Source organism: Jaculus jaculus, chromosome 1 (genome assembly GCF_020740685.1).
Source record: "Jaculus jaculus isolate mJacJac1 chromosome 1, mJacJac1.mat.Y.cur, whole genome shotgun sequence".
Taxonomy (NCBI): domain Eukaryota; kingdom Metazoa; phylum Chordata; class Mammalia; order Rodentia; family Dipodidae; genus Jaculus; species Jaculus jaculus.
Window position 1 is genome coordinate 226335872 of NC_059102.1, and position 141051 is coordinate 226476922.

Consider the following 141051-nt stretch of genomic DNA (forward strand, 5'->3'; position numbering starts at 1 on the left):
ACATCTGATCGCTCCTACTGGGGCCCATGGGAAATTGCACAGGAAGCAGAGACAGTGATATTGCTCCCACTGCTAGCCTGACAACCAGCTCCAGGGGAACACTGTGGTCAATTAAAGCACATCAAATCCAGCTGGGTGTGGTGACACATGCCTTAAATCCCAGCAGAGGTAGAATACATAGTGAATTCCAGGTCAGCCTGAGCTGGAGTGAGACCCTGCCTCAAAAAAAAAAAAAAAATCAGGGCTGGAGAGATGACTTAGTGGTTAAGCGCTTGCCTGTGAAGCCTAAGGACCCCGGTTCAAGGCTCGATTCCCCAGGACCCACATTAGACAGACGTACAAGGGGGCGCACGCATCTGGAGTTCGGTTGCAGTGTCCACTCTCCTCTCTCTCTCTCTCTTTCTGCCTCTTTCTCTCTCTGTCTGTCACTCTCAAATAAAAATAAACAGCCGGGCGTGGTGGCGCACGCCTTTAATCCCAGCACTTGGGAGGCAGAGGTAGGAGGATTGCCATGAGTTCGAGGCCACCCTGAGATGACAGAGTTAATTCCAGGTCAGCCTGGACCAGAGTGAGACCCTACCTCGAAAAACCAAATAAATAAATAAATAAATAAAATAAACAAAAAAACTTTAAAAACTCAAATCAGAAACCCAGTGGCTAAACTAGACTGCTAATATACCTACCAAAGCTCAGGGACCATTGCAGAAGAGGGGGCAGGAAAATTATAAGAGCCAAGGGGTGGGTAGGAATAAGCCCCTTCCCCCAGGGAGACTGACTGAAGCCTTAATTCCCCAACAGTGAACACCAACAACCCCACTGAGGAGAACCCTCAGGGAAAGTGAGAGAAGGGATGTAAGACTACAACCTTTATTAAAATTATATATATACATATGTATATATATATGTATATGTATATGTATATGTATATGCATATGCATATGCATATGTATATACATACATACATACATACATACATATATATTAAAAAATTAATATAAATATTTTAAAAGGGTGATTGCTGTGAGTTCACAGCCAGCTGTGGGACGACAGAGTGAGTTCCAGGTCAGCCTGGGCTAGAGTGAGACTCTACGTTGAAAAATACAAAATAAAAAAATAAACAGCAAACAAGTAAACAACAACGGTACAAGCCACAGAAGCAAGCCTCTTTTTCTCCTCCTCTCCCTCCTTCCCCCTCTTCTTCTCCCACCTTGAGTTCCTTGTCCTACCTCCTTCCTACCTCTTCCTTTACCTCCTCTTCCCCACTCTCCATTTTTGCGCTGGAGATCAAATCCAGGGCCTTCATGGAGTTTCTTCTGGGAGCCGACCTTCACATCACACTTAACCGTCCTGAGTCCTGGCCATTCCTCCCCATTTTACAGATGAGGCTCCCAAGGCTCCGAGTCCTTCGGTAAACCACCCAAGAAAACACAAGGGAAGCCAGCAGCCCTAGGTGTGCAGTCCCAGTCCAGCTGCAGACTGTCACCGCCTGTCACGACAGGAACCCTTCCTTGTCTCCCAAAGGCCATGCCATGAGTTGCAGAGGTGCCTGAGCACCCGAGACCACAGGCCATCCGTGGGAGCGCCCTCTCCCTAAGGCTACCGCTCCGCTGTGATGCCCGGGGCGGCGCCTTCGGGGTCTCGCTGGGCTCGGGGGAAGGTCCTGGAGGAGGCCGGAGGCCCCGCGCGTCCAGGGCCAGGCCCGCAGCGGCGGCGGCGGGGCGCAGGCCATGCCGGAAAGGGCCTGGAAGCGCGGCTACTCCTGCAGGGGTCTCCTGGAAGACCCAGCCTGTACTTAGTTCTCCGCGGTAAATAACAGCTCTGGTTTCTGCTAAAAGGATTCATTCCCAGAACACAATAATTTTCATCTCCTGCTCGCTACAACCCGTATTTTATGGCTAAATATACGCCATAATGAGGCTCTGGCCTGATAGCGTCGTTGAGGAGATATTTGACCTCGAGTTTAATTGCAGGATGGAAGAAAACGGCTGGGGCGCAGAAGGGACCCCGCCAGCGGCATCTGGCACCACCGGCCCAGGAGAAAGTGGCGCGGGCGGAGAAAGCGCGCCCTGCCTGAGGCCTGGGAGTGCGCCGGAGCCAGGAGCCAAGCAAGAGGTCCCCCGGCGGTGCTAGACCAGGACTGACCCCCTGAGGTCCCCTGATTGGACGGTTGAGACCTCTAATCCCAAAACCGACCTCCGCGGGGCTTAATCCTCCTCAGCCAGTCTGTAGGCTTTCCAAAGCCCCCCCCAAGAAAAAGCCACTGCGCACCAACCCCCTCTCCGGCGAAGCGGAAAGGAGCGCTCTTGGCCCCTCCGGACAGACTGAACTTGGCTTGAAGGTCTCCCAAGAGGACACCAGGTGGAGGCCAGGCGGGCACCTGCTGGAGGTTATTTACAGATCTGTTGCGAGGTGCTGGCGGCTCCAAACTCCAGCGGCTGCTGGAGGACTCCAGGGGTAAAACGGCTCCCACCTCTGGGTCTTGAGACCCAGGGGTCAGCTGAAAATCTATGGGCAGTTGAGCCTAGGACCTGGCCTGCAGAATACCCGGAGGCTTCAGGACAGCAGGCGCGGAAGGGGCTCCCTGCCCCCACCCCGCCTGCGCCGCCTGGACCCCCTCTCTTCTGCCGGATTTTTCTCTTGGCTGCTCAATGTCAGGGCTGTGAAAGCCGGCAAGGGAGTGTCAGCGGGTGCGGCTTTGACAAATGGTAGCTCTCTGAAAGACTGGGGTGCTGATAACTGCGGCTTAGACCCACTTTGTTCTGTCTTGGTGGGTTAGGGACATTAAGTATCTGGGGAACCTAGAGACGCTGCTGTCCCCCAGAATGCAGCCACACACCTCGTTTCACCTCCCACTTTGAGATCTTCAAACACGCTGTTGAGAAGGGCGCAACAGTGTTAATCGACTCCATTCCAGAAAACCTGGAAATGAGGTTGCCACCAAAGGGTCCCGGCTAGTGCCTCAGAGCTCCACACAGGACAGAGGTGGCTGAGCAGAGAAGGTGGAGCCAGTAACTCACCCCACATTTCTGTGAGATTGCTGTATACCTATCCTTGTTGTAAACCGGGGAGGCCAGGGCAAGAGGATTGCAATGAGTTCAAGGCCACCCTGAGCTTCAAGGGACCCTGTTTGAAAAATGAATGTTTAGTAAGGCTAGAGAGATGGCTCAATAAGTAAAGGTGCTCGTTTACAAAGCTGCCGCCCAGGTTCTATTCCCCAGAAGCCACACTGTGATAATATCCCACCCCCCGCCCACACACACACAGAATCAGGTGTCTTATTAACGCTTGTAACATGGGTTTCCAGCAGCCTGGCTGGAGGAGGGGCCCCTGGGGGCGGATCCTGGAGTCCAGCTCTAAGGTATCAAGCGAGGGATGGATCTGAATTCCAGCCCAAAGGTCTGTAGAGAGGTCTAAGCTCTGGGGTCCTGCTTGCTGCAGCTCCCTGCTGCTCTTGGGGCTTGCTGGCTGCTTGGTGGCTTCTCTCGGCTTGGATGTGTGGAAGCAGCTTCCTCCACCGCTGCTGGAACTTCCCCTGCATCTGTAAGCTTGAGATCAACCCCTTCCTGCCATAAGCTGTGTCTGGTTTGGATGCTCATCCCAGCCATGCGGAACTGGCTACAACAGCACAGCACGGAAAGCCAAACGTGGCACATGTGTGTGGAGTTCGTTTGCAGCTTCAAGAAGCCCTGGTGCACCCATTCTCATTCCCTCTCTCTCTCCCTCCCTCCACCCCCCCACTCTCTCTCATAAATAAAATGAAAATGAAAATGACTTTTTACATTGATCCTCACCACTCCATCTCAAGGGGGAAAGTTCATGACGTGCTTTTGGCCACATCAGGGTCTCTCTCTCCCTTCCCCGGGGTTGGGGAGCCAGTTCTGGGCTTTTTCCTAGGTGCCAGGCTTAGCAACCCTGCAGAACTTGTTGGAAGTCATGCCGGTCTGTTTTGTGATTGGGAAGCTGCAGAGGCTCCAAACCTGGGGGAACCGTGGTGCCCCAAAGCTCCCGTGAAGTCCAGCTCTGAAGATGGGGCGAGAAGAAGCCTTTTAGGCTCTACTACTTCCCTGCAGGTGGCCGCACCAAGCCCAGGCAGGATCGAGGGGAAACCGGACACTTGTACAATGCAGAGTGAGGCAAAGAGCTGCAGAAGTGTGGATAACCCTAATCGCTCCAGCCTGCTGTCCTCTGGGGAAAGATTAGACAAGGCCCTGAGCTGTCCCTTCGGCTGCACATTCCCCTACTGAATCTGGCTTCACTTATGGCTATGCCTCTACTCCCATCTGGAAAGGGGCTGAGGTTAAGTTCCCCAGAGGAAGAAGGAGGCTGTGGTAGAGGTCAGGCATGGTGCCCAGGTCAGCTCACTAGCCTGGGCCAGGCCTGGACCACTGCTTGCCTCCCAGGGGCGCACTAGGGCCTGGACTCTCTCCATAGGTCGGTCTGCAATTGGCGCTCTCTCCTGTTTTTCTGGTCTTTTTTTTTTCTTCCTGGTTCTCCTTTGAACGAAGTAAAAGAGGGAGCCGCCGGTTCTGCAGAAAAGGAGACTACAAAAGTGTTGGGGGCCAAAAAAAAAAAAAAAAAAACAACTTCTCTTGGACTGGCTCTGTGTTTGGAGAATCCAAATGCTTTTAGGGGTGAGGTAGCTGGTCTGGGGAACAAATGTCAAAATCAAACACAAAGGGAAGAAAGCCGGGGAAGCCAGAGGGGAAGGGGGCGGCGAGCTTTGCCACTGCCGCGCGTTCTGGAAGCTCCCCTGGCGCCCTGATTGAAAGCGCTCTGCGGGACTTCCGCGCACCCGTTTTCCCGTCGGCAAGCCCGCTGGCAGCTCCGACTTGGGTGGGGTGGGAAGCGGGGGATGCCCGAGGTCCAGATTTTGCGCGTGGGGGCGATGGCTGTTAACAGAGTTCCGGGCTGTGTGTGGGAGGGAGGGTTGGCGGGGCTCAGCAGCCTTACACCTAGCCCGCGTGGGGGTTTCTGCGGTGACTCCCGAGCCGGGCGCCGCGCGCGCCCTAGGATTGGCCGGGGAGGGGACGCGAGGAGTCCCCGGCGGCCGCTGCGCGATCGGCGGGCTGTTTGTAATTCCATCCTTTTTTTTCATTAACATAAACACCACTTGAACAAAAATATACACGGCCACCTACTTCGCCGGCAAAAACAGTCCAGCGTCCACCCGCCTGCTCTCTCGCCAACCGGCCGGGTCCCTGGGCCAGGCGGCGCGCCCCGGGGCGCCTGGGTCCACACGGTTCACGCCGCACCCGGACTCAGGCCACTGTCACCTTTGGTGGCCTTTGAAGCCCAGGGCTTCCCGCCTCTTGGGTCGCACCCCCACAGATCAACTTGTCATCCCACCTCCCCTCCACTGCTCCAGCCGGGTCCGAGGTGCCGAGTTGTCAACGCAAATTCCTAGTTAAGCCACTTGTTGATAAAGCCTGGGGGCAAATTGGTTCCTTTCTACCTGCGGGTCCCCGCCGCGCCCCGCCCCAGCCTGTGCGGCCCTAATTGCCTGAGCAGCTGGTCGCTAGCAGACGCCTGGGAGCAAGCTAATTGAATTTGAACCAGCCGGGCCTCCCTTCAGCTAGAAGCCTGAAGAGGAAGAGGGTGAGGGTGAGACGCTGGCCTGTGTTTTAGGGGATCGGGGACCTTTGATGGAGTAAGAGCAATTGGAGAGAGGCGTCTTTGCTGCTGCCCAGCCAAGTGGCCACAGAGGTCATCAGGGACTCCCCAGGGTCTGGACTGTGGGGTTGATAACTCACAGCTCTGGGGTATGCTGAGTCTCGCAGCCCCTCAATTACGTGAAATCGACCGCACTTCGCTTCCCCCTCCTCTGTTCACTGCTGCGCACGCACACACGCACGCACACACACACACACGCACACACACGCACGCACGCACGCATGCACACACCTGCTTCTGTGATGAAACTGAAATTCGAAGTTTGGGAGGCGCTGGAAGACATCCAGAAGCAGCTTCCAGGGCAGGTCTGTACCAACCTAGACAGGTGATCTTAAAGAAACCACTTTCCAGATAACTAAGGCTTCAACATAGCAGGAAACAGCCACGTAGCAAGCCTTCCTGCGTGAACGTCTCCCTTAACCCGGTCTCTGTTACTCGCCAGTCCCAGATACCTTAGAGACCTATCCCAAGCAATCTCTGTTTAAGAGCTCCTCTTGATTTTTTTTTTTTTTTAAAGGAGGAAGATCGGACAGAAGCATTCCCAATTCACACACCTCAGACTTTGCTCTAGCTGTCACCTCCACAGGCAGAGCCCAGTTTCCCTCTCGCCTGGCCCCAACGGAGGGCATCCAGGCTGGAAAGTTCTGGACTTGGTTTAACTAGGAGGCGCTTCCCTAGGTGTTCCCCTGTGCCCCCACCCCTGGTCTCCCTACCCTCGGGACAGGGAGGGGGAAGGAAGGTTGAATCCCACACTAAGTCCACCCCAGCAATGCCTAGCTGGTGCGGGGGGTAAAGATTCGATAGAAGGACTTAAAGGCGCTTCCCCAACCACAGCAGTGTTAGGATTCGGAGCTCCGTGGGCCTTCCCGGGCAAGCACTCCTCTCAGGGTTGGTGGAGGTAAAATAAACAAAGTGTTCACGAAATCAGGACCCATCATTAGCCCAAATCGCAGTTAAAAGAATCGCTGAGTCTTTGCAGAGAGCAGCAACCACAAGCCAGGTCTGCCAGGGACCCTCCCTCCGAGCCAGAGGACTGGGACCCACGCTCAGCAGCCAGGAGCCACAGATGCGGACATCCAACATCCCAGAGGGGTCTGCACAGAACTTCGCCCGGTATCCCAGGGACGCAGTCCCGAGGATGCAGTCCGCAGAAGGCCAGCCCTGGACAGATCTTTTTTTTTTTTTTTTCCAGAGCGAGGACATAAAGAATGTTGAGTCAGCCTCTCCGAAGCAGAGTGAGTCTCCGGTGCTTAAAAAGGAGAAAAAGGGTGACTGACTACGTAGGAGCAGGTAGGCGGCAGCTGGGGACAGCTTGGCCAGTCACCTCGGCCAGTCACCTCCTGCACAGACTGTCTGGGTAAAATCTGGAGGGAAAAGCGGCGGTGGGGAAGGGCAGTTCGCTCCCACTAGAGAGCGAATTCGATTCCTAATTAGGTCAGTTTTCATGGTGAATTAAATGGGTCTCAGCCCAATTTGGAGGAAAAATAATGACCCAGCTGGGGGGCAGCTCTCCCTACAGCAGCGGTGAGGAGCGATCTTCCAGCTTTCGTGGAGAAAAGTGAGGTGGAAGGAAAGGGAGATCTAAGCTGGAGCAGACCTAGGAACAGAACAAAAACATTTAGAGCCAGGCGTGGTGACGCCTTTGATCCCAGCACTGGGGAGGCAGAGGTAGGAGGATCGCTGTGAGTTCAAGGCATCCCTGAGACTACATAGTGAATTCCAGGTCAGCCTGAGCTTAGTTAGAGTGAGACCCTAGCCCAGAAAACCAAAAATAAATAAATAAATTTCAAATATTTTTTGGTTTATACTTTCTAAAAACCGATAATTGTGAGCACCTTCCCACATCAGGGACAGAATTTTCGCAGGTAATTAATTGTTAATTACCAAGAAAACTTTCACTGGTGCCATGGAGAGGAAGTGTGTACAGCAAAGCTAAGTACGCTGATTAAATCACTAGGAGAACAAACCACCAACAGGTACTAGAATCTGCATGCTCACACTGTTTAAAGGGTTGGAGTATTCAAGCACTGGGGGGGGGGGGAATGTATTTCAAAATAAAAGAATGAGAAAGCTCGGTGGTAGAAATTGGCTGGTAGCTTTGTAAACATTGATCGAGGCAAAATAGCAGAGAGAGAAATGAAAAATGGTTGTATTTTATATTTTTATTTATTTACAAGCAGAAGGGAAGGAGAGAGAGGGGATTGTATTTTAAATTGCAAGGAACTCTTTGAGTATTAGGGTGACAATTTCTGCAATGACCCCAAGTGGAGAGCAGTGCCCAGTGGTGGACCTGTTCCTGAAGGGGGTATGTAGGGCAGGGTCCCTCTGAACTCCCAGGGGCTAAACCAAGCTGAATCTCCTGCAAGGGTCCCCTTTACTCAAAGGCCACCAGTTCCAATTCCATGCCTTGAAAAGAGCCTGGATAAAGAACCTCCCTTAATGCCCCGGAAAAGGGGAGGTTTGGGGGGCCAAGTCCCCACACATTTCAAGACAAAAGCAGCTGACAGTCCCCTGGCCAGGCGTGTTCCACCCACCCCGCCCTGTCCCTGGCACTTCTCAGAAACTAACATTGCCGGGAAGCCAGGCAAGGGTGGGAGCTGGCGGCTCTAGTTCCCCAGAATGTGGATTCAGGAGGGGTACCCAGTGGGTTGGAGGTATGAGTGGTTATACTGGGCGCAGGCTGCCTGTTGTGTTTGACCAGGTTCTGTAGAAGGGTATGGGGGTTAGAGAGGGGCTTCTTTGGGCAATCTCAGTGCCCTGCTTAGCTTTGTCCAGCCCCCTCCGCAGTCAGCATACCCTTGGAGGGCTCCCAATCCATGCCAGGGCTGCCACCTGGAGCTGGCTACCTCCCTGTCCATCTTCAATATGAGTTCTGGGCAACCTCTGTTCTTTGAGCATGTCCTTTTTCTTCTGCACACTTCTGCACGACTGCACACTAGTATTTCTCCACTAGGGCACCCCGAAGGCTGCAGGACAGTACTGTCCTTAGAGAACCCTGAACACCTACTGCTGTGGTGCTAACAAAAAGCAGGGGTTTTGTGCGGGATGGGGGAGGCTGGAGAGATGGCTCAGCGGTTAAAGGCACATACTTACAAAACCTGATGGCCTGGGTTCAATGCCCCACATTAAAACCAGATGCACAAAGTGGTGCATGTAGCCAGAGTTCCTTTCAGTGGTAGGAAGCCCTGGTGAGCTCATGCTCACCCTTTCTGTCTTTATCTCAAATAAATAAATAAATAAATAAATAAATAAGCTTTCTAAAAAGAGAAGCAGCTTTTTGGACAGTTGCTTGCAGCCCCCATTTCACAGCCAAGAAAGCCAAGATAGCTCAGGACCAAGTAGGAAGGGCCCCAAACTGTGAGATTCATTTGAAGACAATCCCTTCTGGCTGGAAGGAGTGAGTGTGAGATGCCCCTGGAGCCCCAGCTCTGGGCTGCCACAGAAGGAAGAAAAGGAGTGAGGGCCCTCAAACCCTATCAGGAAGAAGGCAAATTTCATGGTACTCAACAAAGGTCACGGAGCTGCTTTCAAAAGCCTCGGAGCATGTAGACTCCTTCACCACTATGTTCTTTTTTGTTGTTCTTGTTCATTGTTTTCCAAGGCAGGGTTTCACTCTAGCTCAGGCTGACCTGGAATTCACTATATAGTCTTAGGCTGGCCTCGAACTTGCAGCAACCCTCCTACCTCCGCCTCCCGAGTGCTGGGATTAAAGGCGTGTCACCAAGCCCAGCTGCTACCACCAAATTCTTGATTCCATCCTGAGCCAAGTCCTCCATAGACTTTCGGGGGCTACTTCAAAAAGTGAATGAGGGATTTCACCCTCCAGTACCCTACCGCCAAATAATCAGGCTCAAGAGTCTCCTGAGCCTCCAGAGATAATAGCCACAGCCGACAATTACCGACATCTCTGACCTTCCCAAGCAAGGACAGGCACCGCCCTTATTCAGTTGAGAAGAGAACTGCAGAGAGTAAGTCCCCTGGCTCTGGGTCACACAGCAGTGGGGCGCGGGGGGGGGGGGGGCAGAGCCCAAACGCCTAATCATTCGTGGTTTCAAGATTGTTCATTTAACAACTCGGACGTGGTTTGAATTTCCAATGTCATTCCAGTCTGATCGGCCAGGCTCCCCTGCACACAGCAATTGTGGTTATTTCTCCTCGCGTCCTAAGGTTAGTGCTGTGGATGGTTACTGACATTACCCTGTTGCAAAATGGAGAAACCAAGGCACTCAGGGGTTGAAACTGCCAGGACAGGCCTCTGAGGACTCCTTCTCCTCCATGGGCAAGGATGTGGGAGGCAGATGTCTGGCTATCACACACCCTCTTTCCCGATGCTCACCCTGTAGCAGACCCAAGAAATATATCTCTGACTGCATTCTGTCAACCAGAGCTTTACAGCCCTCTGTTATCAGTGGAGGTGGGCCCCGGTCCTCTGCACCTCTGTGCATATCTCAGGGCCTCACTATCCTATCTGTCCTTCAAGCTCTGAAGTGTCCCCAAATTCTGGGGATTAAACATTCTGGTCTCTTTAGGTGTGGGGGTCGCCCTGCCTTTGGCTGTACCCCATTGGCTCCCCACCCCAACTTTATCTCTTTTCTTCTTCAACTCGGATAGATCTTCCTGCCTCAGCTTCCCCAGAGAGCACTGAGGTTAAAGCGTGAGCCACCAGTTTCAGTTTCCAACTGAATTTCTTTGCTGACTCCCTAGAAGCTGTGTCTGCCTCTCCCTAGGCCGTGCGCACAAGGCTACCTTGTCCTTTGTTCCTGGGTGCACAAAACAGGCCTGTCAACACACACCCAAAAGTAATCCTCCCCTCAGGAGGTCCCTAACCACTGACAAATGACCCTTGCTTGAGGCGGCCCTGGGGACAGGGGATCACCTTTGCTTCCCTTAGTGTGACCTCTACAAAGTGGCAGGTAAGTTCCTGTTTTCTCCAAAGTCCTTCCTGGCTGGGCGGGAGTTTGTTTCTTCCTAAAAACATTCTCGTTTTCACCCATCCCAATGCTCTCTGAAGAGGTGTAAGCTGGGAAGGGAGGTTATGGGAACTCTGGAAAAGAACTGCACCCTGGCGCAGGTTTCGGGCAGCGAACTCCTGCTTTTGATTAAGAAACAAATGTGAGCGTGGTCTCCCTCCCCTCTGTTTCTAGCGGTCCTCAGGTTCACGTAACTGGACCCTTCTGTCGCAGTGTTGGAGCCCCTCTTTCCTGGGTGCCGGGCAGGGGACAGGGATATGGTACTTGTGTGAGTGTGGGTGTGTATTGTGTTACCTCATCAACTACCAAATTTGAAAAATAAAATACAAATATCTTACCCTTGACATTTAATGTATGCTTTCCTTGGGCTTACTGGGATTTTTGTTTTTGTTGTTGTTTGTCCTTTTTTTTTGAGGAAGGGTCTCACTCTAGTCCAGGCTGACCTGGAATTCACCATTTAGTCTCAGGGTGGCCTCGAACTCACAGAGATCCTCCTACCTCAGCCTCCTAAATCCTGAGTGGTGGGATTAAACGTGTGCGCCACCATGCTCGGCTCTGGTTTACTGTTTTGAAAGCTTATTTATGCCTTTTCCTCTTCTTCAGCCCTTCTCAGGCTGATTTCCCTCAGGGGTAAATGCACAGCCCCTGCTCTTCTCCCGTCCGAGTCAGCCCCATCCACTTCAGCTTGAATCCTTCACTCATAAACAAACCCTGGGAGCATCTCTCTCTCTCTCTCTCTCTCTCTCTCTCTCTCTCTCTCACACACACACACACACACACACACACATACAGCACATACACCCTCCTTCCCCTACCCCCACAAAGGGAGGCGATAGTCTCCCCATCTTTCTTAGGCAGTCAGGATGAAAATGTATGGAGATGCGGGTGGAGGAAGGGGGATCTGTGGGAAGAGAGGATCGCCCAGGGACCAGGCATCTGACCCCGGCAGCCAGGAAGCTCAGTGTTCCCGGCACATGGTCTTTTCCTGGGAGCAGCATGAATTGCTCATGCTAGAAAGCTCCCAACCATTTCGCAGGGAAGAGAGCTGTAAATTCCCAAGCTGCAATGTTGTCAAATATTTCATTGAAGAACGTCATGGAAAATACGTGCTTTTGAGTAAAAGGGCCAAGAGGAAGGGGCAAGCTCAGGCTTCTTCCAAAGACAACCATCAACCTTAACTCTTTATTTATCTACCTGTTTGTTTATTCACTCATCTATTTATGTATTCATTTATTTAGAGCCAGGGTCTCCTGTAGGCCGCATCTGCCTCCAGCTCACTATATAGTCCAGCATGACCTTGAACTTCTGCTTCCTCCTGCCCTCACCTCCACAGAGCTGGGATTATAGGTATGTGTCACCACAGGGTTTACAGGGTGCTGGGGATTGAACCCAGGGTTTTGTGCACAATAAGCAAGCACTCTACCAATGGAGCTACATACCTAGTCCTATTTATTTATTTAAGACCAAGCTAAGAACCTCTTCTCAAGGTACAGTCAACAGGGGAGATTAATGGCCAGTAGAGTGGTCACAGCCTGATAGCCCCCAGGGTGGAGAGTGCCGAAGATGTGCCCGGCTTAAGCTCTAGGGAGGGTTCCATTTCCCTCCTTCCTCTCCTGGAGGTGCTCTGTGCCTTGGGGTCTGGCTGGATACACCTTGGTTTGGGTTTGATCTGGCAATGGCACAAACAGGTCAGCCCCCCTAAAACAGGGCTGTGCAGCCCAGAAGCGGGGCACTTTACCTGACCCTCCACTTACAAAAGCCTCTTCTGTAGCCACTGCCACATGGCTCTCTAGTCCCGTCATCTCCTGTATGCTGGCTGCAAATGGAGGGGCTGTCTTACTGTCAGGGGTCACACAAGACATTTATAGCCCCCCCCCCCAATTCTCCTCGCATGCTCTGCAAACAAACCGAAATAGTCATTCTGTTACTACGGAAAGTCCGTGGTGCTTCGCTTCCCTGGGAGCTGCGGGCTCTGCTGGAAGCTCTGTGAGGTCTCAACCACCTTGAGGACTGGGGCTCTGCACCAGCACCAGGGCTCAGAAGATCTCTCTAGCAAATGCTTCATTCTCCCGAGCCCCTGGTGAACATGCCTCCTGACTCTTGAGTAGAGAGAGAGCTTGGCACAGGGGGGGGGGGGGGACGACACCTCTCTTTAAGTTCCTCAAGGTCCCATGGCATTCTTCACCCTTAGGAACCACGTTGCACATGCCATGTGTATCACCTGTCACACTGCACGCCGCCCCCTCCCCCTGCACACCGCCCCTCCCCCTGGCCAGCCATCTTTGTATATCCTAGGCCTGCAGGGCTCCAATATATACATACATACATACATACATACATACATACATACATATATATATATATATGTATGTATGTATGTGTGTGTATATATATATATATATATATATATATATATATATATTTGTGAGGTAGGGTCTTGCTGTAGCCAAGGCTGACCTGGAATTCATTCTGTACTCTCAGAGTGGCCTCGAACTCACAGCGATTCTCCTACCTCTGCCTCCCAAGTGCTGGGATTAAAGACGTGCGCTAGCCCGCCAATATTCTTAAAAAAAAAAAAAAAACTTTGTTTATTTGCAAGCAGAAGAGAGATGCAGGGAAGAGAGACAGACAGAAAGAACCGGTGCACCAGGGCCTCTACCCACTGCAAACAAACTCCAGAAGTATGTGCCACTTTGTGCATCTGGCTTTATGTGCACTGGGGAATCAAACCTGGGTCCTTAGGCTTCGCAGACAAGCACCTTAACCTTAACCACTAAGCCATCTCTCCAGCCCAAAAATATTCTTTTCAGAATACGTTACAGTGAACATACACGGGCGTATGCCATGTGTAAGTCTGTTCTCTGTACATCTTAACCATGGACATAGCATGGTTACCTTGTGCACATATTTTCTAGTTGTCAGAACACTTATAGTCCAACATCTTGCAGGCGTAACTATTGGATTGTTCTTATCTTAAAGCAATAATTAAACATGAAACTACCATGTGGCGCTCACGTCCTCCAGCTGTGGGCAATGCTGAAAGCTTAGTACTTGCACACCTCTTGGCTTTTTGTGCACCGACCTCGCCTTAGGAGCTCTTTTCTCTCCATCCTCTCAGGTTAAAGGTCACCCGCCTTTGGTACCCAGCTCGGCCTCTTGCACGCACAGAGGCGCCCTCTCTCCTGCTACCCCTACCTTTCCATCGCAGTCCCGCGTCCCCTTAGGCTGAATTTTCATCCTCAAGTATATTTCCCACCTCCACCCCAACCCCGCACCTCAGTCTGCATGAAATTTGGCTTCTAGGTGCCACGGGTCCCCTGCTTTCGCTCTTGACGTCCCAAGACGCATGGCTTCCCCTTGAATCCGACTTCCTGGCCGCCATCCCTCGCGGCGCGGCACCGTTTGGACACCCGCGCGCAGGGGGTTCGAGGGCGCGGGGCGCCGGGGCGCGCGGGCCGGCGCTAATGCAGAGCAGGGCGGCGGCGGCGGCCCGGCGGGCGGCTGCCCTCGCAGTGGGTGGTCGGCGGCGCCCCTGCCCCGCCCGCGGCCGGCACTGCCTAGTGGGATCTGGTTCCGCGCTCGGGTTACGGCGGGCGCGCTCTCAGCCCCGCGGCTTCACTTAAGCAATTAGCCAGGAGAAATACCTAGGGCCTGGGGAGTGGGGGTGTCGCAGGCGGGTGTTTGTAACACCACCCACCACCCTCCAAATTTGGGGATTCCTGGAACCAGTGCTGGGACCCACATTTGATTTCAAATGGGAAGAGGGTCTGTGGATTTGAAGTTGACCGCACACAAATCTGCCCACGGACCCTGCCTGCATTTCTGGCACCCTAGGCTGACACCTGGGGTCTTCGTTTCCCTTTGAGTATACTGCATTTCTTCGCAGAGTCCTGTGTCACCCCTACCACAATCCTAAGAAGTGGGTGCCTTTGTTGGTTCTGTGCTTTAAAGGCACAAACAGCTTATGCAGATACCCAAGGTGGTGGGTTCAAATCCCCACACCAGGAGTATAAGTGGGAGGGTATCCTTGCTCTTGCAGTCAGAGCAGGTTTGCTGGGTGACCTGGAGTGGTTTTCTTGAGTGTGCAATGGGGAGAGAATGATAGTTACAGTTTATCAAAGGGGTTCACCGCCCAGAGAAAGGGGTGGTCCATCCTTGGATTTATGGAGCCATGAGCAATGCAGCAATGTGCTGTGCATAGTCAGCCACTGGTGGTTACTTGGTGGTCCGTTATGTTTGTGTTTGTCATTACTTATTATTGTTGTTTTTTTTTCAAGGTAGGGTCTCTCTCTAGCCCAGGCTGACCTGGAATTCACCGTATAGTCCCAGGGTGGCCTCGAACTCATGGCGATCCTCCTACCTCTGCCTCCCAAGTGCTGGGATTAAAGGCGTGCGCCACCACCCCGGCTATCACTATTATTTTATCATCATCAGCTTTCTGAGTCCCCTGGTGGGTATGGGGACTCGAATGCTCGCTGCACCCCCAGTCTGTAACATATAGCACTCATCTGCGTGGCTTAGTGTCGTCCTCTTCCATTCTAGATGGAAAGAAAGTAGTTTCACACTATTGGACCAAGTCCTCTCTGGGCCTCAGTTTCCCATCCTTGAAAAGTAAGGAGTAGGGAGACTTCTCAAGGCGTTTCAAGAGCCAAGAACTTGGATTTCTGGGCTCATGGCAAAGCCCTCCTTGGTATGGATGGCTGTGACAAAGGCTTTTCAATGAAAGAACTGGGGGGGGGTTGTGCCCCACCTCTCAAGCTCCCACTCACACCTTCCTATCTCAGTAGACAGTGGGCTTTGGAGGTACCTCAATCTGTATCATTCCTGAGACTCATGAGCCACTTCCTCATCCTCTATCTCCCAGGCAAGGAGACTGAGAACCCTGGCCCAACCCTCATGGTGACTTTACAGTCCTGCCTAAGGAGTGGAGCATCCATACCAGCTTCCTCACCACAAAACATGAAGAACCCTCAAGGGGAGTGGATAGAAGATAGTGACGGATGAAAGGGCAGGAGAGAGGGAAGGTGGATCTCAGAGGTTTCCTGCAAATAAAACCTGCATTATCTCCCAAATGGAGAAGACCTAAGGAGGTGGACACTGGAAAATGACTTCCCTAACTTCTTGCTGTATACAACATTTTGGGGACACCTGACTATGGAAGGAGAGAAGTCATTACTGCATTACTACTACCACTTTCCAGAAACCAGAGGGTGGGTAATGCGCCCCTTGCTGGCTTGGGACTGGGCAGCCTCCTCCAGCTTCTCTTTGCCAAAGCCAGATGTACACCACCCTTCCTGGAACTCCCAGCTCACTAGCCAGAGCCTCCTGGTCCGAAGCTGCTATCCAGAAAAAAGAAACGAAAAGGGAGAATAAAGAAAAAAATAAAGAAAAAAAAAAAACCAAGTGGGAACACATGGGCGTGTGTGTGTGTGTGTGTGTGTGTGTGTGTGTGCGCGCGCGCGCGCGCGCGTGTGTTCTCGGTGTGGAGAGCCCGTTCTGGAGATTAGGCGAGTGGCTGGTTGTGCTTGGGCTCGCAAAGGTGCGGTCCAGCGTGAAGTGTGCTCTCTGGAGAGTGGGCAGGCATATCGGCTTACCTCCAGGGCTGGGACTCCTAAGTGGTAGGGAGACTGTAGACAGTGCAAAGGGTGTCTATGGGTAGGAATGCTAACCCATGTGCAGTGGAAGCCGGTGTGCCTGGGCGCGTCCGCCTGCTCGAATTCAACCTGATCCTAAGCCCCCGTTTCTCGAGGCAGCCCGCGCGGGGGCCTGTTGGAGCGCGGCGCGCTGGGAAGGCGACTGTCTCGTCTCCTGCGAAGCAAGCAGGGCCAGCGACGGCCCTGCAACCTAAGTTCAGTCTACGAGTCCCCAGCTCCTCGCAAGGATGTGCCAGGCGCCCCGGAGGCGACAAGGCGTCTTCCACCAAAGCTGAAGACGTGGGGGAGGACGAATGGGGGACCAGGAATCTAGAGAAACCTGAGGCCGGGGGGAGGCTTTGAAGGAGCCGCTGGCCAGCCTCAGAGATCCGCACACAGCCCTGTCAGTTCAGTTCGCACCGGGAGCCCAGATGCCTGGCTCCTGGTCTCCTCGCACTGACTCGCGAAAACATCCTTCACAACCCTCCTCCCCACCGGGACCCGGGCCCGAGCGCCCTCGCCGCAGCTGGCTGCGGGAGACCCGCACTCACTCACCTGGGTCTGCGCGCGCCAGGTCTCCCGCGTGGTCCTGCGCCCGGCGCTCCACGCCACCTTCCCACCAGCAGCGGCCCGGCAAGATGGGCGAGGGCCGGCGTCCGAGCGAGTCCCCCGCGGGCCGGCAGCCAGGCGCGAGAGCCGCCCGGGACCGCGCTCCCCGCCCGCGCCGTCTGCTTTCCGGAACCCCGCCTGGCGCGCAGTGTCAGGGGCCCCCGCGGCGGCGGCAGGCCGAACCCACAGGGGCATTAGGCCAACTCCCCCCCCCGCCCGCCCCGCGCCCGCGGAATTCTCTCTTATTATTATTAAAGAATCCCCCAGAACGTGTTTACGTTGAGCCTTGTAAACTTCCTGCCAGGGACTTTGCAATCTCTCAGGAAATCAGAACCTGCGCTTGTAAAATGGGGACGCGGGGCCAACTAGGCGGATTTTCAGTGCTTTGTGTTGGGGGAGGGGGCCTAGTTAGTCTCCATGTGAGGTCAAATCTGGGCACCGTCTGTGCGTGAATGGGAGCGAGTGGGTACTAGAGCTCCCGTGGACCTTTAGAACGCGGGGTTCCTGAGTGGCCAAGCTCGCGCATAAACAAGTCTAAGTTTGCGCGTCTGGATGTGTAAGTGGCCGGAGTAGCTGGTGCATTAATGCACATAGGTGTGTGCTAAGTGCGTGCATTAGTGCACGGATGTGGGCGCGCACACGGATAAACTGAGTGAGCATGGTCCCTTGCTCGGGTAACCTGTGCTGTCTGGAGCGCCGCTGGGCTGAAGGTTCTTCATTCGCCCAGGTCCGTCTGGCTTTCTGCGCCTGGGACAAAGCGACTGCGACTCGCCCAGCGCTTTCGCTTTCCGCCCGCCCAAGGCCCGGGGCAGCTGACCCGCCTGAGCGCTGCGTGGCGAATCCGAAAACTCTCGGGCGCGGCGCAGACCTTCCCGGGGCGGGGAGTGTGGGTAGGCGGTCCCTCTTGGGAACTTACGCCTTCTCGCTTCGGGGGACCCGGAGCCTAGCCGGCTGGCTGTGCCCACGATGGTCACGACCCGGCGGCCGCCGCTGAGGCTGTGCGTGTTAGGGAAGGCCAAGGGCCCGAGGCGCGTTTGCAGCGGCGCCGCCGGGGCCTAGAAGGCAGGGGGTCGGCGCGCGTCGGGGCCGAGCTGCGGGGCCCAGGGCGCGTGAACACTTGCTCGCCAGGTTGGTGGAGGCGGGGCGGGGCCCGCAGGGTGGTGGACCCTTTAAGCGCCCTCTGCTGCGGGGGCTCGAAGGGGGCAGGGAGGGAGGGGTGGGACCTCCCGAAGGGTCGCCTGGGGGGAAACAAGATGCTGTGAAAGCCGCCTGGGCCGGAATCTTGGAGCCCAGCACCGCGGGCGGTGGGGACCCTGGGCTGCGCGCGGTGGGGGGCACCTAGCCCCGCAGGCTAGGGGGCGTGGGGGTGCATCCCCCACAAAAGCCAAGGGGGAGCTTCCTCACGGCCTCCGCTAGGCTCCTGCCCCTGTGGGAGGGCGAGAGGGAAAGAGGGAGGAGAGAGAGAGAGGGAGAACTGAGGGAGGAGGGAGTTGGAGAGCGAGGGGGGCCCCCGAGCCAACCGCTGGCGGATCCAGCCGCTCCCCGGGGAGGGCGGGCGCGCGCGAGCGGGGGAGGGCGCGCCGAGGCTCGCTCCGGAGAAGTGGCCGCCGATGACGGCAGAGGTGCAGCCGGCCCCGCGTGCGCAGCCCCCTCCCCCTCGCCCTCCTCCCCCTCCTCCTCCTCTTCCTCCTCCTCCTCCTCCTCCCGGCTCCTCCGCGGCGCAGAGCAGCGGCGGCAGCGGCGGCAGCGGCAGCAGCCACCCGATGTCTTCGGCGCCCGAGAAGCAGCAGCCACCGCACGGCGGCGGCGGCGGCGGCGGCAGCGGTGGCGGCGGGGGAGGCGGCGCGGCCATGGACCCCGCGGCGTCCGGCCAGTCCAAGGCCAAGAAGACGAATGCGGGCATCCGGCGCCCGGAGAAGCCGCCCTACTCGTACATCGCGCTCATCGTCATGGCCATCCAGAGCTCGCCCACCAAGCGCCTGACGCTCAGCGAGATCTACCAGTTCCTCCAGAGCCGCTTCCCCTTCTTCCGCGGCTCCTACCAGGGCTGGAAGAATTCCGTGCGCCACAACCTCTCGCTCAACGAGTGCTTCATCAAGTTGCCCAAGGGCCTGGGGCGGCCCGGCAAGGGTCACTACTGGACCATCGACCCGGCCAGCGAGTTCATGTTCGAGGAGGGCTCCTTTCGGAGGCGGCCGCGCGGCTTCCGAAGGAAATGCCAGGCGCTCAAGCCCATGTACAGCATGATGAATGGGCTCGGCTTCAACCACCTCCCGGACACCTATGGCTTCCAGGGCTCGGCCGGTGGCCTCTCGTGCCCTCCCAATAGCCTGGCTCTGGAGGGCGGCCTGGGGATGATGAATGGCCACTTGCCGGGTAACGTGGACGGCATGGCTTTGCCCAGCCACTCGGTGCCTCACCTGCCCGCCAACGGCGGCCACTCGTACATGGGCAGCTGCGGGGGCTCAGCGGCAGGGGAGTATCCGCACCACGACAGTTCGGTGCCCGCCTCCCCGCTGCTGCCGACTGCCACCGGCGGGGTCATGGAGCCGCACGCCGTGTACTCCAGCTCCGCCGCAGCCTGGCCGCCTTCGGCCTCCGCCGCGCTCAACAGCGGCGCCTCCTACATCAAGCAGCAGCCTCTGTCCCCTTGCAATCCGGCGGCCAACCCCCTGCCTGGCAGTCTCTCCACGCACTCCCTGGACCAGCCATACCTGCACCAGAACAGTCACAACGCCCCGGCTGAGCTGCAAGGTGAGTGGGGGAACCCCATTTCCTCGACTGCCCCTAAGAAGCCAGCTGTGCTTCTAGGGAATGAACCCCTATGCCGAGGGGAGACAGCAGCTGCCCCTAGGGTTGCCTCTGGATCCCACTTCTCTCCCTTGAGGGATGAGTACAGTTTGACACCCTCAATTTGGGGTCATTCGTTTCTTTCTGTTCCAACTTCTCCCCAGTCCTGACCAAGTAGGCCCCGTTCTCACCAGAAAGGCTCAGACCCCAATCCACTAATGACCTTTAGGACATGTGAGTTCCTTCACCTCTCTAAAAAGTCTTTCTATGGAGCCAAGGCCCCAGCCCGGGACCAGCAGGCCACTGTCCCCTGTCTCCTAACAGGCCTCCAGCAGGCTGCCTTGTCTGGCCAGAACGGAAGAGTTAGGCCCAAGCCGCCAGGGCCCAGTGTTCAGGGACTGTGTACAGGCCCTTCAGGGAACCTGGCCTAGTTTTGAGTCCAGAGGCTGGGGAAGTGTGGCAGCTAGACCTGGTGAGGTCTGCCAAGACCCTTTGTTTCTTAGGACCTAGGTGGCCCAGTCCCTACCCCAGATATTCAACTGCCCCCCCACCCAATAGGCATACATCCCCCAACCTTTATGGGTCACCCTCTTCTCCTGGGCCTAGCTTTGGAAGGAGAAGGGGGCAAGGGGCAATCAGGGGTCATCTGTCAGTAGCCCCTGGGAGGCTGGAGCCAGGGCTGGAGGCAGTGGGCTGCCTCTCTGCAGGGGTGGTCCTGCATGTGCTATTTTAAAATCCTGGCCCCCTCCTACCCTGGGAGCCCGTCCTCCACAGGATCGTTCCTGGGAGAAACAGCTTGTTTCTTGCTAAGCCCTGCAACAATCTCTTGCCCCACCAGGGCGTTGGTGGCTTCTGCAGGCCAGAGCAGCTTCTGGAAGCCCTGGGCTAGGCTGGGTGTCCCAGGCTGGAGAGGCCCAGGTGGTGGGAACTGCTCAGAGCAGAGATCTTCACTGAAATCCTGGGATTATTTATTGGGTACCCAGAGAGCGACCATACCCCAGTCCTGACCACCCCTCCACCCCAGCCAGTGCCCGGAACCCTGGGAGTCCTGACGCAGCAGCGACGTTGTAGGCAGGCAGCTGTGCGTTTGAGCCGGGCTGAGCGTCTGTGCGTCTACTCCCTTCAGCCAAGCTTCTCTCCGAACTCTGCACACTAATTCCTGTGCCCCTGTCCCTTGCTGTCGCCCCGTCCCACAGGCATCCCGAGGTATCACTCACAGTCGCCCAGCATGTGTGACCGAAAGGAGTTCGTCTTCTCTTTCAACGCTATGGCGTCTTCGTCCATGCACTCGGCCGGGGGAGGCTCCTACTACCACCAGCAGGTCACCTACCAAGACATCAAACCCTGCGTGATGTGAGGCTGAGTTCGCGGGCCCTCCCCCCCAGGCTGGCCAGCCCAGGGACTCAGAGCCCACCACCAGAAACTGCTTTATTCTTGAGGTATAACCATCGGCAGAAGAAAAGGGTCCTGCCCATCCCCAGTCGGATTATTTGGAAAAACAAAACAAAAACAAAAACAAAAAAAAAAACCCAAACCCCTGTGGTCTGCAGTTCCTTCACTCCCGCACTAATTTCTAAAGATTTCCAAAGGCAGCGGGGAGGGGGGCCTGATAGGACCACAGCTGCCTGTCCATAAATACTCATTTTCGATTCCGTGGAAATGGGCCACGAAGGTGTGGGGGAAAACCCTTAACATTGAAAGAAGAATTCTGCCGAGGTCTCTTCTACCCCCTCCAATGGCAAAAGTGAGGGAAGAATTTTAGAAGCAATGCAGACGCACGTGAGACCAGTTACTACCGAATACTTTTATTTTGGGTTGAATATTTATCTTTTAATTTTTAACTTTTTTTTTTTCCCCTGAAAGAATGTCTTGGAATGCGCAAGCCTCCCTTTAGAGCCGTCTTTTTTCCCTCCCCACCTGGGAGTCTCCTCCAGCAATCACCGGTGGATCTTTGTGCAAATAACTTGCATTTCCGAAGCCACTGTTCGCCTTTAAGAGAAAACAGGAGCTGAGAGAAGTGAGAGGCTGCCTAGGACAGAGATCCCTTTCCACCTTCCTCGCTCGGCTCCACAGTGTTGTTTTGTGTTGTTTTAAATTGCTTTTTGTTGGGTGTTTTCTGTCTCCTAATCTCTACTGTAAACTTTTTGGGAGGAGATGAACGCGGCAAGACACGGGGATGAGGAGGCCCAGTGACCCGAGTGATGCAGAAAGGTTAAGGCACTTTGAAAACTATAGCCAGGCCCATCCTGTTATTTATTCTACTTTCTTTCCCTAATAATCAAACACCACGTAGGCTCCTCCGTTTATCAGTATTAACGGTGTAACTTTGTTGGCAATATTTGCCGTGTAGAGTTTTTTTTTTTTTAGATATCCATTGTAAATTTGAAACAAAGACCGATCTATGTAGAAACAAATTTCCATATGTTTTATATAAATATATATATAATATGAAGGACTATCCCCCCCCCTTTTTTTTAGTATTTTGGCTGCCCAAGAGCAGTGCTCGTGACACATTTTAAATTTCCTTCTGCACTGTATAAAAGGACAATTTGAAGATGTTCTACCTTTTGTGTATTTTTTTTCCTAAAAAAAGAACAAAAATAAAAATGTATAACATTTGTACATGGCCTTTAAAACTGTATTGACTAGAAATAAAGTCGCATGACTATCTTTCTGGGATTTGGGATGAGACACTGCGTTCAGATGCCCAAATAGGAAAAACTGCAGATCTCTGAATTTTTTTAAATTAAAATCTGGGTAGCTCTGAATTCTTTTTTTCATTTCCTCACTCTCTCTCTCGTCTTTCTCTCTTCATTAATCCTCCTTTTTTTCACTCTTCATGTCACAAATAAAATTTGGACAAGAATAGCTATTTTTCTTGGCTTCTGTTTAAGAGCCTACTGTCTCTCTAAATGTCATTTCTTTTTTAATGAAATAATTCAACATTTAAACAAAAACTGTAGTCCTTCCCTGGGGAAAAACCAAGAAACACTACATATATATATATATATATATATATATATATATATATATATATATATTAAAGACATACATATATACATATATAAGGAAAATAGGAGGATATATATATATATCCTCTCTTTTTTTCTACTTCAAAACTAATGAAAGTTTTATTCCAAATTTTAGGCTTTACTAGCCCCAAACTCTGTTATAAATAATGAGACAACTTTTAACTTTCATTTTTGTCTTATTTTGGTGGCGACCCGTTCTTGATTTTTCCCAGTCGAATCTGAATCTAGAACATCTGAACAAGGAGGGGCCGTTGGTGGCTGCAGGCCTGGGTAACATTTCCCTCTTGAACCGTCTTTTTCCCCTCCGGGAAACAACAGTAAAAATCTAAGCTTGGGTGTCCTATTGACTACCCCTCTGTTGCGATCCCACCTTTGTAAGAAAACAAACATAATCAGTCACGTCGTTGGTGCAGCCGCCCTGACCCACCGCAGTGTCTGCGCGCCTCGGGGTCGCGAGCCGGAACCTGCTTCTTCTCAGATTTGACATTTGGGACGTGGGGGTAATTTCTCCGGTGCTCTGTTACATCAAAATTATCAATAAACTCGTCCGGGCAATTAATGTCCCAAACTAACAGCTGTCTATAAAACCGAGATAAGGGGGGGGGCGGGGACGGGCAGGAAAGGACAGGAGACTCCATTGCTCGCGAACTCTGGCGACTGCAGGGCTGTGGCTTGCGTGCGCCCGACAGGCAGCAGGTTCGAAGCCCGGCTGGGAGGGCTCAGTCCCAGCTCAGCTGGAGGCCACCTCTTCAAACCACCGCTTGCCACGAGCCCTAGGAAAACTGGGCTAGCCCAGAGAAAAGCCCCCAGGTTTACTGGCGAGGGAACGTCGCCCCCATCCCAGACAGATTGGGTGTGTGTGTGGGGGGGCGCTTTTCCTCTAGGTCAGACTGCGTCCCAATTAAGACAGATGCTGGGGAAGTGGGGTTGATTAGCAGAAACCCAACGCCGCCGGCCCGTCCCCGTCGCGAGCTGCCTGGACCCCTGGGGCAGGGCAGCATCTCCAGCGTCCGCACTCGCACTCGGTGACGCCCGGGCAGGCCACGGTCCTGTGTGCGCCCACCTTGTGTGTGGCTTTGGCGGCGCTGGACCCGTGTCCCGTCTTCCCGTCCTTCGTCCTTCTCCCTGCCCGTGTCTCTGTTTCACGAAGATCTCCCCGTTCTCCCATGTCCCGGGCCATCTGGGTGAGAGGCACCCAGTGGGGCTCCTGTAGGGAAACTGGCCCGGATTCCCTGGGGATCCTGGCCTTGGTCCTAGGGCCTGACCAGGCTCCTGAAGATGAGAGAGCAGGTCCGGCCTTCCCTAGAGGAGGCCCTGGTTCCAGGCAAGCCCGGAAGGAAGGGTCAGATTCTGCAGGCAAAAGTTGCTTGCGCACCCAGCCTGAGATTTCCCGCCGCCGTCGCAGATCGTTCAGGTTGGTTTGAGTTTTGTCCAGGGTCCACTTGGGTCTGGGCTGAGGCCGGCCCGCGGCGCAAAGCGCTCAGCGCTATGCCCACAAAAGCAGCCGCCGCCAGCATGTGCAGGTCACAAACTTAAACGCAAAAGGGCTTCCGATCCTGGTGCACAATTACTTTGCCTAGGACTTCGATCGCTTTTGTGAGCGGCTTATCCCCTAACGGACACCGAATGGTTCCAGGCAGAAGGAATTCGTCCCTCTCTCCGCCGCCCTAGGGAACCTGTGTTAGAAACCGCAGTCAAGACGTCCCAAGTGTGTACAACCGCTCCTGCCCCCCCCCCCCAGTGGCAGGTATTGAGGAGCAGGTGAGAGGCATCGAGTCCCCTCCTGTTCGTGGATTGCACATCCTACCCACTCCACGCTTCTCTATGCAGACAAACTGACCTGGGCGTATTGCAGCCGCAGTGTAGCTCTTGGCAGTTGAAATGCCAGGCCTGGGACTCAGGGATGCCCAGACCCACAGGGACTGCACTGTTGTTGCCGCTGCCCCAGTGAACTGGTCCCCAGGGCCCTAGTAGCGCCTCGGGGATAGAGGCCGAACTGGGTGTGAGCTTCAGAAGTGAAGGCGCCTGCCTGGTCCAAGGAGGCGCGCTGGATGCGCTCTCTTCTCTTTGAGGCCGAGGCTTCTAGGGCAAGGGAGGGGTTGGCCTGCTCCAGAGCCTGCTTCCCTCCCACAGGACAGATGCCCACCATCAACTGCACTCCCAGGAGGTAGTAGAAAGCCTGAGCTGGAGTCACTGCTCTGAGGCCACCTGGCTTGAGCAAGCCAAGACATCTCTTCTCGTCTGACAGCGCTACCCCAGTGGAAATGAGCCCGGGTTGGGAAAGTGGTGGCCGCTATCCCCCTAGGGATCTCATAGTGTTTGTGGAGGACAGGGGTCCTTGCTTGGGAGCTTCTCATGAGCACCCAATTTGGGAAAACCTGAACAGTGGGGTTAGACCTGGGCCTCCACACAGGCCCATCTGCAGAATCTCCTAACTGTGGTGAGCAGAGCAAGCAGGTCCAAGGCTAGGAAGGGAGTGGATTCCCCTTTGCAGATCTAGGACCAGAAGTCCTGGTGGTTTTTATAAAATATATATATGTGTATATATTATTTATTTATGAGAGAGAGAAAGTGAAAAGGGCACACCGGGTCCTCCTTCCACTGCAAATGAACTGCAGACAAAAATGTGCCATCTTGTGCAGCTGGCTTTATGTGGGTTCCACGGAATCGAACCCAGATTGTTAGGCTTTGCAAGAAAGTACCCTTAATGGTTGAGTCAGTTTTTCTTTGATTTTTCATTTTTCTCTAACACATACTCTCTGAAGGAAGGACCCGTGAGCTGGTTTCCACAGTTGCCAGAGTGCTGGTGAATACTGAAATGTGAGTTCCTCTTCCTCACAGTCCCATCAGCTTCCAGCCAAGCATGGTTAGCAGACTGGGCCTGGCCTCTGCTGCCCTCTCCTGCCTGCTCTGGGGCCGAACTCCTGTAGTGGACTGCCGCTGCTTGGGAGAACAGGGAGCCCAAGGGAGCGAAAGAGCCAGCCAGTGTGCAGGAGGGCCACTAGGTCTGGTAGCCCTCTGCAAAGGCGACACCTCAGTGCATACTCAGCATAACTTAGGTTGTCCCCCCACCCCCAATACCTGTATGGTACTGAGCTTGAGAGAATGACCAACCCCAGGTAAAGAACAGGCCCGAAGGAAGAAGCTGGACCCAGACCAGACTTTCTGACCCTAAAGCCCATGGCCTCAGCCATTGGACTTCATGGCTCCTGGACACTTCATTTTCAGTGAAGAAAGAGAAACACTGAAATTTGGTTTCTAATCCAGCCTGTATCAGCTTCAGGCCTCCCCTGGAGGACAGCTACATACAGGCTATCAGACCTGTCCAGCCTTCCCAGGAGTGAGGATGGCTTGTTAGTGGAGGAAGGCTGGTCTCCATTCTGACATTGACTTCACAGGCTGCCAGTCCAGTGCCCACCATGGCTCTCCAGTGGACACTGCCTTGGACCCTTTAGTCCCCTGAGAGGTAAACTGCACGAAAACATGATGCTACTCACCAGGGAGGTGGGCAGCAGTTAGCGTGTCTGCCTCCTTGCTGCCCTCAGATTTAGGCATTGGCTCCTCAGTTCTGGGTTCTGGGTAAGAAGGAAGACCTTCCTTATGCACCAGGCAGCACCCTGGTGGGGAAGGGCAGGGTCACATGGGACCTGCAGGACCATGACCACTTACACTGGGACTCTGGGTAACTGTAGAGATAACCAAACTGTGGGCTTGAAACATATTTTTATATATATATATATATATATATATATATAGTTTTTTTTTTTTTTTTGAGGTAGTGTCTCACTCTAGCCCAGGCTGACCTGGAATTCACTATGTAGTCTCAGGGTGGCCTTGAACTCACAGCCATCCTCCTATCTCTGCCTCCCAAGTACTGGGATTAAGAGAGTATGTCACCATACCTGGCACAATTATCTTTTAGTGTTTTTTTCCTTTTCTTCTCTTTTACCCCCCCCCACTTTCTTTTTCTTTCTTTCACTTCTGTTTGGTTTTTCGAGGTAGGGTTTCACTCTAGCCCAGGCTGACCTAGAATTCACTATGTAGTTTCAGGGTGGCCTCAAACTCATGACAATCCTCCTACCTCTGCTTCCTGAGTGCTGGGATTAAAGGTGTGTGCCACCATGCCTGGCTCCCCCTCCCCATTTTTTTCTCTTATCTCTTCCTCCTGCTCCTCCCCCATCTCTTTATTCCCCCTCCTTTATTCTGTGTTGTGAAGTGAACCCGGAGCCTCACCTCTCTCAGCATGCCCACCCCCACCATTAGATTTCTCTGTGTGTTTGAGGATGGCTCCAGGGATGACTGGTAGCTGCAGGTATAAAGCACAGTGTGAACAAGAGAACAGAGAAAGACTGCCTCGGCTGCTCTGTGCCCCTCCCAACCCACGCTGAGGACTTGCGTTGCCTGGCATCAGACTTACTTGCAGTGGACAGGCTGACACAATCCTGTCATCATAGCTGATGGACCAGTGCCCAGTCACCCAGCTGGCTGGGTGAAAGGAAAGCTCAAGGGGCGATAGTGGTACGGGGGGAGGGGTTTTCCTCCTTGCAGAGCAGCAGGAATTACTGAGGTGGGGTGACAGCGAGTCCCTCTGCTGCCGTACAGCTGTCTCCAGCACCAGTATATATGCCTTACAAGGAGCCCCTGAAGAGAAGGTGTCACCGGGGCTAGGGCCACCCAGGAAGCACCCCGAGCGTTTGGTGGACAGCGGCCTAAGCAGAGGCAAAACACTGGCCAGACCTCGCTGTCTTCAAAGCACTTCCAGCTCGGTTGTTTGCCCGAGATGGGGAAGAGCAGAAGCCTGTGCAGGGTGGGCAGCACCTCTGAGGCAGTGCCCACATCCCTTGGGCTTTTATCCTAGTGTTTTGTGCCAGCATGGCAAAACAGAAGTAGCCAGCAGACTCTAGTCTGGGGAGGACCCATGTGCTACACACCAGGGAGAGGGCAAGGACCCCACCTTCCCTCACTGTTTGGGTCATGGCCACGGCGAAGTCCCCACTAGCCCTAAAATGATCAAACATCTGTCTATGGAAATGTCCCCCAAACTGAGCCACACACAGATTGGCATGTGGTGTTTCTGGGTTTCCATGAGGCCAGGGACCTTGGCCAACCCTGACTTTCCATCGGGCTTCCTCACCCACCCTCAGCTTGTGGGAGCAGAGCTGGGTCCTCAAGTACAAATGAAGGCAGTATTTAGCAACATGGGAGGGGGCGGGGCAGAGTCAGCTTCAGGTAAGGAGATGAGCAATGCGGCAAGGTGGCAGCCGTCATGCGCCAGGGTCAGGAAGGCTTCCCAGAGCTCTTCCCTGTGCTACCTACCCAGGGAGAGCGCTCAGGTGTGGGGACCCCTCCTAAGGGGAAGAGGAAGCCCAGGGCTCCTGCCTGCATCTAACTCCTGACCAGCTGCGGGGATTGCTTCCCACAAGGAGACAGCGCCACCTGCTGCCCACTTCCTGAATTTGTGCTGGGACCTAAAAATAAGTCCAGCAGAGGACAGTTGGTTTCACCAGCCACCAACAGGCTGATGTGCTCAGATGAAGGGACAGGCTGGCTATTTATGGAAAGGGGGGGGGGGCTTTCAAGATAATTCAGCCTTTTCCTGGGCATACAAATGAGGGCTTTTTAAACTGAAAACTAAAAGTTACTTAGAATCTCCCCTCCCCCTGGGGGGGGGGGGTTACATCCCCCTGCACTCTGAGACCCCAGAGCCCCAGGAGAATGGACTTGTTGCTTCAGGTCACTGGTGCCATGAGGAAGATTTCCAGGCCTGACTCTTCCAGACTGTCGTCTCCCACATGTGTGCCTCCTCTGCAGGCCTTGTCTGTTTCTCACTCTGAGATGCAGATGGTGCATGCTGTCACGCTCAGATGAGTGAATAAGCTCCAAAGACACTCAGGCACAGAAAAACTACTTTGCCTGAGGTCACAAAGCTGGGATACACCGTAAACCCTGGTGTGTGGCTACAACGTGGGTTCTCCAGCCACTGAATGCTCTTGGTGTTTTGACAAGCTGTTGTGGCTCTGTTAGCCCTGCTTGTGGTCAGGAGACGACTGGTCACTGTTTCCCTGGGGACAACTTTCTCCTGACCAGTGACACGGGGCTGTAGGGCTCTCATAAGCTCTGCCACGAGACTTTTCTTATCTGCAAAGTGGGGGTGCAACAGTACCTGCTTCTGGGGGTCCTTTCAAGGGTTAGAGGGATGTGTGAGCTTGCCACAACTCAGCACATCGGGGCCTGTGCTTACTGCTTTCAAACCTCCAAAGTGCAAAATGTCCACATTACATAGTCCATGTCAGCTCCCATTTTAACCTTCATGATTTATGTGTGGAAGAATAAAGGTCTCCATTCACAGGAAGAAACTCAGCTCTGTGAGAGGCAGCAGGAGTGTGGGCTCCTTACTTAACAGTCTGCTTGTCTGAAAGATCTCTGTGGCAGTCCCCAGTGAAAACCTCAGATGACCACTAAGACTGGCAAGATGACCTGGACTCTCTGGGGACTGGGCAGCAAGGACAGGGCCAAGAGGAGCTCCTGGATCCCCGGGCTCATTCTTTGCCGAGCCTCGGGGAGCAAGCTGCTGGAAGTCGGCCCAGCTTTCCTCACCTACAGGAACCATCAACCATGGGATATTCCAACCACCAGGGCTGTGGCTGGCAGGCAGGTGCTGCTGCTGGGCTGGCAGCAGGGGCGGCGACCTGGCAATGTGTAGACCACAATGGCAAGCCCAAGGCAGACTCGGTGCCAAATGGGCAACCCCAGTGCTCATGCTAGCACATGCCTTGTGAACATCAGGTGGCGCAGACCCACCCCCAAGTCTGTAGACGGCTGTGGGACCTCACAGAAACTCCTATGCGAGGGATGGAGGTGGTTGTTTTTCTCACCTGAAAATGCCCCTGGCCCAGCTTCTTCCTACCGCAGGTGTATGTTTGTGGGGTGAAGGGATCCCGCACTGGCAGGTGTATGTTTGTGGGGTGAAGGGATCCCGCACTGAAGGGACTATTGTAGAGCACTGGCCCCCAAGCATAACAGCCGTTGCCGTCTGTAGCAGTTAATGCTTCATTGCTGGGACAAAACACCCAGCTACAAGCAGCATACAATTTCTAGGGGCAGTTGCATCGTGGGGAGGGGGAGCATGACAGAGGAGACAGACGTCACATATCGTCACAGCAGCAGGAAGTAGCCCGAAAGAGCTAGTGCTGGACACTCAGTGGGCTGGACTAATAAACCCAAGGTCTATATCCAGCAACACACCTCCTCCAGCAGGAATCCACCTCCCAAAGGCTCCATGAGCTGGGTTCAAGTATGAGGCTCAATCACAGACAGGTGAGGCTATGGGGACACACGTCACATTCATCCACCACAGTGGTGACTACAGCCAGGATCACTGGTGCTCCTTCACAGAAGGAAGAGGTGGAAAGGTCACTGGACCCTCACCCAGGGTCTCAGCCACGCCCTCCTGGGCCTCCCTGTGTCAGGTGTATGCAACTCTGCCCCTGATGCACGTGGTCTCGGGAGGGGCTAGAGTATATAGTGTGTGGAAGGCTAACGGAAGAGGAAACACGGTCTACACAGCTGGGGGGAGGTCATCCATGGCTGGGAGGTGCTTTGGGGTCACCCATGCTGTTGTAAACAACCCCTCACCCATGTTCTGGAAGTAAGCCCATTAAACTCACTGGCTTATCAAGATGGGCTTGTGTGGAATCATTATTTAGGTCTGTTGTAGGTTCCCTGTCTGGGGGCAGGGAGCAGACATTTGCTTATGTTGCCCCAAGGTAAAGCTCACTTGGCAGCCACATAGGGTCATGACGGAACTAAAGAGGAGTGTGGGAGGAGCCACTGCATGGCTCTTGCTTAGACAGCACAGCACGCAACTGAGTCTCAACTGAGGGGAGCATCTGCAGGGAGATCCTGATATGCTGTCTGCTGATCCTTCTTGTTGCTGGGACAATACACCTGACCAGAAGCAGCTTATGAGAGGAAAGGCTAACTGCTTTATTTTTTTATTTTATTTTTTTTTTTATTTTTAAAATTTTTATTAGCATTTTCCATGATTATAAAAAAAAATCCCATGGTAATTCCCTCCCTCCCCACCCCCCACACTTTCCCCTTTGAAATTCCATTCTCCGTCATATTACCTCCCCATCACAATCACTGTACTTACATATATACAATATCAACCTATTAAGTACCCTCCTCCCTTCCTTTCTCTTCCCTTTATGTCTCCTTTTTAACTTACTGGCCTCTGCTACTAAGTATTTTCATTCTCACGCAGAAGCCCAATCATCTGTAGCTAGGTAACTGCTTTATTTTTTTAAAAATAAAATGTTTATTTGAGAGAGAGATTGAGAAAGTGGAAAGAAGCAGATAGAGAGAGAGAGAGAGTAAGAGAGAATGGATGGTGGGCCAAACTAACTGTCTTTTTCCTGTATTTTCAGATTCGTTGCCACTGGGGAGGCAATGTCCTGGGTCCAAAATCTGTGGCTCGCATTGCCAAGCTGGTAAAGGCAAAGGCCAAAGAACTGGCCACCAAACTGGGCTGAGTGTACACCACTGAGCTTTCTGTACATACAGATAATAATAAACACTGTCCTTCAAAAAAAAAAAAAAGAGAGAGAGAGAGAGAGAATGGGTGCACCAGGGCCTCCAGGCATAGCAAACAAAGCCCAGATACATGTGCCACCTTGTACATCTGACTTACATGGGTACTGGGGAATCGAACCTGGGTCTTTAGGCTTCACACGCAAGTGCCTTAACCACTAAGCCCATCTCTATGGCCAAGGCATATAGTTTTGAGGAGAAGTTTAATGGCAGAGCAGAGCACAGGTTGGGCATCACATCTGCCTCAGCACCTGGGAGGGAGCAAGAGTGAGGCTAGCTCTGGCAAGGTCAGGGAGGGGGCTTGGGTTACTTGGGCAAGGCCTGCTCCAAGTAACACACCTCCTCCAGCAAGGCTCCACCTGCCAAACTACTACCCAATGGCACTGAGTATGAGTCTTTTTTAAACAAATATTTATTTATTTGAAAGAAACAGATAAAGAAAGAGAGAGAACGGGCACACCAGGGCCTCTAGCCTGTGCAAATGAACTCCAGATACATGTGCCACCTTGTGCATCTGCATTATGTGGGCACTGGGGAATCGAACCTGGGTCCCCAGGCTTTGCAGGCAAGTGCCTTAACGGCCAAGCCATCTCTCCTGCCCATGAGTCTTAATCACACACATGAAGCTATGGGAGACACTTTATATTCACACCACTGCACTCGCTCATGTTCTCTTTTAGTATCCCCTCGGCTACTCCTGGAACCAGATGGCACTGGCTTGGCATGGGTGATGATGGTGCTTTATATCCTGCCCACTCTCTGTAAAAAAGTTTCATTACATAAGCCACTACTGTTGTTTGTGTGCTCATCAAGTTGACCCCTAAAAATTTATGTTTATACCTATATAGTACTGCTGCTTTCACCATTAGCCAGAAAAGCTTTCTCCAAAAGGCAGTAGATACTGGGGAGTCTCAAATCTTGTCAACATGGCTGTTGAGTGCTAAGTGCTAAATTAGCCATCTCTATTACACCCTCCAGGGTTCAGAGAATATGGCAGAAAAGAAGGTGAAAAAAAAATCTAAAGAGCCAGAGGGCGAGAAGGAGGGCTTCAGGACACTATCCTCCAGACCCAAAGTGAGCATCACAGTCATGCCCTCACTGCCCTTGTCAGCTGTCATTACCGTCACAAGACCTGCGCAGTCCTGAGCCCATCAACATTTCAATGTGGCTGAGGGAGGGAGAGCCCCCCCCCCAAAAAAAATAAGCAGCATCAAGACAGAAGAGGAGTCTGGGCTGTGGTGGTGCACGCCTTTAATCCCAGCACTCGGGAGGCAGAGGTAGGAGGGTTGCTGTGAGTTTGAGGCCACCCTGAGACTCCATAGTCAATTCCAGGTCAGCTTGGGCTAGAGTGAGACCCTACCTTAAAACACACACACACACACACACACACACACACACACAAAAAAAAGCAAAAGGACTTCATTACATAACTGGCATGGCGCTAACCTCTGTGTGCTACAGATCTAGAAAAGCACCTGAAAGGTCCCAGTACACCTCACCTAAAGAAGCAAGTGTGGGCTGTGAGTCCACCCAGGGTGCCACAGCCCAGGCCCAGCTAATACCAACAAGATGACTGAGAAAACCCTACACCAGCCTGTCCCTGTACATGCTAAAATGGTTAAAGAGTTTGAATAATAGTGCCCTGTGTACATGGCAAAAGACTCCCCCCCCCCAGCAGAATCTGTAGGTTATTAAAAAAAAAATCCAAGTGTCAGGGGTGAGTTTCCCCCTTAGGAGTTGTTGGTTAGGGAGGCCCCAGACTCCCCAAACAATCAAGGTAATTGCCACTGCTTCCGGCTGCAGGTGAGAACCAGATGGCTAAAGACACCACACACTTGGGTTTTAGGACATGGAGAAAGCAGCAAGGATTCTGTTGAAAGTTCCCCTCCCTACTGGTTGGCTTTTGTAGCGCTGGAAGGTAGCATGCAGGCTACTCGGGGAGCACTGTCGACCAGAGGTCTCAACTCAGGTATGGGCTCTGTGTGCTATGCTACTGACTTGCCAGGCAAGATGTGCCCACTGCTGCAATAGTGGCACAACTGTTGTGCGTACAACCAACAGCTTCCCAACTGGACTTAAGACAAAAGGCTGACAGTGATGCGTTCAATTTGAATTTAAGCTTCACCTCCTACTCACTGGGGGTGATGAGCAAATTGGGTCCCCTCCCCAAATCTTAGCTACCTGGGCTGTGAAGCAGGGACATCTCTGAGATGGTGGTTACGTGATATCATGCCTCCATGTATCTACATATGTAATTTAACTATCTCCTGTACAGTAATTATATAACCCACATGTGAATCCCATTTATTTGTGAATGTGAGATTATGCAACTGATTACTGAACAGCCAAGCCCTCCTAATCTTTGTGGTACAAAACAGCAAGAATCAATGTCATGGGCTGGAGAGATGGCTTAGCGGTTAAGCGCTTGCCTGTGAAGCCTAAGGACCCCGGTTCGAGGCTCGGTTCCCCAGATCCCACGTTAGCCAGATGCACAAGGGGGCGCACGCGTCTGGAGTTCGTTTGCAGAGGCTGGAAGCCCTGGCGTGCCCATTCTCTCTCTCTCCCTCTATCTGTCTTTCTCTCTGTGTCTGTCGCTCTCAAATAAATAAATAAAAAATTAAAAAAAAAAAAAAGAATCATTGTCATGAGTCTGACGGCACCTTTCTGGCTCTATGGGAGCAGCCCATGGGAGCTCCAGGTGACAAAAGCTGAGCCAGCTCCTCCCCCAGGCCAGGGTCCCTCCTAGGTGGCATACACCCCCGCCCCCTCCAGTGATGCTGTGTTCCCGTTCCCCTCTACGGAGCCTTTGTACAGGTAGCCCTGTGTCCTTACTGCATGGGGCTGGCTCTTCAGGGCACAAACCATTAACATGTGACTAGCCAGATCAGGGTGTGGCTCCTGGTAGGGAGTGTCCAGGAGCTTTAGGCTAAATGGTACCACCTTGAGGGCACTGGAAGTCTTCAAGAAAGCTGACCTCTGCAGATTAGGAGGAAAGGATGGTATGTTCTCTCTTCCTCAGGTGTGGGGAAAGGGGTTCACTTTGAGGTGGTGTCGGGTGGGCAGTGCCTACTAGAGTGCTGGGGGGAAGGGATTGCCTTTACACATGGGATCCTGTGCAAGTTTTACTTTAAAGAAAGGTTTCTAGCCGGGCGTGGTGGCGCACACCTTTAATCCCAGCACTCGGGAGACAGAGGTAGGAGGATTGCCGTGAGTTCGAGGCCACCCTGAGACTCCATAGTCAATTCCAGGTCAGCCTGAGCTACAGTGAGACCCTACCTCGAAAAAATTTAAAAAAAAAAAGGTTTCTGCCAACAGGACCCTGATATTTTGAACATGAATTCTCTTTTAAGCTTTAGAGGTATCTGCTCCATTTGGAACAACGGCTGTAGAGTCCACATAAAGTGAGCTTGGCAAGTCTCTGGTCACTTCTGCTGGGAACTGGGTCTGAGAAGAGGAGCTCTGAAAGGGGAATCACGGGGATGGATGTGTAGGACCATCCCCTGGACCTGGGAGGGGCAGGTGTCAGGCTCCCAGGATCAGAAGAGGCAAGGGGATGAATGTGGCTCCTTTGGCAAAAGGAAAGAAAGCATTTCTTTGCTTTTTCTGGGGAAGGGGGGGGGAAGGGTTCTGAGGTAGGCTCTTGATCTAGTCCAGGCTGACTTGGAATTCACTCTGTAGTCTCAGGGTGGCCTTGAACTCATGGCAATCCTCCTACCTCTGCCTCCCAAGTGCTGGGATTAAAGGTGTGTGCCACCACACACGGCTTTCCCCCTCCCCCCCATATTTCTTGCTCTGTGCCTAGAAATACATTTTAGCAACGCAGCACTGAGTGCTGATGCCTGCTGTGGGTACCAGATACACTGGCGTGCTTACCCTAAGGTCATCCCCTAGACCTGGCTGCTGGCTTTCTCAATGCTCTTTTCTGTGGCATTCTACCCCCTTCCAGCCAACACCTCTCTCCTTGTAACTATGATGGCTGTGGCTGCACTGGCCTCTCCTCTTGGGGTTTCCCAGTGCTGCCTTCAAGGAAGCCCAAAGAATGAGGTATGTGTGGATCATTCATGATGGTGCCAGGGACCCTGAAGTGGCAGGGCCAAGGCCAGGGGTGCCATGGCAAGATTCCTGTCCCAGGACAAGGAGGGTTAGCTGCTGCCCAGCGCTTAGGGCTGCTGGATGGCTGGAAGACAAGCAGGTGAAAGGAGAAATGAGTGCCCAGCCGTGGGGTCAGAGAGACCTTGGCTTCACCAGTGGCCTGGCCTCTGTGCCTTTGTACTACATCGTACTTTTCCTGGATCCTTAAAGACTGGGAGATGCCACTTCAGTCAAGTTTATCAGCCATAGTCCAAACCAGTATACGTTTATCCTCATCAGTTATGACTCTGTGGAAACTCATTGATCTGCGTCTTACTGTATTAATTTTTCAGCACTGTGACAAAACACCTCAGTGTGGTGATTTGAACATAAATGTATGTCCCCCATGGCTTGAGGTATTTTTTTTTTTGTTCATTTTTTATTTAGTTATTTGAGAGCGACAGACATAGAGAGAAAGACAGATAGAGGGAGAGAGAGGGAATGGGCGCGCCAGGGCTTCCAGCCTCTGCAAACGAACTCCAGACGCGTGCGCCCCCTTGTGCATCTGGCTAACGTGGGACCTGGGGAACCGAGCCTCGAACCGGGGTCCTTAGGCTTCACAGGCAAGCGCTTAACTGCTAAGCCATCTCTCCAGCCCTTGAGGTATTTTTTTAATAAAGCTTTTTTTAAAAAAATATTTTATTTGGGCTGAAGAGATGATGGCTCAGCGGTTAAGGCATTTGCCTGCAAAGCCAAAGGACCCAGGTGTGATTCCCCATGACCCATGTAAATCAGATGCACAAGATGGCACATGCATCTGGAGTTTGTTTACAGCAGCTAAAGGCCTTGGCATGCCCATTATTTCTCTCCCTTCCTCTCTCTGCCTTTTTCTCTTTCTCTCAAATGAGTATTTTATTTATTTAAGAAAGAAGAAAGGGGCAGACAGAGAGAGAATGGGCATGCCAGGGCCTCCAGCTACTGAAAATGAGCTCCAGATGCATGTGTCACCTTGTGTATCTGGCTTACATGGGTCAGGTTCTAAGGCTTCACAGGCAAATGCCTTAACTGATAAACCATCTCTCCAGTCCCCTGAAGTATCTTTTTTTAAATATTTATTTCATTTATTTGAGTGAGAGAAAGAGAGAGACAGAGAGACAAGAACGGCAGATAGAGAGACAATGGGTGTTCCAGGGCCTTCAGCCACTGCAAATGAACTCCAGAAGCATGCACCACCTTGCACATATGGCTTATGTGGGTCCTGGGGAATCGAACCTGGGTCCTTTGGCTTTGCAGGCAAGTGTCTTAGCCACATCTCCAGGCCCCCTGAAGGTTTTTTTTTTTTTTTTTTTTTTTTTGCCGTTCACGCAGATCGTCTTTATTAGCAGTCTGTAAAGCACCTCCCAGGGTCCCAGACCCACAACTGGAGGAAGCCTTGAGAGGGCTGTAGCACCAGGGACAAGCCAGAGCCTGAGGGCAAGATGTGCAGCCTTATGGGAGGGACTGGTGCCCTCACCTGCCCCCGGAGTTGCTCAGCATTGGGAAGCCTGGGGGAGGGGTAGCAGTCACCAACCCCTCCCAACAAATCAGTTTGATATGAGAGAATAAATAAATACATAATTAAGATTCCTCCAACTTCCTCCTCAAGAAGGAGCTATGGGGAGGGCACCAACCCCTCACAAGGCCCATGGGGTGGATTAAGGTGTCTTCTCCCTCCAGGTGATGGGGAGCAGAGAGAGCTTTGCAGCAGAGGGGCTGGGTTGTCCTTAGTAGTGGGGCCACCCCGTGACCTTTGATGTCTGGTTCTATGGTCGCCTTCTTTCCTCTACCTCGCCAGCATGGGGGTATGTGGGAAGAGGGTCACCACCCCCACCACCTGGCTCGGCCACTTTGGGGGGAGACGCGGTTCTCTCGCCCTGCCTTCCAGTCACCTGTCCCCTGAGGTATTTTTGATTAAGCTTACAACTGAGGACTCCCCTGCTAGAGGGTGTCATTGGGGTGGATCCTAAGGTGTATAAAGAGGCAGCTTGAGTGCGGGCTCAAGTGTGGGCATCTCTCTGCAGTGGAGGCTGAAGTGAGTCAGCTCCCTCCGCCATGATGGAGCTTCCCCTGAATTCTGTAAGCCTGAAAAAGCCTTTCCCTCCTGTAAGCTGCTCTGGCTGGGTGTTTGTCCAGCAACGAAAGTAACGGCAACACTGAGCAAAATTTAAAGGGAGATGTCAGAACAGAGTTAGGATGGGTGACCAGGAAGACGGCAAATGAGTGGCCAGGTGGCTGTGCTGGCCAGGGGCAGAGCAGCAGAGGGGAGGGCAAGCCCAGCATGGCACGAGCAGAGGCCAGCAGTTCGCAGACCACATCCTGGTCTCCACCACTCACCGCACGCATGACCACTTGTCTCTCCTCAACCAGCAAGTCTATGGCTGGATCTGCTTTCCAAAGTCTCTGTGGTCACTTTTATTGGGAGACAATGAGAAAACACTCCCCCGGGAGGCATAATGATATGCTCAACGACAAACACTTCCACAGCATGTACATCTGAAAGAAAATTTCTGCTCAGGTGTTTATTTTGACTTTTTGCCCAAGAGCAACTGCAAATGTGCTCCTGCTGAAAAGCCTAGCCTGCCGCAGAGACGCCCGTGACCTCCGCTCACTGGCACCTGACGCGTGATCGTGAGGCAAGAGCAGCTGACTGTTTGGGACCGAGAACTTGGAGAACCAGCAACTGTGCAACCCTGGGAGGATGCCAGGCCGCAGCCATGAGGCATGTTGGGCACTTGCTACCCAGGTGTCAACTAGGATTTGCACTGCATTTAGAGTACAGATTCCCCACCCCACACTTCTATGCCACGCCAAAGGCTCCCGAGGATGACACGGACGCTTTTCTGGCTCTGTCCTTGATGGCTCCTGCCATGGCCTCTCCTAGAAGGCCCTGTGTCTGCCTTCTCCTCCTTCTCCTCGCATCCTACACCAGTCAAGCCTCTACCGCTTGTTCCCTCTCTGTCCCCAGCCATCTGCCCCCAGCAGAACCAGAATGAGTCAGAGTTCACAGCTACCTGGTCATGCTGAGTACCTCCCCTACTTCCTCCCAGGTGAGAACATCTCACAAGCTAGCAGGTCCACAGCTGGCCACACAGGCTCTCTGGTTCCTCAGGAACAGCAGCAGCCAGTTCCTACTGGTCTCTCCAGCATGGTGGCTCTGCTCCTGGGAGCTACAGGTCATGTGTCCCTCCACTGTCTAGCTAGTGCCACCCGCAAAGTGTTGGCGCCCAGGTGTAGGTCTTGCAAGCGGGAGACGGCTTGCTGGGCTGTGGCCGGGTCTGGGTACCGCAGGATGGCCCTGCGCTGAGGTCCCTGCCAGGTGAGCCGCAAGGGTGCCACGCCCAGTTCCCGAAGGACTCTTTTCAGCTCGCTCACGCAGGTATCATGGGGCAGGTTCCCCACACATATGGTGGCAACCAGTGAGGTGTCCTCTCCCTGTGGGGACCTTGTCCGTGGCTGCTGTGCATCCTGTGGTCTCCTGGTAGTGCTTGGAGCTGGCTGCTGGCTGCTGGGCTCAGCCTGAAGGGTGACATCCTTCCCGGCCTGCCTCTCCCGGTCACGGAGGATCCTGAGAACTGGGATTTTCGCCAGCATCTCACAGCTGACCTGAAAAAGCAAGGAGCCTCAGCAATTCTCAGGGGGTGTGGAGGGACAGTCATATTGGGGCATGTGCCATGCACACAATCAGAGTAGAATTCTGACCACAGGCCACAGTGTACAAATGGACTGCATGCTAAATGGTCAGCTGGGCCTCCATCCATCCACTGTGTCATTTTTACTTCTGCACTACTGCTGATGGAACCCAGGGCCTCCACAGGCTAGGAAAGTACTATACCACTCTATGAACTACATCTTCAGCCCTTTCTTACTTTTTATTTTTAGACACAGTCTCACGAAGTTGCCTAGGCTGACCTTGAACTCACTCTAGCCCAGGCTGACTTCAAACTTGTGATCTTTCTGCCTTGACCTCCTCAGTAGTTGGGATGGCAGGCCTGGCCGGGCCTCAATGTTCTAAACAAAGACCACCAACCTGCAGCTCTGACTCCATCCACCACTCAGCTAGGTGCCACCTGGACATACTGAAGCTGCCTACACCACCCTCCCCATGTGCCGCCAGAACGGGCCTCTGTCCTCCCAGAGAACCAGGAAGTGCAGAAGCACAGCTAGGACTCCTGCATGCGGCTCCCCCCAGAAGCACTCCTGGGGCTGCTGGCATTAGGGTCATGAAGGGCAACCCCCGAGTACCCCAGCACAGCAGAGGGCTCCTGCAGCACGCTGCCTCTCTATGCTGGAGTGAGATCAGGCATTTGACGGCCACGGGGGCCTCTGCCCACTGAAGGAGTGTCTCTCAGACGTCTGCCAGGCTCGGCCTTGCATGCACAGCAAGGCGGGTGTGACGCCCCATGCCACAGTGCCGGTACTTTTGAGCAGCGGGTCATCAAGCTGTGGAATGAACAGCCCTCATGCCTCAGTGCCAACTACATGGGACTTGTCCACAAGGGTCACCCATGGCTCTGCCAGGGCTGGCACAATTGGCCATGGGTATCTCCCGAGAACCTGTGAAGGAGGCAGAAGGAGGCCTCAACCAACGAGACTCACCCTTGACCTCCATGAACAGACTCGGCTGGAGCCCTGAAGACCCTTGGCTTCGTCAGCGAAGGGCTGCCTGGGGATGAGCTGGCAGGTTAAGCCTGAACAATGATGCCTGGGTAGACCAGGAGTCAGGCTGGCCTGGTCCTTTCTGACAACTCTCCCTCCTCCAAAATGCTTTTGGGCTTTCTCTGGGGGCACAAGGTTGGTAAATGAGCCATGGCTGAGGCCAGCACCAGCCACTGCCCAGGGCTTCCCCAGCAGTGCTCCTGTCTGCGTGCAGACCAGCATACGGCTTAGATGACTGTACGCTTTCCTACAAAGCAAGCGGCTCCCAAGGCGTCCACTTCCTCACTGTATTTAGGCCATGCCATGAGGTCAATGGCTCCGCTCCTCAGTGAGGTGCTCAGCATTCCTTTGCAACAGAATCACTCCTTCCAAGAGCAGTGTGTTCTGTAGGGACTGACAGAGCCTCATGCAGCCGTCTGCTCCTTCACATGTTCCAAGAGGGAAACTTGCCCTGGCCAGGCAGTGGCTTTGGCGCTCCCCAGCTGTTGCCATTCCGGCCAGCAGAAGGGTGGGGCTGACGTCGGTGGCCAGCTGACAGAGGGCCTCTCTGAGCCAGCTGGATGGTCACAGGGCATGCTTGGTTTTTCCTGGCTGTCGATTTGGAACAGCCATTATGCTCTGTCAGTGTGCCATGTAAAATGAAAGATTCTCCTTGTTAATCAAACAGAAAACAACCTTTTCTGTCCTCTGTAACTAATCATTCCATCCTCCAAAACATCTCAATGCCAGCCTCACTGCACTGAAGCATGCAGATGTCAATCACTTGTAAGTATACAGTCTCTCACTGGGCCTGGTGATGCAGGCCTGCCATCCTAGCTACTCAGAAGGCCGAAGCAGGAGGATTTCAAGTTTGAGGCCTGCCTGGGCTCCATAGCAAGTTCACTACCAGCCTCAGCAACTTGGTAAGAACTTGTCTCAAAAGTAAGAATAGCGGGGCCCACGTGGCGGTGCACGCCTTTAATCCCAGGACTCAGAAGGCAGAGGTAGGTGGATCGCAGTGTGATTGAGGCCACCCTACATAGTGATTCCAGGTCAGCCTGGGCTAGAGTGAAACCCCACCTGGGGGAGGGGGGGGGTGAAGAAACAAATAAACAAAAAAAAGTAAGAATAAATAGGGATAGGTGTAGTGGCCATGCCTTTAATCACAGCACTCAGGAGGAAGAGGTAGGAGGATCACCATGAGGTCAAGGGCACCCTGAGACTACACAGTGAATTCCAGGTCAGCCTGGGCTACAGTAAGACCCTACCTTGAAAAGTCAAAAAGTAAGAATAAACGAAGAGCTGCCATAATACTCAATCCCCAGTAGTGCAAAACAAACTAACTCCAAAGAACCCCAAACAAAAACATAAAGAGATACTGACAGAAACAATGGCAGACAGATGGAAGGTTAATGTTGAAGTTTCTGTCTGAAAGCCTGTTCCTTGGAACCACATGGGGAGTCAAATCAACTCTCAGGACACATATTGCCAATCTGAAGACTTGGGCTCTGACCTCTGTGACCCAGCCACACTCTGCTTTTCCCTCTGGCGCTCACTGTCCTGAGCCACAGACAACAGACGGAGATCTCTAACTCTCTGTCACACTCAGGTGTTGTGTCTGGGCAGTTGCTGACAAGAGATCAACAGATACTTGAAGTATTTCTAATGTGACTTCCAGCACAAAGACAATCTGCTGTCCTGCAAGAGACCATAGCTGCTTGAGGAAATGCTTCTAGAATCTTCCAAACGGTGAAGAAGTCACTGCGCAGAGGAAGTAGCTTGAGGGAGGCCTGAGGGAAGCCAAGGCGGTTACCGCTGTCTTCTGCAGACACTGCTCAGACCTGGGGCCTCCGTGGACACTCCCAGGACAGTGCTCTACTCTTCCTTCAACGCACGGGTCCCCACAGTTGGCCCCAGTGTCAGCAGGCAGGAACGGCTCTACCTGCAGGGCTGCCCCCGGCAACCCTGCTTCCTGCAGGGTACAGGACAGGCAGTACTGGGTCTGGGTTCTCTAAAGTAGCCCAACCTCACACCAGCATGTGCCACATGGTACCCCAGCCAGACTGAGACGCTTCTATTTGGCAGCAGCATGGAAGCTGCTTAACATTTTCCCTGTGTACGAACAGCCGGCTTCCACTTGGGGGTCTGCCTCTGACCCGTGTCCTGCAGCTACAGTGCAGACCCCACCCGCAAAGCTCTGAGGTGTCCGCGAGCGGAGACAGCACATCACGACCTGATCCTACAAGGACGGCTCGCTTCACAGGCCAGAGTGCAATGTGACGACAGCTCTGCAGACCCCGCCTCAGAGCAGGATGCGTGCTGGTGGCACATCCCCCTGCTGACACTGATGGACAACCTGATCTCGTGGTTTTGACAGTGAAGATGGCAGCTGGTACTTGCAAGCACACCACTACGTGCTTTGCAGTGTCTGGCCCTGAAGTGAGAGGTACTGATGGTGCTCTCGCTCAGCAGATAGTGCTCTGTGGGTCCCTAAGAGGAGCAGCAGTGCCTGCAGCAGCCGGCAACTCGAACATCACCTGCTGGTCTCTGTGTCTAAACCTGTGATGCCTCAGCGGACTTTGGAGAGGGGCCAAGGAGACTTACTGCTGGAAACAAGAGGTAGGCATTAGGTCTGCTCCTCAGCAGGACTTACACTGCTTAAGGCAAACAAAGGCCTGGGTATCTAATGCTCAACAGGCTTTGTGTATTTAGGATGACAAGAAAATTGCTCATTTTGTACCCTTTCTTTAAGAGATGGACAGTGTTTACAAGATGTGCTATTCCAGATACTCCCAATGCTGGGGTTTCTTGTCAAGGCCATATGAATAATGAAAGTTTGCCTGTTGGGGAAAAGGTGGGTGTCCACAACACTAAGACCCCTAGACCCATGCACCCAGCGCAGGGCAATATGGGGGAAGCATATGGCTGGGTCTGGCTTCTTCTGAAAGGTGAGAGGTCACACGTATCCCACAGGTCCAGTGACTTTATCTGCTTTCCTTCTGTGTTTTTCTCAAGATCTAAAGAATGTAACCATGGCAACTCCACAATCCTCTTCCTGTAGGGGTTTGAGAGTCATCTTTCTCCACGGGCTGTGGCCACAGGCAGCTTCACTGGAGACCCACCCTGCTGTGCTCCCTGCAAAGCCTTGTCCCTCAGCTTTGAAGAGGGGCTGGCCCCGCAGTTCTGTCTGTGGGGGTGGCCTCCACTTCCATGACAGCTGTCGACCCATACTTCAAGGAGAGCCTGATTTTTTGTGAAAAAGCATACAACAAAGCCTTGATTTTCAGAATGGAGCAGCCACCTTCTTCCTGGTGCCTTTAGGGATCTTGAGAGGGCCCAACATCCACTTCCAGGTCTCTGTGCTTTTCGTCTGTGCTGTCTCAAGGCTAACTTGGAAGGCATGCACACACACAGATGCCGGCACTTACAGGGGAGGCCTCAATGTGCCATGCTGGGCCTATGGGTTCATGCTCATCCTCAGAGACCAGTGGTGACTCTCCTGCCCAGAAGAAAGGCACTTAAAAACTCAGGATGGCTGGGGCTGAGGGACAGGAGAACTGGACTTCATACTTCTATGTCTGATTGTTCATCAGGAGCACAACTTCTCCCTGCCTTCTCAGTTCTGTCTGATATCAGACACAGTGTGGTAGTTTGAAAGTATGGCCCTGTAAACTCAGGTGTTTTTTAAAATTGAGTTTGCGGGATGGACAGATGGCTTAGCAGTTAAGACACTTGCCTGCAAAGCCAAAGAACCCAGGTTCAATTCTCCAGGACTCACATAAGCCAGATGCACAAAGTGGTGCATGTGTCTGGAATTTGTTTGCAGTGGCTAGAGGCCCTAGCACACCCATTCTCTCTCTCTCTCTCTCTCTCTCTCTCTCTCTCTCTCGCTCTCAAGTTTAAAAAAAAATCATTTATTTATATATATATAAAGTTGAGTTTGCAGCTTTAACCTCTAGCAGGCAGACCCTGCTACAGGAGGCAGATCTGAATTCCAGACAAAAGGTCTGAGCCCTGGCAGGGCTCCTGCTTGCTGCTTTTTGTTGTTTACTGGCTGTTTGGTTGTTTCTCTGAGTGGATCTGTGAAAGGGAGACAGATTCCTTTGCCACTAATGGAACTTCCCATGGATCTGTAAGCTTGAAATACATCCCTCCCTCCCATAAACTGTGTCTGTTTGGAAGTTCATCCCAGCAGTGTTAAGTACAACACACAGCATCATGACCTACAGGGACAGATTCCTGCCACAGCGTGACTGATGGCAACCACTGCTGAAGCCTGGGCCACTGAGGAAGTCACAGAGGGGCTGACTTGGGAAGGCCCTGCCCTGCCTTACACACCACCCCTTCTGCTTAGAAGCAGGCAGCAGTAGAGGAGTCTGGATTACAAGAGAAAGTTGGTGGCAGGGCCAAGCAAATCCTGCCATGGCTGTGTGTGTGTGTGGGGGGGGGATGGAAACCACACGCTCTAAAGAACGAAACACACTGGTAGCAGAACAAGAGAGAGAAGGCCTCCCATCACTTCTGTCTGCAGCGAGGCCTGGAGCCTGGGTACTCAACTGAAACGCCAAGGTTCCTGAGCAGATTCTCAGGCCCCAGCCTGGGGCTGTGACTCAGAGCTCACAGGTAAAACTGACACCCAAGCACACATGCTGTGGACAGCGGCTGGGTCACACAGGGAGCATGGTGAGACCCACTACGCTAGCCAAGGTCAACCCTAGCAATGACTTACCTTGGACCACATGACCCCTGCTGGCTTTGGGCGCGTACAGCCTGTGGTGATGACCCTGGTGGGAGTGAGGATGTAGTCGACCGTGAGGTCATGGTCTTCCAGGAGAGCCTCGCTGATGTCCACGACCTGATCAAAGAGAAGGGGGGTAAGGAGTTGACTATTGCCAGGGTTACTTCAGTACCCAAGGGGGACTGAATGGCTGGAGCACCCCAGATCTGTTCAGTGCATAAGGCTCAGCTGCTACGACCCTGCAAGCCCATCTCAGCTCATCAACACCTTCATGGCAAGCTGTGATAGCATCTCCCGAGTGCTGGGATTAAAGGCATGTGCCACCATGCCTGAGGTGGGAGGCCACCTCTCCCACCCCTTGCTTGACCGGAGCAGCTGGTAGGGGCCCCGCTGACCCATCTGCAGGAAGCACCTGGCAGTCGTGGACGATGGTGACCACTGGCGTCCCCTCGTGGACTGCTCCCATTGACACCATCATGGCGTATTCAAGATCGGCATAACCTTCTCCCTTCCCAATTCGCCATCCTAAGAAGTAAGGCCAAGCATCAGTGTCGTGATGGGTTCCAGCATGCCAGGACGTGGTTCCCGGCAGCTGTCTGTAGAAGGGACAGAAAGCCAACACCCTGCCATCCACAGAGGCCAACCATAGCAGCAGCCCCTAAAACTGACTTGTAGTGTCAAACACTGAAAGTGCACAGTGGTTAAAACACAATGGAAAAAAAAGTGACCAGAGAATCCTGTAAGCATCACACAGGCAACTAACTAAGCTGGCAGTTGATGAGCTTGGTGTTGGCAAGCTGAAGGAAAAAGCAATGAAGTGCCAGGTGTATGGGCAGAGACCTACATTTCCAGCATCAGAGACTGAGGCAGGAGGGCAATGAGTGCATGGCCAGCAATGAGCTATGCAATGCGCTCCAGACTGGCCTGGGTCAGCTAAGCTGTAAAACCCTGTCTCAAAATAAAAAGTAAGGAGGGGGGGGGTGGAGAGTAGCAGTTGTTTGCCTATGAAGCCTAAGGACCCAGGTTTGATTCCCCAGTAACCATGTAAGCCATATGTACAAAGTGGTGCATGTGTCTGGAGTTCGGTTGCAGTGGCTGGAGGCCCTGGTGTGCCCATTCTCTCTATCTGCCTTAATCCCCTACCCTCAAATAAATAAATAAAAATATTTTTGTTTAAAGCCGGTCGTGGTGGTGCATGCCTTTAATCCCAGCACTCGGAGGCAGAGGTAGGAGGATCGCTATGAGTTCAAGGCCACCCTGAGACTCCACAGTGAATTCTAGGGAGAAAAAAGAAAAAAGCTGGGGCATGGTGATGCATGCCTTTAATCCTAGCACTCGGAAGGCAGAGGTAGGAGGATTGCCATGAGTTCGATACCATCCTGAGAATACAGAGTGACTTCCAGGTCAGCCTGGACTACAGTGAGACCCTATCTCAAAATAAAACGGGGGGTGGTGATGGGGGGAGGGAGAGAGGTACGTGCGCTGGAGAAATGGTTTAGTGGTTAAGGTTCTTGCCTGCAAAGCTTAAAGACCCAGGTTCGATTCCTTAACCCATGTAAGCCAGGTACACAAGTGTCTGGAGTTCATTTACAATGGCTAGAGGCCCTGGCACACCCACTCTCTTCCTTTTTCTCTCTCTCTCTCAAAAAAATAAAATAAAAAAGTAAAGAGAGGGGTGGGGATCCAATTCAGTGGCACAGCACTTGCCTAGCATGCACGAGGCCCTGGGTTCAGTGCCCAGACTACAAAATGAAAAACTAAACAGAGAAGGTGGAGCACACAGGAATCGGCCACATGGCCCAATGGGCCTGCTGGCACTCCTGACTGCGTGCTGGATTCTGGGGAAAGGGGTTCTCAAATAGCACCAGACTCCCAAAATGCAGAATTAGGGTTCCTCATGCACTGCCCCTGTGCCTGGCAAGTCTAGTCCCTTCCAGGTCACACCCAGGTGACCTTGGTCAAGCTCCTCTCACCTCACTTCCGCCAGGCGGGGCTCTGCTCCTCCCCTGGGGCAGGGACACTGTCCAGGGAACGGTTCAGCTCAGGTGGCCTGCCTGGAAATTGAGCTCTTGACCACTGCACCCCTCTTGGGACAGTGAGCACCTCTGAAGTGCCCACCTACCCAGTCCCTCCCGAGGCTGAGAATTTATGGGCAGGAAATGTCTTTTTTCAGGTGGGCTTTGTATTTTCTAAGAAGTTACTTTGCGTGGCGTTGCCCTAACATTTGACTGGGACTCTGCAGATGTGACATTTTATCCCAACCTGTCACCTGCCCTTTACCAAATCTGCAGCCGTCAGGTTCAACTCCTTGAGCCTGGATATCCCCATCATAAAATGAAGGGACCGTGTATTATTTCAAACCCGACTGTGTACTTAGTTCATTAAGTACTTGTGGGGCAGGAGCAGGCGGGCATGGGGGCACATGTTTTAATAAAAGCTAAATAAAGAAAAACAACAAAAGGACAGTTCGTGAAAACACTGAGGTTTTTTGTTTTTTGTTTTTTTTTTAAATAAGGAGAGAAAGAGTTTGGGCATGCCAGGGCCTCTTAACACTTTGTGCATCTGGCTTTATGTGAGTACTGGGGGATTGAATTTGCATCACAAGGCTTTGCAACCACTGCCAAGGCATCTTCCCAATCTAAGATTCCTGATTCATTAGTACCCTGCCTCAGAAGAGAAATGATAGCTCTGAGACCAGGACTGTGGCCAACAGATATGCGATGCCTTCTGTGCAACACTGGCACAGGGCACACTGAGTCCAGCGAGGCCAGAGGCTGAGCTCAACTGGACTCATGGTCACGGACCCACTCTGGACGTGGGAGGACTGCAGCAGTCAGTGAGCAGGCTCTCTGCTCCTAGTGTGAGCAAGCCTAGCAAAACTACCCTGTACTGCAGACCCACTTTCTCACTGCGGACCACACATGACTATGGCACCATGCACCCTGAAGAACGGGGAACCAGCCTGGTGTGGTGTGCATGCCTTTAATCCCAGCACTCGGGAGGCAGAGGTAGGAGGATCACTGTGAGTTCACGGCCACCCTGAGACTACATAGTGAATTCCAGGTCAGCCTGAGCTAGAATGAGACCCTACCTTGAACACCCCCTCCCAAAAATGGGAAACCATATCAAACCTATGAAAAATCATAGCCATTCACTAGCCAGGGTCTCAAGTCACTGTGGCCATTCATGAGGAACCCTGCGCAACTGGTCAACACAAAGACGCACAGCGGTGATTCTTCCCTGTGCCTCTATCACCCAGGAAGCAACAGAGCACAGCTCGCACCAGCATCCCTTCTGTGACTGTGGAAAAGAGATGCGTGGGGCAGGGGCACAGGTGTCCGCACTAAGGACTCCTGACAATGCTTCTTGGGGAAAGACCTGAGAACCTAAATGGACAGAAGGCAGTTTTGCTACTCAATTTCCTAAACTTATACATGGATGTTTTATATTTTATATTGGAGGCTATGTAAGTGGTGGCAGTTAGAATAAGTTTTTTTCTTTATACATTTCTGAACTAAAAAGGGAACTCCTAGTGGTTTTTGCCAAGTAGACTCCTGGGGGGGAGGGGCATTCCTTCAGCACTCTGCTTCCTGGCCACCATGAATCAAACCTGGGTCCTTAGGCTTCACAGGCAACACAGCAACAGAAAGTTAATACAAATGACAGACACAGCGGCTGTAAGCTCCAGGTGGCCACATTTCAAGACAGAGAGCAGACAGAGTGGCAGCCTCAGAAACAGATGTCACACGGAGATGTCCTGTTTCAATCTTACCTTTCTCAGACACGGCAACAGATCCCACCACAATTAAGTCCACAAGGACTCTGGAATCCAAGCCTACAGGGACACTGAAGTTCCGCACACCCTGCAACGGGAGATGTGCAGCTCACAGTTTCACCACAGCTGTGTCCTTGCTTTGGAGTTCTACAGCAAAGAGCATCTAGGGTGGCTCCCTTCCAAGACTGCCTCACAGGATGCTGTTCTGGGGGATATAGTCCCAGAAACCATTTGAAGGTATGCCTCCCAGAACTTCTTCCCAGGAAGGTGGAAAGGGGTGACTAACAACACAAAGTCAAAGAAATCCGATTTCATTGTAGCAAAGCATCTTTTTCCACAAGGCAGAAGAGCACTGTGGGAAGAACTCAGGTGGAAGCTATGCATAACTGAGGCTAGACCCTTCTTTTTTTTTTTTTTTTCGTGTGCTTTGTTGTTCTTTTTATTTATTTTTTTTTTAAATTTAATTTATTAGTTTTCTTTTCAGTAAATACAGGCAGTTTGGTACCATTATTTAGGCTCATCTGTGATCTACCCCCTCCCATTAGACCCTCCTTATTATTGAAAATGGGTCGTGCATTGTGGAGTTAGCCCCCAGTTATTAGTATGATAAATGTCTCTGCAAATCATGACCCAACATGTAACTCTGACATTCTTTCCGCCCCCTCTTCCGCAAGATTTCCCTGAGCCATGTTGGGTTCATTTTTGGTCTGCTTCAGTGCTGAGGTGTTGGGGGCGACCCTTCTTATTAGTAAGTCATAGGACTTCAGTAGGTTAAACCTCTGAGCTGTGTGTGTATCAGAGCAAGACAGGGATACCAGCCGCCCCTCGTGGGCCCATGTCAGAATTAAATGAGGTCACAGAAGTTATGTACCTTACAACAGACATGATCAGTGAACACTCTACGACTGGTGGTTTGAATGTAAATGTCACCATACCCCAGGTGTCTGTGTTTAAGCTTCCTAAGTGTCCCCACCTGGAAGTCTTTGGGAGGTGGAGCCTGGTTGTAGAAGGTGTGTCACTGGGGACAGATCTGGAGTCCAGGCCTAAGGGCTGTTCAGAGCCACCTTGGGCTCTGGCTGTGTGCTCTCTGTGCTATGGATGTAGGATGAAGTGAGGCAGTTTCTTCCACCATGATGAAACTTCCCCTGGAAACCGTAAGCCTGAAATGAACCCTGTCCTTCCATAAACTGCTTTTGGTCAGGTGTTTGTCCCCACAATGAGAAGGTAACTTCAAGGACGACACACATTTCCAGTGTCTTTATGTAGCATGCTCCCTTCAGAAAATGTAGAAGTACACCACTCAACCAACTACCAGAGGCCATGCACAAAGCACAAGGTGGCTACACTGTTCTGGGACAGCCGGGGCATCTCTTGTATTATTCAGCAGTAGCTGTCACTTGGTACAAGGTCTGTCACTGAGGACCTGACAGGTCCCTTCTGGGTCAGGCTGGGTCTCCGTGCTGGAACACTCATATATATGTATATGAGCATGGCAGCTGCCCTGCAGGAGCCTCGTGCTCCCCGTGCCAGCGCTCTCCCCGCCCTGCTCTCCCCGCTTGGTAGCTGTGGAAGCAGGCACCTCCCACTCAGGGCATCACAGGTTTGCATCAGGGAAAACTCACCAGAACTGGATTTCCCCTTTCTTCTCAGTGCTAAGGATGACAGACAGGGCCTTGTGCGTGTTGGGCAGGTGCGTTACAGAGTTACACACCTGGATTTTTATGGCTTATGTTGAGACAGTCTTGGTATGTAGCCCAGGCAAGACCTTAACTTGCGAGTCTCCTGTCCCACCTTCCTCAGTCGCTGATTGCAGGTGTGCGCCACCAAATCCCAGCTTCCTTCCCTTCACTTCTCAATCCAATCAATCACTACACATCTTTGTAAGCCAAGCCACACAGAATTCTATCTTTGCAATAAGATAAAAGTAAATTTAAAATCCTGTATTTTTTATGCATTAGACTTAAGGGGAAAATCCCCTTAACAGGGAGTATTTTTTCTTCTGAGTAGGTTGGGAATGAGATGACATGGGATTTACTTTAGGATTCTTTAAAAGTCACCATGTTTGGGCTGGAGAAGATGGCTTCGTGGTTAAGACATGTGCCTGCAGATTCTAAGGACCCGGGTTTGATTCCCTAGTACCCACATAGGCCAGATGCACATGTGGCACATGCATCTGGAGTTTGTTCATAGTGGATAGAGGCCCTGGCAGGTTCTCTCGCTCTGTCTGCTTCTTTCTATCCCTCTCAAATAAATAAATAAATAAATAACTTTTTAAGTCACCAAGTTTTATTTAGACTGTAAAGTACAAGACAAATTCTGTAACACTGTGGCTTTGTGGAATTGTGAAGTACTCAATAAAACCTACTCATATAATGGTTACTACTTGATTTAGAATTGGCAAAGCACTTTGCAGTCCAGCATGTATTGGAGGTGGCACCAGCCAGGCCTTCACAGTGTGATTGACCATTAACTGAATAGGCAGGAAGTAAGCACCAGAGAACAGCCCCAAAGCCACCACAAGAGGGCGACAGAGTGCCTGATACTGGCTTCAGCTCTTTAACAAGGAAATTGGCCAGTGTGGTGTAAAACAGTTACTTGAACTTTCCTGTATATGTTTGTTTGTTTGTTTTTTAAGTCAACTCTGAGCAGTGCTATTTTACTCTTCTTACTCAGAAGTTTCAGCAGAGGATGGGGAAACTGCTCCCAGCACTCACCTGAGAGGTGGCACATTTTCTCAAGATGTCTTTAGTGGCTCCAGGGGGCGGTGTGATCCTATTAAACAGTCCAGTCCTCAGTCGTGGGGTTGGGACCAACAATGTTTTTTTGCTCTTTTAAGGGAAACACAGTCAATAAATTACAAAAGCAATTTACACCTTTTGTGAGAGGCAAATTTCTACACCTGGGGCATCACATCAGGGGCTGGCTCTCACCCAGCTGACCTGTGCCAAGTTCCTAGGCTTCTCAGGGGCCACTGGGAGGACCCCAGGTGCCGCACAGCAGGGGAGGACATTCCCACAGAATGGCCTGCACTCACAGTGCCCTTCTTTACTGTGCTGGGTTATAAGTTCCAGTTCAAGACACTAGCTTTCTGCCTGGGAAGGTGAGGCAATAGTGTACAGGCTCATGGGCTGCACCTGCTCAGCCAGGGACAGCTTAAAGAACAGGAGCCTGCTCTTCCCTGCTCCTGTGTGGAACGCCCCGCCTGGCTGAGGACTCTGCCATGTGACTTCACAGCAGCAGGGGACAAGTAAGAGTCACCCACAACCTACAGCAGCACAAGGCTGAGTTCCAAAAGCCCTGTACCATGGTCACATCATCAGCAGAAACTTGTTTGAGCAAATCACCCACTTTATTAAATTAATGGGTCATACGGGTTATGACTCTGTCTGTATTCAATTTATTTGCTTATTTTGGTTTTATAATTACTTAAGTGCTATGAGCGTTAAGATTTATACCATGTGCTCTGCTCAAATGTTGTAAGTTAAATTATAATAAATTAATTTAAGTCAACCCTGGAAGAAATTTTTTTCTGTTCTTTGAGAGATGTGGTCCATACATTTAGGTTGAGAAACTGCTCCAGCATATATTTTGGGACACATTTGTTAAGATTTCTTACTGATGAATTTTTCCATTTCAAAGAATTATAATGTTACAAATGTAGCAAAAAAGACTCAGCCTTAGACACAAAATAGCCTGGATATCCATGACCTTGCAGTGCCTGACACTACCTACACAAGACCCCCATAATAGGATGAAAAGATGATGACATAAAAATAAAAGGGAAAAATAAAAATTAAAAAAAGAGCCGGGTGTGGTGGTGCACGCCTTTAATCCCAGCACTGGGGAGGCAGAAGTAGGAGGACTGATGTGAGTTTGAGGCCACCCTGAGACTACAGAGTGAATTCCAGGTCAGCCTGGGCTAGAGTGAGACCCTACCTCAAAAATAAATAAATAAATAAAAATAAAAATAAAAGGGAGACTGAGAGAGAAGGGGAGGGGATATGATGGACAGTGGATGTGTGAAGGGGAAAGTGGAGGGAGGGAATTATCATGGTTTATTGTCTGCAATTATGGAAGTTGTCAATAAAAAAGTTTAAAAAGAATCAGCCTTGAGGACTCTCCCTCTTCTGAGAAGCTTACAGCATCGCTGCCCACCACCCTTATCTGTGTCCCTTTAACTGTCAGGCCTGATGAGGGCTGAACTGAGTCTGGTGGACTGCTCTTGAGAAATCAAAGGCAGGGATACAGTCTGTGGTGGAGTCCCAGCACTGCCCATCCAGTGGACTGTATGTGCTGACCAGCCAAGGGGAGCGAAAGCCTGTGGGGCCAGGACAGCCTGGTGAAGTGGGATTACCTCCAGTGCCAGCAGCCGGATGCCTTCCAGTGGCTTGTCAGGGTCCACTTTCACTTCCCGAGTCCTGGCAAAGACTTCCAGGTCTCTGATGCTTTGGCAAGCCAGGTAAGACCCCTAGTTAGGCAAAGACAGAGCAGCACTCACCTCCAGCACAAGGAAGCGGGCGTTTCTCTGGGGAGCATCAGGATTTACTTTAATGGTTCTGGCCAGGCTGAACGCCTGCAAGCGTGGCAGATGCTCTGCAGCGCGAGGAGCGCCCTGTTTAAATGTAACTGCATGTCACTTTGAGGACAGTCCCCAAGCCAAGTACAGCCTGCGCATCGTGGCCCAGCATCCACCCAGCCAGCAGCATGAGCTGATTTGAAGACAGGAAGCCAGCTCACCCAAGGAGACACCTAAGAAAGCGCAGGGTGGAAAGGAGCTGACCCAGTCACTTGTTTTGTCCTGGAATAAAACATGCACTCCCCAAAGAGTGCAAGTCCTGCACGTGGCATGTGAGCAACTTCCACAGAGACCTGTGCTGTGTCAGCCCCACAGGAGGAACAGGGCCCCGAAGGCCCGCCCCTCACTGACCAAGACAGAACTGGTTCCACACCACCTTGGACTTCTTCCCTTACTTCATGTTTCTCCCCAGGGCAGCAAGCTGGAAGACCATTCCCCCGGTAGCCACTACAGTCATGAAAAAGGACGACTTCAGGACTGCTCAGCTAAGGACCAGCACTTGGCTGGCTTGGGGGAAAAGCCCAGTTACTGTGTGGCTGAATAATGGGGTCCTTCAGTAATGGGGGCATTTGGCGTGTTTTCACCAATGTTTCCTTGCTTTCAGAAAAGACAACAACGACCTGAGCTGTGTGACACTGCCTCTCTGAATACTCTCATCAATGGACACCTTGGGCTGTCTTCTGTAATGGTTTATACTGACTGGCAACTTGGCAACACCTAAAGTCTTCTGAGGGATTAGGTAAGCCTCTGGGCATGCCTGTCAGGGACAACACTGATTAGGTTAATTAAACTGGAAAGACCCCTTAATGGTGGGCAGCAGCATCCCATCAGCTGGGGTCCTGGACTAGAGAGCTGGCTAAGCAGCACTCGTGGCTCTCTGCTTCCTCACCATCGACTGAATGTGACCAGCTACCCCAAGCTCCCACCGCCACACCTTCCCTGCCATGGACTGCGACTTCACATTGCAAGGTGAAATAAACATTTCCTCCCTTAAACTAATTTTGGTCACGAATTTTGTCCCAATAATGAGAAGGTAACTAATATATCTTCTATTTGGAACCATTGGGAAACTGAAACAGAGTTGGAAAAGCTATGCATTGCTCCCCAGGACATTAGGGGACCAGGATTCCCTTGGGGGCATGTGCTCCATAAGGGGCTGAGGGTAGCTAGTGCCCCCTACTTGGAAGACACTGCCAGCCAGCCCTGCCCTGCATGGGTGTGGCCTGGGGGGCAGTACATGGGGCAAAGCAGCCTCTAGGTCATCTTGGTTTCACATGTCTGCTCACTGTGCCCTAATTTGAACCCAGGAAGCAGAGAGACTAGTGTAATTCAGGAACAGCTTGCTCATCTAACCACCCCAGGAATGTTTCCATACCTTAAAGTTAGGAATCCTGTGATGGACAGGTCGGGGAAAGTCAGCTATATTGTGTGACTCCATGTAGTCCCAAATGCGTTCACGGATGTCCTGCTTGGACATACCTATGACAACAAAGGACTGTGACTCACTGATAAAAAGAAAATGCCCAGACAGGTGTGGTGACATACACCTTTAATCCCAGCAGTTGGGAGGTAGAAGTAGGACAATCACTGTGAGTTCAAGGCCAGCCTGGGACAACAGAGTGAGTTTCAAGTCAGCCTAGAGTGCAATCTTTCCTTGAAAAAACATTTTTTAAAAGGAAATGCTACCACACATGTGGCCCAGGCCATGTGTACATATGCTCCAGTGACAGCCTCAGCCCTGCACTGGAATTAATGACCTTGCCAGACCAGATCCGGTGCCTCCTCAGGGTCCTGCACATATATTTCTGCCACGAAGTCCCATCAGCAGAGAAAAATGTTGCAGCTTGCTTCTTTTGGGAAATGATAACATACTATACACGTGGCTGCACATACATTTACACTCTTATTTTCAATACTGGGGATTGAATCCAGGGCCTTCAGCATAGTAGGCAAGCACTCCAGCAGTGAGCTATATACTCAGCCCCTTTATTTGTTGAGACAAGGTCTCACCAAGTTGCCCAACCTGGTCTCGAACTTGTATCCTCCTACCTCAGTCCCCTAAGTAACTAGGATTGCAGATGTGCGCCACCAGGAGCAGCTTGAAGAGTCTTCTCTTAGGGAGCGCAGTAGTGCTCCCAGGACCTCGTTCGAGCTAGGCAAGCACTCACATCCAGCCCTTTCCTTTTCCTCCCAGCGCTGCGGCACACTTCAGGGCTTTCTTTTCTTTCTTTTTTTTTTTTAATTAATTAATTAATTTATTTATTTGAGAGCGACAGACACAGAGAGAAAGACAGATGGAGGGAGAGAGAGAATGGGCGCGCCAGGGCTTCCAGCCTCTGCAAACGAACTCCAGACGCGTGCGCCCCCTTGTGCATCTGGCTAACGTGGGACCTGGGGAAGCGAGCCTCGAACCGGGGTCCTTAGGCTTCACAGGCAAGCGCTTAACCGCTAAGCCATCTCTCCAGCCCAACACTTCAGGGCTTTCAACAGCCTCGTTTGCACTCGAACAGTGACCCACACCCTCAACCTGGCATTTCTTACTTAAAAGAATACCTGACAGATTAGTCAGGACTAGCACAGAGGGCACTTTTGTCCCTTTAAAAAGCTACATAGGGGCTGGAGGGATGGCTTAGCGGTTAAGGTGTTTGCCTGCAAAGCCTAAGAATCCAGGTTCAATTCTCCAGATGCCACATAAGCCACATGCACAAGGGGGCGCATGCATCTGGAGTTCGTTTGCAGTGGCTGGAGGTCCTGGTGCGCCCATTCTCTCTTTCTGCCTCAAATAAATAAATAAATAATTTTTTTTTTTTTTTGAAGCCACATGGGGGCTGGAAAGATGGCTCAGAAATGAAAGGCATTTGCTGCTTGCTGGCAAAGGCTGACAGTCCAGGTTCAATTCCCCAGTATCCACATAAAGGCAGATACACAAAATGGCACATGCTCCTCTCTCTTTCTCTCAAATAAATAAATGAAAATAATTTTAAAAAATAGACTGGTAATAGATTGATATTGTATATATGTAAGTACAATGATTGTTATGGGGAGGTAATATGGAGAATGGAATTTCAAAGGAGAAAGTGTGGGGGGGAGGGAATTAACATGGGATTTTTTAATAATCATGGAAATGCTAATAAAAATTTAAAAAATAAATAAATAAAAATAGACTGGAAGATGGAAAATACAAAAAAAAAAAAAAAAGACTGGAAAGATAGCTTTGCAGTTAAGACACCTGCCTGCAAAGCCAAAGGACCCAGGTCCAATTCCTCAGGATCCACATAAGCCAAATGCACAAGGTGGCACATGCATTTGGAGTTCATTTGCAGTGGCTGGAGGCCCAAGCACACCCATTCTCCCCTCTCGTACTTTCTCTCGTAAATAAATAAAATTCAAAATGGCACATGCATCTGGAGTTCAGCTGCAGTGGCAGACCTTAGTGTGCCCATAAGTTCTCTCAAATAAGCAAATATATACTTTAAGTTACATGGCATCACACTGTAGGGACAGGTGAAAATTATGCAAGCAACACCAGCTTTCATTCATACTGGGCAAGCGTTCTACACCGTTAGCCCTGCTCATTTTAAATCGGTGTGTTGCTCTACACAACGAGGCTGGACCTGAATCTCCCAGACAAAGCACACACACACACAGGGCTCCTTTGCTAGTCCAGAGCCTGGTGAGACTCAGTCCATCCAAATACACCCCTGACTGGGCACCTGAGCCACTGCAGAAATGTTGCATGCAGATGCAGTCGTGTTTGGACAACATGTCTCTAAAAGTGGAGACTGAGTCTATGCAACAATCAGCCTGGTGGGGCCCCATGTCAGAGCCCACAGCCATACAGAAAGGTGAGCTCAGCGGGAGGACTCACGCCTTTAATCCCAGCTCTTGGGATGCTGAGGTAGGGAGAATAGCTGAGTTCAAAGCCACCCTGAGACTACATAATGAATTCCCTGTCAGTCTGAGCTAGACCCTACATCAAAGGGGGGGGGGGAATTGAGAGATGGCTTAGTGGTTAAACTGCCTGCCTGGAAGCCAAAGGACCCAAGTTCCCTCCTCTGGTCCCGCATAAGCCTGATGCACAAGGTGGTGCATGCGTCTGGAGTTTGCAGTGGCTAGTGGCCCTGGGCCCATTCTCTCTCTCTTTTTCTCCCTCTCTGTAATAAATAAGAATAAATTTAAAAAACAAAAGGTCCAACGTTTATACTGGTCCTTCCTGCTGGCAGTTTTGCACGCACTGGTCACTGCTGAAGAGCACAGCCTCCCAGTGTCCCCAGCCAACTCCTGCTCTTCAGGGCCAAGCTTCGGCATCAGCCGTGCCCTCAGCAGGAGCCTGAACCTCTTCTATCCCGCCAACCAACTCTGGCGACGAGTCTGTTCTGGTTGCGGCCCTGGACCTAAGCTACGGATGCACTTAAGCACTACAGGTGCGACGCCGGGCGCTCGGTCAGCAGGGCCCCTGGTCACAGGGCGCGACCTCCTGCAAGCCAGGGGCTCCGTAGGTAGGAAGCTCTGGAGGACCAGGCTGTGGGGGGGGGGGCGGTTAGTGTACCGGCCAGGGGCCCCCTCCACCGCCCCCGTCCTTCCTTCCCGCGATCAGCATCCGGATCCGGGTCCCGCCCCGCCCCGGCCCCCAGACTCCCGAGGCGTCATGCCCGCCAGGGTCGCTCATGCCCGGCGCGGCCTGGCTTGTCCCGAGACTTCCCGGCCCTGTCTCCTCCGCGCCGCCGCCCCCGCCGCCCCCGCCGCCCCCGCCGCCCGCCTGGGACTTCCTCCGCTGGGCCCCGGGGACCCCTCACCCGCCCTCGGCTCCATGGCCGCACGTCACTGCGCGGCGTCTCCGGTGACCCAGTTGGCGCGCCGGATGACGTCAGGCCCGCGCGCCTGCGCACTGGCGCGAGCGTGTAGCGGAAATGGTCCGAGTGCGCATGCGACTGTGGCCTCGGGGACCTGTAGCTGGGGTTCGTGTAGGGTCCTGGGCGAGTGGCGTGGGCCTCGCTGACCGGCGTGTCAGTGCTCTGCACGATCCTGGGCCGTAGAGGCCGCCGCACCTTACGCACATGCTCTCCCACGCCCGAGTGCTAACCCTGGGATCCTTCAGTAAGAAAGAGGATGTCCGTGGGCTGCATGGGACACACATGTATTGTATGTAATGTATATGTGCATATACCCACATAGTCCACATAATATACATATATGTCTATATATCACGTAGGTTTTGACTCAGGGATTGTGGGGTCCCTGATCAATAGACCCAACACCAATAAATTTGTTATCCCAAAAGCAGGCATGGTGGCACACACCTTTAGTCACAGCACTGGGGAGGCAGAGGTAGGAGGATCACCGTGAGTTAAAGGCCACCTTGAGGCTACCTAGTGAGTTCCAGGTCGGCCTGAGCTAGTGAAACCTTACCTTGAAAAACCAGAAAAATAAGATAAATTTTAGGTTACCCCAAATTCTTGTCTTAAGAATTTAAAGAATCAAAATCCATACACCAGAGGGTAAGGTATAGACAGATTTTATTAGATTAAGAGAAGGAAAGAGGAGGAAGTTCACAGAGATCCCACCATGAGGGAGGCAAGAGGAGGTAAAGACCGCTCTGTGATCCAAATTGGGGTTAGTTATAATTCTGAATGGGGGCTGGGCTAACCAGCCAGGATGCTGTTTTAGAGCTGAGCTTAACCAACTACAATGTCAGGATCAGATTTAAATCTTCTAGGAGATGGTCCTTCCCAGGGAGGGCCTCTGGCTGTTCAAGGAGAAACAGGTCGAGGGAACTCCTTAAACAAGAGATAAGGATGCTAGGCGTGGTGATGCAGCCTTTAATCCCAGCATTTGGGAGATTGAGGTAAGAGGTGAGTTCAAGGCCACCCTGAGACTACATAGTTAATTCCAGGTCAGCCTGGACCACAGTGAGACCCTACCTCAAGAGAGAGAGAGGAGGGAGGGAGGGGTAAGGAGAAGCCAGCTTCTTCTCTGACCTCTAACGAAGTGGAGGCTGCCAGGACCGGCCCATAGACATTGCTGCTTTTGACTTTCAGGGCCCAGTCATCCTAAACTTATGTAGTTGATGTAGTCATTGCTTGAAGAAATTAAAATGTACTCATATTTGACAGCATTTAATCCAGCAACCCTGATTTTGGAGGAAATATATCATTTACTGGCTTCCTAAATAATGCTATATTTATCAAGAGTTCAATGCACTTTCAAATAACTGTAGAATTCAAGTTCACCATAAAAAGGACTGTAAAAGAAGAAGGCCTCCTCTAAAGTGGGTTCAGATAAGGAAAGCTTGAAGGGTGGAAGCCTGCTGCTTGCTAAAAACAAACAGAAAACACCGGCTGGAGAGAAGGCTCAGCATTTAAGGCACTTGCCTATAATGCCTAAGGACCCAGGTTTGATTTCCCAGTACCCAGGTAAAGCCAGGTGCACAGGATGGTGCCTGCATCTGGAGTTCATTTTCAGAGGCTAGGAGGCCCTGGCGTGCCCATTCATTCTGTCTCTCTCATTCTGTGCAAATTAGTTAATTAATTAAAAAAAAAAAAACAGCCTGGCTTGGTGGTGCATGCCTTTAATCCCAGCACTCAGGAGGCAGAGGTAGGAGGATCTGAGACTACATAGTGAATTCCAGGTCAGCCTGGGCTAGAGTGAGACCCTACCTCAAAAACAGACAACAACAACAAAAAGGAGGAATGTCTCTTCTCCTTATCCTTTGCTGAAGAAGTTCCCTAGATCTGTTTGTCTGTAAACAACCTGAGCCCCTCCCTGGAAGGTTTAAATCTGATCCTGACATTGTGATTGGTTAAACTGAGCCCAAACCTTGGGCTCATGGCTGGTTAGCTCAGCTCCCATTCAGAATCTATAAATGATCCCAATTTGGGCTACAGAGTGGGCTTTACCACCCTCTTGTCTGGAGCTCTCTGAGCTTCCTCTTCTTTCCTTCTCTTAATCTAAAGTCTCTGGTGTGTGGATTTTAATTCTTTAAATTAACTAGACAACAATCCGGGATACCCTAAATTTATTGGTGCATTGAGGTATTGGCATATTGACAAGGAACCCCAAATTCCTATTTCAATATGAAGGGCCTTCATGTATTGATATGTTGGTCCTCAACTTGGTGGGAACTATTTGAGAGGCAGTTGGCCTTGGGGGTGCTGACTTCCTATGGATTAATCCACCATTGAGTTCAGAGCTGAATGAGCAATTAGGAAGTAGGTCCCTGGGGGTCTGCCATTGAAAGGGATCTTTCTCCCTCCTTCTCTCCTTCCCTTTCCCATCCAGCTTCCACACCAGCAGCTCTGCTCCACCCTGTGATCCCATCTCCATGTTCTGCCTCCTCACAGGTCCAGAAACAACAGAACCTTGGACTGAAAGCAACTATGATCAAAATATTTTCCCAGTCATTTCGTCCCAGAACTGGAAAACTGATGAACATATGTAGCATACCTTAAAAATTGGCTTTTGGGGCTGGAGAGATGGCTTAGCGGTTAAGGCTTTGCGTACAAAGTCCAAGGATCCCAGTTTGACTCCCCAGGACCCACGTAAGCCAGATGCACAAGGGGGTGCACGCATCTGGAGTTTGTTTGCAGTTTCTGGAGGCCCTGGTGTGCCCATTTTCTCTCTCTCTCTCTCTCTACCTGCCTATTTCTGTATATCTCCCTCAAATAAATAAATAAAAACAAAAATATTTTATTAAAAATGGCTTTTGCTACTATTTTATTTTCCTGACCACTGGAATTGTGATCTGCTAGCTTCCTGCTATGTTTTTAAAGATGGCCATAAGTTCACTGGAAGAAATTGACTGGTTCCCCAAGTGTGAGAGGGATGTTTTAAAGTGCAACTTGAATTGTTCCCCATTTTCTAATGTATAGTTATCTCATAGTGTGGTGTTTTCCTGTGTGATTTTTTTTGTTATTGTTACTAATATTTTATTTATTTACTTGCAAGCAGAGAGAGAGAGAGTGAAGGAGAGAGAGAATGGTGACACCTGGGCCTCTTGCCACAGCAAACAAACTCCAGACACATGCTCCACTTTGTGCATCTGGCTTTATGTAGGTACTGAGGAATCAAACCAAGGCTGTCAAGCTTTGCAAGCAAGCACCTTTAACTGCTGAGCCATCTCTTCAGGCCACATAGTGTGTTTTAAGTTAGTATTTGAGCTCACCTGAGGATGTCAGAACAAGCACTGTGGTGGTCTTCCCAACCCATAGAAGGCACTGCTGAATTGTTAGTTCTGCAGGCTTCCTTTGTTCCCGAAAGGGGTACCGCTTCCCTCAAACTGCTCCCTCCTCAGTGATACTCTGTCCTTACCTTCCACTAGTCACCAGACCCATTTGGTGTAGGGTTTAGTTTTCAGTGGGGCGCTTTTTTTCCTTTCTTTTCTTTTCTTCTTCTTCTTCTTCTTCTTTTTTTTAATGAACGTAGGTCGACAGCTTCCTGTATAGAAGCACAGCCTTTCTCCTTATCAACATCTCCACTGGAGTGGTGTATTCACCACAAGTGATGAGCTTACATTGTTACATCATGGTCACTCTGGTCCACAGCATGCGTTAGGCCCATTTTTAGTGGGGTAGGATGTTTTATCTGTGAAAGCGCAGGGTGGTGTGAGGGACAGTATCTCTGGTGTGGGAAATGTGAACCAAATGAGGAGGGGCAGACTCGAACTCAGAGCTGGCAGGGATGTGATTTGGCAGAGAGGTGAGAATGAGTGTGGATGCTAGGAGTGAGGCAGGGTCTCGGCTGCTCAAAATTGGCATCTCGAAGCTGCAGAGTCTCAGCTGTGAGATGCACAGGTGGGGTTGATGCAGGGTGCAGGGAAGCAGGAAGATTGTGGGAAGAAGGTGAAAGGGGAGAACTAGGAGATCTAGAAGGTACGAGGCTTACAGACTGAGGCAGGTAACACTCCTGGGGCTGGGTGGTAATAGTGCGAACAGTAAGGGATCCTTGTGAGGCTTTAGGCTTCCTGGTCTTGCCAAAAATACAGACTCCTCTGGATGGGGATGGCACAGGCCTGGAATCAGCTGATGTGCTAGTCTGAATGTATTTCCTCCAATAGACTCCGGTGTCTTATGAAAGCTTGTAATTTGGATTTCTAGCGCCTTAGCTGGAAGAAGTGTATTGTGGGCAGACCCTGGGGTCTAGTATGAAGGTGAACTTTGGGACAGATCTGATTCCCAGCCCAGAGGAATGCGGCACAATCTGAGCTCTGCCTGGGTCTCTGCTCTTCCGCCGCCAGTTTTGTGCCTGCATGTGGTGCTGGCTGTTTGGTGGTTGTGCCTCCTTGCTTGGATTTGTGAATGGGAGCCAGTTTCTTCCACCATTGATGGAACTTCCCCTGCAGCTGTACGCTGAAATAAACCCTTCCTCCTACAAACTGTGTCTAGTTTGGATGTTCATCCCAGCAGTGTGGAGCCGACAATAATGGCCCCAGTGTGAGCTTGGACTTCCAGTGGTAACTGTTCCAACAGGTTTCATCAGTGGCGACACATGCAGTGTTCTGCTGAGGAGGACATTAGAGGGACACTGTATGATGGGGTCAAGGGCATTTGGTTACTACTTCCTGCTCAGTTTTGCTGTGAGCTAAAATTGCTCTAAACCTTCAGCTCTACTTAGAACCAAATACATGCTCAAGTGACCTAAGTGGTCTCTCCCAGGGGACAGAGTTGGGGTGTCTGAGTCACAGCTCCAGGGCGCTTCCTGGTAGGGTCCATTTCTCCTATGGGCCTTCTCACTGCTGCTGCCTTTTCTTTTTCCATCTAACTGCAAAGTGTGATGTGACAGAGGAAAGGTGGGCCTCTTGTTAAGTGTCCCCTGCTTCCAAGCATTGTACTGGTGTCTCATCATTGTAAGCAGGGCCATGCCAGCGTGTCCTCTGAGGAGGGAAGTGGAACCTGGGCTGCTGCTTGGCCTCTGGGCTTTGGGACTTTGAGCAGAGCTGGACCCTGGCCACACTTGTGCTGCAGGGACCTTGTCCACTCACCTGAAACAGTTCACAGATCAAACACCTCGCTGAAAGATTTTATTCTCTTTATTATTTTATTTTATTTTTGGTTTTTCAAGGTAGGGTCTCACTCTGGCCCAGGCTGACCTGGAATTCACTATTTAGTCTCAGTGACTGTGACTATGGCCTTGAACTCACAATGATCCTACTACCTAAACCTCCCAAGTGCTGGGATTAAAGGTGTGCACCACCTTTAATCCCATCCAGTTTTTTTTTTTTTTTTTTTTTTTTTTGGTTTGCTCTGGCCCAGGCTGACCTGGAATTCACTCTCTAATGTCAGGCTGGCCTCAAACTCACAGCAATCCTCCTACCTCTGCCTCCCAAGAGCTGGGATTACAGGCATGTGCCAACAAGCCCAGTTTCTCTCTCTTTCTTTCTTTCTTTCTTTTTTTTTTTTTTTTTTTTTGAGACAAGGTCTGTCATTGGCTCAAAGCTTGCCAATGAGGCCAGACTGGCTGACCAAGAATCCTCTTGTCTCTGCCCCCTCAGAGCTGGGAATAAACCCACCATGGGGCCACAGACTCTAGGGGTGGAAATCAGTCCTCCTGCTTGCAACACAAGCACTTTACTGACTGCATCATCTCCCCAGCCCCAACCCTGTGGGCATCTTTATCTTTATTTACCAGTGCCAGCAATTCAAAGTATGAAGGAAAGTGAACGCTTGACTACATCTTCACCTTTTAGGTGTCAAGGCACCACTTGATCGCTACCTTCTCCAAGAGGCTTACGGCGCTCCCCTCCTTCCCCTCTCCCAGGCTTCCTAGCGTGTGTGGCCGTGCTCAGGGAGGGACAGGGCAGCCATGCAGGGAGGACACTGGCCTTCTGCCTTCAATCCCAAGGCAGTCCTCGCCAGCCCTGAGAGTCCTGTCTCCTTTGCCAAATGCAGAGGTGGAGGCGATCTCGCACAGTAGATTCTGGACAGCAAGAGCTCTCAGTGTGTTTGTCTAAGATGAAGGTTTAGCAGCAGAGTGCACACTGTGCAGGAAGAGCACAGCCTCTGCCCAAAATAAGCCCATAAAATGTCTGAATTGCCGGGAGTGCTGGCGCACGCCTTTAATCCCAGCACCTGGGAGGCAGAGGTAGGGGGATCGCCATGAGGCCACCTTGAGATTACATAGTGAATTCTACCTCGCAAAACCGAAAAAAAAAAAGAAGTCTGAATTGAATTCTAGGCTTGAACCACTGTGTGGGAGACAAAGCCTGTGGTCACTGCAGGGGGGGCATGTTTCCAGAGCCCCCAAGTGATAGTCATCCACTCCCTTTCTAAGAACGGAGCATGGAGCCGCTGGCAGAAGCTGCTCCTGGACTGAGGGTTGTTTTGAGTCTGGCTTATTTCCTGGGTCTGGAACGCCCATCCCATAGGCTGAGAATCTTACGGTGTCAATATGCTCCTGGCTTCTTCTCCTCCCTGGTCAAGTTCCTGTCTGACCTTTCAGGCAGGGTTCTGCAAGCTCCCCAAGGGTGAGTCACAGGGGCTCGGGGTGCTGATACACATTGGGTGGCAAGTGATTAGAGCCCTGACTTCATCCTTATGCTCTGGGCCATGTCTGTATAAGTTTAGAAGCTTTCATAGAGAGGACTGTCATCTCTCCAAGTCGTCCTTTTTTTTTTTTTTTTTTTGAGACAGGGCCCCAGTCTTTATGCCAGGCTAACCATTCGCTATGTTTCCAAGGCCAGCTTCAAACTTGTGATTCTTCTGCCTCAGCCTCCAAAGTGCTGGGATTACAGGCATGAGCCATTCATTCCAAGGGCCAAGAGAAAAAGCCATCATAGCCAGGCATGGTGGCACACTCCTTTAATCCCAGCACTCGGAGGCACAGGTAGGAGGCTCGTCATGAGTTCAAGGCCACCCTGAGACAGACTACATAGTGAATTCCAGGCCAGCCTGGGCTAGAGCAAGACCCTACCTTGAGAATGGAATTTCAAAGGGGAAAGCGGGGGGGGGGGGGTAGGGAAGGTACTACCATGGGATACTTTTTATAATTATGGAAAATGTTAATAAAAATTGAGAAAAAAATGAAAAACAAAAATGAACAAACAAAAAAGCCATCATGACCATCCCCTGGAAATCTCACTGTAACACCAGCCCTTAGGCTCAGCGTCAGACCTATTGAAGTCACAATGGACACTTTATTCATTTTCATGATCTGTCATATATACCCATTTGTTAACTTGCGAATTTCAGAACATGAACATACTGTCATTTTTTCATATTCCCAGCCCATTCCCTTCTTTTGTCCCCGCTCTGCCCCTCCTATTCCACTGAGCACTCTCCTCTTTCAAAGTAACCCTTTTTCAGTTTTGATTTTTCTTTTATTTTTAATGTTTTATTTTATGCTTGATCTTAGCCAAGAAGTGAATTTTTATTTTATTTTATCTGAGAGGGAGAGGCAGGGAAAGAGGCAAATAGAGAGAATGGGTGTGCCAGGGTCTCCAGCCACTGCAAACAAACTCCAGATGCTTGTGCCACCTTGTGCATCTGGCTTATGTGAGTACTGTGGAATTGAACCTGGGTCTTAGGCTTCACAGGCAAAGCGCCTTAACTGCTAAGCCGTCTCTCCAGCCCTGTTTTGATTTTTCATTCTTTTTGTCCCCCTCTATCTTCTATGTCAAAATGTTGATGGGCTCAATATTGTGCAGGTCTTGTGGGAGAGACAACAACTGCTGTGCTGTGACATCCTGAATTCACTGGTCACTTTATGTGTCTGGAACACAGGGCCCCAAAGTACTTCTTCCCACCCTGTGACTCTTGCATTTTATTTATCCAGCTGTGAAGAAAACTGAAACTATGAAATCTGCAGGAAAATGGGTGGATCTGGAAAAAAGTATACTGCGATAACCTGGGATCAGGAAGACAACACTGGATGTTCTCTCATATGTGGGTCTTAGCTTTGAATTTTTGGACCTGTATTCAAGCTAGAGTAAGTGTCAGTAGGCGAGGCCAGGAAGCTAGGATGAAGCTGGGATGGAAGAGGAGTGGGGCGGGGTTAGAGGAGAGAAGAGTAGAAGAATAAATACGGGAGGGTGTGGAAAGCTCTAAGTGGGGGCAGCAGAAAGGGAGATCGGAGGGATGGGGAAGGGATACAGAAAACTAAAGACATTATAAATGAGACATATAGAAACTACTTTCTCATTGGTTAATTTTAATTTTTAAATTTTTTGAGGGGGGTGAGGTAGGGTCTCATTCTAGCCCAGGCTGACCTGGAATTCACCATGTAGTCTCAGGCTGTCTTCAAACTCACAACAATCCTCCTACCTTTGCCTCCTGAGTGCTGGGATTAAAGACAAGCGCTACCATGCCCGGCTTAATTTTAAAATATAATTTAGAAGAGAGAGAGAGAAAGGGGGATTAGGCAGAAGTACCCTATTGGAGTGGAGAATGTGTGTTACAGGTAAATCCCAGTGCCAGGAGTAGGTTGTTTCCCCCACAGTAAGCTCCCCAAAACCATATAAGCTACTGCCAAGGCTCTTGGTAGCCCCCCAGAACTAGATGGTAAGACTATTGCTGAAGACTCCGCATGCTTCAGTTGCAACATGCTGAGAAATCAAGCAGGGCCTCCTTCTTGCTGGCTAGCTGTCATAGTCCCGGGGAAGAAAAGTCATCAACAGTGGATTCTGCGAGCTATACAATTGACCAGACAGCCAATATGTGCCCACTGGAGCAATAGTGGCAGATCAGTTATGGGAGCAACCAGCTGCCCCCTAATTGGATTTGAAGCCCAGTCCATGGGGTGGGGAGATCCATGCCTGGTACTGATAGCCAAGTCAAAAGCCTATGGCTTGTCAGGTCATAGGCATTTTTTTTTTTTTTTTTGAGATAAGGTCTCATGTAGCTTAGCCTGGCCTTAAACTCCTGATCCTCCTGCCTGCACCTCCCCGGTGCTGAGATTCCAGGTGTGCCCCACCGCACCAGGCTCCCCAGGGCCTGTTAGAGCAGGAGAAGCTCTGCACCAGAACACAACCTCGGGGCACCTAGAACCCTGCTTCGCGTGTGGTTCACATGTGTGTTTTCTTAACACGCGTTCATGCTGTGTAGTCCAGGCTGGCCTTGAACTCACAGCAAACCCCCTGTTTCATTTTCCTGAATGCTGGGATTTTCTTTCCCTTTCCCTTCTTTCCTTTCAGTGCTGAAATGGCCTCGTGGTTCAAGGTGACTGCTTAAGCCCAGACCCTCACACTAGTTAGGCAAACACTCTACCACTGAGCCCCGTTTTACATCTCTGTTTCGAGACAGGGTCTTATGACGTTACCCATGCAGGCCTTGCACTTGTACGTCAGCCTCCTGACTAGCTGAGAGGACAGGTCTGGGCCTCCAGGACCGGCTTACTTCAACTTTCCTAATTCCCAAGGCCCCAGCCCTTAATCACACAGAGGCAATGGGTTACGAGAGGGTCCCGTCCATTGCTTGGTGGCTTTTTCAGAGTTCTCGCTTCAGTTTCCTCACCTACAAGGTGATAGTCTGAACAGTGCCCCACCCCGGAGAGGATTTGATAGGGCATCAAGGACAAAACACAGGGCACATTGCTTGGCACACTGTCTGCATACATGGTATTTTCCTGCTATATCAGGGAAAGGCATCTTGGAAGGGACTCCACATTCCTCCAGTGGACACTGTGTGCATCTGCTACTTGCTAGAGGTGCTGTATAATGACTGAGTGGCAGAAAGGGGAGGGCACAGTCATGGCCTATTCACAGATTTAGGACACGTGCAGTCCTTGAATGCCATCTTGCTCATTTGCCTGAGCACAGGGAAGACCCGTATGCATGAGTCATGAATGGAAGTGAAGTGATGTGTATGTCACTTCTAGGCTAGAAGACTTAATTCCCAGATGGGACGCCCTCCTCCTCCCCTGACAAGATGGTGGGTGAGTCTAGGCCAAGGGGTCTTCCTGCACGGCTTGGCTGAGCAAGGGCCCTGTCCTGGCGGGATTTGGCCACTGAGACTTGGGGTGTTTGGCACTATAGCATAAACTATCCTAAAACAATTGATTTGTGGTGTAAAGCAATCAATTACACGGTGGTGTGGACTTGGGACATGCATCACATGGGTAACAGAGAAGCGTGAGTAACTCTGAAAGGGAGCATCCATCTCTAGGGCTAGGGAGATGGTGCAGTGGATTGAGTGCTTGCTGCACAAGTGTGAGTACCCCAGTTCAAAACCCTAGCACCCATGGAAAAAGCCAGAAGCCATGGCAGGTGTTTATAATCTCAGCCACAGGAGAGAAGGGAGATGGATGCAGAAGAATCTTCCAGAAGCTCCAGGATCAGTTATCCTGGGGATAAAACCAGTGGTAAATGAGAGACCCTGCCTCAAAGGACGTAGAAGGTAAGGTCTAACATCTGAAAACTGTCTTGTGATCACACTCATGTCCTGGCACATGCATGTCTGCACTCACACCCATGCACACATAAACACACAACACACACATACCCCAAAAGAAGCATTGTGTCTCTGGTATTATGCTTTGTTTTTTTTTAAATTTTTTTGTTTATTTTTATTTATTTCTTTGAAAGTGACAGTGAGAGAGAGAGAGAGAGAGAGGGAGAATGGGTGCTCCAGGGCCTCCAGACATTGCAAACGAACTCCACATGCATGTGCCGTCTTGTGCATCTGGCTAATGTGGGTCCTGGGGAATCGAGCCTCGAACCGGGGTCCTTAGGTTCACAGGCAAGCACTTAACCACTAAGCCATCTCTCCAGCCCTGGCATTATGCTTTGTAAACACCTACAATACTCTACTGAACAGCCTATGTCTTTGATTGTGTTCATCATGAAAAATATTGAATTATAAGACAGTTCTTGAAATACCAGCTTTAAATAATACCCACAAGATGTAATAAACATCATAGCTATTCATGGTTATAGTTTCTGAAAATTTCAAAAGACAAGGAAATGGGATACTGGACCAAGTTAGGTCCTTACTGTTTTCCAGCCCCACCTGTGGAAGGATCTCTGCTTTGTATCATACTCATTTTTTTTTTTTCCTTTTGGTATTTCAAGGCAGGGTGTTACTCTAGCCCAGGCTGACATGGAACTCACTCTGTAGCCCCAGGCTGGCCTCCAACTAATAGTGATCCTCCTATCTCAGCCTCCTAAGTGCTGGGATTAAAGGTGTGTGCCACCACCCTAGGCCATATCCTTGTTTTATTTTCAGAGTTAGGAGATTTTTGTTTTCAGAGCTGGGTTTGGTGGCCCACACCTATAATCACAGAACTTGGAAGGTTGAGGCAGGAGGATCACTGAGCTTACCTGGGTTACAGAGTGAGTTCCCACTCAGCTTGGTCTAGAGTGACACTCTGCCTCAAAAACAAACCAAAAAAGAAAAAAAAGAAAAAGAAAGAAAGAAAGAAAAGCGGGGCGTGGTGACACAAGCCTTTAATTCCAGCACTCAGAAGGCTAGAGGTAGGAGGATCGCTGTTTCGAGGCCACCTTGAGGCTACATAGTGAATTCCAGGTCAACCTAGGCTAGAGTGAGACCCTACCTCAAAAAAGAAACAAAAAAAGATTTTTTTTTTTTTGGTTTTTTGAGGTAGGGTCTCACTCTAGCCCAGGCTGACCTGGAATTCACTATGGAGTCTCAGGGTGGCCTTGAACTCATGGCAATCCTCCTACCTCCACCTCATGAGTGCTGGGATTAAAGGCATGCGCCACCACACCCGGCTAAAAGATTTTTTTTATACAACGTTTTTAATTGGAAAATTTTCTAATTTACAAGCTATAAGTATGTTACAATGAACACCCCCACACCGTAAACTTAATAAGTGTCCATTTTACTACATTTCTGTTCTTTGTCCTTTCTATTCCTGCCACCTTTGGTGGAATGTTTCCCTCCCTCTCTCTTTCCTTCCTCCCTTTCTCCCTCCCTTCCTTCCTTCATCATCTGGGGATAGAACCCAGGACCTTGTGTGTGACAGATAAGCACTGAATCACTGAGTTACATTTCCTCTTGAGCCTTTAAAAAGTTGCAAGGAGCCGGGTGTGGTAGCGCACGCCTTTAAGCCCAGCACTTGGGAGGCAGAGGTAGGAGGATCACTATAAATTCGAGGCCACCCTGAGAATACATGGTGAATTGCAGGTCAGCCTGAGCTAGAGTGAGACCCTACCTCAAAAAAAAAAAAAAAAATTGCAAGGATGATGGCATTAGATCCAAATATTTTGACATGTGCTTGCTAAAGCCAAGGACTATTTCTTACCTGAGCAGGAGTTATTGCCACACTCAAGAATCTGAGCTTTTAAGATTATTATCTGATACATAGTCTGAAGTCAAATTTCCTCAAGCCTGTCCTTTGTTGGCTTTAAACTCTCTGCCATCTAGGATCAAGGGTCGCACTTAGCGGTCTCTTTAATGTCCTTTAAGAAAAGGTCCCTGCCCCCACATACACACAGGGCACTGCTATTTGTGGATGGCACCACAACGCAGCTCTTGCAAATGTCACTCTCAGTAAAAGGAGTTTGAGCCCCTCAAAGAGCGCAAATTTTGTCTTGAAAAAAGTGACTTCTAGAAGCCAAGTTACCAAAGGTGCTTAAGAAGCAAGTGTGCCTGTGTGTAAGCCACAGGTCTGGTCCCAAGTAGCTTTGGAGAACCAGAGACTGCTCTGTTATCTGGTCTCTTTCCTTAAAACCCAGACAGAGGTGGAAGGAATGAGGAACAAGGGACGCTGGAGGACACAGGGAGAAGCCACACTCCCACGTTCTATGTGGGGTTCACTGCTGAGCCTCAAAGGAAGGCAGAAGTGCCCGGGACAGTCTCCAGACCCTCTGTTGAGCGGGCCTGTAACCACACATTCCAAACAGCTTTGGGATCAATCCCTCTGCCTCCCACCACACCTCAAGACAGCCCAAAACCACCATGGAGAGAGTTTGCTGAACACCCCTCGGGGAGGTGGGTGGAGGAGTGGGATCCAGTCCTTTAATCACCTAAGAGGTTTCAATCTTTCTTGTTTCAAATTTCAGCCAGTTTCCTTGGAGATTTTTTTTCCTTCAATTATTTATTTATTTAAGAGAGAGAGAGAGAGAGAGAGAGAATGGGTGTGCCAGTACCTCTAGCCAACTGTAAATGAACTCCAGATGCATGCACCATCTTGTGCATCTGGCTTATGTGGGTACCGGGGAACCAAACCTGGGTCCTTAGGCCTGAGAAACAAGTACCTTAACTGTTAAGCCATCTCTCCAGCCCTTCCCTGGAGATTGCTTGCTCTGAGAAAGAAGTCTCATGTCATTTCTTTTTATTTATTTTTCTTTTCTTTTTTGGATTTTTGAGGCAGGGTCTCATTCTAGCCCAGGGTGAGCTGTAATTCACAATGTAGTCTCAGGGTGGCCTCAAACTCATGGTGATCCAACTACCTCTGCCTTCCAAGTGCTGGAATTAAAGGCATGTGCCACCACACCCGGCTTCTCATGTCATTTCTGTTTCCAAGTCGATCATGTCCTGGACACATGAAAAGCCTATGGAAAAATGATAGTAATAATTGTTATTATTAGTATCATTATTATTATTTATTTACTTTTTGGTTTTTCCAGGTAGGCTCTCACTGTAGGCCAGGCTGACCTATAATTCACTATGGAGACCACTAGGGTGGTCTCGAACTCACAGCAATCCTCCTACCTCTGCCTCCCGAGTGCTGGGATTAAAGGCGTGCACCACCACGCCCGGCTTCTTATTAGTATCATTATTATCAGCTATTCTTGTAACCAATGCGCCTAGGGCAACTTCCCTGTTGAGTTTTAAGGTTTTATTCCTTCTGTGTAATGCAACAGAGCTACCGTAAGGTGGCAGCACCTTCGTTATAACCAAACCGCTCTGGCTGTTCTTGACCCTTTCCTTATATTTTTTTCAAAGTAGTTCCCCTGTTGGCCTCACGATGGCGCCAAAACCCACAGAGTCCGCCCCGGGGCGCCGGCAGGTGAAGGAGGCAGGGGCAGCGCCCTGATGAGAAATGACAAGCGGAGTGGGAGGAGGGAATTGCCGGTTTCGTCGCTCATTATTTTACCGACACACGGGGCCCTCTGGGGTCTGATTCTGCTTTTGGCTCACTGACAACAGGGTAAGGAAGGGGCAGTCAGCAAGAAAGTGTCCGTCTCGGAGCCAAAATGCTCGGTTAGGTGAAGGCTGAGGATCCGAACCATGGCTTCTGGAGGTCCAGGTGTGGGGGAAGTGTTGCTTTTAGAAGCTGAACAAACATCTCCCCTGGACTCCGACGGAGCCCAGGAGAAACCCAACTCCAGGGCGAAGGGAAATGTCTCTATCACCTTTCCGTGGCACAGGCAGGTTTCTTCCCTCCAGCCTTCATTTTTCTTTGGCAGAAGGGGAAATTGATCCACTTGGTACAGAGTTCTTTTCAGATGACATCGGCTTAAACCTGGGCAAACTCAGGCAGAAAGTGACATTTTTGGAACTCAGTTTTTACAGGCGGACAAGTCTGGTTTTTGCCCTATGCTGTGATAAAGGTACTTAACACACGACTACACACACACACACACACACACACACACACACACCTCATAAAAGCAGAGTAGGCACTGTTCCTTCAGGAAGCCAACAAACCCAATGGTTCACACTTAGAGTAACATTGTGAAAACTCAACACTGAGGGCTGGTCACACACTTCAGGGGAAAAGGGCACTTTTGTCATAGTTATTTTTTAATATGAACGCAAAGCACTAGAACTATTAACAATAAAGTCATACTGGGAGTTTGGGGTGGGAGGAAGGGCTCAAAGCATTGCTGAGCACTGGGCAGTTTTTTTGCTTTGTAGCAGTTAGGAGGGGGCAAGTTTAGCAGATCCAGAGCGCTCAGAAAATTCGTGTTTCAGAAGTAGAGTAGTGAGGTAAGAAGACCTTAGATTGTGATTTTATTTTGTCAAGAATCAAAGATAATTCTTATGATTTTTTTTTGTTGTTGTTTGGGTGAAAATGAATGAAATGCCCCTAGTGACCTCGGAGCTAAGAAAGAGGGGTTTATTCTCCCACACCCCTTTGCTGAGAACCTAACAAGCAGAAGCGACAAGAGAACCCGAAACACAAATGTTTTATCTGCATTCTTCCCCGTGACCCAGCCAGACTGCCAGGAGGATTCGGACCCAGGTTGAACTTTTCCGAGCTGTGCTTCTGGGGAAGTGGTCTCTGACTGTTGGAGGTGCAGAAGGAATAAATAATCAGTTCACAAATAAACAAGCCGTCCGCAGGGTTCCTAGAGAGAAGCAGAAAGCTTTGAAGGTCGGGAGACCTTGGAATCATAGAACCAGGGAGGAGTCTTCAAAGCCGAGGTGACTTCCAAATTCCCCTAGAGTGTCTCGGCCCTCAACTCACCTTATAGAGGATAGAGAGAAAGAGAGGCAGTGAGAGAGGGAAGAGGGAGAGAGAGACTTAAAATATAAAGTCACCTCGTAGAATCCCAAGGGGGTTGGTGCCAAGCGGGGCCAGGGAAGCTGACAGGCCCCGGGGCGGCACAGCTCTACGCTCCCGAGCGCATCTTCCTCGAAGTCCCCACAGAAAATAGGTTCTGGGCTTCTCCTGACCGGGAGAGGACCCGGGTAGTTCCCCCTCCACCCCCGGGCCTGGTCTGTGGCTCGGTGGGGTGGCCGGCGGCATTGTTAGGGTGCTGGTGAGCGCGCGAGTCAGGCTGTCGCAGGAAATTTGTAGCTGGGAAAAGAGGGAGCCACCTCGCTGCTGGCAAGGGTGGGCTGCCCATGGGGGAGAGAGGGGGACCGAGCGGTTATGTCACCCGCTCCCTGGAGACCCACAAAACTGCTCAGGGTAGCGGGATCGGCTACGAATCCATGGCCAGGTCAGGAGGGAATCAAGTTCTCTAGATCGTGTCTGGGGAGCCGGATCGGGCTGAGGCAGGGGGATTCCGGGTGTGGAGTGGGCCTCCTTTGTAAGTGATTCTTCGTGCCCCAACCTCGAAACGCCCGGCGGAGTCTTAACGACGCATCCAGGGAGGGAGGCCCGGCGGGCTCAGCCAGGCACGGTGGCTCTCAGTCCATTACACCTGGACCCCGATAATTAGGAAATCTAATTCTTCGCCTCATCACTCATTAATAAGAAACATCGCGCAGGATCGCCGCTACTTACAAGGTCTTTGGAAGAGATGCTGACCACATTAATCAATTCGATTTTACATTTTAAACTAAACATCTTTTTTTTGAAAATTAACTTTTTTTTGGTTCCGGACACGTGGGCCTGTTAACCACAATGTGATAATAAAATAAATTTTCATAAGATATGCCTCTTATTTTTAAAAGTCTTCCAGTTAAGACCGAGCTGCAAGCTAAGTTTAGTGCGAAGCGGCTGGGTCTTAGAGCCGACGGATTCCGGCGCTCCTCGCTCTGATTGGTGCCATCCTCCGCGCAGCTGCCGGCTGATTGGTCCAAAGTCCCCGGAGGGGGCGTGGCCCGAGGAAAGTAAAAACTCGCTTTCAGCAAGAAGACTTTTGAAACTTTTCCCAATCCCTAAAAGGGACTTTGCCTCCTTTTCCGGGCTCCGCCAGGCAGCCGGTCTGGAGCCGGGCTCGCCGACTCTGCGCGCTGCCGACCTGCCGGCGGGGGCTCGAGCGCCGTCGCCCCTTCCTCGCGCCCACCGGAGGAAGGGCCGGCCTCGCTCCACGGCGCGCGTGGCGTCCCCGCCCGCCGGGGCTACCACCCGCCGGGCCGGCGCTGCGGTCGCCCAGGGTGCACCCTCCAGGATGCTGACCCACCCAGTGGGCTGAACTCGAACGTTCCTTCAGGGCCCCAGCGCCGGCGCCACCTCCGCGTCGCGCCCGAGGCTTGCCCGGGAGCCTGGGGCAAGCGTCCCCGCCGCCCGCCTCCCTTCTTCCTCTCCCGCTCTGCGGCTCTTCCAGGCCTCGATCGGTGCTTCCCTCCCCCCGGCCCCGGGCCCGCAGTCGGTGCGCACAGGGCGGTTGGCCGGCCGTCTCGGACGCAGCATGCAGGCGCGCTACTCGGTGTCCGACCCCAACGCCCTGGGAGTGGTGCCCTACTTGAGCGAGCAGAACTACTACCGAGCGGCGGGCAGCTACGGCGGCATGGCCAGCCCCATGGGCGTCTACTCCGGCCACCCGGAGCAGTACGGCGCGGGCATGGGCCGCTCCTACGCGCCCTACCATCACCACCAGCCCGCGGCGCCCAAGGACCTGGTGAAGCCGCCCTACAGCTACATCGCGCTCATCACCATGGCGATCCAGAACGCGCCCGAGAAGAAAATCACCCTGAACGGCATCTACCAGTTCATCATGGACCGCTTCCCCTTCTACCGGGAGAACAAGCAGGGCTGGCAGAACAGCATCCGCCACAACCTCTCGCTCAACGAATGCTTCGTCAAGGTGCCCCGCGACGACAAAAAACCCGGTAAGGGCAGCTACTGGACGCTGGACCCGGACTCGTACAACATGTTCGAGAACGGCAGCTTCTTGCGACGTCGCCGGCGCTTCAAGAAGAAGGACGTGCCCAAGGAGAAGGAGGAACGGGCCCACCTCAAGGAGCCGCCCCCGGCCACGTCCAAGGGGCCCCCGGCTGGGCCCCCCCTAGCGGACGCCCCCAAGGAGACCGAGAAGAAAGTGGTGATCAAGAGCGAGGCGGCGTCGCCCGCGCTGCCGGTCATCACCAAGGTGGAGACGCTGAGCCCCGAGAGCGCGCTGCAGGGCAGCCCGCGCAGCGCGGCTTCCACGCCCGCCGGCTCCCCGGACGGCTCGCTGCCCGAGCACCACGCCGCCGCGGCGTCCAACGGGCTGCCGGGCTTCAGCGTGGAGAACATCATGACGCTGCGAACGTCTCCTCCGGGAGGCGAGCTGAGCCCCGTGGCCGGGCGCGCGGGCCTGGTGGTGCCGCCCCTGGCGCTGCCCTACGCGGCCGGGCCGCCCGCAGCCTACGGTCAGCCGTGCGCGCAGGGCCTGGAGACGGGCGGCTCGGGCGGCTACCAGTGCAGCATGCGCGCCATGAGCCTGTACACCGGCGCCGAGCGGCCCGCGCACATGTGCGTCCCGCCCGCGCTCGACGAGGCCCTGTCGGACCATCCGAGCGGCCCGGCGTCGCCGCTCAGCGCCCTCAACCTCGCCGCCGCCGCCGGTCAGGAGGGCGCCCTGGCCGCGGCGGGCCACCACCACCAACATCACGGCCACCATCACCCGCAGGCGCCGCCGCCCCCGCCGCAGGCTCCCCAGCCCCAGCCCGCTCCGCCGCAGCCCGGTGCCGCCGCCGCCGCGGCCGCCGCGGCCCAGGCCACCTCCTGGTATCTGAACCACAGCGGGGACCTGAACCACCTCCCAGGTCACACGTTCGCGGCCCAGCAGCAGACTTTCCCCAACGTCCGGGAGATGTTCAATTCCCACCGGCTGGGCATGGAAAACTCGACCCTCGGGGAGTCCCCGGTGAACAATGCTAGCTGTCAGCTGCCCTACCGAGCCACGCCGTCCCTCTACCGCCACGCAGCCCCCTACTCCTACGACTGCACGAAATACTGATGCGCCCCCCAGCACTCTCTGGCCTCGGTTCTGTTCCCGCTTCACCTCCAAGACGCGACTCTCTCCGACAGTTAAGGCTGCAGAGACACGGACGCAAAAGCGACAAACCGTACTCACTTTCTCAGATACCCCCCGGAGCCAGCCCTTGGGCCGCCGGTGAAAGCGTGCAGGTAACTTTAATTCCGCAGCCCAGTTTGAGACCCCAGGATGTCCCTCTAAGGGGATGCGGCAAGATGAATAAGGATTTTTAAATTCCCCTTCCCCTGTTAGGTTGCTGTCTGTGCCTGGCCTGCTCCGCTCGCTCGGGCTTCAAAGATTAAGTTATGGACCAAATCCCATAGGGACCACCCCCTTCCCTAATGACTTTCTGTAGAGACTCCCCACAGGTGTGTGTGGGTCTCTATAGATGATGTATGTGCTGTGTGTAATTTTAAATTTCTCTAACCGTGCTGTAAAAGTGTGTGGATTTGTAATCAGGCTATGTTGTTTTTGTTCAGAGCCATTAATATAATATTTAAAGTTGAGTTCACTGGATAACTTTTCATCTTGCCCAACCGTTTCTGCCAAATTGAATTCAAGGAACCTATGTGGGGTTTTCCCGCTCGCTGTACAATTAATGAGCTATAATTCTTTTCCCAGTCGTAGGTCTTTTACAAAGCAAGAAAATAATTTATTTTTGTCAGTGGATAACAAAGTCAAGTATCTGATACTTTTGATTTAGGAAGTGGGATGGTTTTGTATAGTAGACTCCATCCTAAGTACTCCTCAAAGAAGAAGAAAAAAAAAAAGACTGAAGATTTTAGCTTCGTTTGTGTTTGTCTCGATTGTTGTATTGACCTTAAAATAAACCCATGTTGTTTTTTCTGCCCAAAGTTCGGACAGTGTGTTTGTGTTCTTACATTTAAAGAAAAAGAAACAAGATGTGACAAACCCACCTGTTCTGATTATTTCTGTTCCACAAGTGTAGCCCTCTGTGGATACTTGTAGGTGGTCACAGAGTGGTGCCCGGTTGTGTTATTTAGTGACAGAAAAGGCTTCTGGTTCATGGGAACATCCCACCTTTGCATTTTGCTTTTCCTCTCGGCGGCGGTGCTCTGCAAACCCCAACGAGGCTGTGAGAAGGACAGGATCTCACAGCTTGTTGAAATACTCCCAGTGACAGGCAGAAAAGGCACACCAATTGTCAAAACAGAACGGTGCCACTCCAGCTTAGAGACCAACTCAGCTCCGAGTTTAGTGGCAAAAGAGAGATAGGACAAAAACCATCTCCCTTTTTGTCAAGCCAAGCCGGAACAGTTCTGCTGTCCCTCGATTTCCTAAAATGCGGGCTTCTGGCCCAAGGGAGTGATTTTCTGAAGTCCGAATTTGTTCCCAGCTAGTGGGGATCAAAAGGGGCTGGGGTGCCCTCCTATTTAATGTCTGTCCTGGGTGATTAGATTAGAAGTGAATTTCAGCCCAAGTTATTTCTCAATTTGGATTTCAGATGATTCCCTGATGTAGTGAATAACCTCAAAAACTCACTGCTCCTCTAAAGCAGAACGCTTTCAGAGCGCTAAACTTATCTAGTTTTCAATATGCTAAATAACGGGAAATATTTTTCTTTCTGATTTTGATATTTCATCTAAAAATTAAAACATTATTTTAACAGTGACACGCCTTGTGAAATGCATTCTCTTACCTGTTTTGCTAGCTAAAATGTACAGCTTCTCCTGCCTGCCTGCCTGCTCACTTGACTTTTGGGGCCTGAGTATCAAGCTGTTTCCATCCCAACAGGAGAGCTAACCTTGCCCACCAAAGCGCTTTATGAAACACATGAGGGTCGAACAACAGCAACTTTGCCAAAGGTTGCTGGGTGCCAGCATCTGCCATTGTAACATGGGCATTGCTGTTATTGTTGACTAGCATTTAACCTCTATGTTATCTTTTTTTTTTAAGTAGAACTAGGCAAAGTTTGAAGTCTAATAATGTTCCTTCTATGTGCAAGACATCCTTTCAACCCATGGCTTCAGAGATTGTGGGTGGTTAAGACTTATAGCCCAGGTTTCATTCCTTTCTACAAAGTGCAGGGCTGCAGGCGTAACTTTGAGCCGCGCCGGGCCAGGAGGGCTTGGGTTTCTGAGTTAGAGAAGGTCCTTGAGGAACATTCTGCACTTTGTGCCCCCTCCTCAAGACTCTGGTTTCATTTTGCTGGGGCTCTCTTTGAGCCACTTGCTCCAGGAGGGAGACACCGACTGCTTGGGATCACAAGCCAGCTGGCTCTGGCTTTGCCCAGATGTTCAGAGGCCTCTCTGAAAACTCGCCTTCATCTTAAGATTTGGAACCCTTCAAGCCCCATGACTGACAAGGCCTGATAGACAGCGGGGAATAAGGGAGAGGGAAGGGTGGGGGCACAGAGAGCATGCCTACTCGGCTCTTGTAAGTGCTTCTTAAAGAGGACTTCTCTGCAAGGTGGTGGCTGGAGAAGGAACAGGCCATAGCCCCTAGGTCGTTCTATACTCCTGGGAACAGGGGCAGTTTTTATTTTGTGGGGGCGCAATTTGGGGCTTTGGCCACATCTGTGAGGGGTGAGGGAGAGTGGGGGACTCAGGCTTCTGGGGCTTGGGTTTCTCTGGGACCCTAAATCTTCCTCAGTCAGAAGCCAAAGGGGGCTGGAGAGGTGTGGCCACAGGCTAGATCCTAGGTCTGCGCTGGGTGCCGCTGGCTCGCAGCTCTACCTGCCCGGGCCTCCAGCACCTCTGGCCTAGCGGCTTTGCAGTACCTCCTCCAGCCGCCGCCAGCAGCGTGGAGCGCGGGCCGGCCGCAGCTCACAGCCGCTGCGGGTGCTAAGACCCAAACACCGACAGTCCTTGATTCACACACCCGCTCACTGACTTCCTTAGGCCACTCTCTTTGGCAGGAGGGAAAGGAGTTTGATGGAAGAGCCAGCCCGAGTGTGTGCCCACCTGGGGGCCCCCTGGGGTGATTTTGCCATGCAGGAAAGCACAGCTGGGTCTGGCAACCGCGTTCCCTCCTGACCGAAGAAGAAGAAGATGTGATGCAGCGGGGCGATGGCAAAGATGCTGTGAATAAAACAGGAGCAAGTCCAAGACACTGGCAGAGAAGGTTGGCGTGGTGTTTGCCCCAGTTCTGATGGCCCTGCCTAGGTGGGCTGACTCACCAAGGCCCAGTTTTGACTGCTGGGGACCTGCAGAGAGACCAGGTGTGCTCAGAACCCTCACACTCCCAAGCTCCAGACACTGCCGGTGGAGTAATGCCCAAACCTCCTCACTTTGAAAGACTCTGAGATGACACCCTAACCTCCCAGTTTCAGGACTCACCTGCTGGTGCCCAGGCCTGTACCAGAGCCAGCCTTGATCGGCAGCCATAGCCCTCTCTGCCCCAGACAACATGGCTTGTCCCTGCGGATGCAAACTCTGCAGTGACTTGGGACCAGGATTGCTGGAGCCTCGGCCTGGAAATTCATTTCAATGATGATGGCTAATCTCTTGCCTCGTGAGCAGACCTCTTCTGCTGTCCTCTATTCATCTGTAGAGTCACTGGTAGTCAGGACCACTGGCACCTTCCGCCTAGGTGTGGCCTGAGCTACACTGGACTTCCATCTACAGAAAAAGAAATGACGATCAGATGTCAGCGGAGAAGCAAATGAAGGGTCTTGGGAACTTTGGGAACCTGGGAACTTGCCTCATAAATCCTTTCAGGGTCCTCTTCCCCTGTTGCCACACTCCCTAAAGGGCACTTTTGGCCATTGAGAAAGGCTGGTGAGTTGAACCAAAGCTCAGAAAGATGTTTCCAGCTCCCTCAAAGGAACTCTATTCAATAGTGATGTCTTCCCCTTCCTCCTCTACTCTCCCAAATCCAAAAGAAGGGGCAGAATTCCCTGATGGGGCTTTATTGTAAACCACACATTGGGGTGAACAGAGATAGAAACACAGAGGACAGACCACCTTAATATTGTGAAGAGCCAATGCCTTGTGAAGAGCCAATGCCTTGAGAAAGCACTGAGGTCTCCCAGCATGCATGGATTCCCCCAAGGCTGCTATGTTCAGCAGGAGCTTCCGGCCACTCCACTCCACATTCTTGTTTGACTGCCACGGACTGAAGGTGGGTCAGCCTTAGATGCAGCTTGGCTAGGGATGGGGACATTTGAAGTCCAGTTTTGAATTCAGGCGTGTGTGGGGATGGGGTGGGGAACAGACTGTGTCAGAGCCATCCAAGACCGCTGTCCCCCCCCCCTTCCCTAGAGCCTTCTCACTCCCCATATTTGAAATGCTTTCCCAAGCTTTGAGAAGCATTCCCTGCCCGCTTCTCTCACCTGCTGGACTCACCAAGGTGGTGCTTTCTGACACAGGCATTCAAGGAAGGGGATGGGATGCTTCTAGGACATCTGTAAGCCACTATTCCCTACCTGGGATGGTGCCTGGAAAGATGTCATTCACCTTTAGGTTGGGCCAACCTCCTTTTTTTTTAAAAAAAATTTTTTTTTATTAGCTTTCTCATTCTAAAGTGAAAAGAAAAAGAAGAAGAATGAAGTGCCTTGGGTACTGGATAGTGTTTGACTTCATCCTGTCTCTTCAGGGGCTGGTTTTTTTTTTTAAGTGTCAGGCCTGTGAGGACTTCATCCTGGGGCTGTGAGGGGCTGAGCAGGCATGGAGGGAGCAGGGCAGTTGACAAGGGCGCAGGTGTCCTAGATCACTCAGACGTGGAGCGGCTTAGCTAGAGGCTTCCACGGTCCTGAGTGCTTTGTGCACAGTCTGCGACGACCCAGCTAGGAAGGCCTTGATAGCAGAGAGGTCCCTGTGACTGGAAGAGCTGTGTTGTTCATTCCAGGGCTCTCACCCACCCATGCTGCTCTTTCCCACGTGTGTCCTCCCTCCCAGTGGAGTCTTTCTTCCTTCCTTTCTTTCTCTCTCTCTTTTTCTTCCTCCCCCCTCCTTTCTTTCTTTCTTTCTTTCTTTTTTGAAGGTAAGGTCTCTCTCCAGCCCAGGCTGATTAAAATTCACTGTGTAGTCTCAGGCACTGGCCTCGAGCACACAGGATCCTCCTACCTTGGTGTCCTGAGTGCTGGTATTAAAGGTGTGCGCCCTGCGCCCTGCCCCGTGGAGTCTTTCTCTAGTGCTCCATTCCCAGTACCAGCCTAGGCCCCATAAACCTACTAGTGCAGGGTTTGGGTTATTTCACCCCATTCCCTTGGGCTTCTGGTCCAGTTTCTCAGCTACAAAGCAAACCTGATAGGATTATGAACATGGTTTTGGAGAGGCTTGATGGCGCTAAAGGCAGCCTGTCCATAGAAAGTTCTCATATTCCTGATCAGGATTCTGGAGAGCCAAGGAAGGCCTTTTTGGTCGGTGATGGCATCTATCCCGACATGCAGGGCAGGGCTGTGGGTGTGCTCTGTCTGCCTCCTTGGGAGCCTTCCGTCAATTCTGGGAACAAGGTGAGCTATAAGTAAGTGCGTCATCTGAAAAACCCAGGCCTACTTGTTGGGCCCCATGGGGATAAGCAGGTCCAGCCCCAGAGCTCCTCCCCCCAATGCAGGGAAGAAGCAGAAGAGCTCCACTGTTTTCGAAAGGGGAGAGGAAAAGAGGGTCTAGAGTTGTGAAGGTATTGAGGCTTCCAGAGGTTCCCAGCACGGGAGTTGTCAGGCATACCCCCTCCAATCTCCATTTCTCTCTTCCCTTCCTCCCTCGCTCTTCTTTCTCTTTCTCCTCAGGACACCACTTTGGAGGACAGACCTGTCACTTCTGCTGCCTGCTCTGCCCTTTGGAGGACTTTGTTTCTTCTTTTAGTCTGTCTTTCAGAAAAGCTTGGGAGGGACCATCCACAGGGCCTCACATGCATATACACAGTAGCCCGTGGTCATGCAGTTTTTTTCTGCCTTTGGAACATTTCCCTGTAGTAGAGTTCAGGCCCTTTAACTGGGCCTCAGTTTCCTGGTCTTCAAAATGGGAAGGATAAATGGGAAGGACAGTCTAACGCTTTACCACTGAGCAGTATCCGCACACCTCCTTTTACTTTTCGAGACAACACATCCCTAAATTGCCCAAATGGCCTTGAACTTATGATCCTTCTGCCTCAGCTTGGCTAGGGTTTCACCACGTCTGAGAGTTGCAGTGGAGCTGGACTGACTTAACACACGCCCTTAGAACATAGCCAGTACTCAGTTACTTTTAGCGACTAAGTCTGTTACTAGACTTCATCTCCAATGGCTTTAGGGTGACTGGAGGAGTGCTGCCTTTTTCTACACCCCCCTCAACCCAACATACTGCCCATGAGATGGGGTCAAAGGCATATTGCTATGTGTGCTATACACAACCTGTGACCTGGCCTGATGGTTGGAAAAGGTCTGCAGACGATGGGGAAGACGACCCAACTACTCCATGTGGGTGCATGTGGGAGCTGCCCCTGGATCTCATCCCTTCTCTGGCCTTTTATCTATTTTCTGTTGTTGCTTGCAGAGGGCTCTCTCTACCCCAGTGTCTAGGCTCAGGCTTGCTCCTGCAGGAGCACATATCCGCTTTATCCTAGGACTGGGAATGGGGCTGTCTGCCCGCATCCCACGCGGAATCCCATGTCTGTTCCCGCCACGCTGGAAACGTCACAGACCTAAGAGCATCTGGGCAGGCAGGAGGTCTCAGGGTTGTCCTGGGTGGGAGAATTGCTTTCACCATGCTGATCTTCAAGAGCAGCTATTTTTTCTGGAATCTGAAGCTTAAGGAACCCCTAAAGAAACTCCTGGTGCCCCCCGCCCCGGCGGGTCCTCACCCGCCGTCTTCCAGGCTAGCGCTCGGTCCATAGCCAACCGAGCTTCCGCACGAGGGCGCATCCGCTCTCAGGCTCTGGGACTCCAAGGGCCTTGCGCAAGGCAGTCCCCGGAAATTCGGAAACACGCCCCAGAACCGGGTTCCTTCCAACAAGCAGTCCCTCCCCAGGCTCAGGTTACAAACTCCTGGCCTGGGAGCCCGGCTTCTAGCCGCGCCAGAGCGGGACTAGGGCGGGATGCTAGAGTTCTATGGCTGGGACAGCTTGGAGACATTGCTTGCCGACAGCTGGACTTGCGCCTCCTAACTACGAGTGTTTTGGGTTTTTTTTTTTCTCTTTTCTTTTTTCTTTTCTCCTTCACTCTCGGTGCCCCGCCCACCAGCCGCCCAGCTCTCCGCCCACGTCCTGCCCATGCCCAAATCGGGCTCGCTCAGATTCCAGCACAGATTTGCCTTGGAGTTTCAAAGACGCGCCCAGACCTCGCGGCGCGCATCTCGAGAGAGCGAAGGATGAGGTTGCAGGATGTGGGGTGCCTGGGGGGAGCCGCGGCAAGGGCCACAACAGGGTGCAGAGGTGGCAGAGGTCCCTTAGTGACACAGACTTGTCTCCTGGTCTCGGTGGGTTGAAGCGAGGCCCAGAAGCTGCAAAGAGGGAGATGGGCCCTTTCAAGCTTGGGCTTCCGGGGCTCATTGATGTAGAGAAGATAGGTGCTGGGGGGGGGGTGTGGATCCCAGGTTACAAAGGCAAGGTCACGCCGGGAGGACTTTGCTCCGCCCCTCTTGCCTAGGATTCTTTAGTGTCCCTTTGTAAGACCCCTAGCCTAGGTTACCTGTTGGGCCCAGGTTAGAACTGCAACCCCATAGAGGGAGACGGGGAAGTGTCCCAACGGCCTGGCCAGGCGCTCCTTCTGGCGGTTTGGCCCTAAACCGTTTTTTTTTTTTTTTTTTTGACTCGGATTGAAAGTTCCTTTTTTTGTTGTTATTTCAAATTTACCTGCTTCTCTGCAATAGGGTATCCACACATCCAAACGACCTGAGCTGTCTTTTGTACTCAGCGTTTTAGACTTAGGTGATCTGTCCCCCCTCCTTTTTTTTTGCCCCCAGTGTTTCGAGGCTACTTGAGACTGGCCACTGGTCAAAGCCTGCGGCCCTCACCCCACCCCACCCCCAGATTGGTGCTCAGTTGGTGGACGTCTCCCTGGATCTGTGAGTGGCAGAGGACCGCGTGTGCCTGCCCACCTGCAGCCCGAGCCCCTCCCTCTTTGGCTTCACTGCCTTAGGAATTAGTCCGTGAGAGGCTAACTCAGTTATCCTCACTGTTTTCCTCGTCCCCTTAAAAGAATACCCCCAAGGTATCATAAACAGAAACTGGTCACGCCACATGTCCGCTCCCCTAACCCCCTCCGTGGAGCCCTGAGGAACCCCCTTTTTTGGAATGAGCATCTTTCAGAAATTTGCATTTGAGCTTGACGTAGCTGAATGCAAAATGGAATGGAGTTGAGGGGGGATGCTTACACCCCAGGGTGTATGGGGGGGGGAGTAAGCAGGCTTCACAAATGCTTAATGTAATCACCAGCCAGCTGCATGCACTTGTAAAGTTGTTATAACCCCCTCCTTGTTATAAACAGGAAAGTACAGAATATAAAGCAAGAGACCCACGTTCACGAATACCAGCTCCCCACCAGCTGCCAAATTCCCCTTTTATGGTGTTCCTTGCTAGCAACCTTAGCCCCACTAGAAAGACCTTAGGTTTAGTCCCCACTTTCCAACGGGGTTCATTTCGTAACCTTCACCAAAGCAGGACCAGGTACCCTGTCCATTTACAGCTACCAGGACACTCTGCTCTCCCCTCCAGAGGCGAGTTCCTTTGGTCCTGTCTCCAGGGAGCCTTGTCTGGTGGGGCCTCCGAGCTTCCCCGCCCCCTGGAGCGTGCCCTTCTCCAGTTCTCCAGGAAAGGCTGCACCCCCTTCCCATTAGACACCCCTTCCCTAGCAGTTGCAAGAGGGTGCTGTATCTACCTATATCTCCTATTAAACCTGGGAGAAGAAAAGAAGTTTTGTGGGAGGCTCAGGGCTCGGGGTGGGTGCTCCAGACCAGCAGCAAAAACGCACCCCTGTACTTCCCCACCCCCAACTTCATCCCTCCTTCCTGGCTCAGTAGACCTAGCTCAGGGAGAGCCACCGTCGCTCCACATCCTGCCTCGCTGACTGTGTGTGCTTACAGCGTCAAGGGGTGGACGTGATATTTCAAACATCAGATCAGTGCGTTTATATATTGGGTGCCCGGAAATTTTTCCAAATAAACACAGCTTGATTCAACTTGGGTGGGCGGACTTATCAACAGACTAATTCTATAAACAAATGAGGAATAGCCCCGAAACCGATTGGCTGGTATCAAAAAGACACGTGGAGGGAAAAGCTTGGAGTTTTTCAGCAATGAAATTTTAATTAATGTGGGTGGGCTGAGAACACAACGACTGTTTATCATAGACAATTTATTTTCCAGCGCTAAGTCAACATATAATAGCAAACTTACAACAATTATTTAACATTTTTAAAGCCATGAAGAGAGGCCAGAGCGCGCAGCAGCGGCAGGGGAGAGCGGCGGAGAGGAGGGCAGACGCTCCGAGGGCTCCCCGGGAGGGCCCTTGCGGCGCGGGGCGAAGTCCCTAGGCCGCCCGGGGTCGCCGGCGTCGCGGAGAGCAGAGCGCACGCCGGGCCGGCTTTCGCTCGCCATGAGCCACCTCTTCGGTGCCCGGGTGCCCGCTCTGGCCGCCTCGCCTCTGCTCTATCTGTACGGTCCCGAGAGACCCGGGCTGCCCCTGGCCTTCGCCCCTGCGGCTGCGCTGGCGGCCTCGGGCCGGGCAGAGCCCCCGCAGAAACCACCTTACAGCTACATCGCGCTCATCGCCATGGCCATCCAGGACGCGCCCGAGCAGAGGGTCACGCTCAACGGCATCTACCAGTTCATCATGGACCGCTTCCCCTTCTACCACGACAACCGCCAGGGCTGGCAGAACAGCATCCGCCACAACCTGTCTCTCAACGACTGCTTCGTCAAGGTGCCCCGCGAGAAAGGGCGGCCGGGCAAAGGCAGCTACTGGACGCTGGACCCACGTTGCCTGGACATGTTCGAGAACGGTAACTACCGGCGGCGGAAGAGGAAGCCCAAGCCGGGCGCCGGGGCCCCGGAGGCCAAGCGGGGCCGCGCAGAGCCGCCCGAGCGCGCTGATGCCCGGGCGCGACAGGAGGCGGGGAGCACCGCCGGGCGCCTGGGCCCCGCGTCCCCGCGCGCCGAGACAGCCGCCCCGCAGCTCCCGGAGGAGGGTTCGGCTGGGTCCGCGCTCCTCCACTGGTCGGGACCCGAGGCCCGGCGAGAGGACGCGGACGACGACGCCGACGCGGTCCAGGGCGCAGCGGCCGTGGCGGTCGGCCGGCCCGCGAGTTCGGTGGATGGCTCGGGGTCCCCCCCGCGCCCCGCCTCCCGCAGCTCTCCAAAGAGCTCCGACAAGTCCAAGAGCTTCAGCATCGACAGCATCCTGTTCGGGAGGCAGGGCCAGAAGCCAGCCTCAGGGGATGAGGTCCCAGGGGTCGCCAAGCCCGGCCCCGGAGGGCTAGGCGCCTCTCTCGTGGCCGCATCCCCCGGCCTCAGGCCGCCATTCAACGCTTCGCTGATGCTGGACCCGCACGTCCAGGGCGGTTTTTACCAGCTGGGAATTCCCTTCCTCTCCTATTTCCCTCTGCACCTCCCCGAAACCGTGTTCCACTTCCAGTAAAGCCGACCTCTTTGTGGCTCTCGCTCTGTGCCTGGCAAGCCAAGGTTCCCTCCAGCCTGGGAGGGTAGGAGGAGGCACGAGGATCTCTACCTGGGTCGATGTGCGAATTTTGGGCGGTGTTGCCAACCTCCGCGCACAGGTGGGCGCGTCCGTCTTCCTCCTAAGGACACTTAGCCAGCAACAAAGGGCAGCTTTGTCGACCAGCTCCGGAGGGGGACGAGGGCACCCGCTGCCAGCTCAGCGTTCCCTGTCGCCAGACAATTTTTTGGCTTCAGGGCGGTCTAGAGGCCTGATCTTCGCTGTCCTACACAGGTCCGGTGTCCTGGGCTTCGGAGGCCTTTGCAAACCACTAGGGCATGACTTACTCAGAGCCTTAGCCTGTCGGTCCAAGGCGTTGGCTTCCAGCCCATCTGGGTGGTGGGAGTTGGCATTTGAGTTTGCCCCACAAGGCCAGTTTCCAGGGACCCAGGAGTCGTCCCTGTGCCTCAACATCTCGTGGAGATACAGGCCTAGTTGTCATGCGCAACTGAGACTAAGAGAACCAACCGACCAAGAGCAGTAGTGACTTTAACTCGAGGAAAGTTCTCTGGGCAGACAGTAAAAGGAACATGCTCCGTTCTTTGCTGGAGCACTTGGGCTCTCTTGGCTACAAGGAAGAGCAGCTTCTGCTAAGATGGGATCTGTGTGATGTGGCATCCTGGCGCTTCTTGGTACCTGCGCTCTGCAGCACCTGTAACTCAGAATGGCCGCTTTCCCAGCTTTTGCTTTTGTTTCAAGGCATCAAAAAATTTCAGGGGACTCGGGAGGCTTAAGGAGGGAGGAAATAGGTCTCAAAATCAGATTTTTTTTTTTTTTTAAGAACTGAGTTTGGTTTTTCAGAATCATGTAAGGAAGGGCTACATTTAATCAGCAAAATTGGAGGAAGCCAACAAAAGGCAGGTTGAGAGAGACAGAGAGGTGAAAGCCGGAGGTGGGGGTGGTTGTCTGAGAGGATGGCAGAGCGCACATCAGCGTTGATGGACTGTTCTTAGGGACACCCGACCTTCTGCAAACTAGCCAGAAACCTGGCTCTCACTCCAAGTCCTACCCGACAGGCCTGGATCCTTACATTAAATAAACACCATAAAGAGGTGACTGGAAGTCTGGGTGGGGGTGATGGTAGCAACAAAGATCTGATTAAGAAAATTGAGAGTTTTCACATTTTTGGTCCAACTTCAAAATACACCCAGACTTTTCTGGCACCTCCCTTTGGGCTCTCTGGCCATGATTTTTTCAACTGCTAAGGAGCTTTTATGTGGTATATAGGAGGCACAAATGTCATGAATGCTCAGAGGAAGGCTGGGAGGGGGCCTCAAAATAATCTTTAAACTATTTCCCAAGAGCTGGACATAGTGGCTTATATCGATAGCATTTGGGAGACTGAGGCAAGAGCATTGGTATGAGTTTGAGGTTAGCCTGGGCTACATCGTGATTTCAAAAGCATAGACTGCAGAGTGAGACCCTGTCTCAAACAACCAAACAAATCAACAAAGAAGCATTTCCCAGGGCTTAGCATACAAATGATTAAGAACTCTCCAGAAGGCTTGCTGGTCAGGGTGAGAAATGATGTTTTATTGTGATACTTATTAATGATTTTGTCCCCAGCTGGCTATCTGAAAATTCCCTTACGGCCACGCTGACCACATCCCCAGTGCCAGGATCAAGGTTATACCTGGTCTGGTAGAAAGACCAAGGTGAGCCTTCAGTCTTTGATTGCAAGAACTTTGCTGAGACCGCAAAGGAGTCCAGCACTGTGACTAACTCAAAATGTAGCGAATAGGCTATTATTGGATATTTTGTTATCCCAAACTCCCAGCCTCTGTGAATAAAAGTTGTTTTGTTGTTAACCTCTCAATGACTGGCTCAATGGCTACTGGGGAAAATAAACAGTGTCACAGGAAAGGTGAGCGTGGAATTCTGTTTGAGAATCTTGTCAGCATCTTGGGCCATTCTGGCTTCTGAGGGTGATAGGGGAGAGACTGGGGACTCCACAGGATCCTGGACATGCCTTAATGTCAGAAAGTATAAAGCTCAACTCCACTGTACCGGATACTTTCAGTTTTCATGTTTGGTATGCTGTTTTATGTACTTTTGTTAATTTGTGACAACTCTTCTTTGAAGAAGCAAATAGTTTATTGTGGCTATTCTTAGGAAATGGTATTTTTGAGTTATAATTCAAAAAGCATTGTAAGAACATTCTTTTTACGTCATAGAAAAAAATGCAGGAGCATGACTCTCTACTTTGCGGATTTCTGAAGAGAAATTCTACCTAACCGTTGCTCTCATCAGGACTAGAGACGTGAGAGGAAGGTGATGTTTTCTATGCAATCTCTATGTGTCCGTTTGTACTCCTTTCTACTAAATGGTGTGGAGTCTTAGTGAACAAAGCAGCTGTTGCTACGTGTAAATGGTTCTTTGAGACCAAGAAATGATTGTTCTTTTTCTTTTTTTTTTTTTTTTTTGAGGTAAGGTGTCATTCTAGTCCAGGCTGACCTGGAGTTCACTGTGTAGTCTCAAGTTGGCCTTGAACTCATGGTGATCCTCCTACTTCTGCCTCCCAAATTCTGGGACTAAGGATGTGCACCACCACGCCCAGTTCAGATCTCTATTCTTTTAAAAAAATATTTTATTTATTTGAGAGAGAAAGAGGGGAGGGAGAAGTGGGCGCTCCAGGGCATCCAGCTACTGCAAATGAACTTCAGATGCATGTGCCATCTGGTGCATCTGGCTTACGTGGGTCCTGGGGAATTGAACCTGGGTTCTTTGCCTTTTCAGGCAAGCTCCTTGGCCACTGAGCCATCTTTCCAGCCCCAAAATCTCTATTCTTTTTTTTTTTTTTTTTTTTGATTTTGGAGGTAGGGTCTCACTCTAGCTCAGGTGGACCTGGAATTCACTAGGTAGTCTCAGGGTGGCCTTGACCTTATGATGATCCTCCTACCTCTGCCTCCTGAGTGCTGGGATTAAAGGCATGTGCCACCACGCCCGGCAAGACCTCTATTATTATTATTTTTTTTAAGATCTCTATTCTTTTTTTTTATTTTTTAAAATTTTTTTTTGTTCATTATTTATTTATTTATTTGAGAGCGACAGACACAGAGAGAAAGACAGATAGAGGGAGAGAGAGAGAATGGGCGCGCCAGGGCTTCCAGCCTCTGCAAACGAACTCCAGACGCGTGCGCCCCCTTGTGCCTCTGGCTAACGTGGGACCTGGGGAACCGAGCCTCGAACCGGGGTCCTTAGGCTTCACAGGCAAGCGCTTAACCGCTAAGCCATCTCTCCAGCCCTAAGATCTCTATTCTTAATTAAAACATTTCAGCTGTATCTGATGTGAGGTAAAAGCAAGCTTGGCCTGGTCTCATGCAGATTTGGAGGTGTGTCTTCTTCTCTGTGCTCCATGGCACTAATGGGCCCTGACTCAGTTTTATTTGAACTCTGATAGCTCTCTCTCTCTCTGTGTCTCTGGCTGTCTCTCTATCTCTGTCTATATCTTTTTTTTAAAAATATTTTTTGTTTATTTATTTATTTGAGAGTGACAGACACAGAGAGAAAGACAGATAGAGGGAGAGAGAGAGAATGGGCGCGCCAGGGCTTCCAACCTCTGCAAACGAACTCCAGACGCGTGCGCCCCCTTGTGCATCTGGCTAATGTGGGACCTGGAGAACCGAGCCTTGAACTGGGGTCCTTAGGCTTCACAGGCAAGCGCTTAACCACTAAGCCATCTCTCCAGCCCATATCTCTGTCTATATCTGTCTCTCTGTAACTGTTCCTTTTTCTCTACCTTATATCTATCTCTCAGTCTCTCGCATACACACAGATGAATACAGTGACCATAATGAAGTCTACGATAGCACATGTATACTGATAAGTAAGTACATATTTATATACGTGTGTACCTATCTGTACATGTACAGCTGCACATATGTATACATATTTATTCTGTGCACACAAATGCTCAGAAACTCATTGTTTTTGCATGTAGGAAGGGCATGGATTAAGTGCCAAATTCTTTCATGTTAATCCAAATATTGATATTACTTGAAATCTTTTGTTTTCCTATATAGTTATGTCAGGGGATAGTTTATTAGGGTTTTTTTTTTTTTGCATTATTATAATGACACTAACAAAGGCTCTGTGGAGGAATCTTGGCAGATATGCCAAGCTTGAGGACTTTGTCTCCACCAATTTTTCCAGCAGGGAGCCTCGCAGAGGGGCCCTTTGGTTTTCTGTGGTGTGGGTAGTTGCTGGCTGGCCCTCTTGATCTCCCATGCACACTAATGTTCCTAAGAACATGGACAAGAGCTGTTCAGCCATTTCAGATAAAACCAGGGGCCATGTGTGGTCTCCATCATCTCACGGAGTGGTCAGTGGCTAGCCATGGATGTGTTAAAGAAGGAGCCAGGGCTGGAGGGATGGCTTAGCCGTTAAGGCGTTTGCCTGCAAAGCCAAAGGACCCAGGTTTGATTCCCCAGGACCCACATTAGCCAGATGCACAAGGGGGCACAAGCATCTGGAGTTTGTTTGCAGTGGTTGGAGGCCCTGGCATGTCCATTCCCTCTTTCTCCCTCTTTCTCTGATAAATTTAAAAAAATTAAAAAATAAAAATAAATGAAAAGAAGGAGCCAGAGCTCACTGGGCCACATGTCATCACATAATGTCCTCATTACGAAAGACTATATGTGACAGAACCAGAGTGAAGCCCTTCTTCACAGTGATTGGACTTTTCCTTCTATGAAGTGAAGGTTGTTTTGCGTTTTCTTTCTCTCCTCCCTTCCTTCCCTTCCCCTTCCTTCCTCTCTTCCTGCCTTCTTTCCTTCTTCCTTCCCCTCCCTCTCTTCCTCTTTCCTCTTTTTAAAATTTTTCACTTTTTTTTTTCAAGGTAGGGTCTTACTGCAGCGTAGACTGACCTAGAATTCCTTATGTAGTCTCAAGGTGGCTTCAAATTCACAGCAATCCTCCTACCTCTGCATCCCCAGAGTGCAGGGATTAAAGGCGTGTACCACCACACCCTGCTCTGCTCTTCTGCTCTCTTCCTCCTCCTCCTTTATTTTTTTTAAAGGCAAAGTCTCATTCTAGCCCAGGCTGACCTGGAGCTCATTCTGTAGCCCTGGTTCATCTTGAACTCATGATGATCCTCTTGCCTCAGTGCTGGGATTATGGCTGTGAGCCACCATGCCCAGCTAGAGCAGAAGATTTATCTTAATGATAAATCACAGCTAGTTATTAAAATTGAGCAGAAGCTTGTCAGAATATAGCTTTCCTTTGATACTCACTAAAAGAAGTTTGAAACTAGTTGGGTGGGGCTAAGTAATCTGCTCTTTTGGTCCTGCCCAGAGGTCCCGTGGCCGGGTTCTGCAGGTCCTGGCAGACAGCACAGTGTTTACAGTGACCCGGGAGGGGCTGCAGGGAGGGGGGGCTCTGTCCTTCTCAATGGCATCCAAATGCCAATGGCACTGGGCCAGTCAGATGTGGCTCATAGATCAGACGGGGATTTCAGCTGAAATTGGCAGCACTGGGGTGGGGCACAGGCTGTCACCTCAGGTGTCTTTGTTTACACTGGCAGTGGACAAAGAGGAGGAAGGAGAAGCCATGAGGCAAAGGCTTGGCTCCAGTTCCCCTTTTCTTTCTATCAAGTTGAAAAATCAGGGTCTGGGCAGGAAATTGAAACCCACTCAACTAGGTCAATGGCAAAGATCAGGCTGTGAGGACCGTTTGCTGGGGGTGGGGGGTGTAGGGGTGTGGGTCAGGCCAGGGAACCAGCAGTGTGAGAGCTGCCCCAGGCACCCATCCAGCATGCAGCAAGCGCCTCCTTCAGCACCCACAGCAGGGAGGACCAGCAGCCCCGCCTCCCACACGCCTGTTCCTCTTGGCCTCCAGACTCATGCAGACACCTCTGACTGGCTGAACCTGCCAGCATTCCAGCCAGCAGGGAGGCCAGGTAACTCTTGTTGAGTGGGCCTGAGAATGAGCCAAGGGGGAATAAACAAAGCATGACCCACAGGTTAGGGGGTGTGTGTGTGTGCACGCGCACGCGTGTGCGGTCTTTTTCCTAGATTGGTGAGTTGTTGTCACCCTGACCCCAACATTGATGTTCAAGACCCAAGACTGGAGTGCTAAGACAATGCCTGGTCTTCCAGGAAACTGGATTTCCCATCAGGCCAGGTTCCGAGAGGAGGAAGATCTAGACCCCAATAGGGGTCCTCTTAAGTGGCCTGTAATTGGGACTGGATGTGGCCCCTGGGTGTCATGCCTGGGCCATAGCCTTGGAAGAGCTTGCTGAGCTTCTGGACGGAACGTGATTGTGCTTGGCTTGTCTAGCTTGTTGTCCAGCACAAAGTGTCCCTTTGTGACTGGTGCCATGCTGAAGAGGCTGAGATCATCCACCAGTCCCCAGGAGGGAGGGCATCTCAGAAGGTGTCTTGGCCACAGAGCAGCATCTCCATGAAGTGCTCTCAGAGGGAATGGAACCACACCCTGATGCTCATGGGTAAGGTGGTCACGGATAGTGCTGGCTTTAAACCATGACTCACATCCCTGCAATGCGCAGTGAAGACCCATCGGTCAGGTAGCCAGGCTCCCACCTCCCTGCTGTAGAAATGGTCACCATCCACTGACTGACTCTTCCACAATGTGCCCTACTCTGGGCAACACCCTTGCCACCAGCATCCCATGGATTCCCCACTGATCATAACGTGGTGTTTGGCTAGGGTAAGCAAGGGATACTATGTATGTCCAGAGAGGTCAGTGATCCAACACCACCCTGATTTAGGCCGCCTAGCACTCCTGCCCTTGACTTTTGCCACCTATCATATGGAGTGACTGCTTCTGTCTCTGGGGCATGAGCAGATGAACAGTGACCCAAGCTTAGGATGGAGGGTGTATGTAGTCCGAGAACTGAGAGGAGCCACCTTGCTCCTGTCTTGAGCCATGAGAGTTCAGTTCACAGTGCAGAGTTTAGTTCAGGTCAGAGTTCGGTTAATTAATATGTGTGACCTCTGCAGCATATAGAGCCTTATGACTGAGTCTCTGACCTCTGCTTGTGACTTTGGAGTTCTGTGACCATTTCAGAAAGCAACAGAGCTGCGGAGGTTTTGTAGTTCTGCAGGTCACAGAGACTCCGAGGCTGACATCTCCACCTGGGCAGGCAGGGACCTACGGAATCTTTCTTTTTTTTTTTTTTTTTTTTTTTTTAGGTAGGGTCTCACTCTAGCCCAGGCTGAATTGGAATCCACTCAGTAGTTTCAGGGTGGCCTCAAACTCATGGCGATCCTCCTACCTCTGCCTCCCGAGTGCTGGGATTAAAGGCGTGCGCCACCACGCCCGGCTTAACCTACTGAATCTTTTAAGATGATCTGGCAACTTGATCATACAACCCAAGGCAAAATAAGCTTTCATACATGGTAGAGAATGGCAGCAGGGGTGTTACGGAAGATGGTGGGCAGGATGGTCCCCAGGATGGCAGGAATGAAACCCCGTGTTTGCTTCCTTGCTGTGTCCAGGCACACAAGGGCTCAGAGGAGACTCTCCAGAGTGGGTGGTACAGCCATTGTGAGCGCTAGAACCTACCGGTGAACAAGTCTCTTTGTTTCTGTCCTGTCCCCCTCCACCCAGCACTGAGGACATTCCTAGGGAGTTAGGGAAAACCTGGACCCCATCCTGGGGATAAAGGGATCCACAGAAGACATGTTTCCTAAACTCTTGCATCTCATGGCCTGCTTTATAAAGGGCATTTCTTTTTCAATGCTGTGGCTAAATATAGCAGGGGCTTGGTCAGCTAGCACATTTTTAGAAAGCACATTACAAATCAGGAATGTTTGGGAGAAATAAATAAACTTTCCCACATTTTTGACTCGGAGTTGGAACTGTATGCTCCATCTTGAACCCATGATGGTGGTGGGGGCGGGGGTGAGTAACTCAAGATGGACACTGCCCAGGGGTTCCACTGGCGCCTGAAGATCCACATGCTCTCTGTGGCCAGTGAGGTGGTGAGACAAAGATGGGATGCGAGGTAGACAGTTTTGGGGGGAAGATGGTAACCCCAGATCTCAATAAGTGCCACTCAGAAGATAGCGAAGACTAGGGAAACAAACCTATTTCTGTTGTGTTTAGTTTCTGGTCTTGGCTGGGTTTGGAGTGTTCATCAAGGCACCCACTGTGATCAGAACACAGCCATGAGGCCCGGGGCTCCACCCCCTGTGTTCAGTGATGACCTCCTGGTGCCTGTGTCCTGTCCCCTGAGGCTCCGATTCAGATTCAGTGGTAGGACCAGATGAGCATATTTTGTAAAGCTCCAAAAGCGACCCTTGGCTTTCTGTGGCCAGCTGAGGGTCAGTCACCACAGTGCCTGGTAGACTATGTGGCGGAGGGGGGTGGATTTTAGGGGCGAGGAATGGAATGTGCAGCATTGCTCTTAACCTACCCTTGAATTCCCTCCATTAACATTTATATGTAACTTACGTTTGGCCAGAGGAGATTCTCAGCATCTACAATGCCCACTGTTCTTTTTCTTTGTTTTGTGGGAGAGTTACCTTCCTTAAATACACCCTCTGGAGAGGTAAAATATGTCATGCTCAGAAAGCAGGAGAAAGAGGATAGGCCTGTAATCACCAGAAAAATCTCCCTCCAAGAGGGTGCTTGGAATTTCCAAGGCATTCTTCCTCCCCCTTTCCTTTCTCCCTCTATCCCTCTATCCCTCCCCCTCCCTCTCCCTCTCTCTCTCCCTCTCTTTCTGTGTGTGTGTGTGTTGCTGGGGATGGATTCTAGGACCTTGCACATGTTTGGTAAACAAATACCCTATACCACTGAGTTCTACTCTCAGCTGTATATATGAATTTTTACTTCATCACCAGGCCATCATCATGATCATAATCATATTAGCATCAGCAGCAAGACTGTCGCCATCACCATCATCATTACATCATTCCCAGCACATCAGAATCATCAAATAATCAAAAGGGCGGGGCATGGTGGTGCATGCCTTTAATCCCAGAACTTGGGAGGCAGAGGTAGGAGGATCACTGTGAGTTTGAGGCCACCCTGAGACTACAGAGTGAATTCCAGGTCAGCCTAGGCTAGAGTGATACTCTACCTTGAAAAGCCTTCAAAATAAAAAAATAATCAAAAGGCATTCCAGCATTCTGTGTCCAAGTGAAAAGTCAGAGCGCCAAGAGCAGTGATCTCTGTAAGTCAATTCCTCTCTGCTGACAGCTTTGCCATGCACAAGAAAGAGATTTGTTTACCAGCCATCTTTTTCTTTTGGTATAATTATAGATTCAGAGGACAGTGCAATACAAAGAAATATACAAGGAGGTGAGAGAGACTTATTTTAAGAATGCCCACATAATTTTCTTTCTTCTTAAAAATATTTTATTTATTTATTTGCAAGCAGAGAGAGACAAGAGAGATGGGAAGGGAGTGTGGAGAATGGGTGTACCAGGGCCTCTAGCCACTGCAAACAAACTCCAGATGCTTGTAACACTTTGTGCATCTGGCTTTACATGAGTATTTGGGTATTGAACCTGGGTCATTAGGCTTTGCAGGTGAGCATCTTAACTGCTGAGCCATCTCTCTAGCCTGTCAATTTTCTTTTTTATTTGTTTAGTTTTATTTATTTATTTATTTGAGAGTGACAGAGAGAAGGAGGAGAGAGAGATTGAGAGAGAGAGAGAGAGAGAGAGAGAGAGAGAGAGAGAGAGAGAGAGAGAATGGGCACGCCAGGGCTTCCAGCCACTGCAAACGAACTCCAGACGTGTGCGGCCCTGTGCATCTGGCTAACGTAGGTCCTAGGGAATCAAGCCTCGAACCGGGGTCCTTAGGCTTCACAGGCAAGTGCTTAACCGCTAAGCCATCTCTCCAGCCCCTGTCAATTTTCTTTAAAAAAAAAAAAAAACTTTTTTGTTGTTGTTGCTGTTTTTCAACGTAGGGTTTCACTCTAGCCCAGGCTGACCTGGAATTCACCATGCAGTCTCAGGGCGGCCTGGAACTCTTGGCAATCCTCTTACCTTTGCCTCCCGAGTCCTGGATGAAAGGCGTGTGCCACCACGCCTGGCTTTAAAAAACTTTTTTATTGACAACTTTCATAAATCTAAACAATGTACCATGATCATAATCCCCTTCTCACCACCCTTCCTTTTTCCCCTCCCAAGTGCCCCTCCACTGAACCCCTTCTTTCCAACTGGTCTCTCTTCTATTTTGATGTCACCATTCTTTCTGTCCCATGGCAAGTCTTATTTAGGTAGTGTCAGCCATTGTGATGTCACATTAAGTTTCTTATGTACCTTACATGAGGTCCTGCTTTCTCCATACACACACACATTGAGGGCCGGGTGGGCTCCACTAAGGCCCATGGGTAGTCATTTTAGAATTAGTTCTGGAATTCTGCACATGGCATTTCCTGTCAACATGCAACCACACTAAAAATCTTCCATGAAATGATCTATAGGCTCTGGGTAAGGGCTTGCGAGGCACACATTATATTTTATGTTTCCATTTATTTGAGAGAGAAAGAGAAAGGCAGGTGGGGAGGGGGGAGAAATGGGCATGACAGGACCTTCAGCCTCTGTGAACAAACTCCAGACACGTGTGCCACCTTTTGCTTCTGGCTTTACATGGGTCCTGGGGAATTGAACCTGGGTCCCTAGGCTTTGCATGTAAGCGCCTTAACCACTAAGCAACCGCTCCAATTCTCATGCTTCCATTTGAGGCTCATCTCCATGATAGCTCATGTGTAAATATTCCAAATTCTGAAAAGAACTGCAAACTGTGAAACACTTCTACTGCCAAGCATTTAGGAAAAGGCACCCTTCAGTATAGTACTGTGGCAGAGTCACCTTATAGATGCCTGTGAGCACTCCACAATGGGGCTCATAGAACTAACCACATTCCTCCCCTCTTTTCATCTCCCCAGGACAAGTTCACAGAACTCTAGGACTCCCTTTCTTTCTTTCTTTTTTTTTTTTTTTTTTTTTTTGTTTTTTTGTTTTTCGAGGTAAGGTCTCACTCCAGCTCAGGCTGACCTGGAATTCACTATGGGGTCTCAGGGTGGCCTCGAACTCTAGCAATCCTCCTACCTCTGCCTCCCGAGTGCTAGGATTAAAGGCATGTGCCACCATGTCCTGCTCTTTCTTTCTTTCTTACTTTCTTCTTTTTTTCAGGGTAGGGTCTCACTGTAGCCCAGGCTGACCTGGAATTCACTATGGGGTCTCAGGGCAGCCTCGAACTCATGGCAATCCTCCTACCTCTGCCTCCCGAGTGCTGGGATTAAAGGCATGTGCCACCACGCCCAGCACTCCCTTTCTTTCTTTCTTTGTGGTCATGGAGATGGAACGCGGGACTTTACAAGTGTTAGGTAGTCACTCTCTGAACTACGCAACAGTGCCATTCTCAAGCTAAAGGGCCGTGGATACCACTTCATCAGAGGTGCTTTTTTCTCTTCCACTCCAGTGAGCCAAAAGAGAGGAAGTTAACAACTTGTAGTTGCCACATTAAAAAGTAAAAAGAAACAGGTGAAACTAATTTCAGTAATATATTTGATTTAACCTCAAATACCCAACTTCACATATCAAAATATTATCATTTCATTGGGTAATTTAATATGAAGAATGATTGAGACATTTTACATTTTTTTGGTACTTTGTCTTTGTAATCCTGTGTGAGTTTTGTGCTCACAACATATCTTTTTTTCCCTTCCTTCCTTCCTTCCTTCCATCCTTCCTCCTCTTTCTCTTTCCTTTGTCTTCCATTTTGTCTTTCCCCCTTCCTTTCTCCCTTCCTCCTTTCTTCCCTCCTTTCTCTGTCCTTCCTTCCTGTCTGTCCTTCCTTCCCTCTCTCCTTCCATCTTTCTTTTCTACTCTTCCTCTCTTTCTTTTCTACTTGTCTCTTTCTTTCTCTACTCTCTTTCTTTCCTTTCCCTCTTTCTTTCTTCTTCCTTCCTTCCTTCCTTCCTTCCTTCCTTCCTCCCTCCCTCCCTCCCTCCCTCTCTCTCTCTCTCTCTCTCTCTCTCTCTCTCTTTCTTTCTTTCTTTCTTTCTGAGGCAGGGTCTCATTCTATCCAAGGCTGACCTAGAACTCATTCTGTAGTCCCAGGCTGGCCTCAATCTCACATATATAATTTATTTATGAGAGAGAGAGAGAGAGAGAGAGAGAGAGAGAGAATATGCACCAGGGCCTTTTGCCACTCATTGCAAACAAGTTTCAGACACTTGCACTCCTTTGTGCATCTAGCTTTATGAGAGTACTGGGGAATCTAACCTGGGCTTCCAGGCTTTGTAAGCAAGCACCTTTAATAACTAAGTCATCATTTCCAGTCCAAGTTCTTCCTCCCTCCCTCCTTCCCTTCCTCCCTCCCTTCCTTCTCCCTCCCTCTCTCCTTCCTTCCTTCTGTCTCTGTGTATTTATGTGTGCATGTGTTTGTGCATATTCATGTGTATGGGTGCACATGTATGTGTGTGCATGTGAATTGGTGTGTGTACCTGGGCCAGAGGACACCCTCAAGTGTCATTCCTCAGGCACTACCCGTCTTTTTATTAGACAAGGTCTCTCATTGACCTGGAGCATACCCATTAGGCTGGACTGAGCCCCAGGGATCCTCCTGTCTCTGCCTCCCCAGTGCTAGTATTACAGATGTGTTTTTACATGGGTCCTCATGCTTGTGAGGGAAGCACTTTACTGACTGAGCATTCTCTCAGCCCATACAGTTTAAAAAAAATTATTTATGACAGAGAGAAAGAGAGAGAGAGAGAGAGGGAGGAAGAGGCATATAGAAACAGAGAGAGAGAGAATGTACACACCAGGGCTTCCAGCCACTGCAAATGAACTCCAGATGCATGCGCCCCCTTGTGCATTGGGCTTCCGTGTGTCCTGGGGAATCAAACCAGAGTCCTTAGGCTTTGCAGGCACATGCCTTAACCACTAAGCCATTTCCCCAGCCCAGCTCATATAATTCTTCATGGCACTTATTCACCATCATCATCACCATCACCACCACCATCATTATCATCTCCCTAATTAACAAATCACTCAGGAGCTTGAGAGAAGGCTTAGCAGTTAAGACACTTGCCTGTGAAACCTAAGAACCCAGGTTCAATTCTTCAGGTCTCACATAAACCAGATACACATGGTGGCTCATGCACCTGGAGTTCATTTGCTGTGGCTAGAGGCCCTGGTGTGCCCGTTCTCACTCTTTCTCTCTCCTCTGTCTCTAATAAATAAATAAAAATAAATAATCTTTAAAAAAAGAAAGAAATTACTGCTGGGCGTGGTGGCGCACGCCTTTAATCCCAGCACCTGGGAGGCAGAGGTAGGAGGATCACTGAGCATTCAAGGCCACCCTGAGGCTGCGTAGTGAACCCTACCTTGGAAAACCAAAAAAAAAAAAAAAAAAAAAAAAAGAAAGAAAGAAGTTAGTCATAAGCTTGCACCTATCTCCTTTGGTAAAGGTTCTACTATTTTTACTGCTTCCCTATTGCCTGTGGTGTCCAGCATGGTGTCTTGTCCCTGCCTCATTGTAGGCACCTGTGGTGGTTTGAGTCAGCGTTCCCCATAAACTTAGGTGTGCTGGATGCTAGGTTCTCCAGCTGATGGCAATTGGAAATTAACACCTCCTGGAGGCAGTGGATTGTTGGGGGCGGGCTTATTGGTGTTATAGCCAGTTTCCCCATGTCAGTGTTTGTCATATTCTCCTGTTGCTATGGTCCATCTGATGTTGGCCAGGGGGTGATGTCCACCCTCTGATCATGTTGTCGTTTTCCCTGACATCGTGGAGCTTCTCCTTGAGCTTGTAGGCCAAAATAAACCTCTTTTTTTTCCCCCCAAAAGCTGCTCTTGGTTGGGTGATCTCTCCCAGCAATGCGGACATGACAGCATTGACATCTGAACGTGTCTGTCGCTGAATGTGATCCCCAGGAGGAAAGGCCCCAGTTGTTCAGCGCTAGGGAGGCCAGTGCTTCCTCTCCCACAGCCCCCTCTTCCGGCTCCTCACCCCCTTCCAGCCTTTGGTGACCCTGCCTCTGTGCCTCTGGGCTGGGCAGGGCAGGTGCAAAGGGGCTCCTTTTATGGGCTCCTGTGGACAAGTCCGAGTGAGACTTTGGGACCAGCTTGGGCCTGTTCCCTCACACAGAGGTAGCCATTTTTCATTGCTCTTCCCTGTAATGCTCCACAAGGATCTTCCTGCCCCCACCTAGCTCTGGGGCAGGGGTTGCAGGGGCTCCACCTGTGCCAACCTTCTTTTGTCTCTGGTGAGAACCCCTCTGTGGGCTGGGAGGAGAGGTAAGCCCCCTATGGGCAGGAAATCACATTGGAACTTTGATGCAGAAGAGTCTGCCCTATGGCCCTGGCCAGAAGGATGCTCTCTGGAAGCTGGGTTTGTTGAGCTGAGGGACAGTGGGAGGGAGGCAGCCTGGGCGTGTGACAATCAGGGGAATTCCATCTGGAATGAGCCTTTGTCTGAAATTCTCCATGCCACCCCCCCCCATAATTCATACCACAGAGCCAATGCTTGAGATCAGCCCCCAGAAGTCACCCTCGCAGCGATTGCAGGTTGGTGACGCAAGTGTGGTGTGTGTTGTTTTGCGTGTATCCCAGCGGGGAGGAAGCCCGTGGTTTAGAGGGTGCAGAGTCCCCACCCCTGTCACTTGCTGGACCTCCTGACTTGGAGCGCCCAGTTTCCCTGTTTTGTAACTATCCCCCAAGTTCCTGTCAGTCTCTACCCCTTCCCAAGCCTTTTGTTTTCATTAGCAAAGCAATATGTAATAATAGTTGTTAAAATAATTGTATTTCTGTTTTTACATCTGTAAAGATTAAGTTAAACAGTATGAGGTCCATTAAACCATTTCATGACACCCCGCCATAAATTGCCTTTCCTTCCAGCAGCTACCACGACTCCAGAGCAAGCTGCGGGGCCCGGGCGCCTGCCACCGACGGTTATTTATAGCGGCTCATTCATCAATAAAATAAAATAAAATAAAACTTCAAAAGGAATCTGTTACTCTTCTATTGAGTAGCCAAAAACAACCTCACAGAAAGAAGGCTCTGCTAGGAAATAAAGCGGAGGCCACCACAAGATTTCGGTTAAGTAAAACCCTGTTGTCTGACAAACGCTCTGTCACAAGAGATGGCAGGCAATGGAATCTATTTAAACAACTTGGTTCCCATTGGATAGTTAAAATAAGCTGTTAAATGGTCATATTTACGTTGGCTTCAAAGGGCTGGGGCCCCCTGTCGGGCTTTAGAAAATGTAATAGATTTGTGATTTTGATGTAGCCAAGCAATTCATCTCAAGCAAGCTGGGGAAAGGGCGGGGTGGGGGGCATTCATTTGCTGGCTCTTATGGTTAGAATGTACAGTTTTCTTTTTCCTTTTCTTTTCTCTTCTTTCTTTCTTCTTTTTTTCTTTTTGAGGTAGGATCTCACTCTAGCCCAGGCTAACCTGGAATTCACTATGTAGTCTCTCAGGTTGCCTTCAAACTCATGGTGATCCTCTTTACCTCTGCTTCCCGAGTACTGGGATCAAAGGTGTGTGCCACCACACCTGGCTAAATCTACAGTTTCCATGTCCTTTCCTGTGACTCTTGGTGACTAGAGGCATGAATGGTGGGAATAACCTTATTGATCATTTGTTAGGGTGTTGCATTCCTCTTTACCAGTGGGTAACTGACTCAGTTTTTCAGATGAAACAATTGAGGATGAGGGAGTCCATCTCTAACCCACCCCTGTACGTGTAACCTTGCCTTTGGTGACACTGAATTTCAGTGAGTCCTTCCGGGACAGATTTCTTTAGAAGTCGGATGTACACCTGCATGGATATTAATCACTTGTCAAACAGCTGGTACATTTATGAAGACAAGCCCAGGAACATGCATGGGAGGCACAGGCGACAGGAACTGGGTTCTATGTGGGTGGGTTCAGGAGTGCAGGAAGCTAGCTCCCCAGGGATACTGTGGGACACAAGCTGTACAAAGAGAGCCATGCTGGGAGCCTGGGTGCTTCGGGGCCCTTTCCTGCTTCTGGAGGTGGGGGCTGGCTCATCAGCATGGGACAGTTCGGTCAAGCCTCCACTGTTACCCAGTAGTGCATGTGCACCCGAGCCTGGCCAAGTGACAAGGTAAGGGTCCTCCTGGAGCCTCTTATTTCTCCCCGTTCTGTGATGGAATGGCCAGCTTTCCCCTCACTTTACAGGTGACAGTTCAGCAGCTCCAGGTTACCTGAGTGTTGCAGTCCGGTTCGCATTGCTGTTAGAAATCACCCAACCAAGAGCAGCCTCTGGGAAAAAGAGGTTTATTTTGGCTTATAGGCTCGAGGGGAAGCTCCACGATGGCAGGGGAAAATGATGGCATGAGCAGAGGGTGGACATCACCCCCTGGCCAACGTAAGGTGGACCACAGCAACAGGAGGGTGTGCCAAACACTGGCATGGGGAAACTGGCTATAAAGCCCTTAAGCCTGCCCCCAACAATACACTCCCCCCAGGAGGCATTAATTCCCAAATATCCATCAGCTGGGGAGCTAGCATTCACAACACCTAGGTTTATGGGGGACACCTGAATCAAACCACCACATTCCGCCCCTGGCCCCCATAAACTGATATCCATACATGATGTAAAATACAATGCATTCTGTCTGACTTTAAAAGTCCCCATAGTTTTTATCAATTCCAATGATGTTCATACATCCCCATAGTTCAAGATCTTTTAACTGAGCCATAATACCAAAATATAACCTCAAAAAACCCATAATGGCACAGAATAAATATTCACACTGCAATAGATGGCATTGGGCATAGCAAAGAAACATTCAACCAATAGAAGATTTAAAACAACTAGGGAAAATATCAAACTCTGTAGCTTCAAGTCCAGCAACTCTAGCCAGTGACAAGTCTTCAAGTCTGATAATTCAAACCAGCAACAAGTCTCTGGCATTCCAATTCCGCCCCTCCAGCTAGGCTACTCACAGTCCTGGGAAACTTCACTGGGGCTGGCAGCTCCTCGACAGCCATCTCATGGTCCCGGCATCTCCAATGGGTCTCCACTGCAAGCCACGGTTCATCCTCATGGCCCCATGGGGTCTCTATGCAGGCAACCAACAAACCTGCTTCACACTGCCCATGGCCATTTCCAAAACACAAGACCGTGTTGCAAACTCAATGACCCTCTTTCCAGCATTTCTTATACTCCACGATACCAGGTAGGGTGCCAATTTGTTAATCCAGGGGGGGAATAAAGCAGACTTTGAAGAACAGGACACTCCTTGAGCACTCAGGCCCCTTCAAAAGAGTCGACATTCTTTTTGTTGCCCCAGCGCAGGTCAGCTAGCCCAGTCTCAAAGGTTGTAATCTCTCAGTTGCAGCTGAACGGGCAATAGTTCACCCAAAGATTTTCCTTTCTGTGCCATATCCCTCTGCACACACCAGTTCATTTCTACGCTAAGCAACCCTGCACAACTTCTCAGGACATGGGCACAAGAGCAAGCTTCTCACACAAACTGCTAGCCCAGTCCAGGCACAGCTCTTTCTCACCCTCATAAGCCAGACCTCACAGTCCATAGTTCTTACTGCCTTCAGGTCTTTCAGCTCTGACCAGGATAGACCATCAAGCTGTACTTACAGCACTGCAAGGCATCTCTTAGGCCAAGGTTTCAACTCCTTCCACATTCCTCTTGAAAATCAGCTTCAAAAGGCCGAAGCCACACAGTCAGGTGTCTAGCAGCAACCCCCCTCCTCGGTACCACTTTACTGTTGCAGTCTGGTTCGCATTGCTGTTAGAAATCACCCAACCAAGAGCAGCTTCTGGGAAAAAGAGTTTTATTTTGGCTTATAGGCTCGAGGGGAAGCTCCACGATGGCAGGGGAAAATGATGGCATGAGCAGAGGGTGGACATCACCCCCTGGCCAACATAAGGTGGACCACAGCAACAGGAGGGTGTGCCAAACACTGGCATGGGGAAACTGGCTATAAAGCCCTTAAGCCTGCCCCCAACAATACACTCCCCCCAGGAGGCATTAATTCCCAAATATCCATCAGCTGGGGAGCTAGCATTCACAACACCTAGGTTTATGGGGGACACCTGAATCAAACCACCACACTGAGTGACCAGAAACTTACTTAGAACAGACTTCTAATGCTGCTTCGGAGTGGGGGAACCCCTCATGCAGCTAATGGTAATGGGAAGTTCTGGATTTGGACAGTGTCGTGGTGTTTGGCTGTGTAATGTGTTCACTGTATGGGGCACCTCCAGAGGGGCCTGGATGACAGACAACCAGCCTGGCCATTGCTTGTGAAGCTTACACCTCCAAGAAGAGATGCCTTTTGGGCTTACGATGGCCCCGGAGCCTGCCCTATCGGCTTGGCAATCTGGCTTTGTTAGTGGTTAGCAACTCACTCAGACTCTGGGAGCCTCAGATTTCACATCCCACAAATGGGGCTAATAACGCGGAGGCAGTGGGGAGGATTAAATGGCATGAGGTCATTTATGTGTGGTGACTGGCACTTATGAGGCTAATAAGAGCAACAGGCCCTGCCTGAGCGCCACAGCCTGGCATGCGTTGACTCATGAGCTCCTACCACCTGCCGTCCGCACCCTGAGGCTGGAGGCTGGCTTACAGAGAGGCTGGGATACTTGCCCAACAGCACACAGCTTTAAGCAGCAGAACCGAAGGCAGACGCAAGGGGTGTGATGCTCGAGTGCTCTCTCCTCCTACTCTTCCTTTTTTTAAAAAATATTTTATTTTTATTTCTTTATCTCAGAGAGATATACAGAAATAGGCAGGTAGACAGAGAGAATGGGTGCACCAGGGCTTCCAGCCACTGAAAACGAACTCCAGACACGTGCGCCCCCTTGTGCATCTGGCTAACGTGGGTCCTGGGGAATCGAGCCTCGAACCGGAGTCCTTAGGCTTCACAGGCAAGCGCTTAACCGCTAAGCCATCTCTCCAGCCCATCCTCCCACTCTTTCTTATGTCTGTGACCCCCATAGGCTCTCCACACGCCATTTCAGAGCATTGACAGGGCACATGAAAATTGCACCGCGGGCATTTTTGTTTTGCATAACTCCAGGGAACACCAGCTACAAGTATCATGTTCTAGAATGTACCCCTGAGTTGTGCCTAATGATCATGGGATGCAGCCCATGCATGGCCTCGGATCACCTGATCCCGCCTCCAGCCCTGTGGCAGCTCATCTTCTATGGGTGGCCCTAAGGGAGTTGGCCATCACGTGCTCAGCTCCAGTGTGCCGGGGGTTCCCACCACCTGTACGTTGCCTAGCCTCAGAAACTCCTTCTACAGGCCCAGCTTTGGTTCCGGAAGGACACATGCTCTGCCTCTGTTTAGAGCCTGGGGCAAGACCCCAGCTAAACACACTGAAGGGTGGCTCTGCTGCCTTCTTTTGGTTTCTCCCATTTGATGAGGGGAACTTGGAGGTAGGTCTCTCATTGTAGGTGGTGACCAGGACAACACAGATATTCTGCCATTCGCCATCTCCTTTAACAGAGCCATGAGCCTTCAGGAAGGAGTGGCGAAGAGGACAGGAAACACTGTGTGATCATGAGCTGGAGTTTCCCACTGTGGCCTTTTGGCACACCAATGGAGGCCTGGGTTTGTTGGCACTGAAGGTGTAGCCATGTAGGTGTGGCATTCTCACCATGCTCACAGCCACCCTCCCTTAGCCCTGCTGTGAGCATTGGATGATTTCAGAAGTGTTTTGGATTCACTGACCATCTCATGCTGTTTTAAAAATGTCTTGGGTTTGATAAAACCGAAATGATATTTGCCAAGCTCCTTTCCCCTTCATTTTAAAACCCACGTGGATTTTAAGGGGGGATTTATTCCATATGTTTCTAATTCATTTGCTCTTAACTCATCAGAACCTTGCTTCAGAAAAGCTATTTGATGTCCAAGGAGCTTTTGGAGTTGGGTTTTAAATCTTTTAAAGTCTTCGTTTCCCAGCTTTGAATGAGATGTTGCATTTTGCCAAGTGCAAATGAACTCCCAAGCTGAATAAAGTTCATGTTTGGTTCACAATTGGAGACCTGTGAATTCTCAGTGGGCTGTGAAATGGTCAAAGCTTTGAAGACCTGTCAGAGCATCCGCCCTCAAATCGAGGACCAGGGCCCAAAGCCTTCCCATTAGCTGGTGCATGACAAGAACCAGAGGGCCCGTGTACACAGAACATCCCCGTTCAGCCCAAGGAGGGCAACCCGCAAATCACTTTTGAGGAGGAGATCTCCCATATGTTAGGGGAATATCATTTGGGAGTATTTCTATTTTTTTTTAATTAATTTATTTATTTATTTATTTGAGAGCGACAGACACAGAGAGAAAGACAGATAGGGGGAGAGAGAGAGAATGGGCGCGCCAGGGCCTCCAGCCTCTGCAAACGAACTCCAGACGCGTGCGCCCCCTTGTGCATCTGGCTAACGTGGGACCTGGGGAACCGAGCCTTGAACCGGGGTCCTTAGGCTTCACAGGCAAGCGCTTAACCGCTAAGCCATCTCTCCAGCCCTACTTCTATTTTTTTAAATATAATTTATTTATTTATTTATTTATCTATTTATTTGAGAGAGAGACAGAGAGAGAATGGGTGCGCCAGGGCCTCCAGCCACTGCAAACGAACTCCAGACGCGTGCACCGCCTTGTACATCTGGCTTATGTGGGTCCTGGAGAATTGGACCAGGCTCTTTTGGCTTTGCAGGCAAGCGCCTTAACCGCCAAGCCATCTCTCCAACCCGTATTTCTAATTTTTTTCATAAAATCTGAATTATTTTAACCTTTTTATGGTTAATGTTTAAAACACACACAAGAACTGGGTACGTTTACACTTGTCTCCAGAGGATAGTACGGTCGCTCCCAAGCCTGCCCTGCGTCTCCCAGCTGCATATTTGTAGGTGATGGACTTGGGATACAGGTCCACCTGGGGCCCAGAGAGGCAGCCCTGGTCCCAGCTTCAGTGATGGTCATTTCTGTATCAACCTGGATGACTGTGGAACAGATCCTGAGCCTCATGTCATTTCATTTTTACATATTTTAGTGTTTGTCTCTAAGATGGAAGGAGGAAGGAATCCTCGAGTATCTATCAATATCCCGTCAGTGACTAAATTTCTTGCTCTTGTCTATGAATCAGAAGCTAAAGAACATTGTGGGGCTGGGAAGGTGGATTAAGTGCTTGCAGTATAACTCCGAGTGCCTGAGTTCTCATCCCCAGGCTGCACATAAAAGCTAGAAGCGGTGGCGGGCTCCTGTACTCCCAGTGTGACTGTGGTGAGAAGGGAGGTGGAGACAGGAGAATTTTGCTGAAGATCAAAAACCAGTTAGTCTAGAGAATGGAACAGTGAACATCAATGGGGGGTGGGGGGGAGAGAGATAGAGAGAGAAAGGAAGGAAGAAAAAAGGAGAGAGAGACCCTTGCCTCAAGAAAACAAAGACAAGGTAGAAAGCAAGGACCAACCTGAAAGTTGTTCTCTGACACATGCACCATGGCACACACATGCCCATGCACAAACACGTACAAATTAAACACACACACTAAGTAAATATAAATAGATAAATACTTTTTTTTTTTTTTTTTTTTGGCTTTTCGAGGTAGGGTCTCAGTCTAGCTCAAATTGACCTGGAATTCACTATGTAGTCTCAGGGTGGCCTTGAACTCATGGTGATCCTCCTACCTCTACCTCTGCCTCCCAAGTGCTGGGATTAAAGGGATGTGCCACCACACCCAGCCATAAATAAAATTTTATAAAAGGATTGTGTATTGCATTTGGTTGCTTTCAGTGCATGGATCTTCTCATTTTCTCTGTTTTCCTCTATCTTTTTAAACTACTTAAGTTTCATAAAGTAATATTTAACCAAAAATACACACATAATAAATAGCACGCACATTCTGATTTCTAAAAGTACAAGTTTAAAAAGACAAGGAAAATGCTGGGTGTGGTGGTGTATGCCTTTAATCTCAGCACTCGGGAGGCTGAGGTAGGAGGATTACTGTGAATTCAAGGTCAACCTGAGGCTTCATCATGAATTTCAGGTCAGTCTGGGCTACAGTGAGTGAGATCCTACCTCAAAAACCTAAAACAAAGAAAAATTAAAATTCAAGGCAGCTATTAAGTCTATGAAAAATGAAAGAATTGCTAAGCATTGTGGTTATGCCTTTAATCCCAGCACTCGGGAGGCTGAGGTAGGAGGATCACTGTGAGTTCAAGACTAGCCTGAGACTAATTCCAGGTCAGCTTGGGCTACAGCAAAACTACCTCGAAAACCCAAAAGTAATAATAACTATTATACAGGAAGGAAAATAAAATAATAGCACACATCTTGCCTAAGAATAAATCATATTTTTATGATCATAAGATCACACCAATTTAGTAGGCACTACCAATTCAATGGGAAATGACAATACAATTCTATCGGGAGGATGTGGAGAGGAGAGGCAGCTACATGAGAGAAAGTTCTCACTACAATGAAGGCCTAATGCTGACAGCAGATGAACCCAGCAACCGGATTGTGTGCATTTTAGAAACACTGATCTATATAGTAGAAGGGAGACTCAAAAGTGGCTGTCTATGGAGAACAAAGTGCGATGGGACCTTGTACTGCTTTTTTTTTTTTTTTAAGGTAACACTCATTTTCTATTTATTTATTCATTTATTTGACAGAGAAAGAGGGAGAAAGAGAGAGAGAGAGAGAGAGAGAGAGAGAGACGAGAGACAGAGAGAATGGGTACGCCAGGGCCTCCAGACACTGCAAACGCATGCGCCCCTAGTGCATATGGATAATGTGGGTCTTGGGGAATCAAACCTGGGTCCTTTAGCTTTGCAGGCAAACGCCTTAACCACTAAGCAATCCCAGCCCCTCTGAACATTTTTATAAAAATATTTTATTTATTTGAGAGAGAGAGAGAGAGAGAGAGAGAAGAAGGCAGATAGAGTGAGAGAGAGGCAGAGAGACAGACAGAGACAGAGAGAATGGGTGCACCAGGGCTTCCAGCCCCTGCAAATGAATTCCAGACACGTGTGCCACCTTGTGCAGTTGGCTGAGATGGGTACTGGGAAATAGAACCTGGGTCCTTAGGTTTTTGCAGGCAAGCACCGTAATTGCTAAGACATTTCTTCAGCCCCTGGTTTTTCTTTCTTTTTTTTTTTTCCAAGGTAAATTCTCACTCTAGCCCAAGCTACCCTGGAATTCACTATGGAGTCTCATGGTGGCCTAAAGTCATGGCAATCCTCCTACCTCTGCCTCCCAAGTACCGGGATTAAAGGAGTGTGCCACCATGCCCGTCTCTTTTTTCTTTTAAATTTTTTATTTATTTGAGAGAGTGAGAGAGGGAAAGAGGCAGACATGCATGCACACACACACACACACACACACACACACAAAGAGAGAGAGAGAAAGAGAGAGAGAGAGAGAGAGAGAGAGAGAGAGAGAGAGAAAGAATGGATGTACCAGGGTCTCCACCCACTGCAAAGAAACTCCAGACACATGTGCCACCATGTGCATGTGGCTTACATGGGTCCTGGGGAATTGAACCAAGATCCTCAGGTTTCGCAGGCCAGTGCCTTAACTGCTAAGCCATCTCTCCAGCCCTCCCCCCACTTAAAATGACTATTATTTTCTTAGAGTTTGATATACCCTGATGTGGCATTTTTCCCATGCCAGGAAATAACTGGTTCTTTCAATCTGAACCCACATGTTCTGTTTGTTTTGGTTTCGTTTTTTCAAGGTAGAGTCTCACTCTAGCCCAGGCTGACCTGGAACTCACTATGTAGTCTCAGGGTGGCCTTGAACTCACAGCAATCCTCTTACCTCTGTCTCCCTGGGATTAAAGGCATGTGCCACCACACCCAGCAACTCGTTTGTTTTTCCTAGAATTGATAGCTGCCTTGAAGTTTAATTTTTTCTTTGTTTGGTTTTAGGTTTTTGAGGTAGGATCTCACACATGGCTAGCTGAACCTACATGTTTTTTGATAAGTAATTTTGTTTTCTTTCTTTGCCAGTTTCTTAGAGCTTTCTTTTTTCTGTCTTTCTGGAATGCTTATCAGATTATTGGACCTTGTGATGGTTAATCGTGTCAACTTGACTGGACTGAGAAACATCTGGAAGATTAAGGTTTACCTGTTTCTGGAGATGATTGACATTTTTGGATAGCAACTGAAAGGGAAAGAAAGACCTGCTCTGAGTGTGGGTGTCCCATCCAATAGACCCAAGTTATAGGCTTTAATAGAACACCTGAGTCTATAGGGGATGTACAAACTACCACACTTTCTATTCCCAAGGTATTCTCTTCCTTCTTGGTATGCACGCTTGCATTTCTTCCCCACAGAGACTACAGTTTTTCTTTGCTTCTTTTGGTATGTGAGGTGTGCATGTGCACGTACGTGTGCATGTCCATATGTGGTGTGGCACATGTGTGTGCGTGGACGTCAGAGGTTAATATTGGGTGCCTTTCTTTTTTTTTTTTTTCTTTGAGACAGGGTCTCTCACTGAGCCTAGAGTTCATTGATTCTGTTGGACCAGGTAGCCATTGAGCCCAAGGACCCTCTTATCTCTGCCTCCCCAGCACTGGAAGGCCACTGCACTTGGCTTTTATGTTGGGCACTCTGTGCCTCAGAGTCTCCTGCAAGGGGACTCACAGGCAGAGGTTCTAATCGTTTGCTTTGCTGACTTCTACCGTCAGCTTTCAGCCCACATTGCCCCAGAGTTCCAGGGACTCTGAGCTTGCCTCTTCAGCTCCAGGTACTCAGAGAAACACTGCCGATTGGCAGGAAGGGCCGGAGTGGGCCAGTGAGCGGGGACTCGGAGTCTAATAGTTCTGAGCGGCCTCTGCTTGCCTGCCCCCGTGTCACCTTGCAAGGTGTCTGCTGTTCCAGGTCTCAAAGCTGTCTGGGACTCTGCACGAGGAGGGCTGTGGCCTGTGGGGTCACCCTTGTGAGACACTGGGTGCGGGTCTCTTCCAGCAGTCTTAGCTTCGTGGTTGGGGCCTTTATGTCCTCCAGGGTCGACAGTTCTCATATTATGAAAAAAGGAGTTTGGGTTGATTTTCCTCATTGTTTGGTTTCTGGGGGGTGGGGAGACGAGTTTCTGAAAGACATCAGGGAGAATAATGTCTTACTCTGCTGTCTCAACACTGGAAGTCCAGCACATTTATTTCAGACAGAATCGTTGTGTCCCTAGTAAGGAGGGAAATTCCTGAAAATGGCCATCACCAAAACAGGAGAGCTTTATTAATTTTTTAAATATATTTTTATTTTTATTTATTTGAGAGAGGGGAGAGAGCGAGAGAGAGAGAGACACCAGGGCTTGCAGCCACTGCAAACAAACTCCAGAAGCATGTGCCATCTTGCTCACCTGGCTTACATGGGTCCTGGGGGATCAAACTGAGGTCCTCTGGCTTTGCAAGCAAGCGCCTTAAGCACTGAGCCATCTCTCCAGCCTAGGAGAGCTGTGTATATTTGATTTTTAGGTGGCTTACAGATCTGGGAGGCATATCTTTGCATCTCCTGGTGAGAAAACTTTCTCTTTCCCCTTTGCCTCCACACCATCTGATTGCATCAGGGAGTCATCTCGCTTGGGCTTAACTGCCCTCTCACATCTGCTAATCTCCTCATTTAATAGGCTGCTCAAGCCCGGGTGTGGCGCCCTGGCTGGTAATGTCTAGTTCCCTTTTAATAGCCCAGCTTTGTTTTCTCAGTGTCCACTCTTAGGCACATTCTACTTATAAAGAGATACTGATTTCCCACTCATCACCAGGCTTCAAGGCTGTTTTTTTTTTCTTTTTAAAAGAAGAGTTGAAGTAAAACGATGAGGAGGGGAATGCTAACCTAGGGCTGGGAGAGCCTCAGCCTGTGAGCCTTCCTCAAGCCTGGGAGGCAGGGGCACTCACTGCCGGTCCCCTTGTCTCAAGGTCGCGGGGCACCCTATATCTATTGGCCCGTTTCATATATGGAGAGGTCTGTGCACCCTGCCAGGACTCCACCCACTTCTCAGGGCTGCGCTTGGGGAGCAGAGATGCTGAACGGGAAAGTGGCCTGTAAGTCTTGAATGGTCTCTTCTGCCCTGGCTGGCTGCCCTTTGCTGCTGCCTCTTCCCCCTCCCCTCTCTTGCTCCTCCCTCCCTCCTCCTTTCCTTCCTTCTCTCCTTCTCACCTCTCCCATCACTCATTCTCCTGTCCTCCCTTAACTCCTCTCCTCCCTTCACTCCTTTTCCTCCTCCCATCTGTCCCTCTCCCCCACCACCCCCCTGCTCCTCCCTTCCTCCTCTTCTCTCTCTGATTCCCTCCCTCACGGTGGCATCTTTCTGGAATTACAAACGGATGTGAAGTGGGAAGTTGGTAAGAGGCTAGAAAGAAAACCCCAGGCCTTTGCTCTGTCTGGCTCAGAAGGCAGCTCTGGACCACAGTGATTGGCTCACCTTCATACACGTGACTTCCACTGGGCCAATCATTGTCCAGCTCGGAGCTTTCCCCCCCCCCCCACCCCAGCTGGGAGGCGAAATTCCTTCTCTTGGAAAGGCCTGTGACTGTGGACCCGTGCGGCGGTTAAGGTGGGTGGATGGAGAGTCACCCAGTGGGGAGTCACTTCCCACTCTCCTCTGCTTCATAAGTTTCACTTGCCCTGGTTTGGAGGGGATGGGGCGAGGGGGTGCGCTTGAGTTCCTGAGGTCCACTCTGCTTCTGGCACTTTTTGCACACACGTATGTGTGTGGGCATGTGTGTATGGAGGCCAGAGATTGGAGTTGGGTGTCTTTTGCAATCTTATTTCCATCTTATTTTTTAATTAATTAATTAATTAGCTTGCAAGCAGAGAGAAGAGAGACAGACAGTGAGAATGGGCCAGGTTCTCCAACTGCTACAATGAACTGCAGATGCACACACGCCACTTTGTGCATCTGGCTTTACATGGGTACTGGGCCCAGATAGGTTGTTGGGCTTTGCAGCCAAGCGCCTTATTCACTGAACCTTCTCCTCAGCCTCTCCTCCATATTTTCTGAGTCAGGATCTCATGAATCCAGCCAGGCAATTCCCAAGAATTCTTCCGTCTCTATCTTTTGAGACCTGGAATTGCAGGCACCTATCCCTGTGCCTGGCATTTTCCTTAGTGCTGGGGATCTGAACTGAGGTCATCATGTTTGCATACCAGGGCTTTTCCAACTGAGCCATCTCCCCGGGAGAAGTTGGTAAATTCTCAAGCCAGTTTGGTTTTACACCACATCTCATGTGTTTGTGATTAAGCCTCACACAGTCCCCAGATGGTGGAGTCCTTGGAAGGTGGAGCCTTGCTGGAGGAGGTGTGTCACTGGGGGCGCAACTTGGGGGTTATTAGTCCAGCCCTACTGGGTGTTAGCTAGCTAAGCTTACTCTGGCTGCCGCTTTCCCCCTGATGTGCCAAGATGTGATGCCCAGCCTCAGCTCCACCAAGCTATCCCTGCCATGATGAAACTTCCCATCAAAGTGTGCGCCGAATAAACTGCTTATCGCTGAGTGTTTCGTCCCAGCAACAAGAAGGTCACGTCTATGACTGCATTTACCTAAAACTCCTAAGTAAATGCATCGTTGTGGTGACACTTTGGAATACATGTTGCACTAAGCGGGGGTGGACTAGAACACAGGAGGTCTGCAGCACCCTTTTGGTGCATCTGGCGGCTCTGCCAGGTGCCTTATTCAGTCACCCCAGCTCAGGTGTGTCAACCCCACATGTGAGGCTCCTGGCTGGCACCTGCTTCTGTGACTGTGATTTCCACCCTGTCCTGTGCTTTCTTTACCTCACTGTGAGCTTCCCTGCTGTCACCACTGGCAGATGAGGAGGTGTGGCCCAGCCAGATGTGACAAGTCCCTGCGCTAAGGAGGCTAAGCCGAGGGCACGGCTGGGGGACAGCAGAACCCCCTGAGTGGCTGTGGTGCTTGACTCAGGGGTCCCCCATACACCTAGGTGTTCTGAATGCTAGGTTCCCAACTGATGGAGATTTGGGATTTAATGCTTCCTGAAGGCAGTGTATTGTTGGGGGCAGGCTTATGGGTATCATAGACAGTTTCCCCTTGCCAGTGTTTGGCACACTCTCCTGTTGTCCACATGATGTTGGCCAGGGGGTGAGGTCCACCCTCTGCTCATGCCATCCTTTCCCCCTGGCATCATGGAGCTTCCCCTTGAGTCTGTAAGCCAAAATAGACCTTTCCTCCCACAAGCTACTCTTGGTTGGGTGATTTCTACCAGCAGTGAGAACCGGACCGCAACAGTAAAGTGGTACTGAGGAGTGGGATTGCTGCTAGACACCTCACTGTGTGGCTTTGGCCTTTTGTAGCTGATTTTCAAGAGGAATGTGTAAAGATTTGAAAGCTTGGCCTAAGAGACATCTTGCAGTGCTGTAAGTACAGCTCGATGGACTATTCTGATCAGAGTTGAAAGACCTGAATGCAGTAAGAACTATGGTTTGGCTTGTGAGGGTAAGAAAGGTTTGCTTGGACTGGCCTAGAAGCAGTTTGTATGAGAGGCTTGGTGTTATGCCTATGTGCTGAGAAGCTGTGCAGGGTTGCTTTGTGTAGGAACGGACTGGTATGTGCAGAGGGATATGGCACAGAAAGAAATCTTTGGGTTGAAATTGCTGCTGGTTCAGCTGCAATTATGTGAGAAAATTCAACCTTTGAGATTGGGTCAACTGATCTGCATTGGGGCAACAGGAAGAATGTAGACTCTTTTAAAGGGGCCTGAATGCTGAAGGAGTGTCCTGTTCTTCAAAGTCTGCTTTATCTTGCCCCCCACTCCCCTGGTTTAACAAATTGGCACTCTACCTGGTATTACGGAGAATAAGAAATGCAGGAAAGAGAGGGTCATTGAATTTGCGACACAGTCTTGTGTTTTGGAAACAGCCATGGGCAGTGTGAAGCAGGTTTGCTGGATTCCTGCATGGAGACCTGATGGAGCCATGGAGGATGGACCATGGGTTGCAGTGGAGACCCAGTGGAGATGCCAGGACCACAAGATGGCTGCTAAGGAGAGCTGCCAGATGAAGTGTTCCAGGAGTGTGAGTAGCCTAGCTGGAGGGGAAGAATTGGAACTCCAGAGACTTGTTGCTGGTTAGAATTACCAGACTTGGAGATTTGTCACTGACTAGAGTTGTTGGACTTGGAGCTACAGAGTTTGCTGTTTTCCCTGTTCTATTCTCCAGGTCCCACATAAGCCAGATGCACATGGTGGCACATGCATCTGGAGTTCATTTGCAGGGGTTACAGATGCACCCATTCTTCCTTTCTCTTTCCCCCTCCCTTTCTCTGTCTCTAATAAATAAATAAAAAATAAATTTTAAAATAAGGAATTAAAATCAATTAAAAAAAAACTATGGGCCGGGTGTGGTGGCACATGCCTTTAATCCCAGCACTCAGGAGGATTGCCGTGAGTATGAAGCCACCCTGAGACTCCATAATGAATTCTTGGAAAACAAAAAACAAAAAACAAAACAAAAAAACACTATGGGGACTTTTGCTGTGTGCGGTGGCACACGCCTTTAATCCCAGCACTCGGGAGGCAAAGATAGGAGGATCGTAGTGAGTTCAAGGCCAGCATGAGACTACATAGTGAATTCCAGGTCAACCTGGGCTAGAGTGAGACCCTACCTCAAAAAACAAAAACAAAAGCAAAAAATAAAAATAAAAATAAAAACTATGTGGACTTTTAAAGTTGGATGAATGCATTGCATTCTACATCATGGATGGTTATTAGTTTATAGGGTCCAGGGGCAGAATGTGATGGTTTGATTCAGGTGTCCCCATAAACTTAGGTATTCTGAATGCTAGATTCCCAGCTGATGGAGATTTGGGAATTAACACTTCTTGGAGGCAATGTATTGTTTGGGGTGGGCATATGGGTGTTATAGCCAGTTTCCCCTTGCCATTGTTTGGCACACTCTCCTGTTGCTGTTGTCCATCTGTGTTGTTGGCCAGGGGGTGATGTCCACCCTCTGCTCATGCCATTTCCCCCTGCCATTATGGAGCTTCCCCTTGAGTTTGTAAGCCAAAATAAACCATTTTTTTTCCCCATAGCTGCTCTTGGTCGGGTGATTTCTGCCAGCAATGTGAACCTGACTGCAATAGTGGCTAACATTCTGGAATTAGTATCAGGGCTGAGGGTGGCTCAATGGCTAAAGCACCTTCCATGCAATTGTGCAGATCAGAGTTCGGGCCTCAGAACTCACCTAAATGCCAAGCTGTAACCCCGGGGTTAAGGAGTCAGAGGCAGGGCAGCTGCTAGGGTGCTCTCAAGTGGGAGTCTCTGCCCCACTAAGGAGGAGTCTTGAGGAAGGCGTCTGATGCCAACCTTTGGCATCCACATGTACACATGTACTGTTTGCCCATCTACATATAAACATGTACCACACCCACAACACCCCTTCCCCCAGAAAGATCCATTACCTACTCAACAAGGAAAGGAGCACCAAGCCAGGCGAAGGGACCGGCCCAACGAGCCTCGGGCTCTCCTGAAAACCAGGGAGTCCTGTGTCTCTCACCTGCCACAGCCTGCTGCTATTTTTCAGGGTCTGAAAAGTGCCATCTTTGGCTGTTTCTCACCATCTTATCTCCTTTCACAGATATGTTTCCTGCTGGGAATCCTCTCAGAGTCGCTGGGCTGCCAACTGTGAAATGGGCACAGGCATGAAGTCAGCTTCTCAACACACTGCACCCAGGCAGAACTTATGCCCAGTGATGATTTAAGAAACCTGTGTATACTGTGGTCCCCTTCATTTCATTCATTCATTAATTTGTTATTTGGTTTTTGGTGTTTTTCCTTTATTATTATTAACATGTTTCATATGGATACATCATTGTTGATATCCTTGTTTCCCTCATCCCTGCCCCCATTCCATTGGGGACACTCCTCAGTGGGGTTACAGGTATTCCCCATGAAGTTGTGGTTTATGTGTTGTAGGAGCAGCAGCCAGTTGTTTTTGGGGGGGAGGGAATGCCTCTAGGCATGATGTCTCATCCTGTGGTTCTTACAACCTTTCGGTCCCCTCTTCTGCGAAATTTCCTGAGCCGTGTGGGAGAGTTTAAAGTCTACTTCAATGATGAGCTCTTAGGAGCCTCTGGATCTCTGCTCTGGTAGGTGTTGAGTATCCTCAGGGTCTGTCTCCCACACCCTGGTGCTGATTATCAGGTTGGAAGCAGCACTCTTGCTCATCTCCCCAATTCCTCTGTGGTTTCAGCTGTGGCTTGGCTGAGATGTGAGGGGTAGTTTATCTCCTCGGGTCTCGCTACCTTCTGAAAAAGAAGAATAGATTCTCCAACCAAGCGTGAAGTCAGCATAATTTAAATGGGATAATCGTTATTACTTTAGGTAGAATTTGATGTATGGTGTTTGGGTTGTTTGCAGCATTTGCTTCTTCTTCTTTTTTTTTAAAAATACAGTTGTTATAGTAGTTTTGCGTATGACTTTTTGGGAAACATAAACCGATCTTCCTTCCTTCCTTCTTCTTTTTCCTTTCTTTTCAAACAAAACCTTCCTGTGCCACCCAGACTGGCCTGGGACTCATTTTGTGCTGTAGGATGTCCTGGAACTCATGACTGACATCTCTTCTCTTCTCTCTCTTTTTGATTTTTTTAAAATATTTATTTATTTGAGAGAGAGAGAGAGAGAGAGAGAGAGAGAGAGAGAGGCAGGTAAAGAGAGCATGGGTGCACCAGGGCCTCTAGCCACTGCAAATGAAATCCAGGTGTATGTGCTACCTTATGCATCTGATTTTATGTGGGTACTAGAGAATCAAACCTGGGTCCTTTGGCTTTGCGGGCAAGTGCCTTAATGGCTAAGCCATCTCACCAGCCCTTTTTTTGATTTTTTTAAAAAATATTTTATTTATTTATTTTTGAGAGAGAGAGAGAAAGAGAGAGAGAGAGAGAGAGAGAGAGAATGAGTGCACCAGGGCCTCCAGCCACTGCAAACAAACTCCAAACGTGTGCACCCCCTTGTACATCTGGCTAACATGGGTCCTGGGGAATTGAACCTGGGTCATTCAGCTTTGAAGGCAAATGCCTTAACCACTAAGCCATCTCTCCAGCCTGCTGTTTTGATTTTTTGAGGTAGGCTTTCACTCTAGCCCCAAGCTGATCTAGAATTTACTATGTAGTTTCAGGCTGGCCTCAAACTCACAGTGATCCTCCTACCTCTGCCTTCCAAGTGCTGAGATTAAAAGTGTGCGCAACCATGCTTGGTGTTCTCTCTCTCTCTCTCTTTCTTTCCTTCTTTCTTTCTTTTCTTCCTTCCTTCCTTCCTTCCTTCCTTCCTTCCTTCCTTCCTTCCTTCCTTCCTTCCTTCCTTCCTTCCTTCCTTCCTTCCCTCCTTCCCTCCTTCCCTCCTCCTCCTCCTCCTCCTCCTCCTCCTCCTCCTTCTTCTTCTTCTTCTTCTTCTTCCTCTCTCTCTCTCTCTCTCTTTTGTTTTGTTTTTTGTTTTTTTGAGGTAGGGTTTTGCCCTAGACCAGGCTGACCTGGAATTTACTATGTAGTCTCAGGGTGGCCTCAAACTCACAGTGATCCTCCTACCTCTGCTTCCCAAGTGCTGGGATTAAAGGCGTGCGCCACCACACCCCACCCTGTCTTTCTCTTTCTCTCCTGTTCTCCCTTCCCTTCCTTTCCTCCCTCCCTCCCCTTTCCCTCTTTTCTTCCCTCTCTTTCTCCCCCTCTTTGTTTCAGAAAGGGCTTCAATCTAAACCCCAAGCTAATCTGCAGCTCACTGCGTAGCCCAGGCTGACTTCAAACTCATAGCAACCCTTAGGCTTCAGTTTTTGAAAGCTTGGGCATGCCCGCTGCCCACCCAGTGTCATCGCATCTCCCAGCAGCCCTCTCCCCATCAGACTTGGCATTCATGGACTGCGTATTACAGACACTGTCTCCGCCAGCCATGCAGAGCTCCCTGCAAGGCTGGCGTCATCATGCTCATTTCACAGACAGGAAGCCAGGGCCAACACACATGACCCCAGTGCACAAGCTTGTAGGTGATGGAGCTAGAATCCTGCTCTTCCTCAAGCTCAGCCCTGGTCCTGTGTGCTTCTGAGCTCCCATAGTGCCTGCGACCACCTCTGAAACGCATTTCCCAAGCAGCTCCCCATAGCTCCACTACATTGCTTGAGGAACAAAAGTGCTTCTAGACAATTCTGCTTCCCTAGGACTCCGCAGGGACTTGCTTGTCTGTTTATAAATGGCCCCAGGCCTTTTCCTCTACTGGCCTCTATTGACAAATAAATGGCTGACTCACAGGGTAAAAATACACTTCTGGGTTAGAGCTGTGTGCAGTTATTAAAAGTTTGTTGTGTCTACAAGGATGGGTCAGTGTCGCTGGGGACGATTCAGGAGCTTGGTGGCAGGGTTCAATGTGGAGCCATACCTCCTCTCCTGACTCAGTTGCGGCCACAGTGACAGGCTCACAAGGGACAGCTCCCCTCTGGTGTCCCAAGAGAGTGTTGGCTCTGGAACCGGGAATCTTCTGGGAGCCACAATGCTGTGGCTTCCCATCTGGGTGATCCTGGACAATTCACCTGCCCTCCTGCAGACCTTCTTCCTTTGGCTGTGGAACGAGTATCACCAACCCTCCCCCTAGGAGATGCAGATTATGTTTCAAAAAGATGGTCAGGGACTGGAGAGATGGCTTAGTGGTTAAGGCACTTGCCTGCAAAGCCAAAGGACCCGGGTTCGATTCCCCAGGACCCACATAAGCCAGATGCACAAGGTGGCGCACGCCTCTGGAGTTCGTTTGCAGTGGCTGGATGTTCTGGTGTTCCGATTCCCTCTCTCTCCCCCACCTCTCTGAAATAAACAAACGAATAAAAATAAAATAGTTTTTTAAAAAGTGGTCAGAGGAGGAATTTTCAGATAGGCAGGGAAAGCTTGAAATGACCTTGGCGAAGCGGGCTGGTGACATGATTGCTTAAGGGTGCCAAACGCCTGGCTGTGACCCGCAGCGTACCCGCCCAGTGTCCTTGGCAGACATTGCTAGTCCATCACAGTGTTTCTCCCTCTGGGCTGTGGCCCTTGGTAGCCTCTTCCCTTAGCTAGAGTTGGCAGGGTTGGGCCCTGTTTGCAGTCCTTGCTGAAGTCTAGTGTCTCTCAAGTTCTCAGCCATATCCCACTAGGCATTGCCAAAATGACCGAGGCAGATATCCGGCCCAAGGCAGAGTGCATTTGAGTTAAAGATACGGAAAGTCACTTCCTGTTGTTCTCATCCAGGACCTCTGCCTCCACGATGGCAATGCTCCTGATAGCCTGCTGCCTGCCCACAAGGGGCTGGAAGACTGTGATCTCTGTCTTAAACGGAGCTCCCAGCCGCCACAGGGGAGTGTTCATCAGATGCTAATGAATGGGACTCTATTTTTTTTTTTTTTTTTTTTTGAGGTAGAGTCTTACTCAAGCCCAGGCTGACCTGGAATTCACTATGGAGTCTCAGGGTGGCTCGAACTCATGGCGATCCTTCTACCTCTGCCTCCCAAGTGTTGGGATTAAAGGCGTGCGCCACCCTGCCTGGCTGGGACTCTTTTTTCCACAGCTTTTACCTATGTTGTTTATTTTTGTAGCTAGTTGATTATCTCTCAGTGCTCTCTTCTTGTGCTGCATTTATATCAGATGCACTGAATTCACTAATTATTGAGTTTCCTCTGAGGTGGCAGAGTCTCTGTGCAGGAGTGTGTTAGCGGTTGAGAGTGGCTGGGTGACTGTGTGTAGGAAGTCAGGAAGCTGTCTGCTCTCACTGGCTCTTCTAAGGTTTTTTTGTTTGTTTGTTTGTTTGGTTTTGTTTAATTTTGGTTTTTCAAGATAGGGTTTCACTCTAGCCCAGGCTGATCTGGAATTCACTATGTAGTCTCAGGGTGGTCTTGAACTTACGGTGATCCTCCTATCTCTGCCTCCCGAGTGCTGGGATTAAAGGCGTGCACCACCATGCCCAGCTTCTTCTATGGTTTTGGAAGGTCATATGAATGACCTTGCTTCAGCAGTGGGGGCCATAAGGTGGCTCTAGGGTCCAGAGCCCTGGATGGTGCTATTGGTGGAGAGAGAGTGCTGGGCTTGGGACTGGTGTGCTGAGAGGGGGGTGAAGATAGGAGAGAGTTGGGGCTCACTGCCTAACTTGTCTAGCCCAACTGGTGAGCTCTGGGTTCAAGTGAGAAACTTTGTCCCAAAAAATAATAAGGTGTGTGGCTGGAGAGATGGCTTAGTGGTTAAGGCACTTGCCCACCAAGCCAAAGGACCCAGATTGATTTCCCCGGTACCCATGTAAACCCAGATGCACAAGGAGATGCACACATCTGGAGTTCATAACAGCTAGACCCCCTGGCGCGCCCATTCTCTCTCTAACTGCTTCTTTCTTTCTCTACCTCTCAAATAAATACATAAACAAAATGTAAAGAAATAATTAAAAATATAATAAGGTGGAGATCAATCGAGGAAGTCACCTAATATTGACCTCTGGCCCCCACATGCATGCACACTCGTGTGCAGCCAGACACACAACACACAAAGGAACATGCATATAAACAGTCACATACACCATACACGTGTATGTGCAAAGAAAGCCCAAAGGTCCCACAGTGTTGAAAGATCTTGTTTAGCTCACGGCTCATTTGCCCACAGGCATGTGGGTCCTGCCCACCACTCTGGCTTCTGAGAGCCACGTCTTTGAGCATGAGCATGCCACGTGGCTGGAGTTCCTGCCTTCCATCCCTTGGGTTCTTTACCTACTAGAGGACTCGCTGGGCCCAGGAGCAGCATCCACTCCTTCACAGGATGAAGCTAATCTCTAATGAGAGGATTTTTTTTTTTTTTTTGGCAGGGGGAGCAGGGAAGGGAAGAGATCATTGTGATCTTATAGGAGGGACTTTCCCACAGCCCTTCAGTCACCAGCACTGAGTCCAGACTCAGTGTCTCCAGGAGCAGAACCTGAGGCAAGGATTGGAGCAAAGGCTTCATTTCAGAGGTGGTTCTGGGAGTCCATGGGGGGTGGGGGGGATATGAGGCAGAAGTGGCCAGAGCCAAAAGAGGTGATGGTGGAGGACACCAGGCTCAGATCCCCTGGGGCTGTCTGTCCCTCAGCCCAGGGCTGTTCCAAGGTGGGTTATGCTTCTTGATGCGAGGAGCTGTGCACCCATGGCTAGAGAAGCCCACAGGCAGGTCCAGGAGCTTGTCCTCAACAACGGGTGGGCGGGGATGCCCGGGTGGGGTTCCAGCGGCTCTGTTCCCGGAGAGGAGGTCATGAGTCCCGCTCAGAGACCCAAGGCTGAGTTTGCTGGGTTTGAAGCTTGGTTGTAGTTGGGACGCATCTGCTCTGGGCTCCTCTCTGCAGGCCTGAGTCAAGTGTCAGAAGTCCTCTGTGACGAGCAAGAGGCAGAGTCCCCATGCGTTAGCAGTTTCCCTCTTGCTGCCGGCACAAAGCACCTGACCAAAAGCAGCTCGTGGAAGAAAAGGGTTTATTTTGGCCTATAGACTCAAGACAAAACTCCAACATCAGGTGGACAACAGCAGCAGAAGAGTGAGCCAAACGAACGCTGGCAAGCTCGGGCTAATAAACCCCAGAGTCCATGTCAGCAACACACCTCCCCCAGCAAATCTCCTCTTCCCCAGTGGCTACCAGCCGGGGATCTAGAATTCAAAACATACGAGTTTATGGGGAACACCAAATTCAAACCATACCACGCCATGAAAACTGAGGGCACCATCTTCCTGCTTCTGGCTGGGGTACACTAGCAGGTGCAGCTTTCTGCAGAGCCCCCCGGGCCACCCCAACTCAGGTGAACGCTGAGCCTTCATTCCATGGTGGCGGTCTGCACTTGGCTCCTGGGTGCTTGGTGGCCTTCTGCTCATGAGCAAAGCAGGCTGGGAGCAGCCCTTGTCCTCCAGGTTGGGCCTTTGTGCTGCTGCCTGTACAGAGCCTGCTGTTGGTCTCAGGAGTGGCTCCCCGGTTGGATGAGCCTTGTCAGTGCTCTTCTGAGACACCTAGAACTGGGGCTGACCCCTGGGCAGAGGGCAAGGGCTTTTCAACTGTGCAGTATTTAGCATTTCAGAGGCAGAAACGGCCATTCAAAAAAGGCTAAAATTATACGTGGTGGCCCCGTCTCTAACCTTTGGAATGGCGCCCAGCTTCTGACAGTCTGGGATACAGCATGTGGAGGAAATCCTATGTTGAAGGAAAACATATTGCTGTCTGTCCTGCTCACCATGTTGGAAGCTTTTCCCCCAGGGATTCTGGGCTTACTGTCCCACCATAGTCATCCCTTCCTACAGGACAGTGGAGGGATACTGGCTGTATCTATAGGTAGGAGCCACACACAGGGCAGGAGGGAACCCCCAGGATGAAAGCACCAAGCCAGGATGATGTGTGAGTCCCACCAGTGAGGACTTCATGAAGGACATTGACCCCCAGGAATCAGCTCATGGAAGACACAGGTATGTCCTCGGGTTGCAGAGCGACCTCTTCCTGAGCTGTCTCGATGATTAGGGACTTGCCATGGCAGACGCTCGTTGTTCTGATTCGAATCTTGAGGGCAGGAGTGTGGCTCTGTGGTGAGCATTTGCTGAGCATTGTGGCTCCCTTGGTTCCAAACCCCAGCACTGGAAAGGAAAGAAAAGAAGGAAAGGAAGGGAGGAAGGATGGAAGGGAAAGACCAGTCATGGATTGGTACTGTTGGGCAAAGGTCAGGAAACTGCTGGAAGCCAGGGCCAAGCTGTGGGGCTGACGAGGGGCCACAGAGGAGCCACCAGGCATGTCTGCCAGCGCTTGTGAACACACCACACTTTTGGAGACACCGTCTTCCCAACCTTACTCTTGGGTTTGATGAGTGGACCCTCATACAGATAGAAACATTTTGTGGGCAAGTTCTTTGCACAGGTGAGGGTGGTTTCAGGTCTGCTCTGCTCTGTGTGTCCCATGAAGGTGTGACCTGTCTGGCCCTCTTGGGCCCTCTGTGGGTGGAACTCTGCGCTGTTCTCAGCCTGGTGGCCTGGGCACGTGTGTGTGTGTGTGTGTGTGTGTGTGTGTGTGTGTGTGTGTGTGTGTGTCCAGTGGAGTTTCAGTTTTATTTCAGTGTGTGGTTGGACAGTTCCCCAGTGACACTGTGAGCTTTTCTCCGAGTGGGGTCCAGATGGGACTCGAAATGCTACTATTTATTACTGGGATTGCATCCATTTTCCAGAGAGAGCTATGTTGCTGGATCCAGCCCAGTCTTTCAGAAAATAAGACTCAGGGACCTTTCAAAGTATAAGTAGAGCTGAGGGTGGTGATATGTGCCTGGGGTCCCTGCTACCCAGGAAAATAGGTAAGAGGATGAGCCGTGAGTTTAAGGCTCGCTTGGGTAACATTCAAGTCCCTGCTTCAAAACCAAACCAAAAGTCCCAAACAAACAGACAAAAAACAAAAACACAACAGAAAACAAACAAACAACCTACTGGAGAAGTGAGAACATGGAACATTGCCTTAGTAACCAATAAGTAATCAATAAGATGATTTTTCAGTTGGTCTATTTTATATTCTCCCATCAGAAGTTACTTATCTCTTTTAATAGATCCTTAAAAATGTATTTTTAAAATTTATTTAAGAGAGAGAGAGAGAGAGAACAGATAGAGAGAGAAAATGGGTACACCAGAGCCTTCAGCTACTGCAAACAAACAGATGCATCTGCCACCTTGTGCATCTGGTTTATGTGGGTCCTGGGGAATTGAACCTGGGTCCTTTGGCTTTTTAGACAAGTGCTTTAACCACTAAGCCATCTCTCCACTCCCTGGAAGTTGCTTAAGGAACATGTTCCCCCCCCCTTAAAAATTACTAGGAATCTGGACTGATGGTCCAGTTGGTTAAGTTTTTACCTCCCAAACATGAGGACCTGAGTTCAGATCCCCGGTACCCAGGTAAAATTTGTGTGGTAGCTCATGCCTGTAATCCCAGCACTGGAGAGGCAGAGCCCTGAGGCTTGCTGACCAGCCTGTCTAGCCTAATCAGTGAGCTCCAGGCCAATAAGAGACTCTGTCTCAAGAAAGAATGGATGGTATTCTTACTGAGTTTTTATTTTTTTTATTTGAGAGCGATAGACACAGAGAGAAAGACAGATAGAGGGAGAGCGAGAGAATGGGCGCACCAGGGCCTCCAGCCACTGCAAACGAACTCCAGACGCGTGCGCCCCCTTGTGCATCTGGCTAACGTGGGACCTGGGGAACCGAGCCTCGAACCGGGGTCCTTAGGCTTCACAGGCAAGCGCTTAACCGCTAAGCCATCTCTCCAGCCCAGAATGGATGGTATTCTTAAAGATGACACCTGAGGTTGTCTTCTGGCCTCCATATGCATATACATACATGTGCATGCACCGCACACGCATTCCCAAACAAACACATACATGCGTACACACCCACAGAGAAAGAAAGAAAAATTCTCACAGTGTTGGGAACATAGTTCAGTGCTGGAGTCTACAATATGCCAGGCGCTGGGTTTCACTCTGAGCACTACAGAAGCAGGCAGATAGACAGACAGACAGACAGACATGGCACCAATGAGCAGGGCAGCACAGTTGCCAGCTTGACAGTAGGACTTGGTGTACTTTATTTTATTTTAAAAATATTTTATTTTTATTTGTTTATTTATTTGACAGAGAAAGAGGGAGAGGGAGAGGGAGAGAGAAAAAAAATGGGCGTTCCAGGGCCTCTAGCCACTGCAAACGAGCTCCCGACATGTGTGCTCCCTTGTGCATCTGGCTAACATGGGTCCTGGAGAATCGAACCTGGATCCTTTGGCTTTGCAGGCAAATGCCTTAACCACTAAGCAATCCCCCCAGCCCTTTATTTTATTTTTATGAATGAGAGAGGGGGGTAGATAATGGCTTGCCAAGGCCTCTAGCCACTACAATTGAACTCCAGATGCATGCTTCACCTTGTGCACGTATGTGATCTTGTGCATCTGGCTTATGTGGGTTCTGGGGTGTCGAACCTGAGCTCGTAGGCTTTGCAGGCAAGTGTCTTAACTGCAACTCCATCTCTCCAACCTATGGTGCACTTGTTTTTCTTACGTTGAGCTGGGAGCAGTTGGAGAAGGAAAGGTTTTCTTCTGTTTTTGCTCTCTTTAAAGTACAAGTATTTATTTTACTTCTCTGTTAGCAGCAGAAAATGTTAGTGTATCAGGAGAGTGACAAGGAAAATAAACTCCAGAGTTTATGGATTACCAATGGCTGAGTTTAAAAAGAAAAAAAAAATGCTGGTTTATTGAAAGATTAGTATGTATTTGTGGGGAAAAAAACTAACAAAACGCTATGGATATAGAAACAAGTTTATTTTTCTAAGTTTTTGTTCAACTCACTTTCTGAAAAAAAATTTGTTTTGAGGTAGGGTCTCACTCTAGCTCAGGCTGACCTGGAATTCACTATGGAGTCTCAGGGTGGCTTCAAATTCACAGCAATCCCCCTACCTTTGCCTCTTGAGTGCTGGAATTAAAGGCATGCACCACCATGCCTGGCTACTTTCTGAATTTTAATTCATAATAATATGCTAATTATTTTGCCTATTTATTTATTTATTTTTAAATGCCTGAATATTTAAAAATATTTTTAAAATTTATTTATTAGAGAGAGAGAGAAAAAATGGGTGTGCCAGGGCCTCTAGCCACTGCAAACCAATACTAGATGCATGCACCACTGTGTGCATCTGGCTTACGTGGGTTCTGAGGAATCGAACCTGGGTCCCTAGGCTTCTTAGACAGGTGCCTTAGCTGCTAAGCCTTCTCTCCAGCCCTCATTTATTTTAATTTTAATTTTAATTTTATTTTATTTTCCTCATTTATTTTTAAAGTAGATTCTTAAGCATTAAAGTTCTTTTTTTTTTTTCTTTTTCGAGGTAGGGTCTCACTCTAGCTCAGGCTGACCTGGAAATCACTCTGTAGTCTCAGGGTGGCCTCAAACTCATGGCAATTCTCCTACCACTGCCTCCCAAGTACTGGGATTAAAGGTGTGCACCACCACGCCCAGCTTGCATTAAGGTTCTTTAAGGTGATCTAAATTATTTTATTTGAGACAGAGTCTTGCTACATAGCCTCAACTGGCTTTAAATTCTCTATCCTCCTGCCTCTGTTTCCTAAGTGCTGGGATTCCAAGTGTGTTTTTTCAAGGTAGGGTCTCACTCTATCTCAGGCTGACCTGGAATTCACTATGTAGTCTCAGGGTGGCCTCGAACTCATGGTGATCCTCCTACCTCTGCCTCTGGAGTACTGGGATTAGAGGCGTGCGCCACTACACTTGGCAGAATTTTTTGACACTAAGCGAGTTCTAGTTGTTAGCAGTCACCTTCCCTTGTGGCCCAGTCTCCCCAGCTCTGCGTGACAGTGTCTTTTTGCCCTGTTCCGAGGCCCTCACCTGGGAGTGTATTGACACTTTCCTCAGGCCTGTGGCTCCTTGCGGCTTTTCTCACTCCTTCCGGGCTCTGGGCCTTACCCTGACTGCACAGAACAGAGGCCTTGGGAACTTCATTGACCCTCTTGTCTTCGGCTTTCACCTGGCCCTGCTGGTCTCACACCTATTGGCAGGCCCAGTCTCTGACCATACCTGGCTGCCTACCATCCTGCTGTCCAGGCAGCAGCTGAATACCACACGCAGGACCTCTGCAGAGAGCCCGCAGCTCTCTTTGCCTTGCCCCCAGGCCTTCCGGGAGCATCCCCCAGCCCGACCTACCCAGCTCACTCCTCCTCCAGCCACATGAGCACTGGACCAGCAACCAGTGCTTCTTCCTCCCATCCCTGTGAATGGGGAATCTGAGTCTCAGAGCATCTGAATGATCTACCATGTTCCCATACACACTTTACTGATGGCTACCTGGACCCAGGTAGTGACAGTCCCTGTAGACAGCCTGCTCGCATTACCAGTGAAGAGCCTTTTGGATAAAAATAAACTAAACCTGGGGGCTGATGAGATGGCTCAGTGGTTAAAGGTGCTTGCTTGCAAAGCCTGCAACACGAGGCACGTATATAAAACCACTTGTGTGTATGGTACATGCTTTCTGGAGTTAGCTTGCAGCACCAAGAGGCCCTGGTACACCCATATTTATATTCCTTCTCTCAAATAAAGACATAGTAATAACAACAACATTAATAATAATAATAATAACATTATTATTATTATTATTATTGGTTTTTTGAGGTAGGGTCTCGCTCTAGCCCAGGCTGACCTGGAAGTCACTATGTAGTCTCAGGGTGGCCTCAAACTCATGGCAATCCTCTTACCTCTGCCTTCTGAGTGCTGGGATTAAAGGCGTGTGCCGCCATGCCTGGCAGAAATAATAATCTTTTTTAAAAAGAAACTAAACTGGAATCTCCCAAAACTTGAGATTGATCTGCTGGAATGGAAAACCACATCTTCCTTGGGAAACAATTCTGTACATCAGCTCAAGGTTCTGTAGACAGCCACTGAGGCTTGGGCTTCTATTTTAATTTAAATTAATTTTATTTGATTCCTTTGCTTTTTTGTTTTTGTTTTCTTTGAGGTAGGGTCTCACTCTAGTCCAGGCAGACCTGGAATTTACTATGTAGTCTCAGGGTGGCCTCAAACTCACGGCCATCCACCTACCTCTTCCTCCCAAGTGCTGGGATTAAAGGTGTGCCACCATGCCCAGCTCTGTTTTATTTTTGTGAGGTAGAGTTTCCTTCTAGCCCAGGCTGACCTGGAATTCATTCTGTAGTCTCAGGGTGGCCTGGAACTCACAGTGACCCTCCTACCTCTGCCTCCCAAGGGCTGGGATTAAAAGCGTGCGCCACCATACCCGGCTTTTTATTTTATTTCATAATACTAAGACACACAGAGATGGCTAAAGCAAGGATTCTTAAGCTTTTTTCACTCATGACCCTTTTTTGCCCCGCAAAATGTGTGTGTGTATGTGTGTGTGTTGTGCTTTTCCTGGGGAGATATGAGCAGACATCTATTCACCCCAGCTAGGGCACCAGCAATAGACCAAATAAACAATTCCACCCAAATCTAGCTTAGTGAACCCGTGAGTTTATTGGGGTCACTTACAGGAGTATAAATAACTCAAAAGCAGCTGCATCACCACAAAGCCCTCCGGGCCTAGATGGCAACTCATGGGAGCTGCAGCTCTGGAGGTCACTATGTGACTTACAGGCAGCTCCTTGGTAGGAGAGCCCCTCCCGCTGAGCGGCTCTCCCTCCTTATGGGAGCTTGGCTGGGGAGCCTGTGATCTTCTGGGCTTCAGCAGTTCCTGTGACTTGTGATGTGCTGCTCTTCTGAGGGTTAAGGAGCCCCCTCCAGGATGGCACGTTTCAATCTGGAGGAGATGGCTACCCAATAGCATGTGTGTGCACATCCATGTGTGTGCATATGCATGTGGAGACATGTGGAGACCAGAGGAGAACTCAGGGTGTCATCCTCAGGCACAGTCCACCTTTATTGAGATGGGGTCTCTCTTTGGTTTGGAGTTCACCAATTGAGCTAGGCTGGCTGGCAGGGAGCCCCAAGGATCGGCCTTTCTCTGTATCCCAAGCACTGGGATTACAAGTATGAATGATCACCCCTGGCCTTTTAAACAGGTGGGTTCTGGGAATTGAACTTGGATCCTGACGTTTGTGGTGCAAACACATTATGGAGTGAGCTATCTCTCCAACCCTTCACCTGAGAAGTTTTGCAATAGATATGCAACTCAAACAGCTACTAACAAGAAATTATTAAGAAATTTATCTTAGGGCTGGAGAGATAGCTTAGCGGTTAAGTGCTTGCCTGTGAAGCCTAAGGACCCTGGTTCGAGGCTCGGTTCCCCAGGTCCCACGTTAGCCAGATGCACAAGGGGGCGCACGCGTCTGGAGTTCGTTTGCAGAGGCTGGAAGCCCTGGCACGCCCATTCTTTCTCTCTCCCTCTATCTGTCTTTCTCTCTGTGACTGTCGCTCTCAAATAAATAAATAAATAATTAAAAATTAAAAAAAAAAGAAATTTATCTTAGAATGTATTTGCTATTCATATAATTTTACCATTTATTTTTTTTTCTCTTTGTACCATTTAATACTACAGTTACACCAGTCTCTTCTACAAAATTGACAGTTCCAGAGCTAAAGATGGTTCTGTTAACTACTGTATCACCAGAACTCCAGTCCCTTATATGTGGTGGGTATCCATACTCTTCTTTCCCAGAACAGCCTTTGATCCCATTCAGGTACTCATGGGAGCAGGTGGAGGTGGCCACATTGTGTGAGCTTGGTGGTGAAGACCATGGTTCAATGACAGAATGAAAGGCGAGGTTCAGGCTGGGCGAGGAGGGAAGCTATGGAGGACTGAAGACAGCATCCGACACGCATTTCATGAGGCTTTCCTTCCACTCCCCTTGCATCCCGTTCTTATTTCAAACAAGTCACTAAACAGTCGTTCATCCATTCCACTGAAGAGTTAGGTAACCCTCAGGGTACAAAACCAAGGCCAAGTTATTTTTGCAGAATTAGAATGTGTTCAAGAAACCAGCCCCAATTTAAATGAACTGGATTTCAACATGGGGATGATGTTCACTGAGAAAGGTCCCATTCCTCTAATAGATGAAAAGCCAATAAATACGCTTTCTTCTCTTAGTCACTTAGCAAGAAATTTTCTTTCTTGGTGAGCTGACATTACTTTTTTGTGGTTCTTTACCCTTTTCCCTTTCCTGGTTTCCCCTTTCCACAGTGCTTCTTTAGACGCCTTTGCTCAGCTTTAAAATCCTGATGCTCATCTCCATAGAGGCCTAGAAAACGGAGTGTGCCCATGAGCACGCAGTGAGGGTTGTGGTTTGGATTCAAGTCGTAAGTCCCCTTCCTCTTGGCCAAGGGCTGTTCACTGAGCAGCTTCCCCACTCTCACGGATGTAGAATCAGTCGGCCTGTATTCTTCTTCACCAAAGAGTCAGGTGCTCAGCCAAGACATGCACAATGCGTATTCTGAAAGTGAAGAACAAAACTCCCTGGGCCCGATCTTTCCTCACCCATGCGCCCGTCCCGGAAGACCCATTTATTAAAAAATGAAAGTAGACCTGGAGAGAAGGCTTAGCAGTTAAGACATTTGCCTGCAAAGCCAAAGGACTGTGTTTGGATTCCCCAGGGCCCACGTAAGCCAGATGCACAAGGTGGTGCATGCGTCTGGAGCTCATTTGCAGCAGCTGGAGGCCCTGTTGTGCCCATTCTCTCTCTCTCTGTCTGTCTGCCTCTTTCTCTCTGGTGCTCTCTCAAATAAATAAAAAATGAAAGCAAAGTTGCATACCGAGGTGGGTGTGCTTACTTTTAGGTAAACAATTAAGTCTTCGGTGAATATTTGATACCATAGGACATAGAGCATCTCCAACATTTTCCTAATATTTGATTTATTTGAGAGAGAGAGAGAGAGAGAGAGAGAGAGAGAAAGAGGGAGAGAGAGGGAAAGAAAAAGAATGAACACACCAAGGCCTCCTACCACTGCAAACAAAGTCCAGACACACGCACCACTTTGTGCATCTGGCTTGACATGGGTACTGGGAAATGGAACTTGGGCCATCTGGCTTTGCAAGCACAGTGCCTTTAACCATCTCTCCAGTGCTGATCTCCAACCTTTTCCAGAGTTGACTGACATTTTGATTTTATGATCATCAATACTGGTAATACATGGAAATATGTTTGGGACACTTCATAAATTGTTGGAAATTCCATCCTAATCCCAAGCCAGCATTCATTAAATGATGTTTTGTACTTTTTTTCATTAAATGATTTTTTCTTTTTTAAAAAAATATTTTATTTTATTTATCTATTAAAGAGTGAGAGAGAAGAGAGAGGCAAATAGGGAGAGAGAGAATGAGCACACCAGAGCCTCCAGCCACTGCAAACAAACTCGAGATGCTTAAACCACCATTGCATCTGGCTTATGTGGGTACTGGGGAATAGAACCTGGATCCTTAGGCTAGGCAGGCAAGTGCCTAAAAAACTAAACCATCTCTCCAGCCCCTCATTAAATTATTTTTAAAAGTCAACTCAAACAGTTTTTATTTTTTAAATATTTGTTTATATCCAAGTACGGAAAGGGAATGAGAGAGAAAAAGAGAGAGAGACAGAGAGAGGGAGAGCAAGCGAGCCAGGGCTTCTTGCCACTGCACACAAACTCTAGACACATGATGCACCACTTTGTGCATCTGGCTTTACATGGTGTGGTAGTGTGAATGGGTATACCCCAATAGATTCAGGAGTTTATTAAAGTTTGTAACTTAGGTCTCCAGCTGCCTGGCTGGAGGAGATGTCACTGTGGGTGGATCCTGGGATCCAGCCCTAAGGTGTGTTTGGGGGTGGATCTGAATACTAGCAAAGATATGTGGAGTATTTGAGCTCTGTGTGGGGTTCCCGGAGTATGCTTGCTTGTACATGGTGCTGGTAGTGGTTTGCTTTCTTCTCTCTCTCTGCAGGGGTCTGTAAAAGGGGGCAGCTTCTGCCACTATGGAACTTCCCCTGAGTGTGTAAGCTTCAATAAATCCTGTTCCTCCAATAAACTGTGTTGGATCTGGAAGTTCATTCCAGCAACATGAAGTTGATTACTACAGAATTGGTACCACAAGTGGGGTATTGCTGTGAGATGAATCTGACCATGTGGGTTTTGGTGTTTTGGAGCTTTTGTTTTGGAGGAATGGGCATGGGCTTACAACTGGAGATGCCTTCCAGAGTGGTAAGCCAAGTGGCAAAATTTTTCCAGACACCACATTTGGTCACAGGAGTCAAGACCCAATGATCCACAGTTTAATAAACTTTGGACTAGGGCTAGAGGAATAGCTTAACAGGGCACTTTCCTGCAAAGCCAAAGGACCCAGGTTTGATTCCCCAGGACCCACGTTAGCCAGATGCACAAGGGGGCACACACATCTGGAGTTCATTTTCAGTGGCTGAAGGTCCTGGCATGCCCACTAATTCTCTCTCTTTCTCTCCCTCCTTCTCTGTCAAGTAAATAAATAAATAAAAATAACATATTAAAAAAAAAAGTGAAAGGTGGGGCTGGAGAGATTGCTCAGTGGTTAAGGCGCTTGTCTGCAAAGTCTATTGATCTGGGTTGTGTTCCCCAGTACCCACATAAAGCCAGGTGCACATACTGGAGTTTGTTGGCAGTGGCTAGAAGTTTTGACATGCCTATTGTCTCTGTCTGTCTCTCTTCTCTATATCTGCTTGTAAATAAATAAGTAAGTAAATAAGTAATAAAATATTTAAAAAAAAGAAACTTTGTTTAATCCCAGCACTTGGGAGGCAGAGGTAGGAGGATTGCTGTGAGTTTGAGGCCACCCTGAGACTCCATAGTGAATTCCAGGTCAGCCTGGGCTACAATGAGACCCTATGTCAAAAAACCAAAAACCAAAAAACAAACAAACAAACAAAAAAAACAAAAAGAAAGAAAGAAAGAAACTTTGGACTAAATGATATGGCTAGTTCCAGCTCATTTGGAAACTGATGACATAAGCAGAAAGCAGACCCAAGAGCATGTCAGAGCATGGGCTCAGGCAAGGTGGGAAGACAGGGCTCTGTTGTTAGTGGTGACCATACTGGGGTGCAGGAGTGGCCTTGGGAGCAGGGGACTGATATCACTGGCCAGCTCTGTCTGTCAGACACAATTCAATGGCACCCCGGGAGTAAACAGCTGAGGAGAGGCTGTGGGATGAAGACTGAAGCTTGGATTCAAGACGAAAGACCCAATGCAGACCCAGAGTCTCTGGTGACATGGTGATATGTGGACAACGCCCCATGTACAGGGGTACTCCTCAGAGGGTAGGTGAAAACACCCTTGTCACATACAGGAGTGTGGTGCAGTTGTCTCAGAATGTCTGCTGTCTCCACTTACCCAGGACTCTCCCACATCCTGGGGCAATGAGAAGAGGAGGAGTCTCCCCAGAAAGGACTCTGAGTGGAGCCCAGGCCTGCGTCCCCTCCACCCCCCCCCATAGGATTCTCCTCACCCGGCTATCATCCTCACTCCCATCCTGCTGCCAAGCGCCTCTGGCCTATGATAATCACCTCTGTCCTCAGACCCTGACTCCCCAGAATGGCCACAGCCTGTGAAAGTGGAAGATTCTAGAACTGGCCATCCATGGGATGTAACCCTCCACCAGACACATGCAGGGATTAAAGCACTTGGAACGAACTTTTACTCCCATCTACTTTTAGTTAGCCGTGGCTTATGGGGACTGCGCTCGGCAGCAGACTTGAGAGGGCCTTGTTTCAAGATGGGAGCCTGGCAGATGATGCCCCTCCCTGCACAGCGATTTCTCCTCTTCACAGTGGCTCTGCTGGTCTCAGAGGTGCAGGAACAGAGCTGAGGCTCCCATCTCCACAGAAGCTCCTGGAAGGGTTCTGCCTGGCCTGGCCAGCTGTGTTCTACTTTGTTCCTGCCCACCACAGCTGGAAATGGCCAGTGGCAGTCCTCAGCTACTGCTCAGATTTTCCTAGTTGGCACATCCTGTCCCTATTATTATCTCTCACTATGTCTGTTCATCTCCATTATCCATTCTACTACCCATTTGTCCTTGTTTCCACCTACCCATCTATCTGTCTCTATCATCTGTTACATATCTTTCACTCTATCCATTTGTCATATATCTCCCACCCATTCATCCTTACACCCACCCACTCATCCACTCACCCATCCATCTACACACTTACCTTCCTGCCCATCCATCCGTCCATCCATCCATCCATCCATCCACCCACCCACCCACCCACCCACCCAGCCGTCCACCCACTCATCCTCCTACCCACTCACCTCCCTATCCATTCACTCAACCATCTACCCATTCACCCACTCACCCATCCATCTACCCACTTACCTACCCACCATCCATCACCCACCCACCCACCCACCCATTCGTCTGTATCTAGACAGGACGCACACACGGCCACACTGGCATGCTGTCATGTATAGCAGCCCCCACGCCCTGCTGCTTGGCAGAGCTCTCTGGCGTTATCTCTCCTCCTCTGGCCAGTGGCATGCGCAGAATCGGAGTTCCTGTCCTGCAGTCCAGTGCCACTCCCACCGCCCACGCTGGCTCACGAGGGGAAGGCCGACTCTTGAGCCCAGGGTGTGGCCAGCCCGCCCGAGGCTGTCTGTCGTGTCTGCCTCGCTATCTCTCCATCGTTGTGGCTGGGGATGCTCGCCTGCCCTGGGAACCTTGAGCTGGCAGCTGCACCATCTGATATGACGCCTGACTTGGGAGCTTCGGCTCTGTGTCATCCTCACAGTCCTGGCGCCAGTCACTCAGCCCGGGCTGCTGTGGACGGAGCTGAGAAGCCCCTCGGCTGCCTGCCGCGAGCTCGGACACGGCCGGCTGTCTAGACAAACCCCAGCGCCGAGCAAACCACGCCCGGCCCGGCTGGGCTGCGGCAGCATCGCAGAAAGCAGGAGCGTGTTTGGTCACAAACAACACGAGGGCTGCGCTCTGGGCCCCTTACGGGAGACCTGTGATTGGAAGATGGGGTGGGGGCAGTCAGGTGGACAATGCCCCCACAACTGGTAAACAGAGCCCCACGAAGGGCATGTGGAGTTAAAGCATTTACTTCATTTTTTTTTTTTTTTTATGTTTGTTTATTTGAAAGTGACAGAGAAAGAGGCAGAGAAAGAGAGAGAGAAAGAATGGGCACGCCAGGGCCTCCAGCCACTGCAAACAAACTCCAGACACGTGTACCCCCTTGTGCATCTGGCTAACGTGGGTCCTGGGGAATCGAGCCTTGAACCAGGGTCCTTAGGCTTCAGAGGCAAGCGCTTAACCGCTACGCCATCTCTCCAGCCCGACTTTTTTTTTTTTTTAATTTATTTATTTGAGAGCGACAGAGACAGAGAGAAAGACAGATAGAGGGAGAGGGAGAGAATGGGCGCGCCAGGGCTTCCAGCCTCTGCAAACGAACTCCAGACGCGTGCGCCCCCTTGTGCATCTGGCTAACGTGGGACCTGGGGAACCGAGCCTCGAACCGGGGTCCTTAGGCTTCACAGGCAAGCGCTTAACCGCTAAGCCATCTCTCCAGCCCTACTTCACTTTTAAGGTAAAATTGCCTCTCCATTTTCCTACTCTTTCCCCACAATCCTTCCCGTTCCTTCACAGCTGTTTTACTAAAGCCAGCACAGTTAAAAAGCAAAAAACAAAAACAGCAGTCGTGTTTACTTCTATCCTCACAAAAACCTTAGAGGACCCTTTACACAGGTGAAGATGAGGGCACACAGAGGTTACACTAGCTTGAGGTCACAAAGCAAGGCTGAGGAGTGAGCATTGGGTATCTGTACACAGAAAGCATAGTTATGCTAAGTTCATTAAAAATTAAACTTAAACATTTATTTTTAGATTTTTTTTGATAGAGAGTGTCTCACTATGTAGCTCAGGCTGGCATGAAACTCATGATCCTCCTGCCTCAACCTTTCGATTGCTGTAATGTGTGCCCTGCTACACCTCCTGTGTGGTTGTTTTTTTCTGTGTGTTGTATGTGTGGTGTGTGCAAGTGTGTGTGTTTTGTGTGCATGCATGTAGAGGCCAGAGAAAAACATCACTCTCCTCTATCTCTCTTCTATTTTATTTCTTAAGACAGTCTTTTGATGAATCTGGAGCTCCCAATTTTTCATTAGACTTGGCTGGCCAGTGAGCCCCAGTGACCGCCCCCACACTTGGTGCCGGGGTACAGGTGTGTATAGTCATGGCCAGGTTTTTACATGTGTGCTGGGGATCAAACTCATAGCCCCATGCTTGCAAAGTGAGCCATCTCCCCAACCCCTCTTGGGTATGTTGGACTCGTTTCCTCTTTCATACAAATTTTGGGCTCTATTTTGTCAAGTTCTATAAGGGATTCAGTGGAAGGTGGATTTGGGAGGGGACAGTGGGGGTGGTGGGAGGGAATTACCATGGTTTATGAGCTATACTTAAGGAAGTTATCAATAAAAAGTTTAAAAAATATTCTCAGTATATATATATATTTTTGAGATAAGGTCTTATGTGTCCCAAGCTGGGCCTCAAACTCGTTACATAGCTGAGGATGAGCTGAAGCTTCGGATCCTCCTGTCTCACCACGCCCGCTTTATTTGGCACTGCCACTGGAGCCCCAGCTCTGTGTGTGCTAGGTAAACACCCCACAGACTGAGCCGCATCTCCAGCCCGTGGTTCTATGGAATTCTCTGGATGGGGACAGCTTATGCGTTTTGAAAGTTCCAGAGCTTAGGGTGCGTGGGTCCTTTAGGTCACACGGCTGGTCAGTCCTTGGCCTCAGGGTGGGCAGTGGGACGGTGGTGGGGCACAGAAGAAAGCTGCAGCGTCACTTCTACCACAGCAAGATCCCAGTGGTCTGACCTACAGGGGCTGTGACGGAGACAGGTGACTGAGTTTCTGAAGGTGTGGCTGCCCCCCCAACCTGGCCATCCACATAAGTCCCGTTTTCAGATCTCTGTTGGCTCCCCAGACGTGTACAAGGGGCAGACTTCATGGAGCTGTGCACGCACATGGGGCTGCTTAGAGACGGTTCTTGCGTCAGAAGGATCCTCTGCGGACGGTGGCCACACAGCTTTGTGAGTGAACCCCCTGGGGATTGGCTTGCTCCCTGAAAGATACAACATGAGCCCTTGCTCCAGGGGGACACAGTGGGGTAAGCAAGATGCCTTGTGGGAACCTCTACGCAGGAGTCTGGAGTACTTGGCTAAGTCAATTTGTCGCCTTTACGGTGACAATGGCAGAGTGTTGTCCCTAACTAACCACAGGTCGGGGAAGAGTCAGTTATGGGACAAGAAAGTTGTAGTTCCTAGTCGGTCCCTGGAAGCCTCAGATGGGCGTGGTCTGAGGGATTTGCAGTGGCTTGGATGTGGTCATGCCCCAAAGCAGCTAGATGGCTCTTGGATGTCCTCTGGACAAATAGCTCTTTGTCCCTGTAGTTCCCCTATGGCTGGTCACCCTGTTGCTGTTCTTTCTCTCACCTTCCTTCCTTCCTTCCTTCTTTCTCTCCTTTTTCTTTCTCTCTCTCTTACTTTCTTCCTCTTTCTTTCTTCCTTTCTTTCTTTCTTTCCTTCCTTTCTCTCTCTCTCTCCTCCTTTCTCCTCTTTCCAAGTGTTTCACACTCTTTTGTTTTAAACAATTATTTTTCTTAATTTATTTGAGAGGAGAGACAGACACAAACACATACAGAGAGAGAGAGAGAGAGAGAGAGAGAGAGAGAGAGAGAGAGAGAGAGGGAGGGAGGGAGAGAGGGAGAGACAGGGACTGAACAGGCACGATGCAGGGCACCCTTTGTGCATCTGGCTTTATGTGGGTACTAGGGAATCAAACACAAACAGGCAGGTTTGCAAGCAAGCATCTTTAACTGCTGAGCCATGTCTCTAGGCTATGTTTCCAGATTCTTAACATCTTATTCAAAGAATTGAAGACAGGCACAGCACTGAAGCAGTGAAGCGGCAAGTAACTTTATTAAGGGCAAAGTGATAGCAAGGGTTTGAAGACTGCCAAAGGGGCCACTGGGCACTTGAGGGAGAGAGCTCAAGCCCCTGGTTATTGTTGGGGGCTTCTCCTTACAGGATTTCTAGGAGAGGGTGGGTGGGTGGCAGGGGCTTCGTTTGGGTGGTGATCTGGTTTGATTGGTAGGTTCGGGTTATATAACATGTTCTCTTCTGCCTATGTTCCTTCCATCATGCTTCCTGTGATGTTCTGACTTACTCATATGTATGCTAACTTATACATAGGCACGTGATAATGCATGGGGGGGGGGTCTCCTTAAAAGTTTGTTTAGGGGCTGGAAACATGGCTTGGAGGTTAAATGCTTGCCTGTGAAGCCTAAGGACCCCAGTTCGAGGCTTGATTCCCCAAGACCCATGTAAGCCAGCTGCACAAGGTGGCACAAGCATTTGGAGTTCGTTTGCAGTGGCTGCAGACCCTGGCGCACCCATTCTCTCTCTATCTATCTGCCTCTTCTCTTACTGCCTGTCTGTTGCTCTCAAATAAATAAAAATAAAAACAAAAAATATTTTAAAAAGTTCATTTAGAGGACATAGTTTATCGTATTGTGCATGCACCAAATCCCAGTCCATACTGGGTGGCCCCTGCTGTGTGGATCCTGGGTTTATCTAAGAGCATATCTGAATGGATACTGAGCCATGAAGAATGGCGGCCAAGGGGAAAGAAAACTAGTTTATTGATCTGTGCAGCTCAGGACAGGTTGTCAGGTGCATTGTAGAGAAGGACGTGTCCAGTGCTCAAGTCAAGCTGGGTCCCAGGTGGCTAAGTACACCCCTCCCCCGCCCCCGTGCCCCATACTTGTCTGCCTCAGCTCCACTGTATGTTGAAACCCTGTGGTGGTTTGATTCAGGTGTCCCCCATAAACTTAGGTGTTCTGGATGCTAGGTTCCCAGCTGATAGCAATTGGAAATTGAAACCTCCTGCAGGTGGTGTATTATTGGGGGTGGGCTTATGGGTGTTATAGCCAGTTTCCCCTTGCCAGTGTTTGGCACAGTCTCCTGTTGCTATTGTCCACCTTTTGTTGGCCAGGGGGTGATGTCCACCCTCTGCTCATGTCCTCATTTTTCCCTGCCATCGTGGAGCTTCCCCCTCGAGCCTGTAAGCCAAAATAAACCTCCCCCCCCGACAAGCTGCTCTTGGTTGGGTGATCTCTACCAGCAATGTGAACCTGACTGCAACAAACTCCAGCTCATTCTCTTTAAATATGTGGCCCCTTCCCTGTATCTGTCCTTCAGTTCCCACAGACCAGTCTGCTGGATGGGGACGACCGGTCTGCTGGATGAGCTCCTTTGCGGAATGCCAGGGTCCCCTGCCACTGGTGCTAATCTGCTGGGACCTCCCCAGTGCATTGGTGCATGTGAGTCGTGTGTGCCTCAGGTGCATTTTAGTTACTGACTCTGACCCAAGAGACATGGTGTCTTGTAAAGCCTGTGGTGGTGCTCCCTCCATCCACCAGGCCCTCTGGCTTCCAGTGTTCACTTCCTTTCATGATCCCTGGGCA

General features: G+C 50.4%; 4 protein-coding genes across 9 annotated transcripts; 3 read left to right on the forward strand and 1 right to left on the reverse strand.

The window, feature by feature from the left end:
* The first annotated feature begins 18635 nt into the window (after nt 1–18635).
* Foxf1 (forkhead box F1) lies at nt 18636–22195 on the forward strand. 2 transcript variants are annotated; one of them, XR_006634440.1, is made up of 3 exons: nt 18646–19636; nt 20869–21111; nt 21536–22195. XR_006634440.1 is itself a non-coding variant. In XM_004666046.3 (2 exons), exons 1-2 carry the CDS (start codon nt 18646–18648, stop codon nt 21027–21029), a joined length of 1152 nt encoding a protein of 383 aa, XP_004666103.3. In that variant the 5' UTR covers nt 18636–18645; the 3' UTR covers nt 21030–22195. The 2 variants fall into 2 exon arrangements, 1 of the variants encoding a protein (XP_004666103.3); XM_004666046.3 differs by having other exon boundaries at nt 18636–19636; nt 20869–22195.
* Nucleotides 22196–37894: 15699 nt separating this feature from the next.
* Nucleotides 37895–57976, reverse strand: Mthfsd (methenyltetrahydrofolate synthetase domain containing). Of its 5 annotated transcripts, none has more exons than XM_004665945.2 (8): nt 57927–57976; nt 54506–54609; nt 52909–53022; nt 51269–51382; nt 48552–48642; nt 45192–45304; nt 44771–44896; nt 37895–39009 (listed from the first exon to the last, which is right to left on the reverse strand). In XM_004665945.2, exons 1-8 carry the CDS (start codon nt 57940–57942, stop codon nt 38581–38583), a joined length of 1107 nt encoding a protein of 368 aa, XP_004666002.2. In that variant the 5' UTR covers nt 57943–57976; the 3' UTR covers nt 37895–38580. The 5 variants fall into 5 exon arrangements, with proteins under 5 accessions (XP_004666002.2, XP_044991106.1, XP_044991098.1 ...); XM_045135171.1 differs by lacking the exon at nt 52909–53022 and adding an exon at nt 53053–53166; XM_045135163.1 differs by lacking the exons at nt 52909–53022; nt 57927–57976 and adding exons at nt 53053–53166; nt 57366–57653.
* Nucleotides 57977–74808: 16832 nt separating this feature from the next.
* On the forward strand, nt 74809–77454 carry Foxc2 (forkhead box C2). Its single transcript, XM_004666047.2, has one exon. It carries the CDS (start codon nt 75050–75052, stop codon nt 76580–76582), a length of 1533 nt encoding a protein of 510 aa, XP_004666104.2. The 5' UTR covers nt 74809–75049; the 3' UTR covers nt 76583–77454.
* An 8563-nt stretch (nt 77455–86017) lies between these two features.
* On the forward strand, nt 86018–89001 carry Foxl1 (forkhead box L1). Its single transcript, XM_004666048.2, has one exon. The coding sequence runs from the start codon at nt 86075–86077 to the stop codon at nt 87113–87115; it is 1041 nt and encodes a 346-aa protein (XP_004666105.1). The 5' UTR covers nt 86018–86074; the 3' UTR covers nt 87116–89001.
* Nucleotides 89002–141051: the final 52050 nt, after the last annotated feature.

Coding starts and splice junctions, on each gene's coding strand:
- Mthfsd (XM_045135163.1), bottom strand. CDS start 57,438: ATGCCGAAGCTTGGCCCTGAAGAGCAGGAGTTGGCTGGGGACACTGGG. Junction 54,610..57,365: donor GTGCTCTTCAGCAGTGACCA/GTGCGTGCAAAA, acceptor TTGTTGTCATAG/GTATGTCCAAGCAGGACATC. Junction 51,383..53,052: donor CCCGCTTCCTTGTGCTGGAG/GTGAGTGCTGCT, acceptor TTCCCTTAAAAG/AGCAAAAAAACATTGTTGGT.
- Foxl1 (XM_004666048.2), top strand. CDS start 86,075: ATGAGCCACCTCTTCGGTGCCCGGGTGCCCGCTCTGGCCGCCTCGCCT.
- Foxf1 (XM_004666046.3), top strand. CDS start 18,646: ATGTCTTCGGCGCCCGAGAAGCAGCAGCCACCGCACGGCGGCGGCGGC. Junction 19,637..20,868: donor CGCCCCGGCTGAGCTGCAAG/GTGAGTGGGGGA, acceptor CCCGTCCCACAG/GCATCCCGAGGTATCACTCA.
- Foxc2 (XM_004666047.2), top strand. CDS start 75,050: ATGCAGGCGCGCTACTCGGTGTCCGACCCCAACGCCCTGGGAGTGGTG.